Here is a 140,650-nt window from a genome sequence, read left to right on the forward strand (position 1 = left end):
GTACAATTGCAGTACTGATTCATGGTGTATTCCTGAATCAGGGATGACTTTCGCTGCAATTTCAACCCGGGCGTCCATCAGAAGTTTGGAAACCTCAAAAATGTATTGTTTAGTATACCTCCTCAGTGCATGTTTTTTCGTCATGCGCTGGCGCCGACTTTTAAAAGAAACTACTTGGATAAATTTTTAGCAAGCCCGCTCCGAGTGCTCATGGATGAATAATATTCCATTATATTATCATTTTATTGTCCTAATCTATAAATTCACAAAAAAAATTATAACAATAATTTTAATTCCAATTTTTTTGTGTATCAATAGAACCCAATATATTTGATCGGTTATAACGGATTTTTGTAGAAATATTTTTGATAAAACTTAGAAAGATGTTTTAAAATTATCTCAATTCTTGTTCCTGTTTAATTCACTTGCTACTTTTTAGGTTAGATAACTTTTCACATTTCACATTAGATTTTTACTATTTTTAACTTTTCTCATTTTTTTTCATTTCATGGCAGTTTAAAGTTTTGAATATTTTATGTTATTAGACTCAACATTCCCCCAATTTCCTCTTCCCGTTCAATTCACCCTATCCTACGTTCAATTCACCAGCTCAGTAAAAGCAAAAATAAACATTTTTGGAACTAAGCAGAAAATGGATTAGAATCTATTATAATGGGCTATCTAGACAAAAGTAATCGATTTCAGTGTCAATCCAGACAAAAGTAATCAGTTTCAATAGCTTATAAGGAAGTATCATGGATTACAATGGGTTTCTCCCAAAAATAATCAAAAATATGACAATAAAATTATTTTCGTGGCTTGAACTTATGAGACTGCTTCTATCAAGCTTTCATAGTCCGACTGCTCTTTAACGTGTCAGATATATTTTTAGTCTTTTCGGGAATATTTTCTCCCACATGCAATTTCAAGTAAAAAGTGATATATTTGCGCCTATCAAATAGATTTGCGAATCAATTGGCTCAGAGAAGGTCAGTTCGCTATAATAATAGAAGGAGAGTAATTTGTCAACTAGAAAGTTGGAATGTTTGGGCAAATTTATTGTCCCAAAATGACAGATTTAAACTCACGCATGATTTTAGAAAAATTGAGTTAAAATAAAATTTAATAAGTTTGCAGAAAAAATTTCGCAAAAAAGTTCAGTGAAAATTTGAAGTTTACTGGAAAAAAAAAACACGAAGAACAAATATCAATTTTGTATCAAGGCAAAACCGAAAAATTTAAGGCAGCCGTTTTTCAATCTCAGATTTTTTTCATTTTTTTTTTCGTTTTAAGCTTAATATAATTCGGTTTTGTTTAGAACAATTTAGGCAGCCGAATAATTTAACATATCTCTTCTTTATGCATCGATGCCATAGATAAATTCTTGAAACCACTTAACAGTTGTCTGAAAGTTTAACAGTAACATTCAATTTTTAAAGCTTAACAGTTTTACCAGAAAAAATTGTGGGTGGAAAATCTTTTGATATTTGAGCTTTGAAAATCAACACCATGTTTTCCGTTTGTACTTTTTGATTAAAACTATGATTTCAATCGCCAAAGTCGGTCTGACAGAAGAAAATTTGAGCAATTATTTGGACATTGTATTAGCTACTAGGGTCAAACATAGCCAAAAACAGTAGTAGAAAAGCCATTGAACCGAAATGAGAAAGCCAAATTGAGAAAGCTGGATCAATGTGTAAACTTTTGACTCAATTGGAAAAGACATTTTTAGATCTAAAACTAATTTACTTGATTTGTATCGCTAACAACTTCTGGGAGTTTTTCCGCAAAAAAACGTGAAAACATTAAGTATGATCTAAAATAAGTGTCTTTGCGGCGCTCCATGACATTTAATAAAACGGAAGGAAGCTAATTAATCAAGGTTTAGAAGTTCAAATATAATTGATGGAAAATTTTTGTGTACACTGAATTTTATGTGATAATTTTTGTTTGTCGGTATGCAGCGATGGAAAAAAGAGAATTATCATCCAAAGTTTACCAAAACATACTGCCAAAAAGTGAGTTATGGCTCCTGATAAACGGTATGATTTAAAGATTCAATCTACACTGATACCAAATTTGAACTGGACAATTCTACAATACAATTTCTTGGAAATTTTAGATATGTATACGAAAAAGAATTCCAATCGGGAACTTTGTTTTATCCCAGCAGATTCATTATTTTTCTAAAGAATTGCAAAAAGTTTTACTGCCGCATGTTTCAAAAATTGATAAAACTACCAGTTTTATTATTTATCTGAAAATTAGACTCGCATTGAATTTTTCAGTCAACGATGCAAAAACGCTTCGTTTGCTCAAACAGTTTGGCAGAAGTATGCGAATCGCTCGTTTGAAAAACTTGGAGGCGAACTTTTTGCAACTTTCTGTAAATAACATTTAGAGTTTTTTGTCGAGGTCGAGTGAAAATGAGGGTTTGTAGGGAACATCGTCCAGTAAATGTCTCATTTTGCGCACATGATCTTCGACTATTTCTGGGATCTCTCTGTAGATCATCTTTTCGATGTCTTGCAGCATGCTGGTGGATGGGAGGAGGAGGGAGCTGATGTCAACTTCAGTCAGTCTCTGATGAACTATGTCGATGGGAGGAAACTCACTGAAGGGGCGTCTGCAGAGTTCCTGCGCGGCAGCGAAAATTTTACTAAAAAAGTTAAATTGTCTTCTATTTTTGTTTAAGAAACACTGAGAAAAATATCAAAATATGGAGCTATTTGTTACGCAAACAAATAAACTTTTTGATTACGCTCTATCTTCTGTTGTGAATGATTTCACTGCTATTGCAGATCATAGGGATCGAGTTTTTTTGGCAAATTCAAGTTCTTTACCTGAATAAAAGTCCAAAAATATTTTCTACACCGCACGCGAATTTTTGAAAAAGAAAGAAGCAAAAATTGAAGTTTTGTCAAAAAATTGCGTTTCTGGCGTATGGTCACTGTTAAATTGAGTACCTTTAGATGACCTCAATGCGCCCCTAGCCCCTATTCAAATCCGCTGTAGGCCATGCTTGCAATATTTTGTGTTATATTCAGAACGCAACTTCCGGATAATCGTTTTTTAATAGTCAAGTTATAAAACCATCGTTTATAGGTCTTGGAAACTAAATTTTCAAAAGTTAAACTCAAATGTATACGATGATGTTGAGGTACTTGAGATGTTTGAGGATGAGTTGTTTTCTGAAGTAGGTTCTTTTGGCGACGATCAGTCTGACTATGAAGCTGAGAGTGACCAGTTGCTTGCCCCTTAGCACCAGTGCATCAGCCACGTGCAACACTTTGTGTCTCTGCATGTTACACACATCATTGAAGATTTCCGCATGCCACTGTAACAGGGAATATTTTAAAACCTCAAACGTTTCCAATCCTAGTAGTTGTCCGCTAATTTTTTTCCAAAAGATGTCTAAAAAGACAGTTGTAAAAAGCACATAAAGCACTTTCATAATCAACTTAGCATGTGAAACTATTTGCACTTTTCGAAAACTTGGCTCAAGCCTGGATACTGCTGCCGCTATTGTATTATTCATAGTAGTTACTGCCTTTCCCTCAGTGCTGGTTGCCAAATGTTTGCAAAATGTCCCTCTTTCCCTTTGGTACTATTTTAAAACATACCTTTATGGCCGATCAGCCTCAAACTTTGTCTTGATGTGGCTTCATTGATTTGTTAGTCAAAGGTTTTCAAAAACGGTCTATAAGTGGTGCTTAATTTTTTTTGTTAAACTGGGGTTTTGATACTGTTTTGGGAGAAAAAAGTTTCACAAAATTACATAGTTCGTGAACCACAAAGCATTTTAAAAACCACCAACCTCCCGTCAAAAAATCCTGCATACCTCCACTAACTTTTTCATAAGGAATTTGGGCTGTCTGCTAAATAAAATCAGGAAACCGTGGCTTTTAATAAATTGTATAGACAGAGTTGCACCAACAACAAAATCTTAGTCTCGCAGTAGCTTACATGGTCAACTAAATCTTTGTCTCTGCCAGGTGGCAAGTCAGCATTCAGGAACGTGCCAATGAAAACTGAAGGGCTGAGCCATGACTCGCTTAGTTTGGAGAAGCACAGGGCCACTCTGTGTTTCAACACTGCTGCTTGTTTGGCGTCCAATGACTCACACTTTGTCAGAATTATGGCAACTTTTTTCTCGTCGCCTGCAAAAAATAAACGCCGAATACCTTTTCAACAAACCCAAGATATTGAGTTTGAAGCTTCATGCATAATTGGGGCGGATCTAGGATTTTCTCGAAGGGGATTTTCAAAAAACAAATCCGAAAGTTATGTCGCTCTTTTTTTAGGTCGACCAAATTGATTTTCTGAGCTATACTAAATCAGTAAGAAAAAAACGGGCACCATGCAAACTTTCTGTGCACCATGCAAATTTTTGAAAAAAAAAACGGGATAAAAAAGCGTTTTAAGGCACTTTTTGGAAAATTCTGACCAAATGAATGCGTATTTTTGGCGTGCTACTCCTTCAAAATTAGTATATAGTGGCGCGAAAGGCTCCTTTAAAAAAAATCAGTCGGTCGAAAATGGATATCACAAAATAATGTAAAGGGGGAACGTTTAAGTCGACAGGGGGTCGAATTCCTGAAGAAAAGAGGCGTCCGCAACCTCCCCCCCCCTCGCCTCATAAAATCCACTACAGTGCATAAGATAGTTTGCGAGTTGCGCGGTAAAGATAATCGTGGAGATGACTTTCTGATTCTTTGGATTTAAAAGTTTTGTCTTAGATTTTTGTCCGAATTGAAACAAGTATTTCAATTGTGACTACAATCACTGAAGTTACGGCGTCTAAAAATTGACTATTTGATTATTATGGGAAAATTCACGCGCATTTTTTTTGTGAAAATAATGCGTAAGCGGAGATTTAATTAGTTTTAGAAATAGTTCAAAATTCGGTTGAAGCATGCTGTTTGGTCTATTTAATATTTTGCTGTATGCAAATATTTTAACTTTAAATTTATAGTTAAGACAGCGTGTGGGGTGATACGAGCAGTCCTTTTCTCCCGACTTTCGAAGAAAGTGACGGAATAATTGTCCTCGGGTGATTTTTTCTCCAGACAAATTTGAATAAAAAAAATTTAGTCGGCCGAAAATGGATATCACAAAATAATGTAAAGGGGGAACATTTAAGTCAACAGGGGTTCGAAATCCTGAAGAAAAGAGGCGTTTGCAACCTCCCCCCCCCCCCCCTCTCGCCTCATAAAACCCGCTACTGTGCATAACATAGTTTGCGAGTTGCGCGGTAAAGATAATCGTGAAGATGACTTTCTGATTCTTTGGATTTACAAGTTTTGTCTTAAATTTTCTCCAAATTGAAACAAATATTTCAATTGTGACTACAATCACTGAAGTTACGGCGTCTAAAAACTGCCTATTTGATTATTATGGGAAAATTCACGCGCATTTTTTTTTGTGAAAATAATGCGTAAGCGGAGATTTAATTAGTTTTAGAAATAATTCAAAATTCGGTTGAAGCATGCTGTTTGGTCTATTTAATACTTTGGTTATGCAAATATTTTAACTTTGTATTTATAATTAAGCGTGTGGGGTAATGGTTTTCAAAAAAAACATCAATTAAAAGTTTTTGCGATTTTGTCATTTTTTTTCTAAATTTTCATCAATTACTTTAATTTAAACTACTTCATTGAAATTAAAAAAAAGTAGAAACATTCAGAGTTTTGCCCTGATACGAGCAGTCCTTTTCTTCCGACTTTCGAAGAAAGTGACTGAATAATTGTCCTCGGGGTGATTTTTTCTCCAGATAAATTTGAAGAAAAAAAATAATTTGATCGTTGTCCTAATTTGTTTCGTGCTGTTAACGCGTAAACGGTGGTTTCATCCGTATTAGAAATCATTTTCGGCATGCTCTTTGGTCTATTTAATACTTCGCTATTTGCGGAAGGTAATTTCCCGAATAGCACAATTCCCAAATGGCATAAAAACATACTATTTCCCAAATGGCAGAAACAATTTCAAAAATTAGGTGAAAACTTTGAGGCGTGAGAAATTTAGAACTTTTCGGACAGTTTTCATTCCTTATTTGGTTCACTTTTTAACAAATTACTAATCACTCATCAGCATTTATTTTAAGTGGAACTATCAGATTCTACAAAATGAGCAAAACTGAAATTTTTAAAAAGGGACGGGGTTGCAATTTGTATTATGATTGATAATTTTTGTAAAGAAAATCGAAGCTCCAATCAAAAACTTTTTTATCTTGGTACTGAAGCTGATTGCTTGACATCGACGTTTATTGCGATAGTGTCGCAGAAAACTGCTAAGACTTGTAAAATTTAAAACCAATTTGTTTCTTTCTTTCTGTTGAAAATTCCGGTTGTATTATTTTCAAGTTATTTTTAATCTTACTGCCACTGACAAAAGTTATTGCCATTTGGGAAGTTTACAAATTTTATGCCATTTGAGTTTTTTCGAAATTTATGCTATTTGGGAATTCTGCCATTTGAGACGTAATTTACAAAAATATATCACTTTGTGCTTAACAGCAAGTGGGGTGAGAATTTTTTGAAGTTTGTTCAGTTTTTTAGAAATTTCCATCAATTATTTTTGTTTAAATTTACTCCATAGAACTACAAATCGCACTACCAAATCGTTTCAAATTGAACTGAGGCAAGCTAATCGGTCTTATCATTTCCATACAAGTTTTAAATCTTAGCACCTAAAACTTGTTATTATCAGCCTGACTTTCATATAGTTTGTCAATATTTCTTATACGAAAAACGGAAAACCATTGGAGACCAATTAAAGAGCAGTCGGAACATTCAGGGCTTTGTTTTCAGATATTTATACACGAACGGGATAAATGCATGCAACGAATTTTTGCTAGGATTCATACTCAACGTGATATGGCAAAAATAGACGCAATGTTGATCAAATTTCAGACCAAGTGTCAGGAAATTGGGCTAATTCATTTCCTTTTATAGTAATTTGAGGACGAGAATCGGAATCCAATTGAAGAAAGGGCTCAATCAGAAAAAAAAGCCTCGCGAGAACAAAGTTAATTTTTTCTACAAGTTTTTTTCTGCTTAATTCCTTTCATGTTAAATATTAAAACCTAAATTTTGGTTTTTTTGAACCTAAAATTCAAGATGGTTTTTTGAACCTAAAATTCAAGAAAGGTGTGGAAAGAGCCCAATTTTAGATTCTAGTTAAGACTTAGTAATAAAATTATTTCAAGCTCGTTTAGATGGCCGAGTTTTGAAGAACAAAATGCATTCATTTAGGGCTCTTTCTTGTTCAAGAAATTGACATAAATGACATTATTCTCAGAAAAGTTGTCTAGTTTGAAAAAATTTCATCAAAAACCTGTCAAAAGGAGTTCTCTTTTGAAAATTCACTCTCTTCTCATTCACTCTCGCAGACCAGTTTTTCTTGGCACTCACTTTTTAAAATATTCAATGTTATCCTAATAATGACGCAAAAGACATCAATATCATACTGATATTGAACCCTACAAATTTTTCATGATTCTATTCACGTTCGCAAGAACCATCGGATCAAGTTATTATCCTCCCTCCCAAATTGACCAAGATCCTTCACCCCAGCATTGAATTTAAATGAAATTTGATAAGCACTGCATGTAAAATGCTCGATTCTGATTGGATGAAATTTCTCAACTTAAGACCAAGTTAACATAACATCCTCCCGCCAACCGGCTTTGTGTGTGTGTGTGTGTATGGGGGGGGGGGATGTTAACTTGGTCCGAACCATCCTACACAGTAGTTTTTTCGTATTCTTGATCGAGACAAAAACTTGAGATTTAAGGTTCCAGTTCATATCTTTGCGACCATTTTTCGGCTCTTTTTCCTTTTCCCCACCTCACACGAGCATCAATTTTATCGTGTAACGAGTGGTTTTACAAGGTTAATTATGAAGACCAAATATGTTTGCCATGGCCTTATTAGTCCGTATGCCAATTTTCATAACAATCGAATTATGTGAACAAATTTTTCATTTGTAAAATTTTGTTTGCAGGTTGGGCGGGGGAAGGAAAAAGAGCCCAATTTTTGAATCAGTTTTCCAACGAAATCAAAAGTCAAACCACTAAAACCAAAAAAGTAAATAAATTTATTCAACAGAAAAAAAATGAAGAAACCCGACCTGTTTCATCAACTCTCATACCGAGGCTTAAGACAAAAACGTTCAGTATGTCTTTAAAACTGTAAGTTTCAATTTGATCGATATGCAGATTTTTCTATTAAAACAATTGTATAAATATTTTTTTAAAATTGTGCAATAATTTTGTTTATAGAAATGATACAAACCAAAACGAAATCAGATATTGTATTTATTATTTCACTAAAAGTTTTTCAAAGCTTTTAAACTTCATTTAAAGATTTAAAAAGCTTTCTAATCTCACCGTAACGTAACCCCATCAAAAACAAAAAAGCAACAATCTAACTGCTTTCAAAGTTTGCACTATGGGCAAAATCGTGTTAGAATCAAACTTATCCCTCGTTAGGAAAAATTTCTAGTGTTGTTAAAAATATAAATATCCAAATTAAAAAGTATTTTATTGAAAATTGTGGCGGTGTATCGACTAGCATAAAGATTGTCAAAGCTAAAATCGTTGGATCTTGTTATTTATCCCCGTTAAACAAGATCCAACTCATTCTCGCACTGGAGTTTCATATATAGTAATCGACTAATCTTACACTCCTCGCTTACACCCCTTCTCCCACCCATTTTTATGCTAGTCGGACGCCAACCCCCCTTCAGGAATTTGACCCCCTGCCGACCCAAAGCTTCCCCCTTTTTACTATTTGAGATATCCATTTTTGGTGACGTAACCTAAAATTTTTCTAAAGGTGCTTTTGGCGCCAATATAAACTAACTTTGAAGGAGAGCGCGTCTAAAAACGCGTTTTTTTCTGCAAAAATTTCCAAAAATTGCCTAAAAAGGCCTTGGTTGACCTTAAAAAAGGGTCGGCAAAATTTTCGAATTTTTTTGAAAATCTGCCACCCCCTTCGAGAAAATCTTAGATGCGCCCCTGTATAGGCCTACTATGAAAAATGGTTAAGCAGAGTTTAAAAAATAGCGCAAGAAATTTTTTTGGAGAGACAGTATATATGTTAAATAAGAGATATGTACGTTTTTTGAGAATTCCTGGCTACACAGAAACAAACGTTTAATCTCATTTTTTAAAAGCTTCGTTTTACCGGGTACCTGGAGGGTTTCGAGAAAAGTTTTTAATATTTCATTTGACATTTTCTAAGGAACATTTTTATCGTTTGTTAAAACATTTTTTATAAAGACCCTAAAAACACAAAACAAAACAATATGTTAAAACAACAAAATAAAACAATAAAACAACAAAAACGTGAAAATTAATATCTGTCATATATATATTATTACTAGTCCTTAACTATATTATGTTGTTTGGCGCCATTGGTTTTGGCCATGTGTTTGGTGCGGCTAACAATTGATTAAGTACCTGCTAATCTTAGTTAAGTCGGTGTATGTTTTGAGTTAATGTTGCTAACCGTTACGACTAAAACAGTCAGTCTAGATTCAGTGAGTTTAAGATATTGAACGTGCATTTTTCACATGGCGCAGCAAGCAGGACAAAGCGCGGGATCAGGAAAAAATCCACTGGGAATTACGGCATTTTGGCCGAGTAAATGTACGGAAGCACCGATGCTGTGGGAGCATTGGATTACACGTTTTACATGGGGTGTAATAGCAAAACACTCATTCAATCCGACGGCATTCTATTTTGATCGGACGCTAACCGCGGCGCAAATTACAGACCTGCCAGAGGAGTTGCGTGGGAAAAATCGTTTGGAAGCGGAGCAGACATTAATCTCTAACCTTTACTTGTGCTTGGGGGAACGTGGCCAGGACGAATTACATAACCGAAAACCCCATTTGGACCTGGCGACCACCCGATATCCTCGGGTTTTGGATGAATTTGAGAGTGTTTTCAGGAAGGAAAGAAACGAAACGTTCGAAACGTACCAGCTACTCTCTCGAAAACAACGTGACGGGGAAACGTTGGAAGAGTTTCATTCCGTATTGAGTGGACTAGCCGCTAGATGCTCCTTGGGGGCACTGGAACGACGCTTATTACGTGACGTATTTATAGTTAATATGTCCAATAAGGAGGCCCAAACGGAACTATGTCGTTCAACTAAGACGCCAGACGAGGTCTACCGAATTGCTTTGTCATACGAGCGATGTGACAAGTACGCCAAATCGTATAAAGTACCCGGTGGGGGACTTACCGCAGCACCAACGGGGTCATTACAAATTAAAGCGGAGCCAATAAACGCAATCAGAGGAGGTTATCGCCGACCATTTCAAAGAGGTGGACGTGGATTTGGCAGAGGAGGCACAAGGGGTCGTGGAGGAGCAGATCGCAAGTTCTATAATTGTGACCAGAGTGGTTTTACCCCGGATCACATTCCAAAGTGTCCAGCAAGAAATGCAACCTGCAACTTTTGCAAGAAAACTGGGCATTACGAGCGAACTTGTAGAGGACGTCGATCGGCGAATAGGGGTCGAGTGGGCATGATAAATGAGGACGGCACCGATGGCGGGATTGAGCAAGATTATCCGGAGGAGAGTGTATCCAACTACGGAAGTTCCGTTGGATGGGTAACCAATTCAAAGGCACCGGCACATGGATGGGATTCGGATAGTTCAACGGAGTATGTATTTATGTCAATCCGGCGGAAGGAGGAAGAAGAATTGAGAGTCGCGGGGCAAAGCTAGCATTAAAGATCAATGGTAAGGCAACTCAAGCCTGGATTGATAGTGGCTCGCCAATATCTATCTTTACCATTGGGGAACTGAAACGTACCCTGGGTACAGCTAACGTACATTTGAAACCGCTGGACTCGAAAGACGACCAGTTCCGCGACTACGGCAACAACCCGTTGAAATTCCTGGGGAAGATGCAAGTCACGCTTCATTCCAACGGATGCACTAGCTCGGCGGACATCAACGTCATCGGAGGGTGCAGACCGTCTATTATCGGCAGGGATTTAATGCCAGCACTAGGACTGATGTTGGTCCAAGCACCACCGACGAAAGGGGTAAACAGCATACATTCACAGGAAAGAACTGTGGAGACGAACAATGACTTGGACGATTGGCAGAAACATTTTCGTAAGCAATTTCACCATCTTTTTCGCAGGGTAGGGCGTATCCGTAATTACAAAGTGCAGGCCGAATTCTTCAAGAATTTAACTCCAATTCAACAAAAGGGTAGGCGAGTGCCCATAACATTACAAGAGAAAGTTGATAAGGAAATTGACAAACTTTTGGAACAAGGTCACATTCAAAAATTGGAAGAATGTTCAGATAAATATTTTGTCTCGCCGATCTTCATCACAGTGAAAAAGGATGGTTCGGTAAAACTTGCACTAGAATCCAGAGAATTGAACAAGCAAGTACATAAAAATAAATATCAAATGCCCAATATTGAAGAACTAATGGACATTGTAGGGCAATCGATCAGCGAACGTAAACAGCGGGATGTTTTTTTTACAACGATGGATCTCACGTACGCATACGGACAACTTCCTTTGAATGAAAATACTAGCAAATATTGTAATTTTTCTTTGGTGGGAGGCCGTTCCACCGGTACATATCGCTTCAAGACAGGATTCTATGGATTGACAACCATGCCGGCGGAATTTCAACGTGTCATGGATGCTATTTTGGCTGAATTTCCTTGTGCGCATGCTTTCATTGATGATATCTTCGTAATTTCAAAAGGTACCAAGATTGATAATATTGCACTTGTGGAGAAGATTTTAGCGAAACTAGATAAAGAAAAAATGGCTTTGAAACTAGAAAAGTGTCAATTTGCAAAAAATACTTGCGAATGGTTAGGCCACCGGATTACAAAATCAGGGATTACACCAATGGTGCGGAAAACAGATCCGATTGATAAATTGGCCGCCCCGAGGACGCTCTCACAATTGAAGTCGTTCATGGGGTCAATCCATAGCCTTCACAAATATTTACCTGCGTTGGCTGAAACTTCGGCGCCCTTACGTCCATAACTTAGTAAGAAAAACTAATTCGTATGGATAACTGTTGCCAAACAGTGTTTGACTCGCTTAAAAAGCAAGTTGCGAACATAGTCGAACTTAAGCATTTCGATGTGCATAAAGACATTCGAATCGTGTGCGACGCGAGCCATAATGGGTTGGGGGCTGTACTCGATTAATTAGGCGCCGAGGGTTGGCGCCCTATATCATTTGCGTCTCGTTTTCTAAATGCGGCCAAAAAGAAATATTCGACAAATGAGCTAGAAATGCTGGCGGTAGTTTGGGGTTCCGAATTTTTCAGATTTTACATTTTTGGGCGGAAATTTACTGTAGTGACAGATCACAAGGCTTTAGTATCATTATTGAATGGAAATAATAAGAAAAACAAAACTATGTTCAGTCGGTTGACTCGTTGGATCGATCGAATTATACCTTTTGATTTTGTCATTGAACATATGCCGGGGGCTAAAATTGGCCTGGCGGATTATCTATCAAGGCATCCGGTGGGGGAAGCAACAAGAGTTAGTCTCTATGATAACACTTTCACGGTTGCTAAATTGCTTTCAATTACCAATTCACTCGGTTACATTAATACCAATAAAGGGATTATCAAAGCACCAAAGGAATCAATTGTTTCAGCTAAAGATATACAAGTTGGAAATGATCGAATTAACTCTCCATCGGAAGAGGGCGTCAAAACGCGTGACCGTCGGCCAACCAATCAGAAGCCAGTAAAACGTATAGCTAAGTGCAATGACCGTGAAGGCGCGAAAATCGTGAAATCAATTACGGAATGTAAACTACGTGAGTCTGATATTAATTCCACTGTAAACAGTAATTCTCCTTTTACTCAAACAAATACTTCTACAATGATATCAATAAACTTAAAGAAGTTAAATAATTTTTTGTTAAAACACCCAGAGATCACGAGCGGCAGTAGCAGTGAGGTGGAGATAGTAGATGCACGACTGGAGGCGGAGACACAAAATACTAGGGACATCCGATGCAACACGGTAATTTCCATTCCTTCGGCATTCGGAGGCGAATTATTTCCAGCGGCATATCCAGATGGAGGAAATGTCATTATGTCGGTGATTCCCCGGGACTGTAAGATCGTCCAAAAAAGCAGTGCATTGCCGGAATTGTTCAACCTTAAACCAATCGAGGCGAATCATACAGGGGAACCTCAGATGCGGGCGATAAAAGAATGGGTGGAAAGCAAGGACCCGGAGTTGGAGAAGAAGGTCAGAGCAATGAGTGCCTACCTCAGACAGCACGCACACGATTTCCATGTGCAGGAGAATTGCCTGTGGATGGACGAACGACTCGTCATCCCCATACCACTCAGGAATGCAGTGGTTAACCGAATCCATTGATTTCACCACGGGCGCTCGAACATGTTCGATGCAGCAAGGGACGTCTGGTTCCCCTATCTGCACCGGAGTTTAGTTGCAGCTGCGGATGGGTGCAAAGAATGCACGGATGCAGGTAAAAGCCTTAAACCATTATGCGCTAAAAGTGACATTGGGAAAGTCTATGAACCACGGGAGCCAAATGAATGCCTACAGCTAAATTTTTGGGGTCCGATTAGATATCTAAATGAATCGAGTAAATACGTTTTGGTAGCGGTTGATCGATTCTCACGCTGGCCCTCCGCAATGATCTGCGGGAATAATAAAAGCGAGAAGGTCCTTAGGTTTATTAAGCAATACATATCTCAACATGGTGTCCCTAGGAAAATTTTTATGGACCAAGGATCGAGTTTTACATCGAAGGCGGTTAAATCATTTTGCATTTCCGAAGGAATAGAAATAATATATTCACCCGTGAATGACCACCGTGCTACCGGATGTGTCGAACGTACAATTGGCAGCCTGAAAACTTTGTTTTAACTTACGCAAAAGAAAAAGATAGCGGAAATTTAGAATCAATGATAGAACGAGCGTTGAGTGCCCTGAGATTTGCTCCGAATGCTACACTTAAAATATCGCCGTTTGAAGCTCATCACGGCAGGGAAGCAAATACGGTCCTTCGAAATCTCACGAAAAAGCCGACCTTGCAAAATCTCAATTGGGACAGAGTGTTGAAACAAAAATCTGCCTATTTAGATTCGACGGACCCACGAAATCAGAAGATTCCCCAACCTATGGCAACTGATTGGGAAGAACGGTCTGACGTTGAGTATGACGTCGAACATATGAGTCACCCTAGACGACTGGCACAAGAGCAACTAGTTTCAGCGGCGGATGGAACACCAATGGTTGACGTGAAGCAAACCATGGGGGGCAAGCCCAAACAGCCAAGCAAGCGTTGGAGCTATTGTTCCAACGACTAAAGGACAGTAATAAAAGGTATAGACCCATAAATCAGAAAGTAGTTAGCGAATCTAAGCATACCCTAACCTTAGCAAATGGCTCTGTACTTAGGAAAAGTGGAGTTGCTGTGAAAGGCCTCAAGCCCAACGCGCAGAAAAGTGGGAGCCAAATCACACTACCACCTCCCGCTATGAGTGCATTGAAACGTCGGGCGGAATTAAAACAACCACAAAACGAACAGGCGGCGGGGACAAGTACACAAAGTGCAGCCGAAATTAGAACGCGAGAAATATCACCAACTCGGGATTCTGCGGAGGAAGCAGACTCGGATTCGGAGTACGAGCCAAAAACGATTTCACGATACGCAGGGCAAACAACAGTTGCATCCGATCGGGGCGTGGAATTGAGTGCTCCAAAGGATTCGAAAGATGCAGAGGGCTTAGCGGAAAATCCAAATTTATCCGAAGGAAGCGGCGTCCAAACCATGAACACTGAACAAGGGGGAAGTGGGCTGAATGTGAGAAACAAAGGACAGCCGGAAAAACAAGCAAAGAAGACAGGGGAGCGAGGGCGACATCTACGGCTTGTATCGTATTCTAGCCAGGAATCAGAAGACCAAGATGGGACAGGATCAAGGAAAAGTACCAGAAAGCGAACGGCGGTATCCAAATTCGGCGGTGTTATGATAGACAGCATATTTAAAGTGAGAACGACCAAAGGGGAGGAAGACAGAGAGCGGGACACGATCTAAGCAGGAAGACAAATTTGGAAGATGGGGTGAAGGGAAATGAAAACAAAACTATTTAAACTTGGAGAGGATGGACCACTGCGGGTCTAAAATTCAAACATTTATCCCTCAGATAATGGTTAAAACGTTTGTTTAAAAAATGGTCGTTGAGGGAATGTCATATATATATTATTACTAGTCCTTAACTATATTATGTTGTTTGGCGCCATTGGTTTTGGCCATGTGTTTGGTGCGGCTAACAATTGATTAAGTACCTGCTAATCTTAGTTAAGTCGGTGTATGTTTTGAATTATTGTTGCTAACCGTTACGACTAAAACAGTCAGTCTAGATTCAGTGAATTTAAGATATTGAACGTGCATTTTTCACATATCTAACGTTTGCTTTAAGCAGCTGCGTTTGAGCACGTTCATTAGAAATACCAAGCTCAATTTTCAATCTCAAAACAACTGAATGCAAGGGCGTATCTAGGCCCCTTCTTAGGATTCAACCCCCTTTTGGTTCTATTTAACGACATTCAATGTCGGCCATTTCAAAAAATTTGTGAGGTCGAATTCGGCATCATTGGCATCTAACTGAGAGGAGCGTAAAAAAAACTAAATGTTGTGGTCAAAACATTCCAAAATACCCAAAAAAGTAATTTTGACCTGTTTGTTTTTTTTTAAAAAAAGGTTCCTCGGCGCAGAAAATATTGTCAAAACAGAATCGTTATAATGTTTTAGGAAAACTCAAAAAACAAAATTGATTTGAACAAAAAAGTAGACAACATTTTCAAAAGATGGTGAGGTAGATTGTAAGGGTGGTCATAGTGATGCTGGTGATGATTTCCATAGTGTTGTTGGATATGTTAATCGAGATGATTGAGGTGATGACAATGGAGATGGTGGCTATGATGATATAAAACAAATTGTTACATTTGTTTCCGCCAGTTTTAAAAAAAAACTTTAGTATGCAATATGTTGTTTCCGTGCTATCGAGGACTAATCACCCCAGTATAAAATTCTCCGGATAAAACCCCACCGGATATAATCCACCGGGGTTAAATACCCCATAGGACCAAATTATTTTAAAACTAAATGCCGTATTTGTTTTAATACAGTATTTGATTTAATATCCCCCACTATAGCAATAGGCAGAAAAGCAGCTCGGCAAGCTAAATTATTTTGTTCACCATAAATAGAGTTAAAATTCAAAAAGAAGAAAGTATAAGCTCAACAAAAAAACCCTAAATAGAACTAATCTAGTAAATTAACAGCGATAGCATTATGATGGAGCTGATACAAGGGGCTGTGGGTGGGTACCCCAAGTATTAAGATAGGCTATAGCCGTCCGGTCTCCAAGCTAGGTATGACCATAGAAAACAGGTTTTCGATGTATTAAGGTATGCTATAGTTTTGCCATCTATTAGGATACGAGGTTCGAGATGGTAAGTTTCATAAGGTGATTTTTTCGCCCGAGTTTCCTACGGGCTGGAGACGCCATAAATTAAGATAGAATATATCTTTCCCCATGAGTTAATATAGGTAATTAATTTTCCAGTTATTAGGACAAGGTACAGAGTCGGTAACATATTAGGGTTAAACAACCTGTATCTTGTTAAGAAAATAGTTTAAAAAATTCTTAAGTATTTAGAAATTTTTTCATCGCTTCGTGTCTAAATTTCCCTCTAAACTTTGAATTATCCAAAATGTATCCTACAATTCGATCTAACTTGAGATAAATTTTTTTTTGCAAAGTGTTATAAGGTTTGAAATTTTCTAAATATGTGCTAAAATTTTGAAAGTAACAATATTTTTTGAAAGTAGGTAAGAACTGTTTGAATTCGATTCAAGGATTTTCCCTTTTACACAATTCATATGCAAAATCAACCAGTTTTTCTACCAATTTCTAGCAAATCCATTGAAAAAGTCAAACAAAAAATCAACGTTTGCAAAATCAGGTGAATCATCTTGAAAAAAGTTAAGATTATATTCTACCTCGAATTTAAAAAAAAAAAAACCCAAAATCATAAAGAAATGTCAGACCAAAAGCCTTTTATTTAATTCTATCTCAAGCAAATCTCTACCATTACTGAGAAATTTCAAATTTTGTCTTGAATTGCCATAATTTTTTCAAACTATTTTGACTTGTTATTTCTAGTTTTAGTTATTATACTAGTTTTGTAAAAACGGCATTATTGAAACTTAAAAGACAATAAAAATTTGTGTAAATACATTTTATTTTCTGAATTTTTGATTTTTTTTTCTAAGTTTCTATCAGTACTTATAGTATTAGTGAACGGATCAAGCTCTTTCTCAAATTTTTTGTATGTTTTCAATGCAAAAACGAAATCATTGATGAGAATCTAATTTAATTTTGCTAAATTGTTTTAAATTTAAGTTGAAACTCATTGATAACATCAAAGAATATTGTGGAATTAAACAAAAATCTCTCCAATTCTGGTCGTAATCTATCGTCGCAGAACATTTTCAAGGTACCATGAATTTTTTAAGCAATTTTTTTGTTTGAAGTTAACTCCTACTTTCAGCTTTTTTAACATCTTGAAATTGAACCCACTTTGCTGGCATTTTTAGTCTGAACTAAAGAATTCAGGGTTAAAAATGCATCAACTGAACAAACCGTTTGCATGAAAAGGTTAATTTAGAACTTCCAACGTCTGATTATTACTTTGTTTTGTGAGCAATTTCATTAAGTAAAAAAATTGCTGTTTCCTAGTTTTTGTATTTTTGATGAAAAATACAATTTTTTTGAATAACAGCAATCAATTCTTCTACAAGATAGCGTCGTAGGCACTTTATATCTCTGATTTTTGTCATAATATTGTCAAAAAACGTTTAAGTGAGATAGAATTGGAGCTAGTTAAAGCAATCTAATTTGAATACATAAGCCTTTGCCACCAGTGAAAGATGACACTAAATAGAGGTTAAATTTAGATAAAGGTTGTTGGTGAACAAAATAAGAGCAAACGTTTTGATTGCTATCTGAAAACATTCTAGAATTTCAATACAACATTTTTTTTTGTTTTCACTGAAAAATAAGTAGAATTACGCAAGGAAACCCAGTACTGAAAATCAGCTTTTTCATCAGTCTTCAAAAGAAAATTTTTCGCATAAGTCTTAGCTCTGCATAAATAATAGCATTTTTTGCAAAACAAAAAATTGAGGTTTTAAAATTATCAGTTGAACAATACATTTAAAATCCTAAGCAAATTGAATTAGGAAACATTTCATAAATTATTAAGTTTTTTCTAACTTTTCAAATAAAAAACAAAACATGAAGCTAACAAAAGCAAATAGATGAACTTTACGGTGTCTTGTAAGATACTTTCAAGTCAGTTATCTCATGAATGATTCAATTCAAGAACTCACATATCTGATTCTGCTGAGATTATCAGTTTTTTTTTAAAAAAAACTTTGGCGAAATTCTTACTTCTTCTTTAAAAGTTTCCTAAATTCTTCTTACAATAAAACAATATGGTTTTCTTTTGAAAACTTAAGTAACTGATTGCTTTGAACGCGGATTTTTGTTTTCTACTATATCCAAGACTTTCCAAATTTTGCTTTTCATGTCACAGTTAACACTAGAAAAATTTAACGGATAAGCAGTATCAGCTAACCAATCAATCCTAAATCTATGGAAGATTTATCTCAAAAGTTGTTTTAATTAAAATTCTAAACTTTTTACAAAAAGATATGTTTTATCAAATGTATAACAGAAATTTCTATCGCTTTCATACAATTGCCTTAACTCAAGATATTTTATGTTCAAGACTATTTTAATGTTCAAGGCTCGTAACCAATTTCGAGTAAATTTTTATTTGCTCAAGTTTCCGAAATAGTTCGATACTTTTGAACTTATGTTTCCAATACGCTTCAAGTTAGGTTTTTGTTTTTTTTCTGCTTAAGAATCTGCAAGCAGTTTTGTAAGAATCAAGCACTATTTCTAAGCAAAGTTCGAACTATACTTTTTTTAGCTAAGAGCGCACTTACAATTTCAGAAAAACATTTTTGAAGCAGATAACTGTATATTCTTGTTGTAATCGCAAAGATCTATTGTTGAAGCAATCTTTCTGACAGAAACCTGCAAAAGTATATATTAAATTTTTCCAAGTCAATTAAATCATCATTGTTTTCTTTTATTCAAGATCAGTTTTCAATTTTTCCAAATTTTTTGGAAAACAATAGAAATCACGAAGTTCAAGAATGCATAAATCTTTATTTTTCTGTCTTTAAAACGCGCCGCTATTCCTTGAACCTACTCATAATTTCAAAAAATTGTTTTTGTTCATAGGACACCGACTAATTGAATAATTTGGCCTAATTAACTTTTTTTATTTTGTTAATTTGTTTTGTTTGAGATGCTTCATGGATTTAAACTTTTCCGCTTTTCATTGAACCTACTCATAATTTCAAAAAACTGTTTTTGTTCATAAGACATCGACTAATTGAATGCTTTGGCCTAAGTAACCTTTTTTATTTTTAATTTGTTACATTTGAGATGCTTCAAGGATTAGCACGGTTTGCAGGCAGAAGCTCATCTAATTTTGAGGTTCGACCTTGTTTCGATTGTTTTCAAACAATTTCAGAAAAAAAATCCGAATTTTGTTATGGAAAAACCATAAAACGTTAGAAGTATGCCTCCAGATACTTGCTTGGAGAACGCGCTATTCCATGAACTTGTTAAACTGTACTGAGAGATTAAGAATTAAAAAAAAACAATAACTAAATGAAGCGGATCAATAGATCGATATTTTTATTTGAAAAATATTTTTATTTAGTTTTTAAGTTTTTGCACTTGTGTTACTTCATGCCTTCATGGAACAGGTTTGAATAAAATGATCTCGATTGCTGCTTGCGTTGAATTAAGCGTCAGCTTTCTCCAAAAATCAAGAGCAAAGGAAATTATCAAAATGAACTGAAAAAAAAATTATTACATAATAAATACTCAGTTTTAATCTTTGATAAATGTGACGAAATTGCTATACCATATTTGTCCCACAAAATTGATTTTATTGAAAAACTTTATGCATTCTTATTGTTCCAAAGAAAGTAAAAGATTGTAAAGTGTTAGAAATAACTTCAATTCAAAGGCATGGGCTTAACCAATCGGGTTAGGTTTTCGTTGAATGAACCTTAGTCGTGTTCGACCAAAATGCAGCAATTCAGCTTTCTGTTAACTTGAACATTTTAAAAAAAAAGTTGTAACCAATCATAATTGAAATTCCACTTTGAGACTTTCTGACAATTTGTTGTTCCAAATCACAAAAATAACATCAATTTGTGTAATTATTTTAAATTTTTGCATCCAATCAGAAAAAAATTTAAGATTTCAAAAGTTTATATACACAAACAAGGGCAAAATTTGAAAACAATTATGCGTTTTTTAATAAAAACAAAAATTATTGATATTATTAGTTACAAAAGAAAAATAAAATACAATTTAAAATCTCTGCGTGTTTTGTTATCCAATCAAGTGAGTTTTTTTGTTTATAATCTACAAGAAACTGTTGATTTTGGAGAAAAATTTAAAAATGTTTCCCAATGGAGGAAAACTGAACTACGCTGAAAAATTTTCCTAGATTTGGTCACCGCTTAGGTGATGAAAATAGTTTTGATTTGTCATCGCACGACAAGAATATTTGATTGATTTCAAGTTTTCTAGAAAAAGTTTCTTGTTGTGTGTAATTCAGACATAGGTACAAAGCTTTGCTCCTATGCTTCGAATTATTTGGATGAAAATCAAACTCTAATGATTGAAACATTTTCAAATTAAAAATCTATTTAACTTTTAATGGCTCTATTCTGATTTGTTGATTTCGAAAACGATTGTTTTTTTTCCGTCAGCTTAGCGGATAAAAGCCAACCGTTAAAACTTTCCTCACGTTGAAAAAACCGGACAAGGCATTTGTACATTTTTAGTATTTGACTTTCAACTTTTATGATCATGCAATAGTCCCTCTAAGGTTTTTGGAGTTTTTTTAATTCTCCCATTTCGTAAACTAATAAATCTTCTTTCTTGATGTCATTTTTTGAGACACTGAATAGATGTGCGAGATTTGCATGTTTTTGGTGTGGAACAGAAGACACACGCGCATAAGCATCAAGACACCTAATACTGGCGTCTTGGAGTATTGGAACTAAAATTTTTATGCATTCAATTACAAGGAACTGAGCTCCTTTTTTGGAAAGCACTCTAGTGTAATTACTCGTGTTGTCGAATGTTTCAGCTTGATCTACAAAACAATCGAAAAAGCGTTGAGCAACTTTCAAAGAGGATTGACTTGAAAAAAAGTTAAAAGACGAACGAGAATTTAAACAGTGAGGTTAAGTATTGGTTTTGCAAATTGTGATATATACATATAAGGTTTTTTTTTCAACTGATTTAACTAACAACAGTAACGCGAACTCAAACAACAATTGACTTTAAATTTTCATGAGACTCTCAATTCATATTGATTCAAAAAATTTGAATGAAACTAATGACTGCGAGAGTAGCAGATTTTCTGAACTCTGTTGTGTTATATTTTTTCATAAATTGCGAACTACAACTTAATCAGTGAACACGTATGCAAAAACTTGTTGAAAGTGTTTGTCTAAAAATAAGTTGACTAACTGAGTCGTTTAGCCAGATTATCGTGCTTAAACTTTTAATGATTCAGTACATTTGATCAGGTTCATGGACTATCACGTTTTCCAAGCAAAAATCCGTCTTATGATTCATGATTTTTTCTATATCAAACTTCATATATTTTTCTGAAATTTTTGGAAGCCAAAAAAAACCCGAAAAAATGAGCCTCCAAGTATCTGCTTGAAAACCGTGCTAATCCATGAACCTAGTCAAATGAGACAAATTATTAAATCAAAGTCAAATTTGTCAAATTATAGAAACAACAAAACGATAAATTAGTTCGAGTTTTTATGGTCGAAAATACTCTTAGGTTCAGGAAGCAAAGCGTTTTCCAAGCAGAAAAAGTTTTCTTGAGTTTCATGAAATCTTCTATTTCCAAAGCTTTCAAAAAAAAATAAAAACTGAACTGGAAAAGATTAAAACACTGATGTTTTAACTGATTTTCAACATTTTAAGATAAAATTAATAGGTTACTGTCTGAACGAATGCTTCAAAAAAAATCTTCGGGGTTACGTCATGAATATACAACTGTTTGATTTTTAGATTGCTTTTCAAAAATGTTTGTTTGCTCCTAGCAGAGAAACGTTTCTGGAATTGACGGCAAAACAAACTCAATCAACAGTTGGGTTTATAGTGTCGTGAAACTCGAAATTTGAATTGACCCAAAAATTGTTAATCAAGTATAACGATTGCAATAGAAGCAGTTTTATGGAAAACCTGTTTTGTTACAAAATCAATGCAAACATTTTCTAAAGTATACTTTTTGCATAATGCATCGACAAATTAAATCGTTTTGGCTAATTATTGTTTTTTATTTTTTTACTAAGTTAATACATTTGTAGTTTAAAGTAGCGTTTATCCAAGCGCTGAAAAATGAAAACTTGTGAGATTCATGAAATTTTTTTAATTTTTTTTCAACGGTTATTAAAAACTGACATAGAAAACAAAAAATTTGGTTATTAAGAACGACACGAACTTCTGGAAATTAAAGAAGAGGGAGGAACACGGCTACATCCTCAAGGCAGGAGGCACGCAAGTCACAATCCCGTTTGAGGAAATAACTGCCTTTCCAAATCATAAAAAAACAGGAAGAACAAGACGACATTCAAGAACTTACGGACGGATTGAGCAGACTGCGAATCAAGAACAAAATCAAAAAGAAGAAAATCGTAAAACTGCAACAAAAACTCGAGGCTTCACAGAGGAAGATAGCAATCCTCAGATCATACAACGTGGAGCTAGAAGCCGGAAGTTAGCTCTAGATGAAACCTAACCTATATACATAACTTTTTCATTTGATGTTCTTTTTAAATTTTATAACTATAGTATTTAACCATTAAAGTGTTTAAATTTTCACCTTGGTAACTGTAAGAATCGAACAGCTTAATTTTCTAAAAAAAGGGGTGAGTTGTAGTATTGCGAAATACTACACACACACAAAAGACCATTGTCTTAATTGTTTATTTAACGACCCAATTCTAAATTGGAGCGTGCCATTTAAATTAAAGCCTCTTTTCACTAAATCAGATATTGACTGATTTACTCTTATTAGGACTATAAAATCTTGTTTTGAAAATCCACTCCTTTTTAAATACTTGTGCAATTTTTCTCATTTTTTCATGCTCAATATTTTAAAAGGGCGGCGATTATTAATACGTCCCTTTTAACTTAACTTGAAACAAACTGGATAAATATTTAGCAGTCTTGCCGGCTGCACTGAAATTCTCCTTGCTTTGATTAAGCAGAGGTGCACCTGCAATATGATGCATCAGAGAGAGTAATATGAATTTTTAATAAGACAAACTGAAGGCTGCGGTTTTTATCAAAGGGGACTAATAAGTTGAAGATATTTGATTTGAAAAAATCAAATAAAAATTAGTTGAAAATTCCCTTATTAAAAAGAGAGAACAAAGGAGCAGGTGAAACCTGAATAATTAAAGATTGAATCAGCCGCCGGTTTATGCTTACGAGCAAAAGGACTGGCCTGAAATCTTCAGTGTTTCATTTTGCTCAGTCAGCAGCAAGTCAGTTCTCTTCAGTCAGATCTTTTAAAAACAAATAATTTTTCTTTTCTGCCCTAACACTAAAATTAATCTAGCCCTTTTCACTTATAAAAAGAGAATAAATTCTCATTTTAAGTTTGATTTGAAAAATTATAAATCGAGATACTCGAGATACGCACACCCGAGGAAGTCTGGACTACAAGTACCCAAAAGGACTACGGCAAGACGATTCAGACGACCCAACCAGAAGTGCTGACTTGGACAAAATCAAGGGCAACCATACATACAAATCAGCCACCAACCTTAGTAGGAAGATAAAATATTGATGAACAAAATAAGATTAGCTCAACCTCCCCTCATAGGTATATCTCTTTAAGCTGTTCGATTCATTTATATAATCTAATAACCCAGTGCTTTGTATCTGACCAACTAATTAATTCATACCTTTTCTATTTATTGTTTCTACTCTACTTTTTGTCAAGACAATTTGACGATCTAAGGTGAGACTTATAATTTAGGATAAAATTACTAAGCATTCAACCAGCAATGACCGCTTAGTAAAACTGGTGCGACCGCAGCAGAGAACTACTCCTTAAGAAATTCCTTTTCCAACAAACTAGAAACAGCTTTTAAATATCAAAAAATATATTATTATTAGGATCTGTGAGTATTTGTCAGATTAGTTTCCAACCTCAAAAAGCCAGAGACAATGGGTATCTTTCGATAGAAACACAATTTCATTGTCTTCTACTTGACAGATATTCCTAGTAGGGTTCTTGCGAAAGCATGCCCTGCGCTAGCAGTCGCCCACGATATTCCTCCATCTCGAGGTCTATTAGACTGCTTTCTAACTGACATTAGCTCATGAACTTAACTATTATCTATTATTATAATAATATATAAAATTTCTGAAAGAATCGTTCTCTGCCTAAGTCCGCTAGTAAGATATACCCGTTTTGTCCAGTAATCCACTAAACTTTTGCCAAAACTTCAGTTTAAAGTTATCATCACTAAAATTAACGATATTCTGTATTAAACTAAAGTGCTCAAAAACTTATTAAATATTTTCAATTGTTTTTTCGAGGGGGTTAAGTGGTCATATGTGCGATCTAAGAGTACCCTAAATTGTATGATAAATTGAATTCTTCATCACATTATCTCAAACCATCCACACTTGTTGCTATTTATTCTAATCCTTCATAATTTCTCGAGGCTTATCCTCAACTTTTCTTAAACTAATTTTAATTCTATCCACCTTAACATAACTTAAACCTAAATCATCCATCAGTAAAGCTACCAATTACTGAAACTAAGGAAGATAGTAACAAAAACCACGAAGGAAGGAACGGATTTGGGTGTTTTTTAATAAATCATTAGTTTTCTTTGACACAGTTTAAATATACACCTAATAAATAATAAGATTACGCACTAAAACCAATCTTAAACGTTAACCACATAACACCAAACACCAAGTTTTAGTTTCAGCACAAAAATATCAAGTTTCACAACAAAAATTAAGTTTAAAACACTGACACATCCACTTTATATTGATAAAATAGGTTTCATATGATAGCATAAGCTTAAAAAATTGATTTTTACCAGCTAAAATTTTTGGTTTCAGTGTAGGTTTCAGTTATAGGGTCAACCGTTTTAGTTAAAATAAGTATTGTTTCCGGTCAAAATTTTAAGTTTCTGTAAACGGATTCGGGTAAAACAGCAAAAGTTGAACTAGTCAAACCCAAATTTGGATACCATAAGTCAAAAACCTGGTCTTAAATGGTACGTTTTTGTTAGTTTCAGGTTTCAGAACACAAAAATTGAGTTTTTGGTCTCAAAATTGAGCTCCGAACGCCGAAATTTGACTTTCTAGAGAAAACTCACGGTGTTAAAACCCACCAAACCAATTTTAAATTTTGGTTCCTAAGGCTGAAACGTACGTTTCAGAATTGGTGTTTTTGGTTTCAGAACCAAAAATCTTAGTTCCCAAGTGAAATTTTTGTGAAATATTGAAAGATAATAGGAATCCTTAATGCACTAACAAATTTTTGAACTCAAAAAACTTCTAGAAGGTGTTAGTTTGAGCCCTCAAACTTATAGTTTTAGAAAACTAGAATCGTCGTTTTAGGCTAAAATTTTCATCTTTATAGAAATTTAATTGCTGGAATAGAAATATATTAGAGAGTAAAATTAAGTAGTGAGCCAATAATAGCCCAAAAAGGCATATAGTTATATTGTTAACCATACCAAAAGCATCAATTAAACTTATCTTGAAGAAAGTTTCAGGTTTCAGTTAAGGTTTCAGCGAATAAAAACTTGAAAAACTTGGAAAAAATTTTAGAAATTTGTTTCCAAAATTTTTTTTATTTTCTTATTTTATTATTAATAACCTTTGTTAATATACAATAATTCCTAGGAGGTTTTCATTACTCTAAAACATACTAATCAAATAGTACAACTTAGCTTAAGAAAAAGAAAACAAACATCGTAAAAATTAATGTCAACACATTTTAAAATTGACGTCAGTACAATAAATTTAAAACTCAAATTAGGAAATAAAGTCTCTAACATCTTATGGTATATCACTAACACTGGAAAAAATCATATTAGTATACTAGCAAAACACCCTAACGAAGATAAACACGAATTATACGTCTTCTTTCGACGATATACTCCAGAAATTGACACAATTCTTCAGCAAATAAAAAATACCAAATAACATAATTTGTATACCGGAAGAGCAATTAATTGCTTCACTCCCGATTGCTTTTTGATATCATAATATACCCAAGCACAAAACTACTTGCATTTTAATCATTTTTAATTATAACACAAAATTTTCCTTAACAAAAATTAAAAATCATAACAAGTTCATAAGAAAAATTTAAATATTTTTTATATTGTTTATCATTCTCTAGATAAATATTTATGTCCCTAAAAGGATGTAAAATGCTATGACCAACTTTTATCAAGTAAATACAACAGCATTTAATTTAAAACTGAAATTAAAAAATAAATCCACAAAAATTATTTGGTATATCACCAATATCCAAAAAGATCAAATCACAATTTTGTCCAAACACCCACACAAAAATATTCACGAATTAACCATTCTTTCCAGCAGCAATACCCCAGAAATAACTTCCATCTTAAAAAAGCTTAATCAGCCCCATAGCACTATTGATCTATCTAAAAAAAATCGTATTCATTGAACCCAGCAAACTTAATTGTAACTTAATTACAATTATTTCAGTCCGAACAATTGATCAGTACACAACACATCCAAATCCTTTATATATTGTTAACAAAACATTAAGTGAATTAAACAAAGATGGCAAATGTAGTCGCATACCCAGATTTAGCTCTCGAAAAGTTTACCGGCTTAGACCCGAATGAAGATGCAAGAGATTTTCTTGATATAGTAGAGAAAAAGATAGCATTTTCCCTAGGCACTAGACCAGGAGACGCAGGTGACGAACAAGACGCATATGATAACAGAAAAAGAGCCTTATTTGGTTCAATATTAAGAGGTCCAGCCGATCAATGGTATCAGGGACTAGCAGCAAACTTACCTTGGAATGAGATAAGAGATCATCATAGATAGATTCACTGATGATAAGGATAAGTATAGGAGACGAATAGAAGCAGAAAACATAAAAAGACAACATGATGAATTCATTAAAAGCTACATACATAGATTAAGCACCGCAGTAGACCGTGGATGGCCTAATCCAACTTTTAATGATGATCAAAGAACAGCAAAGAAAATGGAATTCTTTGTACGCGGCTTAAATCCGCCAGGCTTGAAACAAAAGGCTCATCAATTCCTAATTGAGAATCCACCCGCAACTTGGCAACAATTAAAAGATCATATTGCTACAAAAGACTTAAGTTTTGCAATAAGTAGTGAGTTTATCGGAACAGCATCCAGTAGCATAGATAATAAATTGGAAATAGAGGGAACAAAGGATCAACTTAAAGAGTTAACAGGACTAATGGAGGATCATAAAATAAACGCAGCTTATAATCCACATGAGCATAGAAACAAACAAAACAACCCAATGATTTGCAACTGGTGTTGCATGTCAGGCCATACGATAAGCCATTGCTTTAAATATAACGATCAACAGGAGCAAAATTATGACTCGCTTCAATTAAGAGAGAATTCAAACAGAAGTCACCATAACTATAGCAAGAGTAGGTCAAGAGTAGACAGAAGTTTCAATGACATAAATCCCCAACAAGAGTTCAGGCACTTGTCAAACTTCAATGAAAGTTCTCATTCGCGTGACAGGTCGAACAGTAAAAAACCCTTCAACGAAAATAACGATTATCATTCACCTTACCAGATCCACAACTTTAGTGATGATGACATTCCAGGAGACTATACCGATAATGAGTGTGAACTTGTGAATTTAAACTAGATCAGTCTCCGTCTGAACCAAAAATACAATTATATATTAACTTATACCAACATCTCGTCGGAGACAAAAATAAAAATAACGGTCTGGAAACCCAATTTCTACTAGACACTGGAGCAACATGTTCGCTTATTAATTTCGACAGTTATGAACAATATTGTAAAATACAACCTCTACACATGAATAAAGCAAGATCAAACACAGTTGCTGTTAATGGAGAAAAACTTAACCTTATAGGTTATACTAACTTTGACTCAACTTTCGGTACAAACACTGATATCCGGTAAAAATCAAAGCATGGATTTCAGCCAAGAACGGATGCGATCTAAATATTTTAGGAATGGATTTCATTTCTCAAAACTTTAAATCAATAAACTTTCCAAACTTAAATTTAGAATTAAAAAAATACCCAGATATAACAGTTTCTATCAGTATTATAAGAAGCAAAAGTTATCCATATCTAAGCTTTTATCAAAATGTATCTCTTGATAAAAATATAACTATTGCACCAAAATCATCCCGCGTAATTTCAATTTCTCCAGCAGGCATAGTTTTCAAAGTAGGAACATCGTTTAGAATTGATAAGTCTTTAGAACAAAAAGCACTTATTGTAGGAATGAAATTAAGTCAATGCCTATCGTACTAAAAATTCCAGGGAATCAAAAGTAGACATAAACAAAGGTGTAATAGATCAAACGTTTGAAAACATAGAAATAAAATAAACCCATTTCTTCCCTTTAAAATAATTATAAATATGAAGTTTCCATTAAAACTTTTATAACGCTTTAAGTTTGTGAAGTTTACCTAACATTTTGTATACTGAGCTGTAAATTTAATTTAATCCTACTAAAAAACAAGATTACGAGTTTTGTCCTACAAATATACTACAATGAAAAGCGGTTCTGTATGACACCAAAAGGATATGCCAAAATGCATGAACACGGATTTATTTCTTAATTGAGATTGAAAACAGTCAAGTACGCTAACAATTTTGGACCATCCTCAAAATCAAATAAAGATAGAGGGATCGGAACCCAATGGCTCATACAAAATAAGTTTTTTGACTTCAACATATTTGCAAAAAAATTGCAAAAGGCCAGGAGTTTAAAACATTAAAGTTTTACGAGTCTATAATAATTTCATTTTCAGGCGGTTTTATTAAGTGAAAATTCAGTATTACTCATAAGGGAATGTCAAATTACCCTACAAACAATAAGGAGAATTAATAGATTGAAACCGTTGATGAAAGAACTAGCCAATGTAAAATTGTAACAAACTCATTCTGCGAAGTTAATTTCAACCATCGGATTCCTCTTAGGGCCCAAGTAGGGACCGATGACAGTAATTATTATCTTTGTAGTTTTCAAGTTACAAAATGCAAACTAGAATAAATTCATCAAAAAGGGAAATATCACCTTCTTTCTTCTCATTGAATAAAAGTTTCACCAATATTCTTTATTATAAAATGGGCGAACAACGTTTTTCGACCCGACCCGCCGCAGATTTATGCCAGCATTTGTTGGTGGCTTTATGTAGCCTTTTTAAAATCATGGTACCGTGTTTTTTCAACAACGCAAATGATTGTTGGTGGCTGTACGCAGCCTTTGAGACTCTTATGATTCGCTCCTCACAATTTGGCCACATTACTAATTCGGTAGTTTTGAATCCACAACACGCAGGCATTTAAACCCTTAAATACAATAAACTGTCAGAAGAAACACTTTGAAAGTTGCACCGCATCATCATTATGAGTGCTTAAGTTAAATTTTTGCATCATAAAGTTCCGCACAACTTTTCTGTACTAAAGATGTGAACATGGATTGGTAAAGGGGATTAAAGCCGAAGAAAACTAATCCACTTATCTTTTTGAATATTATACAGTTTACAATTTGTCTAGACTATGTTCCTTTTTGATACTTCATTTTGATTTGACTCTATTTCAAATCTTTTCTCATTCTTATCAAAAAATGAAACACAAATTCCTGGTCATGACAAAACTGCTGTCATATGAACTATTATATTTGTTTATACCTGCCTTAGTACTTTTAAAATTTTCTATTTGTTAATATTTGCATCTAGTAATTCATTACTCAAAGTTTATAGCTGTAAAATTTATTGAGGACCCCATGGTAAGCCTGTAGATGACCCAAGGTGGCATACATTTAAGATTAGGGGTTAATTAATGCTCAAATTTCCATTTTTTGCTTTAACTACATAAGTTTAATATCTGAGCTTAACTCAGTGTTGTAAAGTGCTTTATTCCTGTGGTTAATAAACACCATGATCGTTTTTCTTCATTTGTTTTCCGTGGTGGGTTTGTGTGAAACCACAAGATTATATTTTCCACCTTTTATTTATATACAATTTTACACTTTGTCCTTCATTGTTCAAACATTTGAGAATTAGCCTTAGTATCCGAATGTAATTCGGGATTTTGAATATTTGGACATTTTATATTGATGTTTAGCAAAATGGAATATGACCCAATTTTAAACTGGAACTGCAGAAATGCAGACCCAGCACCAGAGGAGTTTAAAAAAAAGCTGCCTCTCAGGAAGAAACAACGAAAACCTGGAAAACCTGTAGTGGTACAATCTTTGTCAATGGACGACGGGTTAAATAAGAACCCTCGGAATTTTCCCAATTTGACTCAAAGATTGGAACTGCAGAAGTGCAGAGAAGCCAAATTGGATACGGAAAATCCAAAATTTATAACGAGTTTAAAGTACTCAATAAAGCAAAATTATAACAGATGGAAACTGCCATCATTTATTGAAGTCGTCAACTCAACGACAATGGAAAAGGCGATGATGCCTATCGAATTCATAACACAGCAAGAAGTGGTTATTAAGAACGACACGAACTTCTGCAAATTAAAGAAGAGGGAGGAACACGGCTACATCCTCAAGGCAGGAGGCACGCAAGTCACAATCCCGTTTGAGGAAATAACTGCCTTTCCAAACCATAAAAAAACAGGAAGAACAAGACGACATTCAAGAACTTACGGACGGATTGAGCAGACTGCGAATCAAGAACAAAATCAAAAAGAAGAAAATCGTAAAACTGCAACAAAAACTCGAGGCTTCACAGAGGAAGATAGCAATCCTCAGATCATACAACGTGGAGCTAGAAGCCGGAAGTTAGCTCTAGATGAAACCTAACCTATATACATAACTTTTTCATTTGATGTTCTTTTTAAATTTTATAACTATAGTATTTAACCATTAAAGTGTTTAAATTTTCACCTTGGTAACTGTAAGAATCGAACAGCTTAATTTTCTAAAAAAAGGGGTGAGTTGTAGTATTGCGAAATACTACACACACACAAAAGACCATTGTCTTAATTGTTTATTTAACGACCCAATTCTAAATTGGAGCGTGTCATTTAAATTAAAGCCTCTTTTCACTAGTTCAGATATTGACTGATTTACTCTTATTAGGACTATAAAATCTTGTTTTGAAAATCCACTCCTTTTTAAATACTTTTCCAATTTTTCTCATTTTTTCATGCTCAATATTTTAAAAGGGCGGCGATTATTAATACGTCCCTTTTAACTTAACTTGAAACAAACTGGATAAATATTTAGCAGTCTTGCCGGCTGCACTGAAATTCTCCTTGCTTTGATTAAGCAGAGGTGCACCTGCAATATGATGCATCAGAGAGAGTAATATGAATTTTTAATAAGACAAACTGAAGGCTGCGGTTTTTATCAAAGGGGACTAATAAGTTGAAGATATTTGTTTTGAAAAAATCAAATAAAAACTAGTTGAAAATTCCCTTATTAAAAAGGGAGAACAAAGGAGCAGGTGAAACCTGAATAATTAAAGATTGAATCAGCCGCCGGTTTATGCTTACGAGCAAAAGGACTGGCCTGAAATCTTCAGTGTTTCATTTTGCTCAGTCAGCAGCAAGTCAGTTCTCTTCAGTCAGATCTTTTAAAAATAAATAATTTTTCTTTTCTGCCCTAACACTAAAATTAATCTAGCCCTTTTCACTTATAAAAAGAGAATAAATTCCCATTTTAAGTTTGATTTGAAAAATTATAAATCGAGATACTCGAGATACGCACACCCGAGGAAGTCTGGACTACAAGTACCCAAAAGGACTACGGCAAGACGATTCAGACGACCCAACCAGAGGTGCTGACTTGGACAAAATCAAGGGCAACCATACATACAAATCAGCCACCAACCTTAGTAAGAAGATAAAATATTGACAAAATAAGATTAGCTCAACCTCCCCTCATAGGTATATCTCTTTAAGCTGTTCGATTCATTAATATAATCTAATAACCCAGTGCTTTGTATCTAACCAAATAATTAATTCATACCTTTTCTAACTATTGTTTCTACTCTACTTTTTGTCAAAACAATTTGACGATCTAAGGTGAGACTTATAATTTAGGATAAAATTACTAAGCATTCAACCAGCAATGACCGCTTAGTAAAGTATGAATACTGCTTTAAAAACATATCTCCAGGGTTAAAACAATTTATATTGTCATCTGTTCAGAAGTTTTTTTCCAAAGTTGCATGCTTGCTCCTAACAAAGAAGTGTTGATGGTTTTACTTGGTTTTGTATTAGTAAAGAATTGTTCAAAACATAGTTTTCCACATATAACTCACTTTTTGAGTTCGGTTTTATTTTCAATTGATTCACTTTGTCGATGGTGAAGAGAGTGGTAAAATGCAAGACCTAACTTAAAGTTTGAAGGAACAAACATTGAATTTTACTGAAATGCATAGGGAAACTAAGCAAATAAAACTTATGCTTGATCTTTGGTTACATATTCTCTAAAATTCTCTAAAATAGACAATCATATAAATTTGATTGAAATTTCTGTTTTTAATTTGTGACAAAGTAATTAAAACTTAGGAATTTAGAGGTCATAAGAAGATTTTAAATGAAAAAGATTGCCATAGATTTTTAATTAAGTAGTTGTTCGATACAGTTCTTCCATTTATTTATTTTTTAGAGTTCAATTTCAGAAAAATTTTCTTTTAAAATATATAAAATTAGCAGAAATCAGCAGTTGCACTCAAAAGAAACAATCATTTATTTTTTCAATAAAAAAACAACGTTCTGTTTTAGTAAGAGAAACGTTACAGAAAAAACAAGAATTCTGCTGGATTTTTTTTTCAATGCACTGATATATTCAGCAGAACCGTTTGTAAAAATTCTGGAGTTCAATCATCGATGTGATGTTTGACGCGAAAAAGCTCAGTGAAACGCCCCATTGTTGCTGAGGTTAGCTTCAACTTTTTTTTATTAGAAAAATTAAGTAGAGCTATAGAATTCCCCAAAAAAACTAAACCACAATTTCGTTTTGTGAGGTAAAATTTACACAAAAAGCGTTCTTTTCAAAACTTTTAGCTAGAGCAGAAAACCAGAAATATGTTCCTTTAATCACTTCTACTAATAATTCAGTGAAAAAAGATCCTCAAGAGAAACTTGCTGTAGAAAAATCTAGAAGGTTTCCAGATAACGATCAAAACAGTTGCTTCTATTTTTTTCAGCAAAGCTTACGTAAAATTACTACCAGATAGTCTCAAACATTACAAGTGGCAAGTGCTTATGTTTTCAATTTAGATTGCAGCAACTTCTCTCAATTTTCTCTCAAATTTTTTGAGAATTTAGTAACATAAATAGGTATAAAAAATGCCTACAAAGTCATTTTGTACGACAGAGAAATGATAGCTGAAAAACACAAAAATAGTAATTTCAGTGAAAAAACCTCCAATACTTTCACCGACGAAAGAACTTTGTTTTCTAATATATGTCAGCTTGATTAAAAACAAAGTAATATTTAGACGTCTGCAAAACTATTTTTACATTTGCGTGCAAACAATTTGCATATTCGATGTAATTTTCACCCTGAATTATTTTTATCTAACTAATTTCCTTGCAAAATGCAAGATGGGACCAATTGTAAGATTTTAAATATAGCAGAAAGTAGGAGTTAACCTACAATATAGGATTTTTTTTAAAATTCGAGATATATTTTGATCATCCTGAAAATATAATTTACGAACAGTTATGGAGAAGTTTTGGCTCAACTTCACTAACATTCTAATATGTTTTAAATGAGTTTGAACTGTTTCAATTTGGGTGAGTTCTGCTGTAAGAATTTTAGAATTCTGTGTATTTAAAGTTTAGAAACAGTTTTCTAAATATTTCTTTTAGAGTTCAAAAACGCTTCATTTGGAAATCTAGGATGATAATTGTAAAACAATCTCCCCGGAAGTTCAAGAACTTTAGCAATATAACAAAAAAAACAAAAAGAACATGAAAATTCTCAGTAACTTTATTGATTTACTTGAGAATAGGACAAAAAGCTTTCGTTTTGTCTTTTTCATCTGTATTTGGATTACTCTCGAAAAAACTTGAGAGGATGAAGCTAATCTTGACTTTTTTCACTAAATTTCATAAAGTTTTCCTAAATTTTTCTTCTTTAGTTGATGTTTTTAACTAAGTTCGAGATAACTTGGGAAAAAAACCAGTTATTTCAACCTCGAAATTTGTAAATTGCAAAATGTTCGATTATTGGACAAGAACGTTTCAGCTTTGTTTTAGCTTAATTTGAGCGTAGCTTTAGCTATTTAAGTACTTTAGTATTTCTAGCTACTTAAGTAATGCTTTTGATAGTTTGAACATTTTGAAATCCACCTTAGCCCAATTTGATCAAATTGTAACGTAATTCAAACCTTTGAAAGAAAAATGAAGTAAAAAGGCATGTTTTTTTAAGCCAAAACTAAACAAAAAATGACTTTTTTGATGACCTTGGTGTGCAAAACGAAATATTGGTTTCAATCTACTGTCCACTCGTAATATAACTTTTCTTTAATCAGACAATAAGCGGCAAAACATCAATTTTTGTTAACAATCTCTTAACATAAAACTGAAAAGTTGTAACTTAAAAAATTACAGACTCTATACTCTATCTTAAGACAAGGAAATTTCGTTACCCATCTTGAAACATGGGGGAGCCCTACCTTAATAGATGGCGTCTGTAACCCATGGGAATTTCGGGAGTCGAAAAACTTATCATATGAAGTTTACCATCTCAAATGTTGTATCCTAATACAAGGCGGAACATGTAACCTATCTTAATACACTCATCTCGGTACATAGTTTGGAGACCGGACGGCTATAGCCTATCTTTTCTACCCACATCGCGCCCCACATCTGCTCTATCATATACTTCTGATGTCTTTTAGATTTTCATTCTGCTTGTAAATGGCCGCAAAACATATCATGTTTGTAGGTTTTTCCTTCCTCGCGTGATTTTTTCCTCAACTGCAATTGCGATGAAGTAAAGGCATATGAAGATTGATGAACTTCAAAATAACTGAGTTGATTCTGTATCATCGATCCAAATCTGCGATGAAATCCTTCAAAAGAGTTGTTTGTTCTCGACAGGTCGACAATTGTACAGAAATAGACATTCTACTTGTCTTTGTGGAGTGTGACCTTCCTTCGTGAAGCATTTCGGTTTTATTTACCAACCAAAATATCCTCAAAGTAGTTTCTGAAGCTTTCTAGGATTTGGTAACACTGGTTCACAATTTTTACCATTCCTCTACATACAGTGGCGGTGCCAAAGCTAGCACAGACAAGTATGGATAAGAGGCGTGTGGGTTCTAGTCCTAGACCCCCGTCCTTTAAGTGATAATCAATCAACCGAAATAAAAAGTATAAGCTACGTGTTGACCTAGGTCCCCAATATTTTTGGCCGGCTTATTATACTGTAGTGTTCTTTTCATCCGGCTGTTTTATTTTGTTTTACCACGGAAAATGCTAACCGATAAGGAGGTGCGACAGCTGCATGGTCTCATGTGATATGATACTGTCTGCTGACCTGGACTGGGCTGCCTTGGATGCATCCACCAACAGATACACTCTGTCTGCCAAGAAACACAACGTCTCTGTGACGTCACTGATGAATCTGCCCCCTGATTGGTTCACTGTCTTCGCTGTCGGCGCTGGAGTATCTATATACGTAAAAACACTCAATCTTTTCATCTATCTATCTACAAAAAATACTCAGACTTTTCCTTAAAAATTCACCAAAATTCATTGATCATAGCAACAATTCCAGGTCGACATTGAGATTTTTGCTCTAACTTTTAAAATCCAAATCATTTAGTTTGAAAACTGAACCTTTATGGTCTCTCCGTGGGAAATTTCCCAAGAAAAGCCTGAAAAAAAAATGCGCAAGACTCATTGTTAGAAGTGCAGTTCACAATGTTAGTAGAAGTTTGAGATGATATTGGAGTATTTTAGAAATTTATTTGTATTATTTTTGCCCAAACGGAGAAAAGCCGAGCCAGAGACAGTTCTAAAACTATAATATACCAAACTGTTTCTGCTACTAACCAATAATTGTAATATCTCTTAGAACTCGACTGTCTTTGAAAGAATAAAGAATTAAGGTGGTGTTAATTTCGGGCTGATAAGACTTGAGGGCGGATCCGAATGGCTTGCTGTCGTTTTCGACAACCCGAGTTCCATCTATCTTCGGGGCTATGTTATCCTGTTCCAGTATCATAAAGTGGTCTGTCGTTTTAAACCCCGAACTTGTCTTTTTGGCTTTTAGGTCTATGACCGGATAATGCGTCCAGCCTAGGATCCAGTTAACGAAAGTCGTTTTGCCGACACCTGGAAAAAACTTCAAGAAACATACAACTGTCCTTTAGTAATCATCTTAGAAGATTATCTAGCAAGATATTTTTGTTCCGACTTTCGATACGAAAGTGACGGATTTTTTTTTTAAATTTATTATTAATACAAGTGAAAGAAATACTTTTATGTGGGTAACAAGATATTCAATTCAGCAAATAAAGTTAAAGTATTCAAAACAAGATAAGTGTATTCATCGACAACAGCTGTTCTTGAAGTATTGGTGAAAAGAAGACAGGCTGTTTTCAAATTGTTCTAACGTACCCTTTTCTCCGATGACCACCAAGATGGGGTTGTAAGTGAAAAGAGACTCAGCATACTGGTCGTGCACCAGATCTCCGAATTTTTGGTACGCCTCCACTGTCCTGGAAAGTCAGCTCAGTTCAGACAAGTTTTTGAAAGTGTACGACCGGTGGTGTACCATTTCCGATAAGCATACATGTCAATGTCACCGCGTTTCGCGACATGGGTTTACTGAAAAACCCACTAACTTTTTAGAGTTTGTTTTATGCTGATAACTAGAAATTTTGTAGATTCATACCTGAGCCCAGGGCAGGTCAAAAACTAATTGTCAATGCAATTAGCTGCAATTAATTGAAGTTTTTCATTGCAAATAAATAATTGCCATTCCTGACCAAAAGCAATTATTTGATTGCGCCGCTCTTCCAATTAATTATAACTAATTTTTTAAAACCCTTTTAGAAATATCCGCATATTTCTCAGAAAAGAAAAAAAAACATTATTTTCTTCCGACTTCAAATTTGCTTGAAAATTTTTTCAGTTCTGCAGAATGTTCGTATTCTGATCTTTGGCAAAGTTTGTTCCTTCCAAACCTGGAATTTCAGTTGTTTCTGGAAATCAACAAAAAATACTGGGTCAATGAACTCGTGCCACCATTTGTTTAGAGAGAGAAATGCTTCGTGCTTGCAATTAATGGTACAATTAATTGCAATTGATTCAAATTTGTGCCAGTTAAATGATAATTGGTTTTTAACATTTCAATTAATTGCAACTAAGTTTCTGTTGTCCAATTTTTTAAATTCATCAATAGTTTTTGAACTTTCTAGGTTCTAGATTTCCTTTCAATCTCTCATCTCATTATCACTCTACGTTGATACTGTTCTTTTTTTCAGGTTGTTTTTGTAGTCAGAACTTTCTGTGCTACTTGCTCAATAACAGGCCATACCTTGTATTTGAAAGTTTTTCTTTTTTTTCTATACAATAAAGCCATACAATTAAAATGAGTTGGAGAAGTCGCCAAATGAAATTTAAAAAATCTTTGAATTTTACACCAGCGAAACTTAGAGTTTTCAAACTTGCTTGTATCAAATAGGCACTTTTTTCACAAATTATTTACAAGGTTGATCAAAATGGTTTCACAGTTGCTTTTTCTGGCGAATAAAAAAGATGAATATATGCGGGCAAAGCTATAGTAACAGCTACCAAGTTCATTATATCTATATTTTTTTTTCAACTTACCTAAATGCCTTAAAATTTTATCCGATTCTTCCACGCAGTGGGAAAAAACGATGGATTAGAACTTACTCTCTTTCCAGCCAATTTTTTTTACCTCAAAAAAGCTCGTAGTGAGATTTCATAACGCAGCAACTTCAATCTTGATTGGTATACTGGAGGGAAAATAATGCAACAAAATTTTTTGAATTTTCAATTGAAAGATTCAGCAATTGCAAAACGGTCACACAGTTCAAATTAAAATCGCAACCCAGCAATTAGTAAGCTCTGTTGTAGCTTTTATTGGAGAAATATTTATCGTTTGTCCTACCTCAGCACCTTTGAGAGTATCCCAGAGCTACGGGACATGTGGAGGAATCAAGGCAATCAGTAAAATCTAATGGAAAGAAATAAAGCTCTGTTCAGTTGCTGTTACAACGGCACAGCAATTTAGAGATTCAACCCAACGAGTTTTTTTTTGCCCCCGGCCTGCTCAGTGCAGGACCAACCATGGGGGAAGGGGAGATGTCATCCATTTCGCCGCAGCCGGTCCCATATACTCCAGGGGACATAAGTGTGCCACCATAGACTCTTTTAAGGCAGTTTCATGTGCAAAAAAAGCTATCGGGCTTGAAACAAGTTTTCCTCGATGTCAAGTATCGCTTCTGTCTTAACTCAGATGTTATGTCTCATTTGAAGACGGAAAAAACAGTCGAATTATGGATAAAATTAGTAACCAGTTCGTCAGACTAGCCAGCAAACGTTTAATGAGTTGATGTGAAACGTCAGCATATTACATATAAATTAATGTACAGAAACATTCTTCTATGCAGCAAAATTTTGAACTCAAGTTTCGAGGACAGCGCTACTGCTTGTTTTGCTAGACCCAAAAAGAGAAAGAGTTATTGCAATTCAAAGAGAAAGTATTCCATGCCACTTAGTTCAATTTGCATCGCAATGCTTGGCAACGAAGGTAAATCCAGTGTTGTTCTAGCCTCCTCCTAGTCCTAACCCCGATTGAACATGTAAAAAAATTTTGGTGAAAAAATACTCAAAACCTTTTATCTTTGGCACAAAGAATGTTTGTGTCATGGAGTACTTTCAACCCTGAAACAATGAAAAAATCAATCTGGTGGATAGCAAACCATGATTTTGTACAAAAAACTATTCCATTTATTCTCGTAGTTATCTAGTTTGACAAAACGGCTCTTTTCCAGTTCCCCCTTTCAGAATACCGATTTTTATGTTTGTTTTACGTGTTATTACGGCTAAACGCCTGATGTTACGCTGTAAAGTATGAAGAACAAATCTGTTCAGAATTGTCGATTTGTTCACCACGACAAAGTTCATTGCATTATGACAACGTTAAATAGACTTTTCAAAATTGAATTTGAAAGAGGCGGGACTGGAAAAGAGCCGACAAAACGCATAAATGTTTTGACAGTTGAAAAAGAAAAAAAATGAAATTTTATTGTATACGAGACGAAGCAAAAATAAATATTGAATAAGTTTTGCTATTCATATCAAACTATCATAACAACGCTTCGAGTGTACATCGCCTTCTTTTCAGATTTTGCCATTAATCGGTTTTTGTCTAATACTATCTAAGTTCAATGAATTTCGAAACAGCTCAACTTGGTCTCAAATCTAAGAACTAACACAGTACAACTTGAAGAAAAATTAAATTCCGTTGAAACTGAAGATAAATGACTTTTTTCAATGCGATTTTTTAAAACTTTTTAAACTGTTTTTATCAACTAGCAATGTGAATTTATTTTGAATTTGATCACATGTGTAGCTTTCCAGTGCAAATTGAAAATGTTTTTTTTCCAAAATTGTTCCACATTATTTGTGGCAGCTTTATGCGGAAGCGAAAAATTGTGTGGTCTGATTTTTCGGCGCTAAACCACAACAAACGACCAGTCTGGTTTGTAAATTGATGCCCACTGGATAATTATAAAATTTCTTTGAATGCTGTTCGATATATAGTAAAAGACAAAATTGAACGCAATTTTACTTTTTACTCTCTAAAATGCCCTAATTCAAAGACCATTTCTGACAAAAATTCCTAAGAAATAATTTTTACCAATTAGAAGTGATCTGAAGTACCTTAACTATTGATTTGAAGCACTTTGAAGTCTTAATTTTTGATTTAAAGCACGTAACACACAGTTTTCCGGGTCTGAAAAGGACATGCATTTTGATGAGTAAAAATTTGAATCTCCCATATATTTTGTCCGCTCAGAAACAATAGAAATAAAAAAAGTTGTCAAAGTACAAAACAACGCAGTTTTTTTTTAAAAACATGATGGGATGAAAAGTTTTTCCTACTCCGCTTTTCAATAAAAAGTGTTCGTTTCCATAACAAATTTATTACAAACGATAAAAACAGGCATTTTCAGATCTGGAAAAAACTGGTAAGTCTTTCAAATCAAATTGAGACAGCATAATTCGAATCAAAAGAACATAGTTCAGATCATTTGCAATCATGGAACCAGTTCTTAACTAGTATTTATAAACCAATTATATTATTGATAAATTATCACTATAAAATATTACTAACTAACCAATCATATTCCATCTCTAACATTGACACTTATTTGTAAGTGCTGAAACTACTTGCAGTTTCAGCGCCAGAACAATTTGAATAAAACTTTGAATTCAGTTGCTCTCCTTCTGGATAAACTCCAAGAACTAACTCGCATAAACCAGTATACACTAGATCTATTGAAACTAGGAGATATAAGAACAAGATTAAGATCGGTATTAGACTAAGAAGTTGCATGAATCTATCCGGCCAAAAATAAGAGCGTGACAAGCAGACGGTGTACCCTCTATGAGTATAACCACTAGGTCATAACTCAATCATTCGAAGTAAAAATTTTGTTAAAATTTTATTTAAACTGAAGTAGTCCTGATTGGTCTTTAAAAAATAGGCATTGTCGAGAGAAAAACCTAAGTTTGCATTTCATTTTGTCCACTGGTGTACATAATGCGACTTTTTTGAAATAATATTGTGTTTCAACCCACTCTCACATTTCGTTGACAAAATTTTTTCGGCAACAAAACAATACAAACTTGAATCTTCCATCGTAACGGGTGAAGAGTTGCCCCAGATCGTTTTGACACCTGACTGCTAAGGTTTCGTTTGAATTGTAGAATAAAAATGGGTTCTCCGCTCTCTCTGTCGGCTGTTTCTCTTTAACTGTCTCTTGAACAACTTTTTTGGCCTTCTTCCCAACTGCTTTAACCGCCTTCTTTTCCTTTTTCACCGGTTTCCACATTGTTCTATAGAGTGCATTTCAAAAAACTGACATTCCTAGCGCTGATGTTACTCCATTGTGAACTTCACTAACGAGTTTTTCAACATAAAACTCGTGAAGAAATTTTGCGATGGCATAAAAGTTTTCAGACTTGTTTTTTTATCACGTGTGAATTTTTCAATTTGGCTGTGAGTTCTAATAGTTCAGTTTTGAACATGAAAACATACGATACCTCGAAAACCAACTATATTGTTTCCTTAACTTGGTCGAATTCATGAAATAACGATTTAAATTCATATAATTCTCAGAATCAAGGTAGAGGAATGAGGAAATTGACAAGAGTTTTTTAACTATAATTTAGCAAATATTTCAAAACAATAAAAATTAAGCTTATTCACTTAACTAAAAACTGCATTAGTTGTGTTTTGCAGGCGATCCCAGGAAAATTGCACGCTAACAAGACTTTTATGGATTCAAAGGGTCACTAATGTCAACTCTAAACTTAACCTTATAGTCTGGAAGAGGTTTTCATGGTTTCCCGGTAGCGTGAACCCATAGAAATTAACATATATGACAACTAGAGAACAGCGGGTGTGGGGAGGCCGACTCATGAAACATGATCGTTTACTTTTAAACCAGGTTGAGAAAAATTAAAATATGAATTTTAATTTTTTTTAGACATGGAAATGGGATATTGGATTTTTACGCGTATGCTGACCTAACTATTGTTGTTCCGACCGTGAAAAAGGCGAGAAAATTTGTCTTCGCTGTATTTCAGTAATTTTAAACATAAATCTACATGAAATCAGGCGCTATAAATCATTGGATCTATCCAAAATGAGCCGAGTGATAATCTAGACACGACTGCACAACTACTTCAGAAGGGATGGGAGCAAGATTAATACAGAATTGTATTGAGCATCAGAAATTACTGTTCAGACCAAAAAAAGTATCTGCTAACAGGTATCTGCCGATTTTAAAAGCTTCTTTACTTTAAAGGCTTCTTCACTCTCCACTCTAGACTGGACCCTGGACCTCAACTTCAGCGTTCAAACGGGCTGCTACCAAGTACTCTAGGGCTACTCAAAAACTTAGATAAAGTTTGGAAATAATTTGCGACTAGTTTTCGTGTAATTAGACTTGATATTCGAGTTAGTGCCCGTACCCAGTAAATTTACTAAAACAGATCTGAAATAATCTTTTTCAGATCTAAATTTCAGATCTGAAATAGGTTGTGAAATGTTTAAATAACGCTTGGATACTTTAAGGATAGGTTATTTCAGATCTAATTTCAGGTCTGAAATTTTCTTTTTCTTGGCTATTTCAAATCTGAAAAAATCTATTTCAGATCTGAAATTTAGTTTTTCTTGGTTATTTCAGATCTGAAAAATCAATGATTTGGACTCAACTTTTGCTATTTTTGATTTTTCTTTAGCTTCTGCTAGCTACTAGCAGGTACTCAGCAAAGTCTGAGTTGGAGACTGCCGAAATAATATGTTTCCCCAAGCATGAGATAAACATTGGAAACGCATAAGTAGCGCATGAAAATCAAAAATTTTACGGGTCTTCAAACAGTTTTTGAAAACTTTTTAACACAGTTGAACAAGAAATTAAGTTCAAAAAAAGTTATTTAAGAAAATATTCGGAATTTTTTTGACCGCTAGTTAACCTAAACATAATTGCGTATTGCAGAAACATCAAAAAATAAAAACTCCATGTTTTGCATAAATTATAATTTGACAAAGGATTTCTCAGATCTGATTTCAGGTCTGAAGTTTTGTTTTTCAAGGTTATTTCAGATCTGAAAATTTCTATTTCAGATCCAAATTTCAGATCTGAATTTTGTAAATTCTTGTCGAGATCTGAAAAATAGAATTTCAGATCTGAGAATCAATTTGTGTAAGAAATGAATAATTTCAGATCTTGCACAGAAAATCCCCTGGGTACGGGTGTTTAGTTAAAAATGCATGGTCGACATTGGTTAAAATCTCAATTGAAAACATTTTTTGGTCATTTCCAGTTTATTCTGTTTTAAAATGATTCGTGCTGAAGTTTTTCCCCTGGGCCATATCTGAACACCAAAACGTTTTTTCGGTCTGCATCACATCTTTGACATATTATTTTATGCATGGGCACAACTGCTACATACCTGCATCAGATCTGATAAGTTCGCTTGCATGCATTTCTGATCAGATCTGCATCAGACATTATCAGATCTTGTTGACAGATGACCAGATCTGGTAGGCAGATGACCAGATCTCATCATCGGATGACCACATCTGGTAGGCAGATGACCAGATCTGGTACATAGATGACTAGACTTGGCTGATCGACATCAGAACTGACTGACAATTAATCTACTCCTTTCAATGGGAGAGCAAAAAACTTAAGCAAAACTATTTATTAAACTATAACACTCTTTGTATTTTCTTTAAAACTTGTTCTATAGAACCAAAAAAGAACAAGGTCTAGGAAATCAATTCAAAATTCATATTGCTTTTTGCATCAAAAGACATATATGGTACATCTGCAGAACGCACAGTTTTAGTCAAGTTTCTGACCATGCAGTTTTCTTTTCCAAAGTATCAATTTTCGATTTTGATTATGAGAAGCATCATTAGCATTAGTACGGCTTTGGCTATTGGCTATCTAAAACAAATTAAAAATTAAAAATGTAACTTTCCTACTACATGTCCATTTTTTGCTTATGGACGAAACAATTGATTGTGTTTTTATAGGGACTCGGAATTAGGGATGATATTGCAAGTATTTACTTAGTTTCAGATCAGATAAGACTGAGGGAGCGCCAAAAAATTTTTCGCAAACAAATATAATGTTTCAAAATACTTTTCTTAGAAATGTTATAGGAGATAACATAGGAGTAGTTTTATATAATGTGTTTCAAAACAAGTTTTTAACCTATCCAAGTGAAAACTGTCATGTCCGTTGACTGAATGGAATCGAAAACCTTCATCGTTTGTGATAGCTAACCTAAGTAAAACAATAGCCTATTACCGTCAAAGTTTTCCAAGAAAGACTCAGAAGACATAATGTAATCAAAATTCAAAAATTTTACAGGGGCGGATGGGGGCGGGAGAGAGGCCCGTGGGCGCAGAGGGGTTTCATCCAACATTATTATAGTTGCTTTCTTGCGGTCGGTTGACTCGCGTGTTAATTTTTGATAACAAGATACTGTTCAAAAAACGAGATCATAAAAGATAAAACCATATTATCAAAAAATTTCATCAACTTTTACTGATTTTCTAAACACAATCTTAATTCATTAAAATCAAAATGACCTTTGAAAGTTGGGGGTTGGGGTATTGTGATACCAATGGGTGACTAACAATGTGGAACCAGGAACCAAATGTGATGGTTTAAAAACAGACGAGAGTAGAAAAGAAGTAAGGTATAGAGTAAATAAACACGGTAAATTTTTTTTTAAATTGAAAGTGATGCCAAGATAACGGAGTCGAATATAGAAAGAGGTCTATTTCGTGGGTGCCAGACATTGAAGGCGTTTTTCATGTTTATAATTTATGCATTTCAGAAACCGGTTGCTGTTATTAACGGATGCCAATCATAAGTGGTGCATTGTCAGAATTACGCTTATTATGGACTAAACTTGCCAAAACTTTTGAAAAGCATAACGTTTTACAGATGCTAAATTAGTGTCTTGAGATTCCTGTTAAGTTTTAGCTTCTGCTTGAAGTCCCCTCGGCTTGAAGTCCCTTCGCCTTGAAGTCCCTTCGGCTTGAAGTCCCGTCAGCTTGTTGTCCTAGACCCCTATTTCGTACACATGTACCCAAGAAAACGGCAATAAAATGAAATAAAAGACAACAAGACTGCTCGTATCAGGTCGAAGCTTTGAATTTTCCGACTGCCTTTTAAGTTCTATCGAGCAGTAATAACACGGAAAATTTAAATGTAAAAAAAATAAAACTAAGTTTTCTTTAAAAAAATTGAGATTTTCTGAAAAAACGTTCGCCACACGCCATATTAAAAAAAAATAAAAAAATTTTGCTCCTATTATCAAATGAATTAAGGCCTATAAGAGAAATGCTTCGTGCTTGCAATTAATGGTACAATTAATTGCAATTGATTCAAATTTGTGCCAGTTAAATGATAATTGGTTTTTAACATTTCAATTAATTGCAACTAAGTTTCTGTTGTCCAATTTTTTAAATTCATCAATAGTTTTTGAACTTTCTAGGTTCTAGATTTCCTTTCAATCTCTCATCTCATTATCACTCTACGTTGATACTGTTCTTTTTTTCAGGTTGTTTTTGTAGTCAGAACTTTCTGTGCTACTTGCTCAATAACAGGCCATACCTTGTATTTGAAAGTTTTTCTTTTTTTTCTATACAATAAAGCCATACAATTAAAATGAGTTGGAGAAGTCGCCAAATGAAATTTAAAAAATCTTTGAATTTTACACCAGCGAAACTTAGAGTTTTCAAACTTGCTTGTATCAAATAGGCACTTTTTTCACAAATTATTTACAAGGTTGATCAAAATGGTTTCACAGTTGCTTTTTCTGGCGAATAAAAAAGATGAATATATGCGGGCAAAGCTATAGTAACAGCTACCAAGTTCATTATATCTATATTTTTTTTTCAACTTACCTAAATGCCTTAAAATTTTATCCGATTCTTCCACGCAGTGGGAAAAAACGATGGATTAGAACTTACTCTCTTTCCAGCCAATTTTTTTTACCTCAAAAAAGCTCGTAGTGAGATTTCATAACGCAGCAACTTCAATCTTGATTGGTATACTGGAGGGAAAATAATGCAACAAAATTTTTTGAATTCAATTGAAAGATTCAGCAATTGCAAAACGGTCACACAGTTCAAATTAAAATCGCAACCCAGCAATTAGTAAGCTCTGTTGTAGCTTTTATTGGAGAAATATTTATCGTTTGTCCTACCTCAGCACCTTTGAGAGTATCCCAGAGCTACGGGACATGTGGAGGAATCAAGGCAATCAGTAAAATCTAATGGAAAGAAATAAAGCTCTGTTCAGTTGCTGTTACAACGGCACAGCAATTTAGAGATTCAACCCAACGAGTTTTTTTTTGCCCCCGGCCTGCTCAGTGCAGGACCAACCATGGGGGAAGGGGAGATGTCATCCATTTCGCCGCAGCCGGTCCCATATACTCCAGGGGACATAAGTGTGCCACCATAGACTCTTTTAAGGCAGTTTCATGTGCAAAAAAAGCTATCGGGCTTGAAACAAGTTTTCCTCGATGTCAAGTATCGCTTCTGTCTTAACTCAGATGTTATGTCTCATTTGAAGACGGAAAAAACAGTCGAATTATGGATAAAATTAGTAACCAGTTCGTCAGACTAGCCAGCAAACGTTTAATGAGTTGATGTGAAACGTCAGCATATTACATATAAATTAATGTACAGAAACATTCTTCTATGCAGCAAAATTTTGAACTCAAGTTTCGAGGACAGCGCTACTGCTTGTTTTGCTAGACCCAAAAAGAGAAAGAGTTATTGCAATTCAAAGAGAAAGTATTCCATGCCACTTAGTTCAATTTGCATCGCAATGCTTGGCAACGAAGGTAAATCCAGTGTTGTTCTAGCCTCCTCCTAGTCCTAACCCCGATTGAACATGTAAAAAAATTTTGGTGAAAAAATACTCAAAACCTTTTATCTTTGGCACAAAGAATGTTTGTGTCATGGAGTACTTTCAACCCTGAAACAATGAAAAAATCAATCTGGTGGATAGCAAACCATGATTTTGTACAAAAAACTATTCCATTTATTCTCGTAGTTATCTAGTTTGACAAAACGGCTCTTTTCCAGTTCCCCCTTTCAGAATACCGATTTTTATGTTTGTTTTACGTGTTATTACGGCTAAACGCCTGATGTTACGCTGTAAAGTATGAAGAACAAATCTGTTCAGAATTGTCGATTTGTTCACCACGACAAAGTTCATTGCATTATGACAACGTTAAATAGACTTTTCAAAATTGAATTTGAAAGAGGCGGGACTGGAAAAGAGCCGACAAAACGCATAAATGTTTTGAAAGTTGAAAAAGAAAAAAAAATGAAATTTTATTGTATACGAGACGAAGCAAAAATAAATATTGAATAAGTTTTGCTATTCATATCAAACTATCATAACAACGCTTCGAGTGTACATCGCCTTCTTTTCAGATTTTGCCATTAATCGGTTTTTGTCTAATACTATCTAAGTTCAATGAATTTCGAAACAGCTCAACTTGGTCTCAAATCTAAGAACTAACACAGTACAACTTGAAGAAAAATTAAATTCCGTTGAAACTGAAGATAAATGACTTTTTTCAATGCGATTTTTTAAAACTTTTTAAACTGTTTTTATCAACTAGCAATGTGAATTTATTTTGAATTTGATCACATGTGTAGCTTTCCAGTGCAAATTGAAAATGTTTTTTTTCCAAAATTGTTCCACATTATTTGTGGCAGCTTTATGCGGAAGCGAAAAATTGTGTGGTCTGATTTTTCGGCGCTAAACCACAACAAACGACCAGTCTGGTTTGTAAATTGATGCCCACTGGATAATTATAAAATTTCTTTGAATGCTGTTCGATATATAGTAAAAGACAAAATTGAACGCAATTTTACTTTTTACTCTCTAAAATGCCCTAATTCAAAGACCATTTCTGACAAAAATTCCTAAGAAATAATTTTTACCAATTAGAAGTGATCTGAAGTACCTTAACTATTGATTTGAAGCACTTTGAAGTCTTAATTTTTGATTTAAAGCACGTAACACACAGTTTTCCGGGTCTGAAAAGGACATGCATTTTGATGAGTAAAAATTTGAATCTCCCATATATTTTGTCCGCTCAGAAACAATAGAAATAAAAAAAGTTGTCAAAGTACAAAACAACGCAGTTTTTTTTTAAAAACATGATGGGATGAAAAGTTTTTCCTACTCCGCTTTTCAATAAAAAGTGTTCGTTTCCATAACAAATTTATTACAAACGATAAAAACAGGCATTTTCAGATCTGGAAAAAACTGGTAAGTCTTTCAAATCAAATTGAGACAGCATAATTCGAATCAAAAGAACATAGTTCAGATCATTTGCAATCATGGAACCAGTTCTTAACTAGTATTTATAAACCAATTATATTATTGATAAATTATCACTATAAAATATTACTAACTAACCAATCATATTCCATCTCTAACATTGACACTTATTTGTAAGTGCTGAAACTACTTGCAGTTTCAGCGCCAGAACAATTTGAATAAAACTTTGAATTCAGTTGCTCTCCTTCTGGATAAACTCCAAGAACTAACTCGCATAAACCAGTATACACTAGATCTATTGAAACTAGGAGATATAAGAACAAGATTAAGATCGGTATTAGACTAAGAAGTTGCATGAATCTATCCGGCCAAAAATAAGAGCGTGACAAGCAGACGGTGTACCCTCTATGAGTATAACCACTAGGTCATAACTCAATCATTCGAAGTAAAAATTTTGTTAAAATTTTATTTAAACTGAAGTAGTCCTGATTGGTCTTTAAAAAATAGGCATTGTCGAGAGAAAAACCTAAGTTTGCATTTCATTTTGTCCACTGGTGTACATAATGCGACTTTTTTGAAATAATATTGTGTTTCAACCCACTCTCACATTTCGTTGACAAAATTTTTTCGGCAACAAAACAATACAAACTTGAATCTTCCATCGTAACGGGTGAAGAGTTGCCCCAGATCGTTTTGACACCTGACTGCTAAGGTTTCGTTTGAATTGTAGAATAAAAATGGGTTCTCCGCTCTCTCTGTCGGCTGTTTCTCTTTAACTGTCTCTTGAACAACTTTTTTGGCCTTCTTCCCAACTGCTTTAACCGCCTTCTTTTCCTTTTTCACCGGTTTCCACATTGTTCTATAGAGTGCATTTCAAAAAACTGACATTCCTAGCGCTGATGTTACTCCATTGTGAACTTCACTAACGAGTTTTTCAACATAAAACTCGTGAAGAAATTTTGCGATGGCATAAAAGTTTTCAGACTTGTTTTTTTATCACGTGTGAATTTTTCAATTTGGCTGTGAGTTCTAATAGTTCAGTTTTGAACATGAAAACATACGATACCTCGAAAACCAACTATATTGTTTCCTTAACTTGGTCGAATTCATGAAATAACGATTTAAATTCATATAATTCTCAGAATCAAGGTAGAGGAATGAGGAAATTGACAAGAGTTTTTTAACTATAATTTAGCAAATATTTCAAAACAATAAAAATTAAGCTTATTCACTTAACTAAAAACTGCATTAGTTGTGTTTTGCAGGCGATCCCAGGAAAATTGCACGCTAACAAGACTTTTATGGATTCAAAGGGTCACTAATGTCAACTCTAAACTTAACCTTATAGTCTGGAAGAGGTTTTCATGGTTTCCCGGTAGCGTGAACCCATAGAAATTAACATATATGACAACTAGAGAACAGCGGGTGTGGGGAGGCCGACTCATGAAACATGATCGTTTACTTTTAAACCAGGTTGAGAAAAATTAAAATATGAATTTTAATTTTTTTTAGACATGGAAATGGGATATTGGATTTTTACGCGTATGCTGACCTAACTATTGTTGTTCCGACCGTGAAAAAGGCGAGAAAATTTGTCTTCGCTGTATTTCAGTAATTTTAAACATAAATCTACATGAAATCAGGCGCTATAAATCATTGGATCTATCCAAAATGAGCCGAGTGATAATCTAGACACGACTGCACAACTACTTCAGAAGGGATGGGAGCAAGATTAATACAGAATTGTATTGAGCATCAGAAATTACTGTTCAGACCAAAAAAAGTATCTGCTAACAGGTATCTGCCGATTTTAAAAGCTTCTTTACTTTAAAGGCTTCTTCACTCTCCACTCTAGACTGGACCCTGGACCTCAACTTCAGCGTTCAAACGGGCTGCTACCAAGTACTCTAGGGCTACTCAAAAACTTAGATAAAGTTTGGAAATAATTTGCGACTAGTTTTCGTGTAATTAGACTTGATATTCGAGTTAGTGCCCGTACCCAGTAAATTTACTAAAACAGATCTGAAATAATCTTTTTCAGATCTAAATTTCAGATCTGAAATAGGTTGTGAAATGTTTAAATAACGCTTGGATACTTTAAGGATAGGTTATTTCAGATCTAATTTCAGGTCTGAAATTTTCTTTTTCTTGGCTATTTCAAATCTGAAAAAATCTATTTCAGATCTGAAATTTAGTTTTTCTTGGTTATTTCAGATCTGAAAAATCAATGATTTGGACTCAACTTTTGCTATTTTTGATTTTTCTTTAGCTTCTGCTAGCTACTAGCAGGTACTCAGCAAAGTCTGAGTTGGAGACTGCCGAAATAATATGTTTCCCCAAGCATGAGATAAACATTGGAAACGCATAAGTAGCGCATGAAAATCAAAAATTTTACGGGTCTTCAAACAGTTTTTGAAAACTTTTTAACACAGTTGAACAAGAAATTAAGTTCAAAAAAAGTTATTTAAGAAAATATTCGGAATTTTTTTGACCGCTAGTTAACCTAAACATAATTGCGTATTGCAGAAACATCAAAAAATAAAAACTCCATGTTTTGCATAAATTATAATTTGACAAAGGATTTCTCAGATCTGATTTCAGGTCTGAAGTTTTGTTTTTCAAGGTTATTTCAGATCTGAAAATTTCTATTTCAGATCCAAATTTCAGATCTGAATTTTGTAAATTCTTGTCGAGATCTGAAAAATAGAATTTCAGATCTGAGAATCAATTTGTGTAAGAAATGAATAATTTCAGATCTTGCACAGAAAATCCCCTGGGTACGGGTGTTTAGTTAAAAATGCATGGTCGACATTGGTTAAAATCTCAATTGAAAACATTTTTTGGTCATTTCCAGTTTATTCTGTTTTAAAATGATTCGTGCTGAAGTTTTTCCCCTGGGCCATATCTGAACACCAAAACGTTTTTTCGGTCTGCATCACATCTTTGACATATTATTTTATGCATGGGCACAACTGCTACATACCTGCATCAGATCTGATAAGTTCGCTTGCATGCATTTCTGATCAGATCTGCATCAGACATTATCAGATCTTGTTGACAGATGACCAGATCTGGTAGGCAGATGACCAGATCTCATCATCGGATGACCACATCTGGTAGGCAGATGACCAGATCTGGTACATAGATGACTAGACTTGGCTGATCGACATCAGAACTGACTGACAATTAATCTACTCCTTTCAATGGGAGAGCAAAAAACTTAAGCAAAACTATTTATTAAACTATAACACTCTTTGTATTTTCTTTAAAACTTGTTCTATAGATTCAAAAAAGAACAAGGTCTAGGAAATCAATTCAAAATTCATATTGCTTTTTGCATCAAAAGACATATATGGTACATCTGCAGAACGCACAGTTTTAGTCAAGTTTCTGACCATGCAGTTTTCTTTTCCAAAGTATCAATTTTCGATTTTGATTATGAGAAGCATCATTAGCATTAGTACGGCTTTGGCTATTGGCTATCTAAAACAAATTAAAAATTAAAAATGTAACTTTCCTACTACATGTCCATTTTTTGCTTATGGACGAAACAATTGATTGTGTTTTTATAGGGACTCGGAGTTAGGGATGATATTGCAAGTATTTACTTAGTTTCAGATCAGATAAGACTGAGGGAGCGCCAAAAAATTTTTCGCAAACAAATATAATGTTTCAAAATACTTTTCTTAGAAATGTTATAGGAGATAACATAGGAGTAGTTTTATATAATGTGTTTCAAAACAAGTTTTTAACCTATCCAAGTGAAAACTGTCATGTCCGTTGACTGAATGGAATCGAAAACCTTCATCGTTTGTGATAGCTAACCTAAGTAAAACAATAGCTTATTACCGTCAAAGTTTTCCAAGAAAGACTCAGAAGACATAATGTAATCAAAATTCAAAAATTTTACAGGGGCGGATGGGGGCGGGAGAGAGGCCCGTGGGCGCAGAGGGGTTTCATCCAACATTATTATAGTTGCTTTCTTGCGGTCGGTTGACTCGCGTGTTAATTTTTGATAACAAGATACTGTTCAAAAAACGAGATCATAAAAGATAAAACCATATTATCAAAAAATTTCATCAACTTTTACTGATTTTCTAAACACAATCTTAATTCATTAAAATCAAAATGACCTTTGAAAGTTGGGGGTTGGGGTATTGTGATACCAATGGGTGACTAACAATGTGGAACCAGGAACCAAATGTGATGGTTTAAAAACAGACGAGAGTAGAAAAGAAGTAAGGTATAGAGTAAATAAACACGGTAAATTTTTTTTTTAATTGAAAGTGATGCCAAGATAACGGAGTCGAATATAGAAAGAGGTCTATTTCGTGGGTGCCAGACATTGAAGGCGTTTTTCATGTTTATAATTTATGCATTTCAGAAACCGGTTGCTGTTATTAACGGATGCCAATCATAAGTGGTGCATTGTCAGAATTACGCTTATTATGGACTAAACTTGCCAAAACTTTTGAAAAGCATAACGTTTTACAGATGCTAAATTAGTGTCTTGAGATTCCTGTTAAGTTTTAGCTTCTGCTTGAAGTCCCCTCGGCTTGAAGTCCCTTCGCCTTGAAGTCCCTTCGGCTTGAAGTCCCTTCGGCTTGAAGTCCCGTCAGCTTGTTGTCCTAGACCCCTATTTCGTACACATGTACCCAAGAAAACGGCAATAAAATGAAATAAAAGACAACAAGACTGCTCGTATCAGGTCGAAGCTTTGAATTTTCCGACTGCCTTTTAAGTTCTATCGAGCAGTAATAACACGGAAAATTTAAATGTAAAAAAAATAAAACTAAGTTTTCTTTAAAAAAATTGAGATTTTCTGAAAAAACGTTCGCCACACGCCATATTAAAAAAAAATAAAAAAATTTTGCTCCTATTATCAAATGAATTAAGGCCTATAAGCTTCCTTGACCAATTTCGAACGGTTTCTAAAAAGGATTAAATCTCTGCTAACGCGTTAATAGCGCGAAATGTATCGCGCGTTAATTGTCCCAAATCGGCCAAAACGGCAATATTTAAACCTCCATAACATTACAAAAATGATCACAGGTGATATATACTTTCAAATGTAGGTTCAGCAAATTTACAATAGTATTTGAATGATATAAAAAAAAATCCGTCAAAAAAGGCTAGTTAAGAAGCCGAAATTTGTCTGAAGAAAAAAACCCACCCCGAGCACAAATATTTTGTTACTTTCGTTAACGCGTGGCGGTAAATTAAATGTGTGCCCAATGAAAAGAAAAGACTTATTTCTTCTTAATTTGCACGTTCACACATTTGCCGCTATGAGTTAGGACCGATGTGGTTAACTCATAGAGTAATTTCGGATAGGGTACACCGTCTGCTCGTCACGCTATCTTATTTTCGGCCGGATAGATTCGTGCAACTTCTTAGTCTAATACCGATCCTAATCTTACTCTTATATCTACTAGTCTCAGGGTGTTTAACTAGTCTCTGCTAGGCTCAATAGATCTAGAGTATACTGGCTTATTGCAGCTGCTGAAGTTCTCTTGGAGAGGCAACTAATTTCTAAGTTAAATTGAAATCTCTCTGGTGCTGAAATTACAAATAATTTCAGCACTCACAAATAAGTGGGTTGTTAGTTAGATGGATTATAATTGGTTAATATTAAATATTTTACAGTGGTAAAATATCCAATTTATCCAATTATAAAATGTAGTTTAGATCAGGTTCCAGCTATTTCTTTGTTAACTTTATTATGGTAAAACTCAATTGAGTGCTAATTTGTTTGAGCTTTTTTATGCTTTTTGGTTTTTGGTGCTGAGTTATGTCAAATTATGCGAGTCTTATTTAATCAGATATTCATTTGCTGCTCAGATCTGGTAATGCATGATGCGGATCTAATCATGCGGGATGCAGATCTGGTAATTTTTGATGCAGATCTCGTGACGCAGAAATTAGAACTGCTCAGAACTGCGATAATCCCACGTCGGGGCATTTATGTGACAGCTGTGTCAGTATTGACAACGTGATAGTTATGCAATATCAGTGACCAGACCTGGAAACATATTAAAACTTGAGTACGGGGAATCATTAACTACAAAATACAAAACAATTGATTGAAGAATTTTTAATTTTGTATTGCAAATTTTTTATTGCAAATTAGTACTGACAAGGACTGGAAATCTATTACAACTTGAGTACGGGGAATCAAAAACTACTAAATACAAAAGAATTGATTGAACAATTTGTAATTTTGATATTGCAAAATAAGAAAAATGGAATTTTTTTTGCGTTTTTCTCTAAAAGTTAGTTGATTTTAGGCAAAACAGATTTACAAAAAAAACTGAAGGCTTAAACAGATTTAATATCGTTCATTTTACTTTGTGAAATTTAAGTTTGAATGTAAAATTTTGTATCAAAGTTGAGTAGAAATTGGCTCCTTGTCGTCAATTAAAAGTAACACTGTAACAACCACTCCATTGCTGAAGAAAAAATCAAAATGAGCTTCAAAGGTCAAAGGTCAATTGTTTCTATTAGGGCTTAAATCTTCTGATTTTGCAATAAACGTTTTTTGATTCCCAAAAAATATCTATTTTTAACAATATAGACAATATAGAATACCAGTTTTTGATTTTTAGGAAAAATTTATGAACATTTTGCGATTAGACCTTTAAATACGTTTTTGGGAAAATAGAAAATTCTTTTCAAAAGACTCTTTTTGATATAACTTTTTAGGCATTAGACAACGTAGTTTAGGAATATCTTTTGATTTATAGAATCCGAAATTGAGCCATTTTCGAGGCACAGTTTTGAATAGAATTTTTGCACTATGGTGTTTCTGGTAAGCATTTTTTGTTCATATCAATAATTTTTTGTCAACCGATTTTGAGATAAACGCTTAATTTTTTTTTTCATTTTTGTTCTTTGAGTTCGGTTATTTCAAATCAGCTTTGTGTATATATTGTGGGATCCGCAATTTTTTTTTTTGAGATCACCTACAGTAATTAGGGTTTGCCATTTTCAACTGAACCTTAGCTCAAAAATAAAATCGCATTACATGGAACACAGTCGCAAAACAGCTGGAAAGTCGGAAAAGAGCAACTCGCGGAAACCTCAAATTAATATTCATTGAAGCCTCTCCGCCTCCTTGCGCTCACGAGAAACGGCAAAACATATCTGTATAGATTTTACTTGATCAAATCAAAGCAAAAATTGTGTAAAACTGTTGTTTGGCACTATTTTACATGGACTTTCTGGAACGTGAAACAAACTTTTGCTTCCAGTTTTGTCGAGTGTTCGTCAGAAATGAGCTCACACTGAATCGGTTTTTCAGTTAAATCACTTTGAAACTGACGTTGGCTTGAACATATAATTGCATCAACTTTTCAACAAAGTCGTTTACGCCTGCCTAAATCTGTAATTCAATTGGGAGACTTAATTTTTCATTTCTGGGAGACATATTAAGTACAATGGTAGACTAAATTGACCGTTTCAAATAAAATTCGTAAATGTATAATCCTTTAATTTTAATTGAAAACTATTTATCATCTCAAATCAAAAAGCTCTGATTACAAACAAATTATAATTTGAAAACTGATATTATCACATCAGGGACATGCCCTGAGCTTTCGAGTAGATTTCAGAACATTTGGTTTGAATATTTGGTTAAAATTGATTTTATTCAACTTTGAAAATTTAGTATCTCTTGTTCGCTCGAAACATCCCATATTTAAAAAATGATTTTTCCCGCTTCTTCCCTCCTGATTTTGTCCCTTAAATTTTACTTTGTTCATTTTGCTAAAAGATTTCGATTTTTTTTATTTTACACCGGGATAATTAATTTTTCAAGTGCAATATTACACCAAGTTTTAAATATAATCACAGAAAAGAAGCGGGGAAACTGGTAAAGAACAGACAATGAACCAGAACTGAATATTTTTTCTATTTTTTTCTCAGTCAACGGATTTGCTCTTGATGTCGTGCCACCGGGTGACTGACTTGCCCGGGTTGGCAAACGTCTCCTTCCAATGTTCTTCAGTGGACCTGCCGCTGCTGAAGCCCAGAGATATGCGACCAATCTCGTCGTCCCACTTCAACTTGTCGTAGTCCTGAAGCAACAAAATGAACTGAAACTTATTCACTGATTCGGTCAATAGACTCTGAAAATGTAGTCCATACAGCTCTATTTTCTCGACAGAGACAACTTCTTTCGATTTTTTTTTAAAATCCGGATCACGACTGTTTTACCACCTCTCCCTCCCCCACAACCACTGACAAAGGCTCTTTTTCCTTTTTCCCCCCACCTGCAAAAATTTACATGTAAGTTTGTTGACCACATTGTCCGATTGTAATAAAAAATTAAAAGGACTAATAAGGCCACAACAAACATATTTGGTCACCATACACAACCTCGTAAAACCACTCGTTACACTAATATATTGAAACTCGTGTGAGGTGGGGGGAGGGGGGGGGGGGGGAGGAGGAGGAGGAAAAAGAGCCCTGACAAATATGGGTATTGTGATATATTTGCTCTGCAAGGTTATGTATAAATATCACACGTGCTTGGTTTATATAACAAAAAATTTCAGAACAATCGATTAATTATAATTTGTCAGTTTAATCAGGTCGTTTATTCGATCCCGAGCCATGGCGTGAAAACGAGCTCTTACTTGGACTCTAGCTTCATATCTACAACAGTTTGACCAATTTTAACTGCAAAAAATTGATATATGTGAAAGTACTGACGCAAGAAAACGCTCATATGTCGCAAAAAAAAATGGTGTCACTCGACAAAAGTAACTTAATTAGGAATGTTGAGCAATAAAAGAAACGTATCAGTACCAAAAAGGGTATATATAAAAAACCAGATTTTGATGATCGCGAGAAGGTAATTTTTGTACTAGGAAACTTTGAAGCTTTTTGAATTGGAATTGAAAATCAAGGGATCTCAAAAAAAATAAATAGCATCATTTTTTGCTAAACTATGAAACGATAAAAACACCGTCAACAAAATTCGAAAAAGAATATTTGGAAGACAAAAACAAAAAGTTGGTCCGATGAATTACATCAGCAAAAAAGCCACCGCCGGAAGCAAATTTACGAAACGAGACAGCAAGTCTAGTATAAGTTACGTCAAAAAAAATTGTGTAGTAAGATTTAAAGACAAGAGGATTGATATGTATCCAACCTATGTGCCAGTAAAGGACAAAGTCGATAATAGATTACCGGCGAAGCGGAACGATTTTAATAACAAACGTCTTGCTGTGGTATTACGAGGCGAAGATTGTGTGAAACGTCTCAACCCAAGTTTTTTGCCTGATGAGCAGAAGTACGCAACAATTGCATGCAATGAAGAAGTAAAAAGACAATGATGTGAATTAAAAAACAATACAATTTCATAATAACTTGATACGCTTTTCATTAAAAAGTAGTCAAAATCTGATCTATTGGGCTCTGATCTTTTCTGATCTATCTATTCTGATCTTTTGATTTTAATATAGTTATCAAAAAAAATCACAACTTTATATAGTTTTAACCTATTTTGGCGGAAACTGAATTAAGAATGATAAACAGTTGGAATGGGGTAAGCGATGTCAAGCATCTCGTTGTTCTCCCATGAGACCGGCGCCAGCGTATAATAATCGTCTGGTAGAACATGGTTACCTTTCTTTTTCAGCGCTTATGTACAGACTCCAGCCGAAAAATGAGCAAATAACTCAAGGCTGTAGTGGTTTTCTTGCAATACACCTAAAAATTGCAATACACCTAAAAATTGGTTGAATTTTTCCGCAAATGTCAATTTTTGTTTTGTTGAAGAGCAATCTAACTGATTTTTTAGTAAATGAAAACAAAACTTTCATAAAAGTTGATTATTAGAAGTTGATTTTTTCTCATGAAGTAAATGTTTCGTGCCTTCTAGTAATTATGTACTGCAATTAGTTAAGTAACTATTTAGCCTTTTTCTTAGATGCCTTGCCTAATAAAAAACCACAGTGACGAAAAAAATGTATTTCAAGCTCCTCTTCTTTAGCATATTTTCTTCGAGTTTTGGTTTCAATTACCAAATACAAATTTGAAAAAAAATTTTTGGTTCTATAGTTTAGGAAGATATTGTTGCAATTTTCTGCTTGGCCTCACTCTCTGCTGTTACTGTTCGACAAACAAATAACGGAAAAATCAAGCTATGTAATGTCATTTTGTAATGTTTCCGCTCAATTCAGATTATTTGATCACTAATCATCTAAACGTACTACGTCACATCCTATTAACAAAAAAAAACACAAATGTGACAACAACAAATTTTTGAAACATTGAAACGAGAGCAATCTAAACCACTACTCTAACAAAAATGAGATCTGAGAAAATTTTATCGCAGACTGAAACCAAAAATAATCAAAAACTACAGTATACAGAGCAGTTAAGGGAAAACTGCAGTATACAAAGCAGTATACAGGAGCATACAAAGCAACACAAATGAAACCAGAAAGTTTCTTGAATGGCATGTCGAAATTTAAGTATCATCCACAAAACAACCAAAAGCAAGAAAAAATCGTACGGCGATATCGACATTGACATATTTAAAAACAACAACACAATGTCTAGACTGAATAACTCCAAGAATATTTGATCTAGAAGATGTCAATGATCTTAAGACTAACCTGGATTTTGAAACAGGTTCGACGAGCCTTCATTTTTTAAACTAAAAATTTCAGAGAAACCTAGTTAGAGGGCCTTAATATAATATATCGGCTCATCGCTCAGTTAGTTTTTCTACAAACACTTTTGATCAGAGCACTGACGAACCGACCAACATAAAAAAGGCAACCAAAACATTAAGAAAACGAAAAAAAGGATAGTTTGTTACTGTTTCTGGGATGAGAAGACAAAAATTATTCTGGGATAATTATATCTAATTACTAAAACATATGGACACAAATGACAAGTGGATTTTTCTGATTGCAAGCATTGCGGACATTCCGACTCTTACATTACAAAAACTGAAAAAATTGTTCAGATAGAAAATTTGAAAAAAAAAACATTGGGTCACAAATCTAGTTAAACATGCTTGTAACAAAAGTAGAGTATATACTGCCGCCATAAAGATAAACCATCCATAGAAAGCAAACATATTAACTCCCAAAATATAATTTAAAGAATCGTTTTTCACTGGTTTGTTGCAGAACAAAAACTACACACTTTCAAAATTGAGTAAAATCCAATCAAAAACTCAAAGAAAAAAAATTACAGTGTAATTATAGAGAAAAAAAACAAAAACCTTCAGCAAATTATCACGAGTTTTTCGTCAACTGATATTTTAGCTCTCATTTGACACCAATTAGCAAAAATTATCTGAAAACTACAAAATGTCTACAGGCTTTTGCTACAAATATTTTCAATCAGCGCTATAAAAAACCAATCAGAAAAAGATTATTTTACCAGAAAAAGAGTAGTTACCGCCGCTGCAAAAAAAGTTTTTCTTTTTTTTATAAAAAGTTTCTGGAAAATAAATTAGCAGGTTAAACTATATTGTTGCAAAACCGAATTCCACACTTAAAATTTGAAGAGAACCATAGTCAATTTTTTTTTCTCAAAATTGTGGAAATAAAAAACCAAAATTATTCAGCAGTTTATCAAACCTTATTCGTCACCTGAAGATTTGAATTCTCATTTTAAGTAAAGCAGAGAAAAATTATCTGAACAACAACAAGGAACAATTGAAATCTCAGCAACAAGGAACATTTGAAGATTTGAATTCTCAATTTGAATAAATCAAAGAAAAATTATCTGAACCGCAACAAGGAATAATTGAATTCTCAGCAGCAAGGGACATTTGAAGATTTGACTTCTCAATTTGAATAAATCAGAGAAAAATTATCTGAACAGCGACAAAGCAATGAGGCGCCAATCAGAATATAGAAAAAGCAATTGAAACGTTTAGAAAACAGTCTTATTAGATAAGTAAATTAGTGGTTCTTGAATTAATTAACAGAAACTTAAGAGATAACAATTCGATTTATTGAAGCATGTGGATAGTTTTCACAACTGTAGTTTTTTATTGAAGAAGTTGCCGAAAAATACATTCAAAAAAATTGATTGAAAAATTGGGTCATAAAATTAGTAAAAATGCTCGCAGTAAAAAAAATTATTTCTGCCGCTGTAAAGACAACTCAACCACTGAAAACTAAAATTTTCAGAGAAACCTAGTTAGAGGGCCTTAATATAATATATCGGCTCATCGCTCAGTTAGTTTTTCTACAAACACTTTTGATCAGAGCACTGACGAACCGACCAACATAAAAAGGCAACCAAAACATTAAGAAAACGAAAAAAAGGATAGTTTGTTACTGTTTCTGGGATGAGAAGACAAAAAATATTCTGGGATAATAATATCTAATTACTAAAACATATGGACACAAATGACAACTGGATTTTTCTGATTGCAAGCATTGCGGACATTCCGACTCTTACCCTACAAAAACTGAAAAAATTGTTCAGATAGAAAATTTGAAAAAAAAACTTTGGGTCACAAATCTAGTTAAACATGCTTGTAACAAAAGTAGAGTATATACTGCCGCCATAAAGATAAACCATCCATAGAAAGCAAACATATTAACTCCCAAAATATAATTTAAAGAATCGTTTTTCACTGGTTTGTTGCAGAACAAAAACTACACACTTTCAAAATTGAGTAAAATCCAATCAAAAACTCAAAGAAAAAAAATTACAGTGTAATTATAGAGAAAAAAACAAAAACCTTCAGCATATTATCACAAGTTTTCGTCAACTGATATTTTAGCTCTCATTTGACACCAATTAGCAAAAATTATCTGAAAACCTTAAATTGTCTACAGGCTTTTGCTACAAATATTTTCAATCAGCGCTTAAAAAACCAATCAGAAAAAGAGTAGTTACCGCCGCTGCAAAAAAAGTTTTTCTTTTTTCTATAAAAAGTTTCTGGAAAATAAATTAGCAGGTTAAACTATATTGTTGCAAAACCGAATTCCACACTTAAAATTTGAAGAGAACCAAAGTCAATTTTTTTTTCAAAATTATGGAAATTAAAAACCAAAATTATTCAGCAGTTTATCAAGCCTTATTCGTCACCTGAAGATTTGAATTCTCTTTTTAAGTAAAGCAGAGAAAAATTATCTGAACAGCAACAAGGAACAATTGAAATCTCAGCAACAAGAAACATTTGAAGATTTGAACTCTCAATTTGAATAAATCAAAGAAAAATTATCTGAACCGCAACAAGGAATAATTGAATTCTCAGCAGCAAGGGACATTTGAAGATTTGACTTCTCAATTTGAATAAATCAGAGAAAAATTATCTGAACAGCAACAAAGCAATGAGGCGCCAATCAGAATATAGAAAAAGCAATTGAAACGTTTAGAAAACAGTCTTATTAGATAAGTAAATTAGTGGTTCTTGAATTAATTAACAGAAACTTAAGAGATAACAATTCGATTTATTGAAGCATGTGGATAGTTTTCACAACTGTAGTTTTTTATTGAAGAAGTTGCCGAAAAATACATTCAAAAAAATCGATTGAAAAATTGGGTCATAAAATAAAAAAAAATGCTCGCAGTAAAAAAAAATTATTTCTGCCGCTGTAAAGACAACTAAACCACTGAAAACTAAAAATTTCAGAGAAACCTAGTTAGAGGGCCTTAATATAATATATCGGCTCATCGCTCAGTTAGTTTTTCTACAAACACTTTTGATCAGAGTACTGACGAACCGACCAACATAAAAAAGGCAACCAAAACATTAAGAAAACGAAAAAAAGGATAGTTTGTTACTGTTTCTGGGATGAGAAGACAAAAATTATTCTGGGATAATTATATCTAATTACTAAAAAATATGGACACAAATGACAACTGGATTTTTCTGATTGCTAGCATTGCGGACATTCCGACTCTTACATTACAAAAACTGAAAAAATTGTTCAGATAGAAAATTTGAAAAAAAAACATTGGGTCACAAATCTAGTTAAACATGCTTGTAACAAAAGTAGAGTATATACTGCCGCCATAAAGATAAACCATCCATAGAAAGCAAACATATTAACTCCCAAAATATAATTTAAAGAATCGTTTTTCACTGGTTTGTTGCAGAACAAAAACTATACACTTTCAAACTTGAGTAAAATCCAATCAAAAACTCAAAGAAAAAAATTACAGTGTAATTATAGAGAAAAAAACAAAAACCTTCAGCAAATTATCACAAGTTTTTCGTCAACTGATGTTTTAGCTCTCATTTGACACCAAATAGCATAAATTATCTGAAAACCTCAAATTGTCTACAGGCTTTTGCTACAAATATTTTCAATCAGCGCTATAAAAAACCAATCAGAAAAAGATTATTTTACCAGAAAAAGAGTAGTTACCGCCGCTGCAAAAAAAATTTTCTTTTTTCTAAAAAAAGTTTCTGGAAAATAAATTAGCAGGTTAAACTATATTGTTGCAAAACCGAATTCCACACTTAAAATTTGAAGAGAACCAAAGTCAATTTTTTTTTCAAAATTATGGAAATTAAAAACCAAAATTATTCAGCAGTTTATCAAGCCTTATTCGTCACCTGAAGATTTGAATTCTCTTTTTAAGTAAAGCAGAGAAAAATTATCTGAACAGCAACAAGGAACAATTGAAATCTCAGCAACAAGAAACATTTGAAGATTTGAACTCTCAATTTGAATAAATCAAAGAAAAATTATCTGAACCGCAACAAGGAATAATTGAATTCTCAGCAGCAAGGGACATTTGAAGATTTGACTTCTCAATTTGAATAAATCAGAGAAAAATTATCTGAACAGCAACAAAGCAATGAGGCGCCAATCAGAATATAGAAAAAGCAATTGAAACGTTTAGAAAACAGTCTTATTAGATAAGTAAATTAGTGGTTCTTGAATTAATTAACAGAAACTTAAGAGATAACAATTCGATTTATTGAAGCATGTGGATAGTTTTCACAACTGTAGTTTTTTATTGAAGAAGTTGCCGAAAAATACATTCAAAAAAATCGATTGAAAAATTGGGTCATAAAATTAGTAAAAATGCTCGCAGTAAAAAAAAATTATTTCTGCCGCTGTAAAGACAACTCAACCACTGAAAACAAAATGGACCTAAGGATTTCAATTCTCAATTTTCATCATTTCGAAAAAAAAATATCTGAGCAGCACAAACTTTCTGCAACTTAGACCCAATGAAACAAAAACGACTAAAACAATGTATTGAGAAAAATTAATGCCACTGAACACTGAAAACTGGTTTTGAAGCCAAGATGAGTCAGCAAGATTACGAGCAAAGCTTTTTATGAAAAAACAGAATCCATTTATTTGTGAATGGATATCAACCCCAGTCAAAAATTCACTAATTTATAATTGGAAAAATTCGTCCTTTTCACAAAATTGAACCACAGACAACCCAGTTAAACAACGTTACTTGAACCGATTCATTTTCAATTCTCGCAAAAACCGATGAAAAAAAAAGAAAACAAAACTTTTAATTGGTTTTTACAGAAGCATCAAGTCGCGAGAAAGACAGCTTGGCCTTCGCCGGAAACGAAGCATAGTTGAAGCAAGAACTGAATTAAACGAATGTATTGGGCCTTTTTTAAGCAACAAAGATTCATTGGCTGGTTCAATGATTCAGCTTCTAAAAGCTTTTGACACCGTTAAATACTGATTTCTGGTTTAAAAAAATGTAGAATTTATGGGTTACGTGGAAACGCGGAAGTTTTGATATCAATATGTCTCAATGTTTCTTCCCCATATGTAGTAGAAGAGAGTTTGGTACCGAACTCGAAACCTATGGCTGATATATTTCCACAAACGGTCAGTTTTGGGGCCATTCTTTTGCTAATCTAGAACAATGATCTGCAGAATGGTTGTGTGAGCTCAAAATCAACCCACCGTGATAAAGATTATAGCTTTTGTGTCGTTCTTCTGTAAAAAAAGACGCAAAGGCAAATGATATAGAAGTTGTTAAAACCTGGCAAAACCAAAAAAAAATAGTTTTCAACCAAAAGAAAACAACAAATTAAAAATTTGGACGAAAATTGACTTCAATGATTGTTCTAGTTGTAAAAACGAACCCAAAAAAATAGGACTTTATATGGATAACAAACCGAGTGTCAAGTTGCATTTTATAAAAAAAAACTCCACGAAATCTCAAATGCGTCTATTACAAGCCAATTGCGTCAAGTGTTCACTCGAAAAAAGTTTTAATCAGTTGGAAAAACTATATTCAAACGATAGAGCAAAATTTTTTACTGATGCGTAATAACCGATAAAAAAACCGAATTAATGAAACTGGAAAAAAATGAAACTTCGAAGTTGCTTAAGTTTGCAAAAAAACAGGCCTTCTCCGGAAAGAAAAAAGCAATTTAAACTTGGTTAGGTTAGGAACTTTTTTTTTATTTAAGTTATTGACTAAAACCCAAAAGAGGCAATTCTCATGCTTACGAATTATTGAATTAAAATGAGCAATCAAGAACTTCTTGACGCATTTTCAAAAAAAAAATTAAATTTAGGTAAGGAAACACAGAAAAAATGCCGAGACACAAAATGAAAAAGCTCAAAAATAGGGTTCGGTTCGTTCATTCTTCAATCATATTCTGCTTTAGAATAAAAATTTAAAATAATATATTGAATTATCAGAAAAGTAGTCAAACTTCAATTCTGTATCGCATACGGGATTTATACATTCGTGAAAACGATTTTTTGATAAAAAAAATTTTGGTAGTTGGAAATTCATATGTATTCTTTGTTGTTTGCTAATAAAGACACCACTCGATAGGCTGGTAACTGGCTTTTTGGTAATCTTCTAAGGTGGGATTTGTTATATGTTACGAGTTGTGTAAAGAAAGATCAAGCCTGTTTCCTTCTTGAAAACAATGTGCTATATTGACTTCTCTAGACTAATATATAAACAGTTTAGGCAAAACGCCGATCGATTGTTCAAAATTATTCCATATTCGCGCCGAATATGCTTTTGGAAAAATTGGTGCTAATTAAGATTCTTTTAATTTTTGATTGGCTAAAATTTGATGGCGTAAAAAGTTGGACGGAGCTGATTCTATTTCTTAATATCACTGATTTGTGGTGAACGTTTACTATCCACTTTAAAATCTCAAATCTCCATTTTGTGATAGTAGATTTAACTATTACATTTGAAACCAGATCACATTACAGTTTATTCATAAGACAACCTGATTTTTAATCGGATGTCAATAACGTTTAATGACCATTAGTTGTCTCAAATGGCGTCAGAGGCTCCTGGCGAGAAAAACAATAGTATCAAAAACTGAGGACCATATATATAATAAGTGCAAAAAATCATAAAATGTTTATTTTTACCCAAAACTAAATATCTACTTTAACAAAATTGAGAGGAGAGGCATCACCGATTCTATTTATCGCTCAAGAGACAATTTCGTAGACATAGATTAAATAACAATCAATGAGCTCCATGGTAAAAAAATTAAAACGGAAATTGACTAAGCAGTTCAAAGGAATATTTTGCTTTCGAGGAAATGGAGACTATTATCTATATTTACGCTTGAAAAACTAACGCCCAAAAGTCTCGATTTTTGTCTGCTATCAAAAATACCATTGAATGGCTGATCTAACTTTTAAGCGGTAATCGGTTGCCCATACTGAAAAAAACTTCTTTGGCAAAGTTTTTTTATCATTAAGGCGTTGAAAACATGTTTTTTATTTTTTGCTGGTCAACCGCATTCAATCAATCTCAAGGGATATGATTATAATAGCAATTTCTTCAGCCTTAACGGACGGCAAGCAAACAAATTTTAAAAATAACTTTCGCCTTCATTAACTCCGTTCCCTTTTGTACTGTTTGTGGAATCTCTCGGACGCATGAGGGGGCGTTGAGAAAATAACTCGCCCAAATAAAATGTGAATTAGTGAAAAATACTTTTTTTTTCAGAAAATTGCGAGGCTACATTTTTTCTTCAGAAATAACGAAGCTACATTTTTTCTAGAGGAATTATGAAGGTACATGAATGTGTCGAGGCCTAATTGAAAATGTCCATATTGGTCACCTCCTGGTTGTAACTTGACCTTGAGTTCTACTTGCCTTGACCTTGACCTCTAGACCTAACAGACGTGGACTGTTTTGAATTGGGGGTAGCTGGAACGGGAATGACTCATCAAAAGTAGCGTCCAGTGTGTTGTAGAACTTCTGGGTGCGGTGTCGTAAGTGGACTTTTCCATTGTACATCAGCTTAACGACTACATAAGGGTCTGCTTTTCCCGTCACATCCATACTCTTCAAATTGCGCACCTATAAAAAAACCTATTTAGAGTTCGAAAATTTCAGCTCATCATTCCCCTCCATCTTGCTTCGGTGGGCACGCACAAAACTTGCATTTCAAATAATTTCATAGCATGGGAAAGTGTTTTGGAAACAATTATATTCCTTTTCATTGACAAAAAAATGGCTTGAAAATAGCTAAATAGGCCTTTTTTATAGTATGGAATTGTACGACAAGCATTGTTTCCATGCAATTGAATTGCATAAAAGAGATGTTTTTCAATTTTTTTGTTAAAGCGAGGCGATTTTTTTGTTCTAAATCTACGATGACCCACTCAAAATGCGTAAATATGCAAACACAATTACTGATTATTTTAATCGCAATGACAGGAGAACGAGCCATGGTAAAAGTGCCTTGTTTTTCTGCTCAAAATTAACCATAGAATGACCAATTTTTGAAGAATTTTTGGCTTTTTGTCTTTTTCGTGCTTAAGCCATTATAGTTTTTTATTTTCTTGTCTACATCAAATTTTTGTTCATTTACTTGCTGAAATCGAATTTTGGGCCGAAAATATTTTTTAAAAAACTGTTCTAATTAAGGAATCGAAAACTTAAGACCGTGTTTTTTTCTCAAAGAACTCAAATGACTTTTTACTCACTTGAAGATTGCTTACAAAACCTATTTTGGAGAAAAAACACCGCGAACTCAAAAATTTGCCAAAGTTGAAGAAAATCAAAGGAAGTACAAAAAATACGAGTTTGCAGTATTTCGCTGAAGAAAAACTGCGAAGTTCAACGCGAGCGTTATAAACTGATAACTCTTTTGACTTTTCGGTTCTTTCTCATTGAAACTCCTCAAGCATTTTACAGCCCCCACACAATGCTAAGCTCACCGTAAAGAGGATGATAAGTTTTTGTGACTGAGCTGAGGGGCTATAATAGGAAAAACCCAACTTTTCAGAGAGACTAACGATCTTTTTCTTCTTTCAGCACAAAAAAGCACGGTACAAACGATCATTTTGATGCACAAATGTCACTTTTTTTCCGTCCAGCTGCAAAGCATAAGCCTTTTTTGTTCCCATTTTTGAAGAAAGTACGGATTATTTATGCTCGGGACGGATGTTTTTTTTTCAGTTAATTTTCGATTTTTTAACTAAGCGTTTTGACTAATTTTTTTATCTGATCTGAAGTTTGCTGATGTCTGAAGCTCAGATGTCAGAAAAGTTTACCAGCGATCGTTTTTTGTAACGTTATGGGGGTTTGAAAATTGTTAATTTGGTCAATTTGGAATAGTTAACGCGCGACATATTGCGTTCACATAAAAAGCAGAAGCGGCAGATTAAATCGTTCCAAATTGAATTAAGGCAAACCATTTGTGCTTATTATTAGCATAAGAGACGCTTAATACACCTTCATGTATTTTATCAAGCGTGAGAGGATTAAAATGGAAAAAAAAGTTAGCAAGAAAAAAATGCAGAAAAATATAAAAAAATTGCAAGTTAATTTTTTTCCGATTATGTTATCAATCCTTAAATTGCAGTCAAAATATTCAAATTTTTGCCCTGAGATACGAGCAGCATTGCTTATCCCCTTAATTTTTTGTTCAGTCTTCTGAAAAAAAGCTACGAAATAGTTGTTTTAGGTATGGTTTTTTCTTCAGACATATTTCAACTACTCAACTAGCCATTGTTAAACTCAATTTAAATAACATCTGAAAGCTTTAGATGTTCCTCTTTTAAATTATGCTCATGGAAATTATCAATTTGGCTAACTTGGGATAATTAGCACTCTAGATAATTTGTTCTAAAAATGCGTAAGCGGCCTTTCAATCCGATCAAAAATTTTGAATTGAAGAAAAACAAGACTGCTCGTATCAGGGCGAAGCCCTGAATGTTCCGACTGCCTTTTAAGGTTTATTGAGCAGCAGTAATACGAAAAAAAAATTAAATGAAATAAAATAAAATGAATGTTTTTTCTTCTAAAATTTGAAATTTTTTAAATGAAAATCATCCCCCCACACGCCATATAAAGTACAAAAAGATAGATTTTGTTCCTTGTAGCAAACCATTTTTGACAAATAGGCTTCTTTCAACCAATTTGGAACGATTTCTAGGACGGATTAACTCTCCGCTTACGCGTTAATAGCGCGAAATATATCGCGCGTTAATTGTCCCAAATTGGCCAAAATGGCAATCTTTAAACCCCCGTAACTTTACGAAAAATGATAACAGGTGAAATATCTTTTCAAATTTGAGCTCAGGACAACAATACCTTTCGAATAATATAAAAAAATTCCGTCAAAAATGGCTAGTCAAAAAGTCGAAATTTGTCTGAAGAAAAAAAACCCCACCCCGAGCACAAATATTGCGTTACTTTCGTATCAAAAGTCGGAACAATAATTTTGTGAAATGAAGACGTTACTATGAACTTTTAATTGTTGTTTTCAAATTATTTCAACCGTTATAGGGCGGACGTGACGTTCAGCTTACGCGTGATGCGAAAAGTTTTTCAATTAACACAAGACTGCCTAAAGCAGGCCGAAGCTCTGATATTCCAAATGCCTTTTAAAGTCTATGAAAAAAAGTTCGCTTAACAAAAATTGATGAAACTTCAGAAAAAATTTTTTAAGTATTTTGTTCAGTTATTATTAAAAAAACAATCCATGTGTACCCTGTAAAGTACAGGGTGATATATTTAGCTATTTAAAAAAGTATTAAATAGACTAAATAGCTGCTTACCCCAATTCAGTTCAGAACATTTTCAAAGAAGCATTAGATATCCGCTTACGTAATATTAGCACGAAAAAAATTGCACGTTAATTGTCCCGAATTGGCATTTTTTAAACGCCAAGGTGAAATATCAGTTTAAGCTTGAGCTTAAAAAAACAAAGCAGTTGGTAAAAAACGTTAAAAAATTTAGCAATTAAAGTCTAAATAAACTACTTGAATAAAAAAACCACACCGTGCAAAAATACTCCGTCCTTGTTTTGACTTTTCAAAACTTATGCTGGGGGTGTCTTTTTTCAATCAAAAGTTTTGACTTCTTGAGTAAGAAATTTTGACAAAATTTCTTATAGCCATCTGAAAAAAATTGTTGTCCTTAGCTCAAATTTCAAAAAATTTTCACTTGTTATCAGTTTTTGTAAAGTTAATGTTTCGAATTATAAAGAATACGGAATATTTATGCATGATGTGTTTTTTATTTTAGTCAATTTTCGCCGATTGAAATAATAGTTTTCAACAAAAAAAATTTGTACTAATTGAAGATGTCTATTTCCTGAGATCAAATTGAACCAATTTTTCATCTCCAATTACTTTTTGTAAAATTCTAGGCGTTTGAAAATTGCCAAATTGGTCATGATCTGGACAAAATTTTGCGCGCTTTGAAGAATTTGTTCTTAATGCTTCGAGCGTAACGCGAATTATTAATGCTTGGCGAATTACCCCGCACAAAACAAAATCATTTCAAATTTGTCCTGATATGCTTTGACCTGATATACGAGCAGTCTTGTTGTTCCGACTTTCGATACGAAAGTAACGGAATATTTGTGCTCGGGGTGGGTTTTTTTTTCTTCAGACAAATTTCGACTTTTTAATTAGCCATTTTTGACGGATTTTTTTAATCATTCGAAAAGTATTGTTGTCCTGAGCTCAAATTTGAAAAGATATTTCACCTGTGATTATTTTTTGTAAAGTTATGGGGGTTTAAAGATTGCCATTTAGGCCAATTTGGGACAATTAACGCGCGATATATTTCGCGCTAATAACGCGTAAGCGGAGAGTTAATCCTTCTTAGAAATCGTTCCAAAATGGTTGAAAGAAGCTTATTTGCCATAAATGGTTTGTTACAATGAGCAAAATATATCCTTTTGTACTTTATATGGCGTGTGGGGGTATGATTTTTATAAGAAAAATTTCAAATTTTAGAAGAAAAAAAATTTTCATTTTGTTTTATTTCATTGAATTTTTTAATGTTATTAGTGCTCTATAAACCTTAAAAGGCAGTCGGAACATTCAGGGCTTCGCCCTGATACGAGCAGTCTTGTTTTGTTTGAAAATAGCTAAATTGGTCAAATTGGGATAATTAACGCGCAATAAAATGCGTTCTTAGAACACGCTTTAGCTGCAAAAAAATGCGTTCCAAGATGTTTTGAGGCCAGTATTTTAGTCCTTTTAAAAAAACACCAAGAGACAAAAAACACGCCCTTTGTATCTTGCGTAGCATGTGGGGGAATAAACTGAAAAAAATATATATATCCTTGTTTTTCGATTATTTAGTCAAATATTCAACCAAAATTTTTTTTGTGGCCTTAAAAGTGCAGTCCGAACATCTAAGACCACGCCCTGATATACGAGCAGTCTCGCTTTCTTAAAAGTCTACATAATAAGAAGGCAGGAATTGGATTTTGAATGCATGTCATTTTTGCAAAATTTCCTATAAACGTTATGCAGCTATATTTCTCTCAAGGTAATTTTCAAACGGAAGCGAACATGGTTGAGTTCAAAATCAGAAGTCAAAATGCGGTTATAGTCGGTTTTTTCATCGCTTCACTTGAGCTCACTGTTGCGAAGAAATGAAAGTCTGTCGAGATAGACAATAGTAAAAAAAAAAGAAAGTGGCCTAAGAGCTTTTGAGCTGATGAAAATCAACACCGCTCGTCCCATTTTCATCAATCAGTCAAATATAAGACATCGAAATGGAAAGAAAACCTCCATTTATTGATTTCGCTCTTCAGCGCTGTCAGAAAAGACCCCTTGGACCGGAAAAGAGCTCTAATTGGAGAGCCTGGTTAGAAAGAAGCAAAACTGAGACCGCGGTAGACCTGACCTCCATACAAAGAAAAACGCCTATCATGAAGTTCCATACAAAGAAGAACGCCTATCATGAAATTCCATACAAGCAAAACGCCTATCTTAATTGATCAAAAAGGAGCAAAATGAATGAACAGATTCTGTTGAAAATCTGAAGATGCGCTATTTGACTTATACATTTAGGTTTTTATAGCCTTCCAATTCAAGACTGAAGTTTTAAAATACAGTACCTGCCAAATAAATCAATAATGGGGAGTTGAAACAAAAAAACTGATTACAAAAGCCTATTTTGGCGTGTCTTACATCATATTGTTATCGGTTACGTTGTTACTTCATTACATGTCGGATTATTCAAAAAAACATGCTGGCGCCGATACAGAGGCGTCCCCCCCCCCCCCCCCCCCCCTCAGGGGCTCGACCACCTCACCACCCAAAGGGTCCGTTTTACGACATACAGTTTTGGCCGACCGACCCTAAATACTTTCTAAAGGTATCTTGGGCGCCAGTTTATACTAACTTCTAACTTCGAATTTATACTAATTTTATATTAAGCGCTCATAAACGGTCTTTTTTACCTCTTTTTTCAAAAAATTGAGAAAATCATAGATCCGCCCATGATAACATATATTTGTTTTAAACGATGATTTTATCTTAAGAGACAGTATAAGTTGCAAAGGATGAGCATAACTCTTTGTCATGGCTAAACTATCTTGGCTGGGAATTGAAATCTTAATCCATCAGATAGGCCAAAAAAAATTGACTGACATTATGAGAAAGCAATTTTAAATCAGCTCTTCGTTATTTTAACAGAAATGATAAGAGATCGGCAAACATATGGTATGCATTCATTTTTCTGCTGAACGTGCTTCGTCGAGTTTGTGTTTCCGATATCATCCTGGGTTAAAAAAACGCCTGAGGAATTTTAAAACAGATTCTGTCATAGTCGCATAAAAATTCCGGGCTGGTTTTATGCGTTTCCTCAGTGATTTCGGTCTCAGGGGATTTCGGATTTAGATAAATATGTCAAGTGACATACTAAAAACATATACTTCTTGCATCTAATGTCTGTTTTATGTCCAAGCTATAAAGTAAGCGACCACATTTAAGCAGAGAGCTAGGGAATAATCATTTTGCATATTGTGGGCATATTATATATAGTTTTTTTGAGCTTTAACCCGCTTTTTCTGATCATTTACCTAGTTGAGCAGAATATGCGAACTAGTTCTAAGTTATCGACTACAGAAGCTACCGTGCAGCAAACGAGTTAAGTGATATGCGAATAAAAACATTGATGCAAAAAAATAACAGAATATACCAAAAATATGCAACAAAAAGGCGTAAGTATTTGTAGTCTTTGCAACTCAATTAGATCCCCATAAAAAAGCCAATAAAATGGGTGTGGCAACAAGTAAAATAGTTTTTTCTGTACTTACAAATACGAAAATAAAAAAGAATATATTTAAATACGATGGAAAGTAAGAACAAGGATAGCCGGTTACTGTGCAAGTAGCACAGAATGTTCCAACCATAGTTTCGAGAAGAAAAAAATGAAAAAGTTTTTTTTTCAAGTTAGTGTCCTTTTTTCGGCGTGGTGTGATTAAAAAAATTGAACAGAAACTAGAGAATAAGTTTATTTGACAGTCATAGTAAAATAATCAAATTGAAAAACAATTTTTGTAGGAATATAATTAGAATTCGAAAAAATCAAAAAACTTTTTTTTTCAAGTTTTGCAGTTTTTGAGTTTTTGAAAAAATTGATTCCAAAAATGCGCTAAAATACTCAAAGTTAAGTAGATTTACTCGATTAAAACTAAATTTTTACGTTTTAAATTTTAAATTAAGCTTTTGTAAGCATTTAAGAAATTAAAATAAGACTACTCGCTATCAATCCTTAGATCAAATAAAATTAAAGGGCTTATAAACTGAAACTCTTATTTGAAATATACGAGAATGAGTTAAAGTTTCTTAAGTTTTAGCGATGATTTTCTACGGAATCATTACTGAAATAGCTCTGAAAAATCGCAAGAGTATCTATGCAACAAACTCTGAATTATACATGAATCAGCGCTGGAAAATAGCCATCACAGGGATACTACAGAAAAAGCGATAATTAACGGTGGGACGTCAACCCGGGGGCTTTAATATGATATATCACTCAACCAAGTCCAATGATTACTTGTGGTACCTGATATTGAGTGGAAAGCAAGAAAAACTAAAACACACCCAAATGCCAAGTTCCTCTCCATTTTCAATGGTCGGAACAACAACTATTTGTTAATCATTCGGAAAATTTTTACCTCTAATTGTAATTGGATAATGCAGAAAAAAATATTGCAAATTGAATTGTTTGTTCTAAATGCAAACAAACTACCAAACTCAGATTTTAACTTTTCTTAACTCATATAGTATGGGATACAAAATAAAGTTTGGATGGATAGTTTAGGACATGGTTACTTTAGATCTTTCTTAAAATCAGCTTGTCATGGCTAATTAAGATTTGAAACGTTCTGTTTCAAATCTAGTATTCATTATTTTAGATCTTACTTAAAATCCTAAAATCGGCTTGTCATGGCTAATTGAGATTTGAAACGTTCTGTTTCAAATCTAGTATTCAATTAAGAAATACCAAATTTCAGATCTGAAAATAAATTGACGAAGACTTACAGATTTTCAGATCTTTCGTAAAGAACTTGCTGGGTATGGTGTGGATTTTGAAAAAAATTTCAGAAATTTTGGTAGTTTGTTTTAGGTTGACCAAATTGATTTTCTGAGCTCTCCAAAAACACTATTAAGTTCCAAATAGCGCAAACTTCCTGCGATCCAGGTAAGTATTTACATAAACAGGACAAAAATGCAAAAAAAAGCTCACTGTCCCTTGAAGTTCAGATTCGGTCGGCCAAAAATGGAGGTCATAAAATGGTCATTTATTAAGGTAAAATAGTCACCTATTAAAGACCAAGAGCTGTTCTTACCTTTGACCTCAACATATCTTTTACTTTGCTTGAAACTTCTTGACTCTTGTCCTGCAATTACTAATAAATATCGAAAAAACCATAAAATTGGTATCAACACTTAGAAACAAATATATTAAACTTTAGCTTATAAAAGACTTAAAAATTAAGGAAAAATTGATATTTAAATTTAGACTACGCCTCCTCATATGAGTAACTTCTATCTTATCTGTTGATTCATTTGTTGGCTTATAATAATTAATCAAAATTTGTAATATATTTTTAACTCTCTTTTAAATCAGATTTCCTGTTTGCTAAAACTCCAGTTCTGCTTTTCTTTGATAATTAATGATAGAAAAACTTACTGAAAATCGATGAACGTAAAAGGCAATTTTTTACTCTGTTCATTTTGATGCACCGCAATCGCAGCGTAACTGTCCTCATTAGTTCTGATTAAAAAAATTTCTCCTCATGTTTTCCTTTGGTATTAATTCAAGGTATATCCCTTTTTAACACCTTTTTCTGAATGTTGGCACCTTTTTTTGAGCTGTTGGCGCTACGATACATGGAATGAAATTGGGTGGAGTTTGTCTGAGCCGTACCTATCAATTCGCACCTGTCTCTACGGAATGTAAATTTTGTACCAGAGTGTAAATTATATCTAATTGTTTCGACCATTGAAGTGAGGATGTTTTATCCACCCAAAACTGGGCACTAAAAAGAAACAACCTGTGGGGATAAGCGAATCAGTATATTGAATTCTTTTCAGGAAAAAAAAACAATGTGTCGACTTTTTTCTCTTTTCTTTTCGAAATCGTTTACAATGGTGACTGAGTTGATAATCGACTTCTTATGTTACTTTCCGACTTGGCTGAAAATTTCTAAAAAAACTAGAGAGGGTTGTTTTTTTAAATAATTTTTTCTTCCTTTTTGCAATAATTTTAGTTTAATTAATCGCAAAAGCAATTAATTATTGATGAATGTTTAAAATTGGAGGCGAAAAGAATAACTAAAGAACGTATGTATAAAATTGATATACCTAGAATGAGATTTGCTTCTTCTAAAAAATTTCATTTCGAAAAAATACAACTTGTAAATGGTTGACAGTTTCTGTAGCACTAGACTGCATATCAGAACATATCAACCGCCAAATTTATTTTAAAATTTTAACAATAAATGGAGCCAATAAATTTGATTTTTACGGAACCAAAAAAAACCCAGATCAGAGTTTTGCAACTATTGAGATAGAATCAGAAAATGCTAGCATCTATAGTAGAGAAATAAATTAACGCAAGCAAACATTTTTAAGCACATTGTAAAATTTCATTAAAAAGCCTTTAAGCATGAGGGCTTTTCAGTCTAAGTGAATAAAAACAAATTTGACCATATTGGAAAAATTTTTTGATCACATGAGCTTGCAAAAAAATGTTAAACCATTGAAAACTTGATTCAGGTAAGATAAATGTTGAGTTTTCTAACCAATTTTTACCAGTGAGTACTTATTAATCTAGATGTCAGATTTTGGTAATCTGATAGTCTAAAACCAGAAAACGTTGTAAAACAGGAATAATAATTGTCTCATCAAAGCTTAATAAAGGTGCCACTCCAAAAAAATTAAAATAGTTTTGGTTTATGTAATTCGATTTCTTATCTTGCTAGTTGCGTTACTTTTTTTCCAGTAATTCACTCATTCAAAGCATTTGAGGCCAAACATTTACAGATTTACCGGTTGAAATAGCCAATTAAATTGCGGCTGTTTCCTTTCGAATTTTAGCTGGTACAGGGACATTAATTTTAGGTCTGTATATCATATGTTTGGCTGTTTGAGTATCAGTTTGGTTTGAATTTGGAGCTTGAGAAAATTTGATTATCTACATGTACTTCTTTAGTCTCAAAGTAATTTAAAATGCTCACCTTGCCCCGCTGCTCTACTTCATGCTTTCAGCGTAGCTAAGGTACCACTACTACAGACCAACATCAACGACGAACAGAAACCCGTCATGCATGCTGTTTTTCAACCTCAACTGGAATATCGACGACAACACATGTCGAGATTCAGTATTGCTATCAACAAATGCGGCAAGCTGTCACGTAGAACTGTCACGTAGAAAAAATGAGGAATTTGTCACGTAGAAAAACCAACAGCCAAATTTACTATAAATCAACCATGTGACTTTTGATTTTAACGTAACCAAGAAAAACTTTAGATCAAGTTTTAGTAACTATTGAGATAGTAAAAAGAAGTATAAAAACTTATCTTGTCTTACATGGCGCCCAAAGAATGACGTGTACAAAAAAATAAGTTAGCCTTTAATTGTTTCTTATACTAACTCAATAGTTGCTAAAATCTGATTTTCAGATTTCCATGGTTTCATTGAAATAAAAAGTTACCTTGTTCAATTTATGGTTACCCGGGTTGACCTCCATAGACTGAAAATGCTAATCATACAATTTCATACAATTAGTCTGTGGAAAAAAGCTGGTCATACAAATTTCATACATTTTTGCAAAATCAGTTTAATCGAATTTCAAAGGTATTTTGTAGTTGTTTTGGTATCGAAATTGGTATCTCTTCATAAAAAAGGAAAAAAATGGTTTGAAAAAAAAATGCTAGCCATACAATTTCCATATATGGAAATTGTATGATTAGAATTTTCTTAAATTTTTTTTTTGTGAAAAAAAAGCTTTGAACAATCAATTCAACTGCTGGCAAAACATTTAAGCGTTTTTTGGGCTGCTACGACTGAAAACTTTGACTTTTTTTATTTTAGTTCTCTGAAAAAAAACACTAGTCATACAATTTCTATTGTTTTTTTTCAACTGCAAATTGATTTCGTATTCAAACAAACATTTTTTGGAAAAAAAAATTTTGCATGCAAAATTTAATTTTTTGTGTGTATAACGTAGTCCTGGATATACTAATATTGGATTTTTTTCCTTTTCTCTTCATAACTTTTTTCAAAAACGCTTACAACTCCTATTTCTTTTGTATGACATGTTTTTATATGCCTTGATCAATGTCTGGTAATTTAAAAATTCAAATTTTAGAAATAATCATCTTTGAAAATTATTGCCAAAATTTAAAAGTTCATTACTTTCGTTATATTATTTGTCTGAGACAGTAGTAACACATATCAGGCTGTTTCCAACGCATTTTTAATGCGAGACGGCCAAACCGTTGGTTACCACTTTTGAGTAATCAAGGTTTATTACATTTGTGTTCGGTTACGAACACAATCAAAAATTTTTAAGAAATTACAATGTAAAAAATCAATATTTTTGGTTTATGGAAAAATGCTAGTCATACAATTTCCATATATGAAAAAATACTAATCATAGACCTTTCATGCAATTTTCTGTACGTATGGAATTGTATGGAAAGTGTATGACTAGCATTGTTCCATATATGGAAATTGTATGACTAGTGTTTTTGGTCATCCCGGGTAGTAATAGTTGTTCGGATTTTGTGGTTGGTATGTTCCATTTCTGACTTGCCACCAAGTGCTACGACCCAACCTGTCGCATATTGTGATTAGAAAAACTAAATTACAATGGGTGTTGTCGCTGTTGTTCCAGTTGAGGTTTACTAACCGCAAGCAGACAGTGTTTCGGCATTCTGTTCATCGTTGCTGTCGGTGTGTAGTCGTGGAACCTAAGCTTCGTTAAGGACGTAGATCAAAGCAGCGGGTTATTGAATTATTGTGAGTTTTATTGAGTAAGCATTAAATTTAGCAAATTAAAGTTAAGTTACACAGGCTCTCAATTTGGATCAATCTGATACTCAGACAGACAGAAAATAGCGTTACTGTAGCAGCTTAATCTTTGGATGAAATTTGGGATGCTAATTCAACCGGTAGGGCTGTTGGTTTTCGGCCTCAAACACGTTGAGAGCCATAATAAAAAGTTGTTAGCTTTTTCATATGCTCTCTCAGAAATTGCTAAAATCTGATCTGGAGTTTTTCTTGGCTTCGTCGTTAAAATCATAAGTACTTAAACCGTGATTAGTTTCATGAAAAACAAACAAAAACTGTCTTTCCGAAATCAATTTAAGATAAACATCGGGTTACAGTTTTTGTGATGATCAAACTCAAAAAAATGCAGCTGATGTTTTCTTACCTGGTTGACAGTGACCCGGAGTATCTTTCCGACTGGGTTAAATAGGAGAGTGAGTTGGATCTCGCCTCTGAGGTTCTTCTTCCTGCACGACTTACTCAGAGGAGTGCTCAGCTTCACCACTTCATTCCTCTGCAGTGTGTGCAAATCTACTTCTATCTCACCTAAAATCACATTCATCAAATATTTTGCAACTTTTTGTTCCGATCAAATAGTCTTAAAATTTCTGTTACTGTGAGTCTAGAAAGAGTGGGGCGAAACTACTATGGCTTCGAGTGGTTTTATTTTTTGGCAATTTTTGCAACCTCGCAAGAAGCATGTAGGCGCGGTCAATAGTGGTATCATATTAGAGAGTTCTTTTCCGCTCATCGTGATTATGATTCTAAAAAGAACATAAAGTGTCCAAATTAAGATATAAATTCGATTTTCTAAAAATGGACAAAATTTCATCTGATTTTCAGACTGATGTTCACTGGCACTGTTTTATACTTGATTTAGCTATTTTTATCTTTTTGGAGCTTAATGTTACACCTCCAGTAATAACACAGAAAACGGTGTATAACTTGATGAAATGCAAAAAATAATTGTTTCTGCATGAATTTCCGTGCAACAAAAAAAACTCATTAGAAAATCAAGTGTTGTATCACAAGAAAACCTTGTTGGCGTGATTTGATTTCCAAAATAACTCAAACATGCTATCTCAGTGTCAGGAAGAATTGGTCAAAAGAGGTACACTTTTTAAACCGAGAGAGTTGGAAACCGAGAGACTAATGATTAAAAGAGCGAGGTTGTTATCCTTCTCTGCTCTGATTTGATGTAACTTTAGCTATTTTCGACTGGTTATAGCACATTATTATACAAATGAACCCCCTTTAACGGAAAACAAAAAACAATGAAAAGCAAAATTTTGAAAGAATATTTCAAAGCAATAGCAATAAGTGATGACCAATTTTTTGTTTTTATAATTTTGTAACTGCCAGAAAAAAATACAGCCAGTATATTTCTATTAAACTATCTTTGATAGCTTAAACATTCGAAAATTTGACAGAACCCGGATTAGTCTTCCAGTGGATTTAAGCATAGTTCAAGTAGCGCAACTGCAGACTCTAAAAAATCATAACATTACTATGCAAGTGAAATTTTAGCTTTGATCAGAGACAAATGCAGAAAATTAACAGCAATGACGTTCCAGTTCTGATTCAGTACTGTACCTGCGCTTTTTTCGGATACTTCTCATTTGCAAAGTTTAGAGATAATTTTTTTCTTAACCAATTACGCAAAACTAGATTCCAGAGTTGAACCCTTTAACTATCGCTATCCCAAATTATACTTGTTTTCTCTACCATATCTGCTATGCTCATGGAATATTGAATACAATTTTTTCAAAATTAAGAAGTGTATAACTGTATCATAGAGGTATATTCGAAAAAAGTCAACAAGACTGCTCGTATCGGGGCGAAGCCCTGAATGTTCCACTGCCTGAATGTTGCATTAAAAAATTGATGAATTTGTCAGTTAAAAAAAACTCATTTTTTCAAATTCCCCATACGCCATTTTAAGTACAAAATGATACACTTCGCTCCTAGTAGCAATCATGAAAAATAGCCTGCTTCCAGGGGCGGATTTAGAAGGGGCGGGGGAAGACGCTCTTTACCTCAAGGATTCGACCCCCTGCCAAACTATAGGGTCCCACTTTTATACTTTGTTAAGATATCCATTTTTGATGAGTGACACTAAAAATTTTAAAGGCACCTTTTGCGCCAATGTATACTAACTTTGAGGGGAGAGAGCGCCCCAAAAACTGCAATTTTTAGGTCAAAATTTTCCAAAAAGTGACTAAAACGCCTCAAAATTTTGCTTAGGGCGCAGAAATTTTGGCCAAAACAGGGTCTTTCTAGTGCTTTGTAAGAGCTCGGAAAAACAATTTGTTCGACCTAAAAAAATGAAGGTCGACACTTTTATCGAAATTTTTTTGAAAATCCGCCCGCTTCGAGAAAACCCTAGATCCACCACTGCCTGCTTCAACCAAGTTGAAACTGTTTCCACGAGCGATTAAATTTCCATTAACGCCTTAACAGCGCGAAAGTTATTGCGCGTTTATTATCCCAATCTAGCCTTATTGGCAATCTTTAAACTCTCGTAATTAAACGAAAAATGATGACAGGTAAAATAACTTTTCAAGTTTGAGCTCAGGACAACAATAACTCCTTGTTAAGAAATCAAAATTTGTCTGAAGGAAAAAAACGTCCCCAAGCACAAATACTCCGTCTTTTTCTTCGAAAGTCGGAACAATATTTGTAAGTGCCGTCTCTGTTTTTACCTTGAATCAATGACGTTTTGTTTTCAATCCAATAATAAGAAATTAGTAAAGTTTGAATCTATGAACAAAGATGAATCAGAGTTGTCAATGTTTGATCTGTACCACAGCTCTGTATTTTGAAATATTGCTAGTAAGGTAACGGAACTAACTATTAAATCTTCCACGTCAGTCTGGAAGTGAAATTAAGTTAAAACTATTGTTACGAACATTCTCGTAAACTGAGAAAAAAACTAAGGCGTAGGTATCGTAGGTACTATTGAAAAGGTGCTGTATTAAAACACTTCAGCGCCAAAACCTTTATATTATGCTAAAACTGCAAGATAGGTTCTTTTTTCGTTTTAAAGTTTTGGGACAGCACCCTTTAAAACATGACCATCATAAGAAAATCTTAGGTCCACCTCTGCTTTGAGTCGAGCGATGATTTAGGTCTGAAAGTTTTCGCAGTGTCGAGAAAAATTGGTGCAACCTTTTCAATTTTTGAGACTGAACTACATAAAATTTGACGGGACTCCCATTTTACTCCACTTCTAGTTCTACGTCAGTAAGCTCTTACCATCTCTCTTTTTTACAGTTTCTTAAATCATATTCAGTTTTTGCTTTATTTTTTAGTTCTCTAAATCGTCGTTTTGGGAACATTTGGACCTACTTGCGCAGCAACTGGCTATCTTTGCGTTAGATGTGGATAATTTTTTTTAGTTCTTCCGCTAACAGAACAAATTGAAGATTCTCACCAATGGGATCGTCCGGTGACATTCTATCATAGTCCATGACAGTCAATCGAAGCACAGATCCAAACATCCTCTGATAGTCTAGACTCCTAAAGTAAAACTCCTCCTCCCACTTAGGATTGAGAGTTTTGAACCTTACTGAACTTTTGTGCCTCCTTTTCTTGTCTGGAATCAGTTTCATTATTACATAAGGGTCACTAAAGCCACTTGAGTCCATGGGTAGAAGGTTTTTAGCACAGAACAGATATATTCTCAAGTACTGAAAAGAATCGTTGTAGTACAGCGAGAAGTTTATTTCACCGCAATAGTCTTTCGGTTTTGACATTTTGTTCATAAAGTCTGAAAATGAATTGAGAAACGAGTCGTTTTCCGACTGGCCTGTCGTACACACCGACAGTTGAGCGACATCGCCATTCGGGGTGTCTACTTTGGAGGAACTCTTGGGAAGATTATTGTTGGCCGAAGCTTTCTGCGGTTCTAGACAGTTACTGTAATTTGAATTGCGTCGAGCTAGTATTGGCGTTGACTAAAAACAACAAGGATCTAATCATTTATCCCCAATGAAATGGATCAACACAAGCTATACATACTTAAACAATATTAATATTCTTGATGAAGATGCAAGCAATTAGTGTAACTATTGTTCATCTCCGTCCTTTATAACAACTTCAGTTTAAATTGCAAAACTTTTCGCAAGGATCACATTTTTTAATTTCCCCTTTGTTTCCAGTTAGCGGCATCTAATTTTGGCAGAAAAAACCTGAATTTTTCTAAAATGTGCTTGCAAAACATTCTACTATGCCAAAAAAGGTGCTTTTTTGGGATCTTGTTAACTATGCCCCCCCTTTTTGCTAGGGGGGAGGGGGGAGATAGTTAACAAGGTATAAAACTCGTATACGCTCAACTGTTCAATTAATTCTTTACAGGGGGAAGGGGGATTCGTTACAAGGTCATAGTGGGTTAGAAATAGTTAACAAGATCCTTTTTTTTGTTCAAATTGTCAGTTTAGGGTTTCGACGCAACTCGAAAAATTAAATTGCCAAACAAAAGAAAAAAAATTGGTCAGGTTTAAAACCGGTTTCTTTTGGTCAATTTTTTTGCTCTTTGGAAAGTCTTAGCAAAAAACGTTGCTGTTTTTGCTCAATAATCCATCTCAAATAAGCAGTCAAACCTCTCTAAATCAACACTTTGGAGCGATTATCAAATTTTATGCAGATTTCGACGGAATAATTGAGCATATTTTCTGGTCGTGTTTTTTTTCAGGATCTAAAATGTAATTGCTTTCTTATTCTTTGTTGTTTTTTGAGCAAAATGTGACATAAAAGCCATCCAGTGCGACTAAAGCAATTTGAAATTTGAAAAAGCCCTTTCAGTGGAGTCCCATCGTGAAATATAATGATGTCTTTCAGTTTTCTCTGAAAAGAAAACAAATAATTTTAATCCAACTAACACCTGTCATGTGGTTCTCATAAATTGGCAAGGGCTTTTGAGTCCTTCACACTACACGTCACCCGAAGGCTCTTTTCAAATGGATTTCACTAAAAGCGTGAGAAAGGAAATAAGCCATTGGGTTCAATTAAGGTGCATGGAGTTCAATTAAACGAAAAAAAAAGAACTAAAAAAGAGAAATTAAACAACAGACAGTTGCGTCAGCTAAAGTTTTTTTCACTTTTTTTTTGTTTTAACAAATAGACTGGAGAAAAAGCTTGAAGTCGAAACTGTATGTATCATTTAATAAAAATGCTTGTTGCTTTTAAATTAAAAAACCCTCAAGTCTTACTCAATCGAAGTGAGTGTGAATGAACTTTTAATTCCACAAAGAATAGATTGACAAAAATGAAGAAGGGTATCCATTCTAGCATTTTGTACTAAAGTAAAGCAATATTATTCTTTTCAGCACACGGATTGCATTAATTTGAGTGCTCTTTAATCTAAATGTTGCCCAAAAGTGTTTGAAACAAGTTTCCAATAAAGGTAAAAAATTTCATCGGGATCTTAAAATCAGCGCTTCAACCTGATACGAGCAGTCTTGTTCTTCCGACCATTGAAAATGGGGAGAAACATTGTCTTCGGGTGTGTTGTAAGTTTTTTCTTTTTTTTTGGTTCCCGCAAAAAATTGGGTATCACAAATCACAATAGGAATGGGTCAAGAGATTTATCATATTTAGCCATTTAGCAGTGATTCGAACGACATTAAATTTTTTTTAAAAGTTGTCCCAGGATCGAGAAAAATATTTTTAAAGTTTTTTTAAATTTTAGTCTGAGCAGTCTTGCAATAGCTGAAAAAACGCGTTTTCGTAGTTATCTCATCACACCGCGCCACTGCGCACAAAAAAAAACGACGCTAACTTGACAGAAACGAAAGACTGTTTTTTTAGAATGTGGTCGGAGTATCATGTGCTTCTTGAAAAATGACAGGTTATCCTTGTTTTCTTAATTTTTATTTTATAATTTTTGTAATTTTAGGGGCCAAATTTTTTACATTTAATGCGGTAACATATTATTGTCTTATAACTTGGTGTAGGGTTCAGAAAGATGTTTACAAAAAAAAACTAGAAATCAGAAAATATCTCAGGATTTTTTTGAATGGTTATTCAGTAAATTCATGTGGCAAACAGTTTAATTTGCATACGAATTTCTTTTTTGGTTCATTGTGACAGTGGATAAATTTTAAATTGATTATGAGAAAACTTTGAGCAAAGTAATAAAAACTAATTTATCGAAAAAACTTTTGAAGGAAACTTGTTTATAAAAAATCGTTATCTTGTAACATTCCTTGAGCCTGTTTTTGTAAGATGTCAGAGGATTATCATGAAAAATCTGAGAGGTGATTTCGGGATAGCACAGATCTATTACATTACACAAACTCACTAGGCCTAGAAAGTTAAAATCAGCATACTTTTTTAAAAACAGTATTAAATTATCTCCGCCTCTTAAAACGATATAACAATTATATGTTTTCAATTTTTTAAATTTTCAGGGGTGTTAAGTGAAAGTCTTGTAACAAATTTACTATAAAATGTGCTTTGTCTGGTCACTTTTTTTTCAAATTGGCGGCTTTCCTCGATTGATTAAATAATCTATTTGCCAACTACGCGTCAAAAGAACCTTGAAAATTTAGCTCAGATCATTTACAATAAATTGGTAGTGCGTAAAAAATAAAAGCTGCAAATAATTTTGAACAAAAAAGGACAAAAAACAGCTTAGAAAATTTATCGCACTCATGAAAACGCAACAAAACTAGGTATCAATTTTTACCTTTGTACCATGGTATCAATTTTATTTCTTGTTTCGAGCTTGATAGAAAAGTAAATATCACTTTACAGCGCTTTCAATTCAAAAGACTGTTTAGAGCAAAAAGAATATAAAAAAGTCACCCAAAAACAAAAGATAGATCACAAGGACTTTACTTTATTCCTCCGGGATATATGAAATTTAGGATCCATTTTTGTTTGAAAATGAAAGTCATGCTTAGTTTGCTCTCGACAATAACACTTTTCGTTATATGAGAGCGCAACTCACTTTTAATGTAGCAAAGGAGCTCAAACTTACTTAAAAGTGAAAATGAAAGATCAAATTGAAATCAGGTGCCAGCCGGCATCATCATAAGCGTTCGCTTGAATCCTCCCCGTTAGATATATCCCCTGTTTCTTGGCCCTTGGTGGTTTGGTGGTGTAACAAAAACAATCTACTTACTCCTGATTTCTTGGAAGGTGATGTGTCACTTGCTCGTCTAATGAGCTTCGAGGGTCCCAGTTTGATTGGGTGAGGGTGGGGCACCAGGTCTTGGGACCCTTCGTAGCCCGTGTCATTGTCACCCCCAAACTCTAGGGGGTCGTGACTGTGAGGAAAGCAGCAGGTAAAAACATCCCACACGTTAGTACGGCGCCCGGGACGCATCAGCCTATTGTGCTTACTTTGAAGCGACAACGCCATTTCAACGAGAGAGAAAACAACTACAAGTCCAATCTATGAATTATTTGAAGGTAGATAGAAAAGTCGATATGGCTAATCAGTGTGCAGAAACTAAAACAGTAGTGAGCTGCTTCAGTGAAAATAAAAACAAGCGTCAAAGAAATTCAAAGTTCTTGTTCCTTCTGGCAAAAGGTTTGAAACCAATTGAGATAAAAGCCAGGTAAAGCGGTAGAGACGATAAAAACAGTTGTTGGTTTGATAACCTCAAATGAATCAAGCTGAAAAAATTGACCAAATTAAGTCTTAAATGTCAATTTTTGGTATTTATAGTAAATCACAAAGCTGTTGAAAACTTTTTCTTTTATCATCACGCCGTCAGCTTCAACTCTTTATTTTTTCTCAAAATAGTAACAATAGTTTTTTTTGAAAAATTGAGAATTGAGCTGGTCGGTTTTTAAGGGGAGGGTATTGAGGCTTCAGTTCTTAATGAATCCATTTTTTTATTTTTGAAGAAAAGTAGAACAGGAAAAAATTTCGCTGTTTCTAACAGAAGGAAATAAGAGTCAGAAACAATAATTGGCGTTTAATTTCGTATTTGGAGTTCAAATGATGAAAATGGAAACGGAAATGTAATGAAAAAAATCGAGCTAAATTTTCGAGCATTGATACAATCGCTATCAGATGATTTATTTGCTGAAAGGTTGTCAAATTATTGAATTGCAGTTATTACGCTTCGATAAAAATCAAACATACCATTTGCTTGTCCCAAAAATCAGGCTACGAATTTTGATATGTCACCAACAAAGTCTCATATAAGCGTTGTAAATTTGTCGATATAATCAGAGATAATGTGAATTATCGTTGAATTATCATTTGACGAAGGTAATAAACTGATGGAATGTAATTCGTTCCGTGTCATCCGTGTCAACTGGTATGGTAAAACTAAACATGTTGAATGGCAGTTATCAACATTTATCTCTTTTTCGACCTCGTAGCTTGCCATTTTTTATTTGTTTTTATGTGTCTGTTTCCGTAAAGAATAGATTTTGCAATGAGTGGCGAACAACTTATTTTTATTTTTAGATTACTTATCAACACTATTACTAGGCAAACCGAGGAATTATCAACCTATGGTCCAGTTATGATTAGAAAAAGTGTTATTGTTTTATTTCACCCATTTGAAAAAAATCTGCAGCTTTTCCTTATAATCGATATACTCCTACTTCATAGCTAACGTGAATCTGCTAATGAAAAACTGAAAGAGCGGCACTGCAGCATCGATTTTGCCTCAGTGAAGCTTTCAACTTCATCCTGCAAAAATAGAAAAAAGCTTCTGTGTCAATTTTCAGTTTTGAAGGTATTTGAAAGGAAAACAACAACTTACCGATCAATTACCAAAACGAGACTAAAAAGAAATGAAAAAAGTTCTGATTGAGACTCGGAGTTAAAAAGCAATGTAGTTGATCACTTGTTAAGAAATACGATAGTAGAAAATGTCTTTTAAAAGAGAAAAAATAGACAGCATTTGAACAAATACTTTCTGTGGGCAACCTGAGAAATTGAAGCAACTAAATGTCTAAATAATACCATTTCCCAATGCAATGTTTATATTACCTCTTTTCCCATCCAAATGACTCCTTCCCCTTTCAACGCAATGACAAAAGAGAATATTCGAGTTGTTGGAAAAACGAAAAAATGCAAGAAGGGGAAAGTTGCGGATATATTTATGATGTTATTAATGTGTGATTAGGACGGATTGTGTATTCAGTGGTGCTACTTTTTCATATATTACCTATTTATTTTTGCACAGTAGAAAATTTGATACATCAACAACAATTTTCAACCAAATATAAAAGTAATTTTTTAAAAATGATCTAAAAGCATATACGTTAAAAGTATTTTGTAATTAAGCGAATGGATGGAAAAAAATTGAATACTAAATGTTGAGTTGACGAGGAAATTGTCACAGAATGTAAAATTTGATGATGGCACGGACAAAAAATATCGATACGCTCATTGTTCAGCCAGAAAAAGAAAATAAAGCAGCGAACTATTCAGTTGGAAATAAACAATCCGTTGCTTGAATATCCACCTTTCTTTGATCCAGAAACGTCCACTGCTCTCATTATATGGATGGAAGCCTCGCTCATCCTAATACAATGGCCCGTGAATCATTAAATGGAACGAGGTTCAAGAGAATTTATACCATCCTCAAGATTGCTTTTGTTTTCCAAATTTAGATTTTATTTTTCAAGATTGCTTTTTAGATTTAATTTTTCAAAGAAGAACATTTTACAAGAGCGGTCAGTGGCTCAAAAAAACTTTCAAAAAGCGACTCATACTTTGTATCAGGTTCAATAAAATCCAAAAACAACTTTCGGAGGCGAAAATGAGCGTTAATTTAAGATTAAGAAACCAGCAGTTGCTGATACCTTTGACTTTTTGCTGTTAGAATTGGCATTGATAATTGCTAATGGCCCTGAGAATTGGCGCTAGTAAAAATGGCAATAATTTCAAAAAAATTGTAGTTTATTGACATTGGACTTACTTTTTTTACATTGCATCCCGAATCACGCTGGAAAAAATTGCAGCTAGTTTTTTTTCTAATATAGTTTTGTGCATTATTTATTTTTTCTGTAATGTATTGATGGATTTGTTTTACAAGAAATATAGAAATCTGATTTAACTATGATAGCCTGTTTTTTAAATTCATGCTCTTTCTAGCGTCAAAAGTTCGTTCATATAGAATTTGAATACCCAGCTGGTGTACGAGAAGCACAGATTGCATCAACTACAAAACCTGCAAAAAAACAAGAAAATATCAACAAATTTGAATTTTTTAACACTTTGTTTATGATGCTGTAAGCGTAACACAAGTTATTATCGCGCTAACAAAATTGTTTCAATCTGAAATATGGCAAGCTAATTGTTGATATCACGACTTAATTTTTAAAACTAAATGAAATTTCAAAGTCGGAGCAGTCAAGGCGTAGCAATGATATACCAGCACCTATTGTTCGGACTTTCAAAGAAAGCGAGTAGCTTTTATGCTTGGGGTTGATTTTTCTATTCAGTCATTGTTCAGTTTTTCAATTTACGTTTTTGACGGAAATTTTGTCTGTGATTTGAAAAAAAAACAATGATGCCTGGTGCTCATATGTCAAAAAGGTTTACCAGTGATTATTTTTGTATTTTTATGGAGGTTTGACAATTATTAAGTTGGCCAATATGAAATAATTAACGCGCGATGTTTTGTATTCTTACACCACGCGTAAGCGGCAGACTAAATCTCTTCAAATTGATATGTGGTAATCATTTTGTTTTATTGTTAAAATACGATACGCTAAATACGTCCTTTTGTACTTTTCCATGTGGACAATAAAGTTGAAAAAAAAAGTGAAAAATAAAAACTTTTTTTTCTTTCAGGATTATTTTCAATCAAAATCGTTTTAATGGGCCTCTAAGTGTAATTCGACCATTCGCCCTTATATAGAATCAAACTTTTGTTTCCGACTTCCGAAGAAAGTCACGGACTATTTGTGCTCGCGCTTGTGTTTTTCTGCAGACAGAGTTCGAGTTTTCTTAACCAGCCATTTTTGACGGAATTTTTTAAATATCAGTCGAAACTATTGTTGTCTTCAGCCTAAACTTAAAAATATATATATTTTACCTGTGATTATTTTGTGTAAAAATATGGGGGTTCAACGATTGCCAACTTGGCGAAATTGGGACAATTAAAGCTTGAACTTTTTCCAAATGAGCTAGGCTATTTGTGATGATTGATACGTTAATAGGAGCAAACTCTATCACTTTGATTTAATTTGGCTTGTGTGGGGTTGATACAAAATCTTAAGAAATTTTTTTAGGCGAACACTGCTCCATAGACCTAAAAATGCAGTCGGGATATTCAGGTTTTTGCCCGGATACGATAAATCTTGTTCTATTTGGTGTTCAGTTTCGCAAACTACTTAAACGCAAAATTAATTAATTTTCACAATAATTGGTTGGAAAAATTATTTACGAGGTATATAAAATTCACTGAACTGTTTGAAGTAGCAAACAGCTTCTATGGAATAAATCTATTGCTAACGTTCCTGAAACAAATCACCTTTAGCTCGATGCTCTTACCAAACGTACCTAAGAGCAGCAGAGCAGAGTTAAGCCGAGCAAGTGTTCGCTACTTACCAATGTCTTATGGATGTGATGTTTGTTTGCTAGCTTTGCTGAACAATAAATTTCAATGAATTTCCTAGACTTGAGAGCATTTTTTATCACTTGATTTTTTTTCAATGTGATTTTTTCTGTTTAAACTGACTTCATGCGTTGCAAAATGAAAGAAGATGGAAAAAGAAAAATCTAAAATGAGAGAATTTATATTAATATGAGAGAATTTTTTCTTCGGAATGAAAGAGATATCATTTGGGACAGATCGAGCCGGACGTTCTTTCCCTCAGAAATTGGACAAATTCACCGCCCAATCGGTACCGTGTTTGGTTCAATTTTACAACATCCATTTTACTCAAGTAGACCTTAATTTTTTGTATAGGAGCTTTCGGCATCAAAACAGTCTAGAAAAGGGGGAGGAGCGCACACCAAAAAAGGCACGACGTTGTCAAGAACATCCAAGAAAAGCCAAAAAATGCTTTCTTCCTTTTTCGTTGAAATTTGCCCTTCAATACAAAACATTTTGTTAAAATCTGTTCTTTTTAGTGTTCTAATTGATATTTTTAAAGTCCCCCTTGAGAAATATTTTACTTCTGCTTCTGTATACGACCAAATGTTTTTAACTTGAGAATCTATCCAGGCAAAGCTATAATCTTACCTTTCTTGGCTATTTTGGAGTAATTAGGCCTGTTTAAAATTCAGCTGATGTGACTATAGAAATTTAGATTTAGAGCTGCAATGAAACAAATAATTTATTCCGAGCGAAAGGGGGTATTTTTTTGATAAGAATGGTAATTTTATTCGGCATTGTTTTTCCTAACGTTTAGTAGATTGTTTTAAAATCAAACGATTGGTCGTAAATTAAAAACAATAAAATGCAAAGTAAACGCTTTCAGTCCCACTTTTAGGGACGAAAAAGTTCATGAGTACAGCTTGCTTTTATTTAAGCATCTTAAGTTGAAAATGGAAAATGCTGCTTATTTTGTAAGAGCTTTGATTGATCTTCTATATACCTGATTCTGTTTCGAGCGCTTTTAAAGGGATCGCTTTGGGGAGCTGGGGAAATTAATGGAAATAAGAAATATAATGAGGCCACTGCCTGCTGCGTTTTATCTCGGCTAGCTTCGATTTCCCTGGAAAATGAATAAAAACCTTTAGCAGGTATATTTTGATTTTCAAAAAATCAAAGGATTCAGCTGAAAAAACTACCAGAAACAATAATTACAATTTTTAAAAACCCAGGTGAAACAAAAGTTTTCAAATAAAATGAATGCAATTAATAACTTGAAGCCTAATGAACTTTTCAAATCAACTAAATGTAAACAGGTTCAATTTGCACTCAAATAAAAAATATAGTCAAAAGTGAAAAAAACGTCTATGGTTGATAGGGTATTCGACTTCATTCAGACGCATCCTAGAGGAAGAAAAAATAGACAGTGCCCTGGGGACAAGAACCAGATAGTAGCTGTAACACTTCATATCATATACTCACTTTCTTACGCGGCAAAAAAAAATTCTGGGAAAATGAATTTTGAAATACAACAGAGCCGAATAGAAACAAGGATAAACGGTTACTGTAGAAGTAGCGCAGATTTTTCTGACGATATTCTTCATATTCTTTTGTTTTCAAATTACCCGCACTGACAAAAATGGATTAGGATTGATTTGAGTATGAAAAAAGTACGTTGATTAAATTTAGATCGATTTTAGTATGAAAAAAGTACGAAGATTAAATAAAAAAAGATGAAGATTGATTTGGATCGATTCAAAATCGACTTAAATTGATCTTAAATCCCAGCTAAAAAAATTGATCCAAATCGATTTTAAACCAATTTAAATGCATTTTTTCCAGTCAAATTTTTTTTCTTTTTTACATCTTATTTAAATTTTTCCAGTCTGAATTTTTTTCTTTTTTACATCTTATTTAAATCGATTTTTTTCATTCGAGTTTTATCAGTTTCAAATTTTTATTGCATTTACTTCTTGCATATCATTTTTCATTTTTCATCCATAGCGTTTTGTAGCATAAAAAGACCAAATAAAAAGACCAAAGTTTTGATAAAATTCTATGATTTTTTTGCATATTTTGAGTTCAAAAACTGATCTATAATTACCCTTTTCTTGATTCGTTTCATAAGTTGTTGCTTAAAAATTGATTTACTTTCATGTTTTTCTATGACTTTATTGCATCTTATTGAGATCACAATTTAGTTTTACCTGACCTTTTTCTGGTTTGTTACACAAGATATTGCCCATAATCTGATTTACAATGGTTTTCTATGATTTTATTGCGAATTTTTGAGTTTAAAACCTGATTTATGTGGATAATTTTAATGAATTCTATGACATCTGGCAAGAGTGTTTATGTTTAAAAAATCGAGAATAAAAAATTTTCAACAGTTTTTTAAAGCGTATGTTTTTTTGGCCGTGTTAGCAAAAAAATCGATTTTAGTGTGTCGGAAAATCCATCGAAATCGATTTAAATCGATTTTTTAGACACTTAAATTGATTTAAAATTTTCGAAAATATCGATTTAAATTGATTTAAAATGGATTTAAGTGAGATTCTGATGGATTTGAGTGAGACTCCGATGGATTTTAGTGAGTCGGAAAAACCATCGAAATCGATTTAAATCGATTTTTTAGACACTTAAATCGATTTAAAATTTTCAAAAAGATCGATTTAAATTGATTTAAAATCCATTTAAGTTCGTAAAATGTACAGGGTTAATCGATTTGGATCGGTTTAAAATCGATTTAAAATCAATTTAAATCGACCGGAAACCATTCCTGACAGTGCGGGTAGTGTCGTTTTTCGTGCGTTGTGTGATAAAAGGATCTAAACGAATGCCGAGAACAAATAAATTTAAAAATCAACATACTTTTTCAATTTTTTTGAAAAGTTGCAAAAATGTTTTGAATTTAAAAGTTTTAATCCCAAGATGGCTTCGAAAACTTATTTCAGTGGATTAAAATTAAATTTCAGAGCTTCAATAAAAGTTTCATGGCTGATCCTTTCATAATAAGCCTGCTCGCTTGCTTCACTCGCTCGACATCGAACAAAAACTTTAAGATTGCAAAACCCGTTTTCCGTTTTTCTCAACACCGGGACAATTTTTTTGAAAAACTGTCTTAAATCGTTGGACTTACGATTGAAAGAGCTTTAAAATGATATATATTATGAAAATAAAAAAATAATAATACAACTCGAATACAAAGTTTTTCCAACTTTCAATGGTTTGAACAAAAATGAAAAGCTGAGAAGGAATACACATCAACCGAATATTGTGCAAATGAGCAATTAAATATCAGAAAATTTCAATTGCTAGAATTATTTAGATATCAAATATTTACAAGTATATTGATTTCTGGTTAGGTCTCTTTTCTACCAAAAAGGAGTCTATTGAAACGCTTTGAAAAATGTTTTCTGAATAAATTAGATATTAGATGAAAGGTTGATTTACCTTTAAATACCGCATTAAAATTCAAAAAATAAAATGAAAAAAGGAATTCATTCACAGAGCAATAAGAGTGTTTGTCTGCAATATTTCAGCTGAATCGGCCTTTCATTTAGAAAACTGTGAATAAAATGAAAGGGAGAAGCACATGAACAATTATACAGCAGGTGTATCTTAGTCTAACACTGTCGAATAATTCACTAAAATTGCGTTCAAACGGAGATAAAAGATTCCAAAATTCATCTCCGTGTCATATCAGTGGAAGCATAATGATTCGATGAGATTGTTTTGACAAAAAAAACCATTCTTCGACTTTAAAAACGCTCTGCTATGCATAATTGATGAGGAGATATATGTCATTCCTAAAGACGGTGCCCTGGTCAAGGTACTCGGCTTATGTTTCGACTTTCTTGGCGATAAGTTGGCATGTTTGGACCACTCTTGATCAACAGTTTTTGTTTTTCGATTTTCTCGACCTATATTGATGTTAAGCTTTTCTCGGCTAAAAATGATCAACTTTTTTTGATCTGTTTCAGATATATTTTGACCAGCTCGACCAGAATCGTCTCAACTGAGCCGTTCTTGATTGTTTGACTTATTGACTAAAGAAAAACGTGCTCTCTTTTGCTCAACTTAGCCCAGATATGCTTCGACTGGTTTGACCAGCAAATGATATGTATCGACTTTTCGAATTTAAAAAAAAAAACGAGCCAAGACATTTATCCTCCAGCAAGATTGAAGAATTTTTTTTTACAGTTTGGCCAAGTTTTCGACTTTACGACTGTTCCAGAAAATCTCAAGTTTTGGCTATCTTGATACTTTTTTTCCGCTTGTAGCATATCAATGTTTTCAATATAAATCTTTTCGCTCTTTAGTATTAGAAAGCTTTAATATTAAAACTCTTTAGTTGATCATATTTTCATTGATCATAATATGAAGTGGACAGACAGCACAATTTTTTCTCGCACTTCTGATGGATACAATCAACAAGCTAACATCCAGAAACTCTTACAAGCATTACTTTCGATGAATGATTTCATGTGTCGTGCAGTGACAACCTAGCTGATACTGGTACTCGTCGTTTTCCTGCTGAAGCGTTGAAAAATAGCAACTCGGTCAGGTGTCTTTACTTCCTCGAGTGCACAGGATGACCTTTCGGAAAAGATTTGCAAGTTACTCGGCGAGTTGGTCTCAAAAGAAGCACTTGCAATCTGAACGATGGAGTGGAATTTCGCTTCGAATTTAAAAGCTAACGAGCCGGTATTCATTTGGGAACAGTATAACTTCCATTCAAAATTTCAAAGTATAACCACCCAAAAGAAGGATGAGGTTGCTACCGCGTCATTGAAACATATGAATGGATAATGCAATAACAGGTCCGCTAAAGTTACTAAGTGTTAAAGACAAGCAGATGCGAGTAGCTCAATCAGTCGCAGTTCCGACCTAAAGCAAAATCTGATTAGCAGTCAGACCGTCAAAATGTCTAACCGAATAGCTTCTTTCGCGTCATTTATTGGTAGCGACGCTATCGCATGTTCCACGGCTATATCCGCCGCCTCGCCGCTGTCAAATTTGAGCTCAAGCATCCAATAATTTTTGAGAGCAGTAATTTTCTCGTCTTCTCTTTTCTAACGTTCTTCTATATGCTTCATAACCAGCAATGTATTTATCAACTTCGTGCAGTTCTGCAAAGTTCGTATGCTAACATTGTGCTCCATGCTACCCTCCATTTTGTTGAACGCCGTTGGACCAAGCGTAGAAAAAGTAAGGCAAAAGTATTCCAGCCAATGATGGCTGACTTACCAAAGAATATTTGAGCTTTCAGCAACCGCCTTTTTACCAATTCTGGCGAAGACTTATTTCGGATCTTTTTTTTAGGATCCGCCAAAGCTCTGAAAAGCGTTGGGGTTTCCTGAATTTTGCTTGACGACGCGTGGAGTCCATATAGGAGTCATTCCGTGTTTTGACACTAGTTCTTTCGTCATAGGCGTTGAGCGCATCATTTCTAATAACGGTCCATAAACGGAAATAACTCTCTCGGCTCGGCAAACGAACTATTTTAGGCATCGATAATTGGAAAAAGCATGCAACGGCGTCAACGTGGTCTGAAGACTGGTGATCTTTCGTAGATATTGTACGAGGGCATTCGTCGTGTTCATTACCCGTTGGCCCGAATTACAATGTTCAATCACGGCAACGACAAGTTTGTGCGATCCGATGTTGTATGAACGTCGCACTTGATCTTGCTTTTGTAGAAGCGGATGATGTAGGAGCCCCTACATCAGCGGCTTTTGCAGGGGCCCTGGCCAAGGTACTCGACTGATGTTTCGACTTTCTCGGCGATAAGTTGGCATCTTTGGACCACTCTTCATCAACAGTTTTTCTTTTTCGATTTTCTCGACCTAGTTTGATCTTAAGTTTTTCTCGGCTAAAAATGATCAAGTTTTTTTGATCTGTTTCAGATATACAGGGTCTTTAAGTTAGAATAGTTTTTTTGAAACGTCTATAACTTTTAAATGGAACATTGGATTTAACTGATCCTTTTTACATTTTTCATATAACAGATTAAGATTTTTGAACACGTACATAAGAGTTATGATAATTTTGAACACGTGGGAAAATTTACAGCGGGAAAAATCTTACGTCTAACAAAACATGTTCACGCATACTCAAAAACAACAACATGGAGAATCGCGAAAGAGCTGAATTTAAAGCCATTTGAGATTATCAAAACCCAGAAAATATCCCCAGTCAATTACCAAATGAGACATACTTTTTGCCTTTGGTTTATCAACATGCTCAATTTGACAACCGATTTTGCCTCGAATGTCATCTTCTCCGATGAAAAATGGTGGGTTTTGGACTCTGCTCCAAACTCTCAGAACCGGAGACACTGGGCCTTTGTAAATCCCCGAGAAATATTGACGTGAAAAAATCAAGGCAAGAAAAAGGCTATGTGCTGGGTGGGGGTGCTTAAAAGTACTTTATTGGGTCCATTCTGGTTCGTTGATGCAAGAGACAATCCGGTCACTTTGAACCAGCAGAAGTATCTTGACATGCTGCAGTCTGAACTCTGGTCAATTCGTCTGACACGCCGCGATCTTCGGCGCCTGTAGTTTATGCAGGATGGTGCAACGTGCCACTGCACAGAGAGAGTCCTCACATGGCTCCACTCAAAATTTAGCGCGAGGATTATAAGCAGGAGGAGTGCGACTCCTTGGCCACCCCAAAGCCCGGACTTGAACCCATTGGATTTTTGGCTATGGGGTCATTTGGGTAAAATGATATTTGATGCTAACCCCCAGACAGTCAAAAAATCTTATGAAAACTGTGGAGAACGCTTGTGGAACAATAACTCCGGCGCAGGCAGTGAAAGCAGCACTAAATTTTGAGAAGCGGTTAAATCTTTGTATTCAAGAAAATGGCGGACATTTCCAGCAGTTATTTTAACTCTTATGTACGTGTTCAAAAATCTTAATATGTTATATGCTCTTACATGCTCTCTTTTGCTCAACTTAGACCAGATATGCTTCGACTGGTTTGACCAGCAAAAGATCTGTATCAAGTTTTCGAAGTAAAAAATAAACGAGCCAAGCCATTTATACTCCAGCAAGATTGAACAAATCTTTTACGGTTTGGCCAAACTTTCGACTTTAAGACTGTTCCAGAAAATCTCAAGTTTTGGCTATCTTGATACTTTTTTCCGCTTGTAGCATATCAGTGTTTTCAATATAAGATAAATCTTTTCGCTTTTTTGTATTAGAAACCTTTAATACTAAAACCATTTGGTTGATCATGTTTTCATTGATCATAATTTGAAGTGGACAAACAGCACAATTATCTCTAATGGATACAATCAACAAGCAAACATCCGTAAACTCTTAAAAGCATTACTGTCGATGAATGATTTCATGTGTCGTTTTTCTGCTTAAGCTTTGAAAAATGGTAACTGGGTCAGGTGTCCTCACTTCTTCGAGTGACAGGATGACTTTTCAGAAAAGATTTGAAAGTTACTCGATTTGAAAATTACTCGAAAAGAAGCACTTCCAACCTGAATGATGGAATGGAATTTCGCTTCGAATTTAAAAGCTAACGTGCCGGTATTCATTTTGGAACAGTGTAACTTCCATTCAAAACTTCAAAATATAACCACCTATATGGTGAGGTTGCTACCGCGTCATTGAAACTTAGGAATGGATAATGCAATAACAGATACGCTAGAGTTTCAAATTGTTAAGGATAAGCTTATGCGAGTAGCTCAATTAGTTGCAGTTCCGACCTAAAGCAAAATCTAATTAACAATCAGCTCGTCAAAATTTCTAACCGACTAGCTTCTTTCGCGTCATTTATTGGTAGCGATGCTATCGTATGTTTCACGGGCTGTATCCGCCGCCTCGCCGCTGTCAAGTTTGAGCTCAAGCATCCAATAATTTTGGAGAGCAGTAATTTTCTCGTTTTCTCTTTTCTAACGTTCTTCTACATGCTTCATAACCAGCATTGTATTTATCAACTTCGTGCAGTTCTGCAAAATTCGTATGCTAACATTGTGCTCCATGCTACCCTCCATTTTGTTGAACACCGTTAGACCAAGCCTAGAAAAAGTATTGCAAAAGTATTCCAGCCAATGATGGCTGACTTACTAAAGAATATTTGAGCGTTCAGCAACCGCCTTTTTAACAATTCTGGCGAAGACTAATTTCGGATCTTTTTTCGTTAAGATCCGTCAAAGCTCTGAAAAACGTTGGGGTTTCCTGTATTTTGCTTGACGACGCGTGCATTCTACATAGAAGTCCTTTCGTGTTTTGACACTATTTTTTTCGTCATAGGCGTTGAGCGCATCATTGCTAATAACGGTCCATAAACGGAAATTACTCTCTCGGCTCGGCAAACGAACTATTTTAGGCATCGATAACTGGAAAAAGCATGCAGCGGCCGGAACGTGGTCTAAACACTGGTGATTTTTGGTAGATATTGTACGAGGGCATTCGTCGTGTTCATTACCCGTTGGCCCGAACTACAATGTTCAATCGCGGCAACGACAAGTGTGTGCGATCCGATGTCGTATGAACGTCGCACTTGATCTTGCTTTTGTAGAAGCGGATGGTGTAGGAGCCCCTACATCAGCGGCCTTAGTAGGGGCCCTGGTCAAGGTAATCGACTGATGTTTCGACTTTCTCGGCGATAAGTTGACATCTGTGGGCCACTCTTAATCAACAGTTTTTCTTTTTCAATTTTCTCGACCTAGTTTGATCTTAAGTTTTTCTCGGCTAAAAATGATCAAGTTTTTTTTTATCCGTTTCAGATATTCAGGGTCTTTCAGTTAGAATAGTTTTTTTGAAACGTCTATAACTTTTAAAGGGAACATTGGACTTAACTGATTCTTTTTACATTTTTTATAGAACAGATTAAGATTTTTGAACACGTACGTAAGAAGTATAATAATTTTGAACACGTGGGAAAATTTACAGCGGGAAAACACACGCCTAACAAAACATGTTCACACATACTCAAAAACAACAACACGGAGGATCGCGAAAGAGCTGAATTTAAAGTCATTTAAGATTATCAAAAACCAAAAAATATCCCCAGTCAATTACCAAATGGGACATATTTTTGCCTTTGGTTTATCAACATGCTCAATTTGACAACCGATTTTGTCTCGAATGTCATCTTCTCCGATGAAAAATGGTGGGTTTTGGACTCTGCTCCAAACTCTCAGAACCGGAGACACTGGGCCTTTGTAAATCCCCGAGAAATATTGACGTGAAAAAATCAAGGCAAGAAAAAGGCTATGTGCTGGGTGGGGATGCTTAAAGGTACTTTATTGGGTCCATTCTGGTTCGTTGATGCCAGAGACAATCCAGCCACTTTGAACCAACAGACGTATCTTGATATGCTGCAGTCTAAACTCTGGCCGATTCGTCTGACACGCCGCGATCTTCGGCGCCTTTGGTTTATGCAGGATGGTGCAACGTGCCACTGCACAGAGAGTCCTCACATGGCTCCACTCAAAATTTGGAGCAAGGATTATAAGGAGAAGGAGTGCGATTCCTTGGCCACCCCAAAGCCCGGACTTGAATCCATTGGATTTTTGGCTATGGGATCATTTGGGTAAATTTATATATGATGCTAACCCCCAGACAGTCAAAAATCTTATGCAAACTGTGGAGAACGCTCGTGGAACAATAACTCCGGCGCAGGCAGTGAAAGCAGCAATAAATTTTGAGAAGCGGTTACATCTTTGTGTTCAAGAAAATGGCGGACATATCCAGCAGTTATTATAACTCTTATGTACGTGTTCAAAAATCTTAATCTGTTATAAAATGAATTTGAAAAGAAACAGTTAAATCCAAGGTTCTATTTAAAATTTATAGACGTTTCAAAAAAAAAACCATTCTAACTAAAAAACTCTGTATTTTGACTGAAAATGAAGCCGTTCTTGATTGTTTGACTTTATTGACTAAAGAAAAAACGCTCTTTTTTGCTCAGCTTAGCCCAGATTTGCTTCGACCTGGTTTGACCAGCAAATGATATGTATCGACTTTCGATATGTATCTTATGTATCGACTGAAAATGATATGTATCGACTTAAAAAATGAACGAGCCAATTATGCTCCAGCCAGATTGAAGTCGAAGTCTAAGTAATTTGAGTCTAGTTTCGGTTTTGAGCAAATTTTTTTAGCAATTTTTTTTGATGTTTTTTCTATGTTTAACTTAGCATCCTCCGTTTTAAGACTGACATATTGATTTATTCAGAAAATGCTCGGTAAGAGTTTAGATTGATGAGAAATTCTTCAAATGCCGATTTTCTGATTCACCAGAAAAACTTTAAAAAAAATATTTGAATTAAAAACTGAGTCAATAAAATCTCCAATTAAATTAAGTTACTCTGCCCAGCCTAAATATCAACAGAATCGCTGCTTCTACATACCCCTGAGTGATCCCCCGCAGCGAAGTTTTTTGAATCGTAACTGATTATATTTTCATTTATATTTTCATTAGTATCGATTACAAAACTAATTAATCTATTATTTAATCATATAAAATGGAATTTACTTCTGATTTTTTTTAAATTAAGAAAATCCATTATAATCATTTACAATCAATTATGATAAATTTTTTTGAGATGTTAATGATAAAATTACACATTTTTTTTCACATTTATCTCAATCTTTCCTTATTGCCAATTGTTGCGTAATGCCTGTCATACATTTTTTATTTCACATTGGAGTGCTTCTATTTTCATTACATAATATTCGTAATTGTTTTTTTTAAACCAATCTTTGTTTGCCTACCTGACGACCCCCCTCACGTTCACATTGGAGGACTGCTGGGGATTGTGTATTGGAGTTGATTGCTTAACGGGGGGCAATTTAATGGTTGAATTGGGGGGACTAAAAAAATTCCACCTCTTTTACGCCAACCACCCCTATTTTACCCACCCCCACGTTTTTTATTATCAGGAGGGGATTGGCTGGAGTCTGTTGAACATGGGTCAAACATGGCAAACATGGGGATGGAGTCTGTTGAACGTACTTAAATTTTAAATTTTTTGCTTGTTACAACTGTAAAGCACCATGAATTAGAATTTCTTCCAAAAACTGCAAAAATTAGGCAGAAACAATCAGTTTTAGTTCTAAAAAAATGGATTATAAGCGGTTTTAATGAATTATGGTATTAAAAATCTATTATAATGGATATCCTTGACAAAAATATTCAAATTGTGTGCCAAAACGATGGATTATACTCGTTTAAAAAGATTATAACCGTTTAAATGGTTTAGATTGGATTACTATTTATCTTAAAATTAATCCATTAAATGACAGTATAAGCAATTTTGTGGTGAATATCAAATCTTTATGATCGATTTTACAAAATCAAAAGATTCAATTGGATTATTTTTGTCTCGGGAATCCATTATAATTGATTAAAACCGATGAGTGCTCCATTACGAGGCCAACCTGTGAGCTGAATAGGCGCACAAATTAGTGTTTGTATGTTCCTGGATTCCAGAGACAAGTCTTTGAACATGATCCAAAATGCAAGTGGTTTCCACCTACAAATATTCTGTAAGTTCCGCGTACGAAAATTGTCACGGAAATTTTGTCGGCACAATAGTTTTGTTGCATATTCCCTGACGAGCGATACTAGCTAGTTGCTCCGGATTCAGCAACTGTAATCAGATTCTAATGTGAGTAGATTCCATAAATTTATGCAGAATCTGATTCAAATTTGTGGAGTTCGCTTACAGTTTGCGGGATCTGCTTACAATTTTACGACAGCTTAAGTTTACTAAACAAATAAATTATTATTTCTTTGCGAATTCCACAGAGTGTTCCGGATTATGCACGTTTTATTGCAGATTTCACAAAATTCGTTGCGGATTCCGCAAAATTTGCTTGTTTTTTAGCAGTTTTGAGCCATACAGTGTTTTAGTTATTTGACCTTGGAAACCAAAACAGCAAAGAAGATTAAAAAATAGCAATGTTGCGGATTCTGGAACAATTCTGTTTTTGACTTATTGCGCAATCCGCGTACAACTCACAAAATGGACTGTTTAGCAAAAAATGTCGGTGCAGACTGGAAACGACTGGAAATGTCGGTGCAGACTGACTTTCCGTTAACTGGTCTCAAATAGTTTTTTCGTTATTGAAATTTTGACAGACTTTGAATTTCAGGCTGATAATATCAAATTTTAGGGGTCAAATTTTGAGTGATGCATGGAATCAAAAAGATAGCTTGCATCAACTGCAAACCAATTTTGAACGTTTTGTAGTGCAATATAGTGTAGTTTTGTGCAAAGCCCTCGAAGTTCCAAGGATCGATCGCTGGAGAGTTTTTTCTGAAAGTTGTTTTTAATAAAAAAAACACCCCGAGCTTATATATTCCTCACTTTCTTCGGAAGTCGGAACAACCAGAAAGACAAACCGTAAAATGGGTTCTCGTCCCCTAATTGACTTGAATCTAAATGCTCCAGCTAGCCTTTAATTTTTTGCGTTTTTTGAAAGGAAAGTTTGAAATTGTGTTCACTTTGTGGTCTCATACTAGAAATATATCACGTTTAGTAATTGACGTTGCGTTTAGGGATGTATTGCTCAGACAAATTAGTTGTTTTGGAGGAATTGAACGAATAAAGCAACAGATCTCTAGTCAATCGAGGAGGGTTGTCTCGCAAGATCTTGCAAGATAGAAGTTATTTTGCAAGATCTTGCATGATTCAAGCAAGTTATCTTACAAAATATTGCAAGAGAGAGGCTATCTTACAAGATCTTGCATGATTGAAGTTATCTTACAAAGTCTTGCAAGAGTGAGGCAATCTTACAAGATCTTGCATGATTGAAGTTATCTTACAAAGTCTTGCAAGAGTGAGATTATTTTTTCACAAACTTTTTTTCTGATCGCCAGAAAAAACTATGGAAATCCTATTTGACTACGGTCACAAATAGTTCTGATTTTAAGTTCAGATAAAAAATTTAGGTTAAACATGTTTTACAGTTTTACAAGTGTACATATATGCTCATTTTTCATTTCTCGTAATATAAATAGTTTCAGGTTGGCGTTATAAATTATGCATTTTAAATTAAGAAATTCAAAAAAGAATTGTTTTAAAAATTTTATTGGAATTTTCATCAAGTTTTGCAACTCTAGCTGTTAAATTTCAGTTTTTTGTATTTTAGTCAAAATTTTGTGCATAGAGTCAGTTAGCTTGAGAAATTTTGTATGTTGTGTTCACATAAATGAGATAAATAATTATGTTCATCTTATTTTTTGTTTCTTTTTTGTTCAACTATTCAAATGTTCCTACTTCTCAGTAATATTGCTTCCTTCACAAACGCTATAGGTTTTTTTCTTGTGTAAAGTTGTTCTTTTTTCCCAGAAAAATCATATCTCTAAAGGTCTTGCTTGAACTTAGGTTGTCTTGCAAGATCTTGGAAGAATCTTGCAAGAACCTTTAGAGAGCTGCATGTTCTCCAAATAAATCTTGCAAGATTCTGGCAAGACCTTTCAAAATAACTTCTCTTGATCAATCAGGTATGCCTACCTGTTCATAAATTCTGATTTTATTTTTGACCTTAAGAAGTTGTTTATTCATGCATTAGTTACTAGTTGTTGATTTTTTTCTGCTTTGTGACAGTAGTCAAATTGGATCTCTAGAAAGCTCGTCTGGCGCTCAGCAAAGCAAAAACCTGATTGTGTTTCAGGGTGTTTTTAATTTAGTAAAACAGAATTTACAAACTTAATCAGGTTGTCATAAAAATACTTATGGTTAATTCGAAATTGCTTTTTCTTAGTTTGCTTAGAAAACTATTTTTTAAGGACTCGAAACTACAAAAGGATAATTTTCTTAGCACCTCAACTTCGACCACACGTCAATTTGAATTGATTTCTACGCCAGATCATTACGCCGCATTCACCACGCGCAGTTAGAAATTTGTTTTTTGCCTGCATTAACAACTTTATTATGTCCAAATCAGGCATATTAGTAGTAGATGTTGGAGGTTAAGTGGGGGGGGGGGGGGGTCCTGCAGACCCACATGTATTAAGATAGAGAATAGAGCATCCGGTCTGCAAGCTATGTATTAAGATTGGGTTTAGAGTCTACAATGTATTAAGATAGAGAATACCGATGGTAAGGTTTTATGGTTTGTGTGATGGTATGATAATGGTAAGAAAAACGTAATTTTTTTGGTTTTTGTGTGGAAATGTTTATTTTTTTCGCAAAATTTTTGGCGCGTGTTATCTAATTGGGAACAATTAATTGTTAATTACGTGTAGGTTGTAGAATTTAGGTTATTTATTTAGTTTTTTGGTGCATGGTAAGTCAATGGTAAGAGTTTTTGTGCGAAAAACTTGGAATTTTTATCAATTTAAATTTTTTTTCGAAAAAATTCAAAACACGAAATGATTTTGTTTAATTTGATCTAATAAAATTTTTCTAGATACTTTTACTTTCTATCTATCCGAATCTATTCTGAAATCTACTGAATCTTCAAAAAAAAATTATATAAATCACTGCATTGTATAACAAGTATACCGCAGAATTTTACATTTTTATATCAGAAACCAATATAATACGACAGCATGATAACTTTATTACACCAGATCAGTTCTTATATGTTCAATGGTTTTGTATGAATTCCATAATCTTGTACTTGTCTTTTTGGATAAAAATAGCCTAGTCCTTTCTTTGTCTGTTCATATGTAGCAACCATATGATTTATAGTTCTGAATCCTCTGTTATTAGATTTAAGATTAATTGCTTCATCAAGCACTCTCCTGTATTTTGACATGGGACCGTCTCCAGAATCTTCTAGAACCCGTTGATTTAATCCTTTACTGCTAAATTTGAACTTATCGGACTTGTTGTCATAGCAGCAATATGTCTTGCTACACAAACATAGCATTTCTGTACATCTTCTTTAAAAAATCCCGACTCCCGCTTATCATGCTTTTTATGCGTACTGCAACACGTTCGAGGGAAGAAATTAGATTTTGCATCCGCCTTGAAAGAGTCTATACAGTCATTTTCCCTCATTTTTTCCCAAGCAGCTCTCTTATCTGGTTTGATACAGTCGTATAAATTTTCTTCGGCAAGTGCCAAGTAAAGTGAGTCTGTGTCCATCTCCAACTCTTCAAGTTTATTCACATCACAGAACTTGCCAAAGAAGTTATAGTGGAGTTCCAACATTCTCAGTTTCGCATACTGCAGTATGAAAAATCCAACGATGATGGGTTCTCTGTGTTCAATGGTTGATTTCAACAACTCCACCTCATACAAGTCTTTTTCAACTGTATTCAGTCTTTTGAACAATGGCTCATTGATTGCCTTATGGGTTTTTTCATCGTTCAGATATTTTGTGATTGTATGCCTGGATCTATCCATGATCTGATATCCATACGAACAATTTACCAAAAGTGTCATTCTTTCTGCTACAACTCCTGACAAGGGGTTTTCATCTCCTTCTCTTCTAGCATCAACCACTGACTGAACGAAATTATTAAATAATTTCCGAGGAGAATATTGAACAAAACGGTAAATTTTGGTGCACTGCAATCCAAGTTCCATATAAAAGTTGAACAGAGGAGTTATAACTGTTCCATTTTCCAGCTTGAAACTAGATATCAGCATTCTCTGAGGATGCCTTAACATTTCGTTCTCGATCGCATAGTTTTTCATGTAGTCTCCGATATCGTTTCTTCCAACCTCAGTGTTTTTTAAAATTGGAGGAAAATTGGCATATTTTGATTTTAGCTCATCTGGAACAACCAAGTCGCACTGAACGTAGCCAAAAAGAGATCCATCTTTTCTTTTTGCTAGAAGGGAGTCTGTAGAAAGACGTCTTTTTTAGGGAAAGCGGGTTCTGACGTGATTTTTGATCTTGTCATCGGTTTTGAAACTTTCCCACCAGTCACGCTCCCACATTTCTTCCACTTTGTATCCTTTCTCTTCAATGTATTCTCGTCGCATATCATCCATCTCTCTCTTCTTGTTTCCTCGCTCAATATCCTGTTCTGTTAAGGAGGGACGAGCTTCTTGACTCTTGACAGGAACAGAAGTGGTAGTAGCATCCCATTGCTTCAAACACTGTCTCAGCTCTCATTTTTACATTCTGGTCTTGATTCTTGATAAAAAGACATGACCATATTGTCAAAGTTGCGAGTTCGGTTATGTCTAGCCTTGATTTTCTGCATTTCAGTGTCAAACTCCCATCTCGTGTACAGTCCTGTTGGCATATCTTGACACATTGAGAAAGAGTAAAGCTGGCTTGCATCAATTCCAACGATTGATTTACGAACATTTGATGAATTTCTGATGTATGTTTCATCAACTACAGATTTTCGAGTGAAAACAATGGAAGATCCACCAGTCATGTCCTCTCTGATTTTTTCACACAAGTCTTTATCACTTTCGCAAAATGGATAAAACTTGTAATTTGTGGATTTGTGTAGACAAATGTTTGCTAGATTTGGAAGTGTGCCGCCAAGTTTTAACATATCTATCCCCTTGTTATGATAAAACTGAATCATTTTTTGCATTGCCTCCAGGGTTAGAACTACATCTTTGATGTTGTACCACTTCAAAAAGTCTTTGAACACTGTCATTCCATTTTTCTTCCAAGTCTCTTGTAAGTAATTGTAATTATCCAAACCAGATGGAGGAACAATCTTGATTTGAAGCTTTTTCAGTGCCTGTTGTTCGTCAAACCCACTTTTTCTAAGCTTCTCATAATCAATGAAGTCTTTGTTTAGTGGATTGTTGTTTCTAAGTTTACTGAAAAAGGCTTCATACGGTGGCAATTCAGGAAAGACAAGTTTGTCTGGGTTATCAAACCACTCATAGGGAAAGAATCCTTTCGTTTCGCTAGCTTTATAGGCTATGAGAAAGGAGTTCAGAGTAGTTGCCCCTCCCAGAAACTTCATTATGTCGACTTCAGTACATCTCCAAACTTGAAAGTTATAAAGTCATTTGCTTTTTTGATGACGGATGTTTCTTGTTCTTCATCGCGAATCAAATAGGGGATTAGGTAGGACTTGATCAAATTTAAATCATAACTACCGCTGTTAAATCCAAAAACAGGTAAAGTTTTTACATATCTCTCCAGATGTTGTTTCAAATCAATGAGTTGATTTTTCTGAATTCGCAAGAATTGTGTTGACATATCTGCTCCTTCCGAATCTTCAATGCATTCGTCTTCGTACTCAAATTTGTAACTTGCAAATTTATACCACGTTCCTTCAGCTGATCAAAGATCTTTTTCATTCTTTCATTCGCAGCTACTTCAATATCTTGAATTTTTTTTCTCATTTCTAGCTGACTTTGTTCAGCCAACAGCTCGAGATTGGATACAAAATCAATTATCAAGTTCTGTAGATCCTTGTTGTACAAAAAGATGGGTTCATCAATCAGATTCAATGATATAGAGACTGAAATGAGGACATGTTTTCCAATCCAGGTAGTAGTTTGTGTCTCTTTTAGTTCCTCTGTAGGAACGCAAATCGACTCAAAGTCGAAAATTGCTAGATTATTGAAAAGCTTGTTGCCTTCAGAAACTGGAAGACTGAATCCTTCTAACTTTTCAAACAAGGTTTCGCGAAGCTCATAGACGTTCTTTGGGTAAATATGTTTCACTCGGTCCTTGCATCTCGGAAGAAGTTTGTCGAGAAACTCAGATCTTTTGAAGAAAGTATCACAACTAGGACACTGGAAACACTTGAAGAAACTATCTATATCATTTGCATGAAAGATATGATTGTTAAACCTCAGTAGCTTAACTGTTTTATTGAATCTTCCGATACTTCTTCGAGCTAGTTCTCAAACATATTCTCCTTCTTGGATATCGAAATTGTATTTAAAAATGTTTCTTTGCACAATTTCCTCGACAACAGGTAAGTCTTCTACTGAAACTTCACGAGAATTTTTAGGATCATAACCAGACTTTGATACAAAATCTGCAAAGTATCTAGAAGTGTGAGAGTCGAGATCATTATGTCCGTTCATGTACATAGCCAATGCACGGAAAAGACACAAATGATCTTTGTAAGGTTCCTTGTCCTTGTTAGATAAAAGACAGTTTACTTGCGTATGTCGTAGTAAGGGTTCGGGTAAGACAGAGTCCGGGGATCCCATGGGGATGTTTTTTAGCAAAGCAGCAAAAATTGTGACGTTAGTAATTAAATTGAATCTATATTTTGTGTTTTGACGTTCTTGGGTACATTGCTCCACAATATCAAATTTTTCCACTTTTCCTTGTATTGTTAAGTCCACTTTTTCCACTTTTCCTTGTAAGTCTGCTTTAGTACAAAGCAAATGAGATTTTTCAAATGAAGTATTGTTTTCATGGGCGTAGAAATATCGACATTCACCAGTCTCAATATTTCGAAGAACAAACCCTAGTGCAATGCTGATTTTAGCGGCAGAATCAAGCTTATTGAAGACTTCCTCTAGTTTCTCGTTGATTATTTTAAAATCTAACTTGGACATTTGGAAGTTAAATACTTTATGTCTCCCGTTTTTCATCTCCTTATCGACCAGAAAATGTTCACAAGCACTAATTTCCTCCTTTAGTTTTTCACCATTTTCCCCTTCTTCCTCCACAATCTTGTTCAAGTCCGCTACAGTAACACTGGGTTTCCGTTGTTTTGCTCCATGTTACTTTCTCCGATGTTGTTGGAGAGAGTAGTAATTTGGGAACTGTTGTTCACAAGAAGGACAAACTGTCGACTGCTTCGAACTTGGTTGAGCATGCTTCTTGGCCATATAATAGTTCATTTCTTGCTGATTATAAGTAAAATACTTACAATCAGGGCAAGAAATAACTCCTTTATAACAATTTTTCCGGTGTCGAGCTGCGTTTTGACAAATATACATATTTCCACAGTCTCCACACTTTACTTTCTCGTTTCGGTTAAGGGCAGGCATTATCTAAAAATTTTGGGACTTAAGAAATGTTTCAAACTTAAATATTTAAAGTACCAATTGAATAAAAATACTTACTTTTTTCTTTTGGTGAAGTAACGAGATGTAAAGTTTGAATTAAAATCCAAGTAACTGTTTCTGATTGGCAAACAAAACGAATGATTTAACCCAATAAAATAAGCGTATTTATACTAACAATGGCGCCTACGCAATTATCCTTTTATGGTAATGACGTCATTCTTTGAATAGAAGTGACGTCACCGCCTACGCAATGTTCTTTTTATGATAATGACGTCATTCTATATTTAGAAGTGACGTCACCACCCACGCAACATTCTTTTTATGGTCATGTCGTCATTCCTTCGAAAGTTCAAGAAAAATTCTCAACCAATCAGAACTAAGCAGTTTGTAGACATAACTTTGGATCCAAAATATTCATTTTTGAAAAATGTCAAATTATAAGCATTTGAACTTCCTCGAATTACTCTACAATAAAAAAGAAAATATTCCGTGTGATTTCCTTTTTGATGAAATAGATGTAGATTCTTACTTTTTTCACAACTTTTTGGACGTTTATGTTGTCCAAAACAGAGTTCTCCGACTAAGTAAAGGTCTCTTTAGGGAAACTTATTCAATCAAAGAGTTTATTTTTGATCCACATACTGCATATCAAAGTTATAAACTTACTGCTGAGTTACACTTGACTAGAAAAGAAATTTTATTTATTTTAGAAAATTTGAAGTTAATAAAAAAGTCGTACGATAATATTTCAAAGACTCTTTTTATTCCATATCCAACTCCCAAACTTGTCAAAACTCCCCAGTAAAGTTCTTTTTTAAAGACTTTCAAAGTACAAAATCTTGCATGATCAGGTTTGGTATCAGATTTCCAGAGATTTCTTTGAAAATTCATCAATTTTGAATAATCGTCTCAAATCTATATCAAAATCAAAGAACTTAAATAACTGCTCAAAAATCAGCAATTTTTCATCGATTATAAACAAAAAATTCAGTTAACTTGATGAGAAGACTTGCAGAGATGCTACTTTTATTAATTTTCCTTTGTTACTTATATCGGCAATATTTCTTATTTTTACAACAAACAACTTTTCGTCAATTATTTTTGCGATTGCTTTTGTGTATATTTTTACTTATTTGGAAGATAAAAGTCCTTAAAAGGTTTCTCTGATTGGATACGACAACTAGAACAAAAATGAACATTTTTGTGATTGGAAACGACAATATCCAAAATGAAACTTTGTTTCCGATTGGATACGACTTTTATCCAAGAATCCCATAAAAGGAAGCTGAAATCTGATTGGACACGACTACAATCCAAATAAGGAAAATCCATTCTGATTGGTTGAACACACACATTCCAGTTGAAGGTACCCCTCTCTCTTAACTAAAAATCATTTTATTTTCAATTTAATTACCGTCAACTACCTCCTCTCTCAGCTCTAAAGACATTAATTTCAAATTAACCACCGTCAACTACCCCTCTCTCAGCTCTTTCTTGTTTTTACTCTTTAACTCAACTTATTGCTCAAAATGATCTTCTCAGTGCAAAACAGCAACCTTATGTTCTCGGTAGAATTTTTGGCTGATTTAGTACAAATCCAAGTGCGAGAAACAGTTTGTGGAGTTTTTCTGGCACGAATGGACATCCCAATCCAAGTCTGGCACCTGGTGGAAGTGATGCGCAGGGTTTTCAACGAACATCATATAACGCAAGAACCCCCTACAGATAATCAACTTGGAGAAATGCAAATGATGGAGGAAGTCACTGAGCATGTGGGGATGAACTACCCCGAAATTCCTGACTCTAGATATGTGGCTCAACCATTCGACGATTTCCTCTTTCCTTGGGAAGAGGGATCTGTGGACAACCCAATTACCATCGAAGAGGATGAGGGTTCTCTGAGCCAAGAACTCCAGTCAGCGAACCACCAAGACAACCACCAGTGATGGAGGCAAGACCAGCTTTGCGCTCGATTGAGAATTTGCAAAATTTTGAGAACTCAGCTGCTCGACAGCTCTTTGATTTGTAAATAAATTGTTATTGTCTTGTTTTTTGTAATTTATTTTCTTTGCATCTAGTAAATTTATTTTCAAGAGATAGGAACAAAGAGATCATAGAAAAATTTATTAAAAAATTTCAATGGTAAAAATTTGTTAAAAATGAAACTAATTATGCATCTGGTAAATACTTCTATAGAATTTTGTTAGAAAGATGACAAAAAAAATTAAACCAATTTTTGCAAGCATGTTAAAAACTTGACATTAATTTTTGCACCATGCAAAAATTTTCATTATTTTTTTTGCACACTTGTGAAAAAAATCAAAGAAAATCTCGCAAATTAAGAAAAATTTCATTAAATATTTTCGCATTTTAAAGAAAACTGAAAGAGGATTTTCTTGCACTGTTAAAAATTAAAGAAAATGAAAACCTTTGTTTTAATTTTGATCATTAAAAAAAATCTCTTTTTTGCATGTATATTGATCAAAAATATTGGAAAAACATGTATCAAGATAGGGAATAGCACTCAAAGTCAGAAAATATGAAAAATTTTTAGCATTAATTTAACAAGTTTTTTACAATAAAATTTTGCAATTTTTCCATGTGCATAAGAAAAAATAAAGTACATTTTTGCATTTAATTTCAAAAAAACCACGAAAAAACTTGCATCTAACACAAAAATTTGTTGAAAACTTTTGCACACTTGTTGAAAAAACCGAAACAGTTTCTGCATCTTGTAAAAAAATTAATTAAATTTTTGCACACGTGTTGAAAAAATCAAACCAAAAATCGCATCTTGCGAAAAATTCTGAGTTAATTTTTTGCACACGTGTTGAAAATTACAAATTACAAAACATAATAATACAAAAAGATTTTCATTAAAAAAATATTCAATAATTATTAGAAAAATTGATACGCTCATTATTTACGGTACCATAACCATCGATGAAACAATCAACAATTTTCAGCAAATCAGCCTCATATTTTGAGTTTTGAATTTTTCGAATCATTCAATTCATTAAAAATTTGACCTCTTGATGAAATAATATTGAAATAAAATCTGTATTTGTATAAAGTATATATACAGTCAACAATTTGATAAGTGAAATGATATTTATCTAATCTTTGCAAAATCTGATCGAGCGATGAACCGATTAATACTAAGTGAAATTTGCAATTTTCTACTGGGCAGAATGATGAATGGTTAGATACACAGTAGTCTTGGGTGACAATAAGTTTTTCATGAAAGTTTTCTGAGACAGAGATAAAAAGAGATTTTGCATTGTAGTACGAATAAAAAGTGGGATATGCTTGACACATAGCAGATGCCATCACCGATTACTTGTTCAAAATGATTTTTATCTACATTGAATTGCTTATATAGTAGTTCCATCACCTACGCAATGTCCATATTTGGATCATCACCTACTCATTATTCCATGTAAGGTAATAATATCTTATTTGGAATGTACAGTGAGTCATCTACATTAGTGAGTCATCTCCATCTACAAAAGGAAAAATTTTTTTTTGAACATTGCTTCTAATTGCTAAAGAAAAATGAATCGGGACCAATCGAAAAAACCCAGCAATTCTATCTTGGTGAAAACGAAGGGGAAAAGATATCAGCAATACGGAAAACTGTTATTCAAGATGCTGAAAACCTTGAACTTGTTCCTGTATTGGAATCCTGTTCTGACAAAGACTCAACCATGGAGCAGGAACTTGCGAGCTGTCATGCGGTGTATGACGTAGCAACATAGAAGAAGAGAAGGGTGTGTGTCACAATCAAGAAGTACAGTGTGAACAAGCCCCCTACATTCAGATTCGACTCTTCGCTGCAAAGGAAAACGAAGTCTTGAAGCAAGTTGCCTATGTCAACTATACTTTGAACGAATTCAAAGAATTTGCCCAATTCTTGGGAGATTTTATGTTTGTTGAGAACTGTAATGTTCCATAATTTTGTTGAGTGATTTTATTTTAGTAATGTAATTCAAATATTCATCTTCTTGAATCATTTTTTAAAACTTCTTTGAGCTGAGCAGTCCCAGAGAAGAGAGAAGAAAAGTCCCAGAAATTCTTACTAACAGTTTTGAAATCTCAAAATTTACCCAAATTGCAAAATTTAGATACAGAATCACAAATCTCTCAATTTGAGTGGACTTTGCATAATGGAAAACGAAAAGTTTTTCTAAGTTATCGTTCAGATATTAAAAAAAATAGATCTTATAGAGTATCGTAGAAAAGGAAACACTTGGAAAAACAATCAGAAATTTCAAGTGAAAAAAAAGAGTATGATAAACTGGTTGATTTTATCCCCTCGGTTTTGTCTTATGTAGAAACATTCAAAAAAACTTGTATCATTACTGATGAATGCGCTGTAGAAAACGAACGTTCAGAATTGAACAAAATTCTCAGAAATTTTGATTTGATTAAGTTTGACTTTTCATCAAATACCAAAAGAAAAAATAATTTTTTTTGTACCTGTATTGTTTTGGACCCAAACATAAATTTGAAAGAAATGGACGAAAATTTCCTTTTGGGGTCTAATTGGATACGGAATTTCTTGTATGGATTACTTTTTTGCAAATTCAAAAATTTTCAGACTTCATGCAATTTTACATGATGCAGCTGGATCTGTGAATTCTACTACTTTTAAATGACCTGGTTATTGTTATGTTTTACCTAGATTTCAAAGTTCTTGTTTTCTTGGTCACGTGACTGGATTGTTCTTCTCTTTATATGTTAAAATTTTTGCTTCATCAGTACATGCATTGTTCGATTGTTAGTTATTCTAACTAAAATTTTCAGCGAAAACAGTTACCATCATGAGTCTAGTTGTTTTGGATATTGAGTGTATTGAAAACAAAATAGTTAAAGAGTTAGGAGTTTATCAAAATGAACAAACTGTGGGATATTTCTTTCATCCTTTCAAAAAAGTTGAAAACTACATCTCAGTCTGCTTGGTGTACGAAGAATCTTCATGGAATCAATTGGAACAGTGGCCATGAAAAATATACTGAGCTTGAAAAAATATTGAAAAAACTAAAAGCTCCAGAAACGGAGTTTTTTGCAAAAGTTATGAAAAATGTAAAATTCTGTCAGAAATTTTAAAAACAAAGGTTACAAACTTGGATGACTACGCATGTCCAAAAGTTCAGAATTTGATTTTCAAGGATGAAGAATATGATTGGAGGTGTAGCAACTATCCATTTCGTCATGCAAATACTCTTCACTGTGCAGAAAGAAAAGCATTTGCATACGGAACATGGACTCGATGTTTTTTTAATAAATTATAAATTACCTTAACAATTTTGTATCATCGTGTTTTTGAAATTTAAACGTTAATCATTATCAATTTTTTAATTCCAAAGTTGAGATGGGAGATGAATGTGACAAGCAATTAAATTTAGGAAATTTTGTTTTTGATGAGGAGAATCATGAACGAAAATCATGGAAGTTTTTTAGACGTACGTGTAATAGATCTCTTTTAGTGTTTATGTGCCAGTTTTTTGTCATAGTTTGAAAACTAGCTTGTGCAATCGTTCGAATAATATTATCCACTACATGTGAAGAAACAACAGTTTGGGTAGCAATTTTATCAAGTACAGTCGGTTATATTTTACCTTCTCCAAAGCTATGAATAAAATAATTTCTACCAAAGAACGAGTCTTTATTTCGCTAGTTAGACCAAATGGATCTGGAAAATCGCATCTTATTTTTGAGTGGTTAAAAATTGGTACAATTCAACCAAAGTTTGACAAAATTTTTTATTTTTATCATTATTATCAACCTCTTTATGGACAAATGCAAAGAAAAAACCTTAAGTTTATCCAAGGAGTTGACTTTGAACTGATTGAAATCCTTCCCAAAAATGGAACGAAATACCTGTTAATATTTGATGACTCTTGTGAAGAAATTTCAAATTCTAAGTAGTTTGTAAAAGTTGTCTTATTAATATAGTCTTATTCAAGTCACCGAGAGATGTTTTACAAATCAATACATTAAGTCAACAACTAGGTCTATGATCACAATTGAAAGAGTGGTATCAATATGCAACATCTACTCCTTATGGTCATTTACTCAATGATTTAACTCCAAAAACAGTTGAATCGCTAAGATATTGCACAAACAGTGTTTCAGTTCCATTAAAGTTTTATCTACCACCAGGAACAGAAACTAAGTTTTTGGACGATGAGCATACAATACGTCTCTATACTCCCAATATTTCAACCATTTTCCCAAAAACTTCAAAAACAATTCATCCTCCATTGTCCAAAAAGTTTCATCAATTACTCAACGAATGTCTAGTAAGCTTACTACGAGGCGAGCTAAAGGATCTTCGAAAAGTAGACGTAGTAAAATATCGAAGAGAAATATCAGAACTCACACGAAGAAGAACTTCACTGCATAAAAGGAAAACTATTTTGAGCTCGCCAAAAGGCTTACAATTAATATCTGTTATCACTCCTTTTGTCATTAAATGATTGACATAAAATGGATCAGTTTGTTCTAATTCCTTAGTCAATTTATCAATCACAAAGTACACTTCCAAAAAACCAAAATTGGAACAAAAGCAAGAAAAAGAGGAGATTGTGCCAAAAAATTTTGATTTTTTTTACAGTGCTGTAAATGCAAAGTTGAAAACGAGTAACAATAAGCACCTTATTGATTTAATTTTGAATTCTCCTAGAATTAGACTAAGTCAGTCAGAAAATATCATATTAGATAATCGAGACACAAAAGAATCAATTGTAGACTTTGTATGTGCACTAAACCGAAAAAATACCGACTTTCCCGATATTTACTTTACCATTTTGGAAGCAACTCAAATTCCACCTAAAATTGTTGCCAACAAGAATGCCAAAGCGAAAGACCGAGGAACTTGGATCCCTTTCAAAATCTGAAAAGGTAAGTCTGAACAGATTGTATTCTAGGGGAAGAGCTGCGTACGGTTCTGTGCGAAACTTGGGTAAAGCAAGCGGATTGTCAAAAAAGAAAGTAGAACAGTTTCTACAAACCAAGACATCGTATACAAACTTTGGTCCCCAATCAGACGTTTCCGAATGCTTCAAGCATTTTCAAAATATATAAATGAAATTTGGTGTATGGATTTGGCATTTGTGGACAAACTAGCGAGTCAAAACAAGGGAGTTAAATATTTATTGGTTGCTGTTGATGTTTTTTTGCGATTTGTCAGAGTTCAAACAATGAAAACTAAATATGCCAAAGACACTTTGCAGGCTTTCAAAAAAACGCTTTCTCGAAAAAACACTCTCGAAAAGCTTTGGTTTGATAAAGGAACGGAATATGGAGTATGTTTCAAAAAATTTTGAAGGGAAAAAAACATTGAAATTTAATCGACCATGAGTGAAACAAAAGCTGCATTTGCAGAGAGAGCCATTCAATCTATAAAACACATTATTTACCGCTACATAGAAGATCATGGTGAAAAATTCATTAACAAGTTGCCGCAGTTTGTGTCTACAATGAATTGTCGCATCAATAGATCTATTGGGAAATCACCTAGAGATGTCAAGAATACTGATTTCTTCTCAATTCTGTACAATAAACCTCAAACAAGGTATGAGAAACTAAAGTTCAAAGTTGGAGACAGAGTGAGAATTTCAAAGAATGATATTCCGTTCCGAAAAGATTATAAAAAACAATTTACAGATGAAGTTTTAGAAATTTCGGCAACATCGAAAAAAAAGCCTCCTATATACATCATCAAAGATCTCGACAAAGAGGAATTTCTGGGAAAATTTTACGAAAAAGAGCTTAGAAAATGTTCTGATTAAAGGTAAATCATTTTTTAAACTAAATTTCTACCGATCAGTTGTCATGGATTCTTTCACTATTGAGTTGGTTTCCAACGCTTTTTTTAATTGTTATCCGAATAATAGTATTAGTTCTTTTACAAATTTCCTACCCGAACAAATAAATTTTAAAGGAGAATGGGAGGTTGCTATTTCAGAAATATCATACCCTTCTTTGTACCAAAATGTTACAGAGGCAAAGTTTACATTCGTAGATGGCAGAGAAAGTTCTGAGGAGAAAAGAAAGATTGTACCGATGAACATTGAACCAGGATTGTATCCAAGCATTGTTGGTATAAATGTAGCCATGAACAACAAAATTCGAGAACGTCTAGGTGCTCAAGTTTTTGAATATAACGTAATCTATGTATCAGTAGATAAAATTACACAAAAAGTTGTTGTTTATTTACCTCATATCCAATCAGTGTTTATATTTCAGAGTGCTGATTTGAGCCACATTTTTGGTTTTGATTTAGAACAAAATCAAACAGGGGTTATAATGAAAGGAAAAGGTCCACATTATCCTCAGTATTCTTACGACATTATAAGAAAACATTCCCTAATGATATATAGTGATATTATAGATGATAACATAGTTGGTGATACAAAAACTCCCTTATTGCGTTGTATTCCATTTATCTCCAAAGTGAAGAGTGGAGATATAATTTCTACAGGACAGTACATGAATTATCAATCCTTTACAAATTTACAGTTTAAAAAGCTGTTGAAAAATTCTTTCCATAGTATCAAGATAGAACTATGAGATAGTACGGGCGAACAAACTCCTTTTGTGTCCGTAGGAATCACTCGAGTTGTTCTCTTGTTCCGCAAGATTTCGAATAATCATTTTTGATTTAAACTTCATACGAAATGATTGCTCAAAATTCAGCTGATTTCCCTATTTCCGAGGACATGCAAGACAGCGTGGAAGAGGTTTTGGAGCTCTTGCACAAACTCCTGGGAGAACTGCAATCCCTTTTATTAAAAAATATATAGTCCCAGCTGCGAAAAGAAAAGGCGCAGATTTGTTTGAAATCGCTGCTCCAGAGATTGGAGAAGTTGTTAGTGGACGTAAAAAACTCAAAACAATTGCAAAAGATGTGGGAACAAAAACAGTTCGGAAACAATTGGGAGGTGGAAAAAAATCTAAGCGTAGAAATGCTAGAACCAGATCCATTTCTCGAAAAATTAGATCGAAAAACAGTCGCTCTCGCAAAGACATTTTTGACAATATAAAATGAGTGTAAACCAAAGTCATTTTCGGTACGGGGCTTTTACAAATTCAGTTGATTCGCTAAGATATTGCACAAACAGTGTTTCAGTTCCATCAAAATTTTATCTACCAGCAGGAACAGAAATTAAGTTTTTGGACGATGAGCATACAATACGTCTCTATACTCCCAATATTTCAAACATTTTCCCAAAAATTTCAAAAACAATTCATCCTCCATTGTCCAAAAAGTTTCATTCAATTCCTCAATGAATGTCTAGTAAACTTACTACGAGGCGAGCTAAAGGATCTTCAAAAAGTAGACGTAGTAAAATATCGAAGATTAATATCGGAACTCACACGAAGAAGAACTTCACTGCATAAAAGGAGAATTTTTTTGAGCTCACCAAAAGGCTTACAATTAATATCTGTTATTACTCCTTTTGTCATTAAACGATTGACATAGTTTGGATCAGTTTGTTCCAATTCCTTACTCAATTTATCAATCACAAAGTACACTTAAAAAAAACCAAAATTGGAACAAAAGCAAGAAAAAGAGGAGATTGTGCCAAACATTTTTGATTCTATTTACAGTGCTGTAAATGCAAAGTTGAAAACGATTAACAATAAGCACCTTATTGTTTTAATTTTGAAATCTCCTAGAATTAGACTAAGTCAGTCAAAAAATATCATATTAGATAATCGAGACACAAAAGAATCAATTGTAGACTTTGTGTGTACACTAAAGCGAAAAAATACCGACTTTCCCGATATTTACTTTACCATTTTGGAAGCAACTCAAATTCCACCTAAACTTGTTGCCAACAAGAATGCCAAAGCGAAAGACAGAGGAACTTGGATCCCTTTCAAAATCTGAAAAGGTAAGTTTGAACAGATTGTATTCTAGGGGTAGAGCTGCGTACGGTTCTGTGCGAAACTTGAGTAAAGCAAGCGGATTGTCAAAAAAGAAAGTAGAACAGTTTTTACAAACCAAGGCATCGTATACAAAATTTGGTCCCCCAATCAGACGTTTCCGAAAGCTTCAAGCTTTTTCAAAATATATAAATGAAATTTGGTGTATGGATTTGGCATTTGTGGACAAACTAGCGAGTCAAAACAAGGGAGTCAAATATTTATTGGTTGCTGTTGATGTTTTTTTTTGCGATTTGTCAGAGTTCAAACAATGAAAACTAAATATGCCAAAGACACTTTGCAAGCTTTCAAAAAAATGATTTCTCGAAAAAACACTCCTGAAAAGCTTTGGGTTGATAAAGGAACGGAATATGGAGGAAATTTCAAAAAATTTTGCAAGGAAAAAAGCATTGAAATTTACTTGACCATGAGTGAAACAAAAGCTGTATTTGCAGAGAGAGCCATTCAATCATTAAAACACATTATTTTACCGCTACATAGAAGATCATGGTGAAAAATTCATTAACAAGTTGCCGCAGTTTGTGTCTACAATGAATTGTCGCATCAATAGATCTATTGGGAAATCACCTAGAGATGTCAAGAATACTGATTTCTTCTCAATTCTGTACTATAAACAAGGTATGAGAAACTAAAGTTCAAAGTTGGAGACAGAGTGAGAATTTCAAGGAATAATTTTCCGTTCCGAAAAGGATATAAACCACAATTTACAGATGAAGTTTTTGAAATTTCGGCAACATCTACAAAAAAGCCTTCTATATACATCATCAAAGATCTCGACAAAGAGGAAATTCTGGGAAAGATTTACGAAAAAGAGCTTAGAAAATGTTCTGATTAAAGGTAAATCATTTTTCAAACTAAATTTCTACCGATCAGTTGTCATGGATTTTTTCACTGGTTTCCAACGCTTCTTTTAATTGTTATCTGAAAAATAGTATTAGTTCTTTTACATATTTTCAACCCGAACAAATACATTTGAAAGGAGAATGGGAGGTTGCTATTTCAGAAATATCATACCCTTCTTTGTACCAAAATGTTACAGAGGGAAAGTTTACATTCGTAGATGGTAGAGAAAGTTCTGAGGAGAAAAGAAAGATTGTACCGATGAACAATGAACCAGGATAGTATCCAAGCATTGTTGATGTAGTTGTAGCCATGAACAACAAAATTTGAGAACGTCTAGGTGCTCAAGTTTTTGAATATAACGGAAACTATGTATCAGTAGGTAAAATTACACAAAAAGTTGCTGTTCATTTACCTGTGAGTCAATCAGTGTTTATATTTCAGAGTGCTGATTTGAGCCACATTGTTGGTTGTGATTTAGAACAAAACCAAACAGGGGACAGGGGTTATAATGAAAGGAAAAGGTCCCCATTATCCTCAGTATTCTTACGACATTATAAGAATACATTCCCTAATGATATATAGTGATATTATAGATGATAACATAGTTGGTGATACAAAAACTCCCTTATTGCGTTGTATTCCATTTATCTCCAAAGTGAAGAGTGGAGACATAATTTCTACAGGACAAAACATGAATTATCAATCCTTTACAAATTTACAGTTTAAAAAAGCTGTTGAAAAATTCTTTCCATAGTATCAAGATAGAACTAAGAGATAGTACGGGCAAAAAAACTCCTTTTGTGTCCGTAGGAATCACTCGAGTTGTTCTCTTGTTCCGCAAGATTTCGAATAACCATTTTTGATTTAAACTTCATACAAAATGGTTGCTCAAAATTCAGCTGATTTCCCTATTTTTCGAGAAAATGCAAGACAGCGTGGAAGAGGTTTTGGAGCTCTTGCACAAACTCTTGGGAGAACTGCAATCCCTTTTATTAAAAAATATATAGTCCCAGCTGCGAAAAGAACTGGAGCAGATTTGTTTGAAATCGCTGCTCCAGAGATTGGAGAAGTTGTTAGTGGACGTAAAAAACTCAAAACATTTGCAAAAGATGTGGGAACAAAAACAGCTCAGAAACAATTGGGAGTTGGAAAAAAGAAATCTAAGCGTAGAACTGCTAGAACCAGATCCGTTTCTCAAAAAAGTAGATCAAAAAACAGTCGCTTTCGCAAAGACATTATGACAATATAAAATGAGTGTAAGCCAAAGTCATTTTCGGTACGGGTCTTTTACAAATTCTTCATTGGAGATTTTTGATAAAGTCCCAGTTTTGGAAACAATTATGTCATCTTACACACAAGAAGTATTCCCCAGTACTTCTCTGGATGAAAGCAGTATTGAGTTTGAGTTTGAAACGGATCGAAATCTCTACTTGGATATGCGTGATACCCATCTTAGCTTCAAGCTTCAACTATTCAAAGGAAGATTGTTTGATGCTTTCAAAAAAGAAAAAGCAGAACATAAAGCAAAATTGGAGGAAGATTCAGATGAGGAACCACAAACTTATTTAACTTATGTAAACAATCTACTACATTCTCTATTCTCCAACTGTGAAGTTTATCTTAACAATGCAATGGTTTACAATGCCATTGGCTTATATCCTCATAAGGCACAGATATCGAACGAATTCAACTCGTCAGCAGTGAGTAATAAAGGAATACTTGCTTGTCATGGATACATTTTTGAAGAATATCCTGATGCATTTGATATGCATCCATTCACTGATAGAGCAAATTCCTTGGGAAAAGGGATAACTTTTTCACTCTATGGGAGGATCGCCATTGATTTGTTTACTTGCGAAAAATTGTTGCTACCAAATACCAAAGTTCGAATTAAACTTATTCGAGCTAGACCTAATTTTTACATGTTATCTGATAATCCAAATGTCAGTCTGAAAATTGTTGATTGTTCGTTGTTTACTAGCAGAATTTTAGTTGCTGAACCTAATCATCAATACTTGCAATGGAATCTGGAAAAAGAACCTGCTCAAAACAATTACATGGAAACTATAGCAAGAACCTTTATCATTCCATCTCGTCAAAACCAATTCATACAAGAAAATATATTCAATAACGCTCCAATAAGAAGAGTAGCTGTTGCAATGAATACAAATTCAGCTGTTGCAGGATCTTTTCATGAAAACCCATTCAGCTATCAGCATTTTCATTTAAGAAAACTTAGAATTATTCGGGGTGGAAGAGCAATTGTTTCATTAGATACAGCTTCTCCTTGTCGACCTTATATTAAAACAACGAAAGCAATGCAGTTTAACGAAGATTTCCCAGCTCTTCATATGGAAGATTTTCAAAGTCACTATTTTCTAATTTTTGACTTGACTTCACTACAGGATGCAGCTGAACAGTTGCATTATCCAGAACTTAGTGGAGAAAGCTTGAGATTAGAAATGTTTTTCCAGTTTCCCTTGGAGCAAGTAACGGAAGTTATAGTCTTGGGAGAAAGACTATCAAATGTTCAAATTGACAAATTTGGAACAGTTGCTAAAAATGTTTAGTTTTTTTGAGTGTTCGTGTTTTTTCAAAAATGTTGTAACTTTTTGGGACTTTTCATAGTTTTTGTCTCTATACTATCTATTTTGTTTTTCTTCAGACCTAAATCTCCAGACAAAGCAGATAATGAATACTGTTGAATTGAAAACCCAAGAAAATTCTTCAACCTAGACTGTAAACCAGTGTTCAATAACCTTTGTCCAGTTCACAAGTTTTGTGTATGGGACTTTGTTGATTCAATACCTAAATGCGCGTAAGTCAATAACTTTAGTTTTTTTCACCTTAAATTACAATATCAAACTTTCTATTTCTTTGTTTCAGATGTAAATCAGCTAACAGTTGCAAAGATGGATAATTTTTCACTTCTGCAAATCATTGAAAGAATTCCTGAACTCAGGTTCAAGTACATGGGATCTTACCCCTCTGATAAAGGACCTCAACTAACAAAATACTCGTTTGCAATTGTTAACTCAGCTCCAAGCAATGATAGAGGGGACCACTGGATCATGATAGCTCGATTGGACAAAACTTACTATTTTGCTGATTCTTTGGGTCGAAAAAGAACAGCTTATTCCTTTCTAACAAAAAAGTATCAGCGAATGGTTCCTAGAAAGCTGATAATTTGTGTAGATTTTACGCAATTTATTCGGCATTTCTTCTTTTTAAATTCTACCAGAAAAACTTGAATAATATTCATGATGTGCATGTTTTGAATTTTATAAGTAATTTTATGTAAATGTGTAACTTTTTTATTTGTAAGTGTAAATTATGGCAGTAAGGTTACTATACGATGCAGTGATATATATATTTTCATTGTAATTTAATTTTGTTCTCAAAAACTTGACTTTTCGAACTTCAGTAGGTTTCAGAATAGATTCAGATAGATAGAAAGTAAAAGTATCTAATCAATTAGATCAAATAATAGCTAATGTTATCGTGTTTTGAAGTTTTTTGAAAATTTTTTCAATTTTTTTGATAAAAAATTCCAAGTTTTTGCACAAAAACTCTTACCATTGACTTACCATGCACCAAAAAACTAAATACATAACCTTAATTCTACAATCTACACTTAATTAACAATTAATTGTTCCCAATTAGATAACGCGCGCCAAAATTTTTGCGAGAAAAATAAACATTTCTACACAAAAACCAAAAAAATTAAGTTTTTTTACCATTATCTTACCATCACACAAACCATAAAAACTTACCATCGGTATTCCCTATCTTAATACATTGTAGACTCTATACCCAATCTTAATACATAGCTTGCAGACCGGATGCTCTATTCCCTATCTTAGTACATATGGGTCTGCAGGAACTCCCCCAATTAACATCCAACATCTACTACTCATATTCACATTCTACTCGAAAACTAAACAATTTATCAGTTAAACATCTTTTTGTTCCGACTTTCTTGACAAAAGTAACCAAGTATTTGTACTCGGGTGGATTTTTTCTTCAAACAACTTTCGATTTTCTACCTAGCCATTTTTGGCTAATTTTTTTAACATCATTCAAAAAGAATTGTTGTAATTTTGAAAAGATAATCCAGCTGTGATTGTTTTTTGTAAAGTTATAAAGATTTAAGGATTGACATTTTGACCAAATTGGGACAAATGACGCGCGATATATTCCGCGTCATTAACGCGTGAAATTTAATCCCATCTTAGAAATCGTTCCAAATTGGTTGAAGGAAGCTTATTTGCCATGAATGATTTGTTAATAGGAGCAAAATTTATCACTTTGTACTTTTTGTGGCGTGTGGGGTGACAATTTTCACAAAATATCTTAGTTTAATTTTTTCATTACTTTATTTTTTTGCAGGTTGCTCCATAGACCTTAAAAGGCAGTCGGAACATTCAGGGCATCGCCTTGATTCGAGCAGTCTTTTTCAATTTGAGTTCAACAAAAAACATTATATCTTAGATACTTCAAAATTTCTCAACCAATCATATATTCAGATGGGGGAAATGGCTAACAAAAAATTCTCTTTTTTTCAAAATTGGAAGTATCAGACGAAACAGCCTCTCAATAATCAATTTCAATTATTTCATCAGCCAATTTGTTTGCTATTTTTTGTTAAAAGTAAAAAAAAATACTTCGCGAATTAAAAGACAAGTTTAAATGTTGGCAAACTTTTTGGTCTTATAGAAGGTTACCATACGCTTTACATAGCGTCCAGAAGAAAAAAATAATGACGTAATATGTATAGAAAACTTCAAAAAAAAAATTGAAACAAATTATCATTTTTATATGGAAAACTTTTGGAGTCCCGCCTTGTTAGGAACAAATTCTTAAAATTTAAATTGGAAAACTTTTCTCGTACTTTCTCAATGCACCAATCAAAATTTCTGAAATTGGCGTATCAATCACTGAAGTAGCTTCATGATCAATCATGTCATTGCATTAATATCCAAATATTACAGTGAAAAAATGTTTCAAACGAGGTCGTAAAAAGTATACATGTTCTTCCTCAGTAGAAATTGGGTATGTTGACTCAACATAGTGTATCAATAGTTTCTCAATCAACGAAATGCATGTTTTCTCTTGATTCACGTTTCGAAGTTGAACACGTTATCAGTCAACAATATCAGTTTGAATGAATTGATAACTTTTTTGCTCCAGTTTTTTGTATCAACTCAACACTCAAACTAAAAATTGAGGCACAGTCTTGTTTTATTTCACTAGCGTTTCAATTTCACAAAAAGTTATTCCGCAAAGTTTTTAGAAGAATGGCTTATACTTTCAATAATTCAAACTTTTTTCACATAGCTTCATGAAAGTTCATTTATTCGCACTAACTTTCAACCTTTCAACGATGAAAAAATAATGAAAAGAACAAACTCTTACAATCGCTTCAAGGTAAGTTTTTAAGCATTTTTGTGTAGCTTTAGCCTGAAGGCTCAGCAAAAAAAAATACAATTTTCCGGCTGTCAACTGAGAAAAATCTGCTCCGCATTAGGCTGACAGTAAAACTAAAAATCCACAGACTGCTAACCAGTAGCGAATTTAGAAGAAGGCGACCAAAAAACTTTCTTATATGTTTTCGGCTAATCATGTTTGGTCTGTTTTATTTGACGATTTGCCAGTGGCGCAGAAAATTTAGTCAAATAATGTTCGCTATAGTGATATGGAAGAGCTCAGAACATCGATTTTTTCAACCTAGATAAATGCTCCCCCCTTGGAGAAAATAATAATTGTGGTTTTCTGCGATTCATTGAAGACCTATGAAAGGCAATTCAGCCCGTCTAAGCATATTCCGCTTCTCTTTCTTCACCACATTCCAGGCTGAATAGCTTTTCGTTTTTGCGACCCAAGGCCGTTTTTTGCGTCCTCAATTTTCACGTGATGCAACTATGACAGCCAAAATTTGTCCGGCTGTGATAGACCTGATTCTAGAGGCCAAGTGAGAGCTCGTGATGGCACACTACCAATGCTATTGCAAATTAATTGGAAGTTCTGATGATCTAGAAGTTAGCGCCTTACCGCAATGTATAGGCGCCCTAAAGTTTTTCAGATTTTCCTAAAATAGTTTATTGATTGATAGTTGATTAACTGCTTTTTTTTCTAATCTGAAGCATGAAACATTTGCAACTAACAGTTGGAAAAGAGTAATGAAGTCAAGTAAACAGAAGACAAAAACACTGACTATGTTGAGATATATATTCAGCGGCGGATCTAGGATTATCTGAGCTCTCCTAAATCATTAAAAAAACCTCATTTCGACCAATTTTTCTGCTTTTTAATAAGTGATAGGATCCGTCACTAAAAATGGATATCTCAACATAGTACAGAGGGGGACCCTTTGAGTCAACAGGGTGTCGAATCTCTGAAAAAAAGCGTCCGACCCCCCCCCCCCCCCCCTTAAATCCGGTACTGAACTCTAATTGGTTTTGTGCTTAAATAAATATTCAAATATTCGGCTGTGTGGCCGTTCTGCGTCCTGGTACTCCAAGTGGCCTTCTTCTCGATTGCAATCATCATCTACGAACAACATTCAAAATAAGGCTCGCCCCCCCCCCCCTAAATCCGGTGTTGTATATATCCATGTTTTTCAGATCTTACAAAAACCCGTTTTGAAGTAACCAAGTAAAAATTTAAGATTTGTTGATAAAAATTTGTTGAGCGCAAATAATCAGTCCTTTCCATCAAAAAGCCTTTGTTAAAAAGAAAACATGAAAATTTTTCAAATGTCATGAAAACTCTGCTCAAAAAAAAAGAAAAAATCAAATATGTCTGGAAAAATTCCAGCAAGCCAAATAAACATCGTCTCCCTCAAAAATTGGTAATTCCAAATAACTTCTAAATTTTTGCAGTTTTGACTTTCAAAAAGAATGTAAACAAATTCGTGCTCGGCAGTGGGGGTTCTGTTTGTACAGACAATCTTCTATTTTTTAACAAGACTTCTCGTATCAGGGCGAAGCCCTGAATGTTCCGACTGCCTTTTGAGGTTTATGGAGCATCAGTAATAACATAAAAAAATAAATCAAATAAAATAAAATGAAATTTTTTTTTCTAAAATTTGAAATTTTTTATGAAAATTATCCCCCCACACGCCATTTAAAGTACAAAAAGATAGATTTCGTTCCTTGTAACAAATCAATTATGGTGAATAAGCTTCGTTCAACCAATTTGGAACGATTTATAAGACGGATTAAATCTCCGCTTACGCGTTAATAGCGCGAATTATATCGCGCGTTAATTGTCCCAAATTGGTCAAAATGGCCAAAATGGCAATCTTTAAACCCTCTTAACTAAACGAAAAATGATCACAGGGGAAATATCTTTTCAAATTTAAGCTCAGGACAAAAATGGCTTTCGAATGATATAAAAAAATTCCGTCAAAAATGGCTAGTTAAAAAGTCGAAATTTGTCTGAAGAAAAAAAACCCACCCCGAGCACAAATATTCCGTTACTTTCGTATCGAAAGTGGGAACAATAATGCAAATTGGACAAGAATTTGTTAGCTTTCTGACGTTTGTAATAAATAATGCGCAATGTTTCATGTACTATTAACCTAAATGACAAAATGATTATTTCCCAACCAATTAGACACCAAATTTTTGGTCTTATAATACGTTACCAGACGCTTTGTATAGCGTCCAGGGGAATGAAATAATGAACTAATACGTATGGAAAACTTTAAAAACAATGTAAAACATATTATCATTGTTTATTGAAAACTTTTACAATCGCTTCAAGGTAATTTTTTAGGCATTTTTATGTAATGAGAAAACTAAGCTCCGCATTAAGGTGTGAGTGAAATAAAAAATCCACTCAGTAGCAAATTTAGAAGATGATGACCAAAAACTTTTTCTTCATGTTTTCGGCTAATCTTCTTTGGCCTGTTTTATTTGACAATTTGCCAGTGGCGCAGAAAGTTTGGTCTAATAATTTTCGTTATAATGATATGGAATTGCTCAGAACATCAATTTCGTCAACTAGATAAACTCCAAAGCAGTTGAAAAAGACTAACGAAGGCATGTAAACAGAAGAAAAAAACACTGACTTTGCTGAAAAAATCTTTCGAATTGAAAAAAATAGACGTTTCTTCAGCTCTTTGATTTTTTAGAACGATGTATGATTGGCGCTTCTTTATAAATATTAACCTAAAGTTTAACTATTAATAAAAAGTATTATATAAATAATAACTTTAAAAAAATGGATCAACAGATAAAGTTTTCATTCCGCTGAAATTACACTACACTTCCGAAACTAAAAATCGTTCACGTTTTTTCGCGTCATTTCAACGTTCGTATTGGGACAGTGCTATTTACGTAACTTTCAGCAGATGAATTTCAATTGAACTCAAAAACTGCATATATACCTAAGTACATTTTATATGTATGAGTGCACATCTGTCATTACTCGAGCATTTCAATGAAAATCACTAAAACCTATATATGAGTCTTCATTACGTTCATTTCTCTTATACATAGGCTATTACGATGTTCCGTTACAGATGATGTAACTTATTGAATGTTTTGATTAAATAAAACTTTCTCACAGAGGCGTTAGTACTCCCGGGTTGACCTCCATACACCAAAAATGCTTATCATACAATTCCATACATCAAGTGTTGGAAAAAATGCTTGTCATACAATTTTCATACAATTTTGAAAAATGATAGAAGAAAGGTTTAAACTAATTTCTGCGGCTGTTTGATTCTAATAAAACAGTCGGGAGATGAAAAAATTGAGGTTTTTGTTTTTTGAAAAAACCTTTATCATACAATTCCCATATATGGAAATTGTATGATAAGCATTTTTTTCATTATTGATAAAGTTTTCAGAAATCTTTTGAAAAGGTTTTTTAAGAAGCTGTATAAAATAGAAAAGCGGCTTTGGCTCAAGGTAGGTTGTTTTTTTCTGCGAAAACAGCATTTCAGTTTGGAATGAAAAAAAATGCTTATCATACAATTCCCATATATGGAGATTGTATGATAAGCATTTTTTTCATCATTGATAAAGTTTTCAGAAATCTTTTTAAAAGGTTTGTTGAGTAGCTGTATATGTGTCAAAAGCGTTTTTGGCTCAATGTAAGTTTTTTTTCAGCGAAAACAGCATTTCAGTTTGGAATGAAAAAAACGCTTATCATACAATTCCCATATATGAAAATTGTATGATAAGCAATTTTTTCATCATTGATAAAGTTTACAGAAATCTTTTGAAAAGGTTTGTTAAGAAGCTGTATATGTGTCAAAAGCGTTTTTTTGCTCAATGTAAGTTTTTTTTTCATCGAAAACAGCAATTCAATTTGGAATGGAAAAAAATACTTATCATGCAATTTTTTGTAAGTTTCTGTGTTTTGGGTCGTCCAGCTCACGTACAGGTTTGTTTTTTGTTTGAGCCCCTCGCCCAGTTACTGGTTCCCATAGGATAAGGTTAAGGAACTTGTTGCTCTCTCAAGAGTTGAGAAGATTTTCTTGCAGAAAATGTACAATTTGAGCTTCAAACCTCTAAAGTACTGCAATTTTTCTCAAGTTTTCTTCTCTGTTCAGAGATTGCACGTTTTATGGGATGGGCTTTGACGTAATTTTTGCCTGACTTTATTTTAAAAAAGTGGTAATCATACAATTTTCATAAATGACAAACTTTTAGTCATACAATTTTCATATATGGGAAACTTCTAATTTTACAATTTCCAAATATGGGAAAATGTTTATCATAGAGATTTCATACAATTTTCTGTACGTATGGAATTGTATGGAATTGTATGACAAGAAGTTTCTCATATATGGAAATTGTATGATTAGAAGTTTTGGTCAACCCGGGCTATTTGTAACACCGACAGAGACGTTAGTTCTTCTTGGAATATTGGTGTTCGGATTTTAAAAAGCAAAGTCCGGTTCAAAAACTGTCCGGTTTCAGAAGCAGTGGTATTATAGCAATAAACAAAGTGCCTGCCGAAATGCGAATTGAGTGAAGACTTATAATTAGCATAAAAAAATTTTCATATAGTTTAACTCTTTGCGTGCATAAGTCTCGCCCATAATCAAGTTGAGTTCAACCAAGAATTACTTCGTTTGCATCTTGTTAACTATTCCTCCGTTTTGCAAAGGGGGATTCGTTTCAAGAAATAAAATTAGCATTTGCTCAAATGTTCAATTCTCTCTTTAATCGAATTATTTTTTATAAATCTGGTGATCAGTTAAAATTAATCAAAACCCAAAAAAATATGTCTCTGTCAGCAGCTGTTTCCATTTTTAGGAAACGTATAACAGAAAACAATCGTTTACGTTAGCGCCAGAAGTTAAAGTCCAATAGGCATTTCTAGCTGCACTTTATGATTGGCTGATGGATAAAGCTTCCAAATTTCCTGTCACTGTCGATATCCCATCGTCAATCCCTCGAAGTTGATTTTGACACAAGATGTGTTCAATGAACAAATTGCGAATTTCGAAGCGCATGTGATGATTTGGGGAATCTGATTTAAGTGTAGCCTTCAAACCGAAGTAGAGCCTGCACTGTTTTTGCAATGTCTGAAACAAAATAATTGTCACTTTTCAAATTACTTCTTGTAATGAACATCTGACTAACGGATAAGATGATTTGAGCCGGTCGAGATGCTTGTTAATGTGTCAATTATTCAAAAAACAATCTTTTGACTTAGAAAACGGTCGGTTGACTGTGCAAATGTTTTAAGCTTTTGTCTCGTGCATTTCGAAATATAAAGATTAATCAATAAAAAAATTCTACGGCTTTTTTAGGAACCTTATCTTTCAAAACGAATAAGCCCAAAGTAAGTCTGAACAGTCCGCAAATGTGAACCTTGATAATTTGAAAAGACCTCATAGTTTTAGAAAAATTAAAATATCTTCCCACACTGATTTAATGTTTCAGACAATTAGAAGAAGTGTTTATTTCTTCGGTTTTTTAAATCAGGTTGGATTTTTATAAGCTTTATGGAAACCGACAGTGAAAACTAGCTTGAGGAGGTATCTTCAACCAGGCAAAAGCAAAACGGGAGTGTGTACAAAACGGGAGACAAAAGGGGAGAAATGTGGAATCGGCACTGTTAGTGTTTCTGTAGAGCTGTGAAAAACAAGATTGTAAAATTAAGGATTTCAAGTTTAAGCAAATAAAAATTGATTATAGGCTCCGAGCTCAGGAAAGATATACTAGCAAGGACTGAGTTTTTCTACGGAAGCAACCGTTAAATGCAAGGGAAGTAACTGGTGTTAAGGATGCCACAGTTGATTTTTTCAACACAAACCTAAAAATTATATTTTTCGTGAGATGATTAAAACTTGTCATAGGTTTATGGGGAATTAAAGAAAAATATATGCTTTCTACCTTCAGCATTTTGTCTGCTTCAACAATAAGCGTGCACTTTACTTGGTCAAAAGGCATGTAAAGTATCAGAAAAAAAAATGTAAACAGGCGTAATAAACACATTACAGAACAAGACGCAGAAATCAAGAAAGCGGCCAATGTTATTGACTTGATAACTACCAAACACATTTGCAGTGTATCAGTTCTAGTCTATGACGGAAAACGTCAAAGTGAAACAAATATAGTGCGTTTACCCCCACTTGGCTAATAATATTAATGAAAAAAACCTGCCGAAAACAAAAATTTGTCAATATATTGCATAGTGAACGGAACAAGCGTGCCGATGTTGAACTCTTTTGGAATTACACAAATAATGTAAGATTTCATGTAAGGCAATTGAAGTGCTCTTACATCTTAAAATGGGTAGATTTGTCAGTAATGAAGTATGAAACAAGACTCCTCATATCAAGGCGAAGCCCTGAATGTTCCGACTGCCTATTCAGGTTTATGGAGCAGTAATAACAATGAAATATTTAAAAAAAATCATATAACAAAATGAAATTATTTTTTTTTCAAAAAATTTGAATTTTTTAATGAAAATCATCACCCCATACGCCATATAAAGTACAAAACAATAGATTTCGCTCCTTGTAACGAATAAATTATGGAAAATAAGCTTAGTTAAACCAATTTGGAACGATTTCTAAGGCGGATTAACTCTCCGCTTACGCGTTAATAGCGCGAAATGTATCGCGCGTTAATTGTCCCAATTGGCCAAAATGACAATCTTTTAACCCTCATAATTTTACGAAAAATGATCACAGGTGAAATATTTTCTCAAATTTGGGCTCAGGACAACAATACCTTTCGAATGATATTTAAAAATTCCGTCAAAAATGGCTAGTTAGAAAGTCGAAATTTGTCTGAGAAAAAAAACCCACCCCGAGCACAAATATTCCGTTACTTTCGTATCGAAAGTCGGAACAATTACTCTGTTTTTATTACTCTTGTCATGTGGACAAAAATTTAATTAAATAAAAGAGAATCTTTTCATTTTTCTTGTTGTTCCGACTTTCGATGCGAAAGTAACGGAATATTTGTGCTCGGAGTGGGGAGTTTTTTTTTCTTCAGACAAATTTCGACTTTTCAACAAGCCATTTTTGATGGAATTTTTTATATCACTCGAAAGGTATTGTTGTCTTGAGCTTAAATTTGAAAAGATATTTTACCTGTGATCTCTTTTCGTAAAGTTATGAGGGTTTAAGGATTGCCAGTTTGGCCAATTTGGTACAATTAACGCGCGATATATTTCGCGCTATTAACGCGTAAGCGGAGAGTTAATCCGCCTTATAAATCGTTCCAAATTGGTTAAACGAAGCTCATTTGCCATAATTGATCTGTTACAAGGAACGAAATCTCTCTTTTTGTACTTTGTATGGCGTGTGGGGGGATGATTTTCATTTAAAAAATTTCATTTTATTTTATTTCATTTAATTTTTTTTATGTTTTTACTGCTGCTTCATAAGCCTTAATAGGCAGTCGGAACATTCAGGGCTTCTCCCTGATACCCTGATACAAGCAGTCTTGTTGCGTTTCGTTTTCATTTTTTTTGCACTTTAAAGGAACACAAGAAAAAACAATCTCTAAGGACAAGGCCTCAAATGAAATTGTTTTATTTCCTCAGAGCTCATGTAATACGTTCGAAAATGTCAAGTTAGTATTTTTACAAGACTATTGATGTTTTTGCGCAATTTTCGCAAGTGTGATTTCCGCGCTGCCCTGGGATCTTTAAACGATTATAGGAAGAACGGCAAACTGATTTGAAAATCGGATAAAAGATAACAAGACTCCTCATATCAAGGCGAAGCCCTGAATGTTCCGACTGCCTATTCAGGTTTATGGAGCAGTAATAACAATGAAATATTAAAAAAAAATCATATAACAAAATGAAATTATTTTTTTTTCAAAAAATTTGAATTTTTTAATGAAAATCATCACCCCATACGCCATATAAAGTACAAAACAATAGATTTCGCTCCTTGTAACGAATAAATTATGGAAAATAAGCTTAGTTAAACCAATTTGGAACGATTTCTAAGGCGGATTAACTCTCCGCTTACGCGTTAATAGCGCGAAATGTATCGCGCGTTAATTGTCCCAATTGGCCAAAATGACAATCTTTTAACCCTCATAATTTTACGAAAAATGATCACAGGTGAAATATTTTTTCAAATTTGGGCTCAGGACAACAATACCTTTCGAATGATATTTAAAAATTCCGTCAAAAATGGCTAGTTAAAAAGTCGAAATTTGTCTGAGAAAAAAAACCCACCCCGAGCACAAATATTCCGTTACTTTCGTATCGAAAGTCGGAACAATTACTCTGTTTTTATTACTCTTGTCATGTGGACAAAAATTTAATTAAATAAAAGAGAATCTTTTCATTTTTCTTGTTGTTCCGACTTTCGATGCGAAAGTAACGGAATATTTGTGCTCGGAGTGGGGAGTTTTTTTTTCTTCAGACAAATTTCGACTTTTCAACAAGCCATTTTTGATGGAATTTTTTATATCACTCGAAAGGTATTGTTGTCTTGAGCTTAAATTTGAAAAGATATTTTACCTGTGATCTCTTTTCGTAAAGTTATGAGGGTTTAAGGATTGCCAGTTTGGCCAATTTGGTACAATTAACGCGCGATATATTTCGCGCTATTAACGCGTAAGCGGAGAGTTAATCCGCCTTATAAATCGTTCCAAATTGGTTAAACGAAGCTCATTTGCCATAATTGATCTGTTACAAGGAACGAAATCTCTCTTTTTGTACTTTGTATGGCGTGTGGGGGGATGATTTTCATTAAAAAAATTTCATTTTATTTTATTTCATTTAATTTTTTTTATGTTTTTACTGCTGCTCCATAAGCCTTAATAGGCAGTCGGAACATTCAGGGCTTCTCCCTGATACCCTGATACAAGCAGTCTTGTTGCGTTTCGTTTTCATTTTTTTTGCACTTTAAAGGAACACAAGAAAAAACAATCTCTAAGGACAAGGCCTCAAATGAAATTGTTTTATTTCCTCAGAGCTCATGTAATACGTTCGAAAATGTCAAGTTAGTATTTTTACAAGACTATTGATGTTTTTGCGCAATTTTCGCAAGTGTGATTTCCGCGCTGCCCTGGGATCTTTAAACGATTATAGGAAGAACGGCAAACTGATTTGAAAATCGGATAAAAGATAACAAGACTGCTCGTATCAGGGCGAAGCCCTGAATGTTCCGACTGCCTATTCAGGTTTATGGAGCAGTAATAACAATGAAATATTAAAAAAAAATCATATAACAAAATGAAATTTTTTTTTTTTCAAAAAATTTGAATTTTTTAATGAAAATAATCACCCCATACGCCATATAAAGTACAAAACAATAGATTTCGCTCCTTGTAACGAATAAATTATGGAAAATAAGCTTAGTTAAACCAATTTGGAACGATTTCTAAGGCGGATTAACTCTCCGCTTACGCGTTAATAGCGCGAAATGTATCGCGCGTTAATTGTCCCAATTGGCCAAAATGACAATCTTTTAACCCTCATAATTTTACGAAAAATGATCACAGGTGAAATATTTTTTCAAATTTGGGCTCAGGACAACAATACCTTTCGAATGATATTTAAAAATTCCGTCAAAAATGGCTAGTTAAAAAGTCGAAATTTGTCTGAGAAAAAAAACCCACCCCGAGCACAAATATTCCGTTACTTTCGTATCGAAAGTCGGAACAATTACTCTGTTTTTATTACTCTTGTCATGTGGACAAAAATTTAATTAAATAAAAGAGAATCTTTTCATTTTTCTTGTTGTTCCGACTTTCGATGCGAAAGTAACGGAATATTTGTGCTCGGAGTGGGGAGTTTTTTTTTCTTCAGACAAATTTCGACTTTTCAACAAGCCATTTTTGATGGAATTTTTTATATCACTCGAAAGGTATTGTTGTCTTGAGCTTAAATTTGAAAAGATATTTTACCTGTGATCTCTTTTCGTAAAGTTATGAGGGTTTAAGGATTGCCAGTTTGGCCAATTTGGTACAATTAACGCGCGATATATTTCGCGCTATTAACGCGTAAGCGGAGAGTTAATCCGCCTTATAAATCGTTCCAAATTGGTTAAACGAAGCTCATTTGCCATAATTGATCTGTTACAAGGAACGAAATCTCTCTTTTTGTACTTTGTATGGCGTGTGGGGGGATGATTTTCATTAAAAAAATTTCATTTTATTTTATTTCATTTTATGTTTTTACTGCTGCTCCATAAGCCTTAATAGGCAGTCGGAACATTCAGGGCTTCTCCCTGATACCCTGATACAAGCAGTCTTGTTGCGTTTCGTTTTCATTTTTTTTGCACTTTAAAGGAACACAAGAAAAAACAATCTCTAAGGACAAGGCCTCAAATGAAATTGTTTTATTTCCTCAGAGCTCATGTAATACGTTCGAAAATGTCAAGTTAGTATTTTTACAAGACTATTGATGTTTTTGCGCAATTTTCGCAAGTGTGATTTCCGCGCTGCCCTGGGATCTTTAAACGATTATAGGAAGAACGGCAAACTGATTTGAAAATCGGATAAAAGATAACAAGACTGCTCGTATCAGGGCGAAGCCCTGAAAGTTCCGACAGCCTTTTAACGTTTATGGAGCAGTAGTAAGACAAACAACATAAAAAATTAAATGAAACAAACTAAAATGAAAAAACTTTTTTATATAAAATTTGAAAAAAAATTTTCGATGAAAATCATCCCCCCACACGCCATATAAAGTACAAAACAATAGATTTCGCTCCTTTTAACAAGTAAGTTATGGCAAATAAGCTTCTTTCAACCAATTTGGAAAGATTTCTAAGGCGGATGATCTCTCCGCTTACGCGTTAATAGCGCGAAATATATCGCGCGTTAATTGTCACAAATTGGCCAAAATGGCAATCTTTAAACCCTCATAACTTTACGAAAAATGATCACAGGTGAAATATCTTTTCAAATTTAAGCTCAGGACAACAATAGTTTTTGAATGATATACGAAAATTCCGTCAAAAATGGCTAGTTAAAAAGTCGAAATTTGTCTGAAGAAAAAAAACCCACCCCGAGCACAAATATTCCGTTACTTTCGTATCGAAAGTCGGAACAAAAACTGAAGGCGAACAGAGGGAGGAGAGGGATGACTGCACTTCCCTAAGTAACTTTTCATAACTTCAGTAAGTGATTTACATTGCTTTCAAGTCTACCTATCGTGATTTTTTGTAGTTAGAACAAAAATAAATCGAAAAAAAGCAGGATCTTCTCCAAAAAAAATAATTGTTTGCAAAAAGGAAAAATTGAAGGATAAAGAAAAATTGAAATTTTTTTTGCAAAATATCGATTATTTGCCCAGAAATTTTTATGAATTCTTAACAGCAATAAAGCGATTGGCCAAACGTCCTCTTACCATCGGTTTGGTCGAAGACTGGCCTGAAAACAAAACCTGACTACCTTCGAGTTCGTGAATACCAACCATTTTATAGTTGGGCTTCGGATAAAAGAGGAGAAGAATTTGGCATTTATGCCAAAATTGGGAGAGGTCAGACAACAAAAAATGGATAACAACTTTCAAATCTTGTCAGCGCTCAAAAAAAAGTGAACAAAGCATTGATTTTGATTATGATTTAAAAAAACGTCAACTAAAAAAAGTCAGCAAAACTATTTGGTTGTGCAATGACTGCACTGCCCTAAGTAACTTTTCATAAATTCAGTAAGTGATTTACATTGCTTTCAAGTCTACCTATCGTGATTTTTTGTAGTTAGAAAAAAAAATCGAAAAAAAGCAGGATCTTCTCAAAAAATAATTGTTTTCAAAAAGAAAAAATTGAAGGAAAAAAAAAATTGAAATTTTTCTTTTGCAAAATATCGATTCTTTGCCCAGAAAGTTTTATGAATTCTTAAAAGCAATAAAGCGATTGGCCAAACGTCCTCTTACCATCGGTTTGGTCGAAGACTGGCCTGAAAACAAAACCTGACTACCTTCGAGTTCGTGAATACCAACCATTTTATAGTTGGGCTCCGGATAAAAGAGGAGAAGAATTTGGCATTTATGCCAAAATTGGGAGAGGTCAGACAACAAAAAATGGATTACAACTTTCAAATCTTGTCAGCGCTCATAAAAAAGTGAACAAAGCATTGATTTTGATTATGATTAAAAAACGTCAACTAAAGTCAGCAAAACTATTTGGAAACATTTTGCAAAGACTGAAATTGAATACATAATTTGACGTGACCTTTGCGTAATTTCCTTCCTACTTCTAGAAAAGCGAATAAAAACGGAGGACAAAATGAAAAAAAATTAAAAGCTGGAAAACAAAAAGAGTTTTCTCTTATCAAATTTTATAAAAACAAAGCAGCACCTGGAATGAAATAATTTTCTCTACGTCGGATTTCTCAGAAAATTTTACAAAAAAACTCATTGTATGATCAATCATTTTAGTGTTCAATTGAATACAAAAGTCTCAAAAACGATTTGCACTGAAAATTTACTTTCAAGAACTGAAACAAAAAGGAAACCGGTAAATATCGAAAAAATATTTTTTTTTTATGGCATGAAATTGACAAAGGCGTGCAGTTATGGAACCTGCAAAACCCAAAACATTTTCCTACCTTTTACAAAACAGAAATCAAAACTCATGGAGGCATTTGATTCTTTTTTTCTTAAATTGTTTACTGCATTAAACAGAAAACCATCCATGGATACACACACAAAGAAAAAAATGAAGCAGCAAAAAACTAATACAACAACAATTTTGAATGTTGAAACAACAAATAAAAGGAGAAGATATAGTTACTACAGAACATTGTCAGGAGAAAACCCTACATCTGTCAAACTTAATTGACGCTTGAATCCAAATTTAGAACTAAAATCAGCTTTCAAAAAATTTATTGAAATACGAAAAAAAGCAAACAAATTTGTCTGAGGAGGACGAATTGCGTTCAAAATTTACAATGCAATTACTAGCGCTAAACTTGTACAAAGCAAACCAAAATGTGTTGAAACAAATTTAATCTGCCAGCAGCCACCCATGTTTTTTTTTCAAATTAGCTGAAGTCATTGGAAGTTTGAAAAAGTAGTAAGGATTGCAATGATGTCAGTACTGTTCTAGTCAATCAATTAAAAATGATGGGCTCATTATTATCTTAAGTCTGGGCTCATCTTACTGGGCTCATCTTGGGTCAACTTTTACAATTTTTTCAGGGACTCCATAACCTCATAAACGAACTCAAACTAAATAAAAACTGCAAGGATTGCAAAAAAATTTTAAAGATGGAAGAACCTTTGACTCTTCGAACTCAAGCCCACTTTGGCTTCTAGCAGCTCCAAGAAAACTTTTGAACGTTTGGTTCTCAGACGAACTCAATCATATTCATACAAGCAAATGAAATCCAAAATACTCAGTTTGCTTTTAGATCGTCCTTAACGGACAAAATCTAACTGTTCAAAACACGCTTTTAGAATTCACAAAAGCTTTTGATACCTGTAACTTACTTTAAAAAATTAGGTTTATCGGGATTCAGAAAACGTATGTTGAAATTCGTGGAATATTACCTGAAACTTGTTATAAGTACTCTCGCAATCATTTAAAATCATTACAACTAGTATCTTTTGAGGTCAACTCAGGGATCTGTTCTTCGCCCACTTTTAAAACTACGTAGTCACGGGTAACACAGCGGTACCTTTAGATGAAGATGACACTGTTCTGGAGACCACAAACAAATTAGATTATTTTACTCTCACACAACTGTCGGCTTTGCTAGAACTAACTGATCGGTTGGAAAAACAAACTGACACTAACAGTCAAAAAAGATGTTGGACTCAAAGAAATTTCAATTTTTTAATGGCACCGAAAAAAATCAGCATGTTTTAATCGTTTGAATTTACTTGAACAGCTAGATGAAGTTTCATAAGGAGGTTGATCAAATGCAATACGGAGCTTAGCATTTCTTTGGAGTGTTTTTTCAACAAAAAACTTTCAACAAGACAGCAATAAATAATGCTTATGAAACTTTTGTGCCACCAACTAACCAATATGAAGCTTAGGTTTTTGCAATCACCAAAAAAAACAAGTTGTTCGAACTAGAAATGAAAGTTTAGAGGCTAACTTTACAAAATCTTCATAAGCGCAGGACGGATTCAATCAATGATTTAATGCATGAAAAAAAAGTTCATACGGATAGTGAATTTCTTAGAGATTAGTCGGAAAACTTTCAAGTCAGGAGTGCCAGGTCTTACCAAGAGATATGCTACAATTGAACAAAATAATCAAAAAATTAAAATCAAAAATTAGCGAGAAAAAAAATAAACTCAACAGAGGATCGATTAGGGCTAAATTTTGAAAAAGTTTCAAAATTTTTTGAATTTGCTTCCCGCCTGGGTCGGTTTTCTGATGGGGGGCTTCTCTTCAAACGATTATTTTCAATCATAATTTCTTCCGAAACTATATGCCAGGTTACACAATATTAATGGGATGCTTTGAGTCTGTTTTTTTGGACAATTATGTAGAATCGTTTTGTGTTGGTTTCAATGTTATGAGTAGAAAAAACTGCCCAAAAAAGGACATTTTTTTTCTTATAAAAAAACGGTTTGAAAGGATGGTATAAAGTGATTTCTAATTAGTAAATTTTATCAACAGTACGATCCAATGAATCAAGAAAATTAAAATTTAAAGTTTGTTTAGTCTCCAGTTAAAGGAGACACCTGAAAACTATCCATACTGGCTTAAGGATGCTCTTACGTGCGATTCAGATTTAGTTTTGTGAAATTATTTAATGGAACTTTTTAATTAGTAATTGTTTGGAACGACAACATTTTATGACAACCACTTAAAAATGAAATGTTAAGCTTTCGAGCTTAGTAGCAAAGTAAGTCTTCGAAAGAAAAGATTAGGAAATATCCCGCACTGAAGTTTCATGGATAATAATCGATTATATTGGATTTTTATAGTCAGTCTCTACAAAATAACAAAAATAATCGATTATAATCGATTGAAAATGGATTATAATGATAATATTTTTTAAAGCAATAAAATCCCAATATAATCGATTATAATCAATTATTTTCAAAAAAAATTCAAAAGAAAAATAATCCATTTTAATCAATTATAATGGATTATAATCTATTTATTCAAATAATTTTGTGTTTTGTTTTCATTTTTTCATAATTTTGTTAAACTTAAGTTAGTTATTTTGTTTTCATTTCTTTTCGCTTAATTTCTTTTTTTCCTATTTTCAATCGAGTTATTGAAAAGTTATAAAAAGTTACCTATAGATCGCACACCAACCCCTCCCCCCCACCTCTTACTAGAGTTGATGTCCCTTACTAGAGTTAGATGTCCCTAAATAGAGAGAGAGGGGGCACGTCGTGATTGGGGGTTTCGTGGGGGGATGGGTAAACGTGAGGGGGTTACGTCGTGGGTTGGGGGGTACGTTGAGGGGGGGGGGTACGTTGTGGGGGGGGGGGGGGGGGGGTTTGGATGTTGGATACGTTGAGGGGGTACGTTGGGGGGGAGGGAGTACGTTGGCGGGGGGGGGTAAGTTGGGGCGGGGGGGGGGTGGGGTTGTTGACGTGAAGAGCTGGTCAAAAATGCTGTCTTTGGGCACTTTTTGGAAAATTACTACACATTGGTCGCCTCTGGATGAACGTGTTCGTTCGAGTTTTGCAGAAAGTTGCAGAAATTAGAGTCATTATTTACAACATTTATTCAATTTTCATAGATTTTATGTACAAAAAGTAATCCATTATATTGAAAACAAAAAT

The 140,650-nt window shown here is 34.0% G+C and overlaps 2 protein-coding genes across 9 annotated transcripts in view; both read right to left on the reverse strand.

Annotated features, from left to right (window-relative positions):
• Window positions 1–56,393: 56,393 nt before the first annotated feature.
• LOC134844562 (synaptotagmin-7-like) lies at window positions 56,394–93,481 on the reverse strand. 8 transcript variants are annotated; one of them, XM_063861290.1, is made up of 6 exons: window positions 93,268–93,481; window positions 85,422–86,582; window positions 81,729–82,251; window positions 78,681–78,841; window positions 66,626–66,832; window positions 56,394–56,634 (listed from the first exon to the last, which is right to left on the reverse strand). In XM_063861290.1, exons 2-6 carry the CDS (start codon window positions 85,659–85,661, stop codon window positions 56,479–56,481), a joined length of 1,287 nt encoding a protein of 428 aa, XP_063717360.1. In that variant the 5' UTR covers window positions 85,662–86,582; window positions 93,268–93,481; the 3' UTR covers window positions 56,394–56,478. The 8 variants fall into 8 exon arrangements, with proteins under 8 accessions (XP_063717360.1, XP_063717361.1, XP_063717363.1 ...); XM_063861291.1 differs by lacking the exon at window positions 93,268–93,481 and adding an exon at window positions 93,083–93,134 and having other exon boundaries at window positions 85,422–86,635; XM_063861293.1 differs by lacking the exon at window positions 93,268–93,481 and adding an exon at window positions 90,463–90,850.
• Window positions 93,482–129,551: 36,070 nt separating this feature from the next.
• The window catches only part of LOC134843791 (uncharacterized), a gene marked incomplete in the record, with an annotated part of 54,814 nt that continues 43,715 nt past the window's right edge, over window positions 129,552–140,650 (reverse strand). Inside the window, 1 exon segment of the mRNA XM_063860070.1 lies at window positions 129,552–130,046. Within this exon segment, the coding sequence (XP_063716140.1) occupies window positions 129,849–130,046 (198 nt within the window).

The sequence above is a fragment of the Symsagittifera roscoffensis genome, chromosome 4 (assembly GCF_963678635.1).
Source record: "Symsagittifera roscoffensis chromosome 4, txSymRosc1.1, whole genome shotgun sequence".
NCBI lineage: Eukaryota > Metazoa > Xenacoelomorpha > Acoela > Convolutidae > Symsagittifera > Symsagittifera roscoffensis.

Excerpts from the sequence above, each read along its gene's own strand:
- LOC134844562 (XM_063861290.1), bottom strand. The coding sequence starts at position 85,661 with ATGGCGTTGTCGCTTCAAAGTAAGCACAATAGGCTGATGCGTCCCGGG. Across the intron at positions 78,842-81,728 it reads GTCACCGGACGATCCCATTG|GTGAGATAGAAGTAGATTTG; the intron begins GTGAGAATCTTC and ends ATGTGATTTTAG. Across the intron at positions 66,833-78,680 it reads TCCGGGTCACTGTCAACCAG|GTGCGCAATTTGAAGAGTAT; the intron begins GTAAGAAAACAT and ends GTTTTTTTATAG.